Source organism: Cricetulus griseus, chromosome 2 (genome assembly GCF_003668045.3).
Source record: "Cricetulus griseus strain 17A/GY chromosome 2, alternate assembly CriGri-PICRH-1.0, whole genome shotgun sequence".
NCBI classification, from domain to species: Eukaryota; Metazoa; Chordata; class Mammalia; order Rodentia; family Cricetidae; genus Cricetulus; species Cricetulus griseus.
In genome coordinates this window covers 296804803-296948981 of record NC_048595.1, presented here as the reverse complement: position 1 = coordinate 296948981, position 144179 = coordinate 296804803, and the positions used below count along the sequence as shown (strand labels likewise).

Below are 144179 nucleotides of genomic sequence, written 5' to 3'. Positions count from 1 at the left end.
TTTCTGTCAGCTGTAAAATTTCACACAAATCCAGCAATGAGGGTGGTGATGGTCACTCTTCCACTTTTCCTGCTTTTTGAAAGGTCATGTCCTGCACCCTACACACACACGCTGCCACGGATATACATGTGCACATATGCCTTCCATATCACATTCTGTAGCGGGGAAGGGACCACGTAAACCCTCGAGGACTGGTTTGGGTGCAAGGCCCATATTCTGCTAGTGTTCCTTGAGGGCCTTGCAGTCAGGCCTGGCTGTTAGCAACCTCAAAGCTCACAGAATACAGAATTCACAACTGTTGTCTGAGCCATCGACTTCAGGCTGCTGCTTATCCCATGGCGTCCAGGAGATGGTGCTGCACTCCGCACGGACGCACTGGGCAGCGCTGGCTGTCGGGAAGCCGAGGGATTACTGTGGGTCGGGAAGTAGGTCTGCACCTGAGCAGCTGGAGCATACGCAAACGATGACACACAGGCTTGACGAGGGCCTTTGTCAGAGGCAATGGGATCTGGCGTCACCACCCAATGGAAAACAAAGTGCTCCTGCCTGGCTGGCCGGAGATCATGGTTGCTCACCGCTGATGTCTGGCTTTTACAGGCAGCATGAGTTCATGTGGAGTTTCAGAACCGTGCTGTGACTCAGATTCGCTTTCTGTAAACTAGGGGCAACATTCCACGTCCCTTCACTTGGGCCATTATTTGAACTTTTAGGTCACCAATGTTTTCGTGCTCACTGAAGGCTTTTGAGTATTTCTTAAGTACCATTTCTTTACTTCTCCTTTCCTAAATTTTATTTTGAGATAAGTTCTGACTATGTTTGGCTTGGACCTGCCTGACCTCCAGATCCACCTGCCTCTGTCTCCCGGAGTGCTGAGATTAAAGGCGTACCTCGACAACCTCACGTCCTATTGCCCTCTCCCCCGCCGCATATTCCCCACGTGGCACAGATCCGTAGTATCAAATTTTTATCACTCAACCCTTCAAAAATGGGCTAGTATCAAATATCACGCTGCTCTGTGCTTGCTTGAGGGCAGGGGAGTGACTACCATTGAATGCCTGAAATTTATGATGACATTTAAACCCTACATACACTATTTTATTACACATATATACTTTATTATGTGTGTGGCTGTGTCTTTTGTAGTTTGACAAGCCATAGAAAAAACTAGTACAGGCTTCTTTACTTTCTTTACAATTTAATTATTAGAAGATCCATCCTTATGGTAGATCTTAGGAGCCCCAGCATATATTTATCTCTTTCCTTATTAGTGGAAATTTTTATCCTGTCTTAGACATTTCATAGCTCTTCTTTGGAAGACCTGAGTTGTAGGTGTCATTCCTCTTTACATTTCGTAGACTGTAATTGAGTAAAGCTGAGTTGAACACAGTCAAGCACTGCAATACAATAGTCACTCTGACTAATGGGTGGGTAGCATATACAGTGTGCATACACGGGTTAGATGATTCATACAACATCCTGGGACAGGGTGAGACTTTATCACAATACTCAATGGTGTGGGTACGCATTTTAAAACTTAACCGGTTTATTTTTAGAATTTTCTATTTAATACTTTTGGAATATTGTTGACTGTGCCGCTAACTTCACAATAAAAATGAAACAGTCAGTAAGAGGGAAATGAATATCTACTGCCTACATATTTATGTACTTGTAGAGAAATTCATGTGAAACTTGCAAAATATTCTTGTGGCAGGAATCCCCAGAGGGGATTGTTCATGAGGACCGTGGTGGCTGCACCAGGGGCATGCTGCTGCCTGCTGCCAATCTGCTCCCAAGAGCAGGAGTAGATAAATGTGGGGAAGACAGGATATGGCCAGACCCAGAGGTGTGACAAAGCAAGATGAGCTGGAAATGTCCAAGTGGTGATTCAGAAAGCTGGGTGACAGTAGCACCTCAGGAGACTCGGGTTCTGCTGGGTGGGGTAGGGGTTGGATTCAGGAAGGAGTTGGCAACTTCCCAGGGTCCTGTGGTTGGTGATTCCCTCCTGTGCTTCCCTCTAGAGTTCTCTCTGGTCCTGAAGTACCTCTACTCATATTTAAGGGGAAATACACCCCTAAGAAATCCCCCAAACTCCATGTCTAATTCTGTTTAATCTGCTGTCCCTCAGGAGTTTTCTGCTCATCTTAGAGCCACTTTTCAGCTTGTGAAACTCCCATCTCATTTGCCCTCCAACACTCTTAGAGAAACCTGTATGGACATTGTGTGTGTGTGTGTGTGTGTGTGTGTGTGTGTGTGTGTGTGTGTGTACTCGCGCATGTGTGTGTTTGCCTGCACACACACATGTGTATACTTGTGTGCACTTGTTATACAGTTTTTGGTTTTTCAAGCTTTCACTTAGGAAAAGAGTAATCTTTGGAACAGAATAAAGTAGGAAACTTCTTGGAGTGTCGCTTGCTGCCTTCTCTTTCTTCTTGGCCTGGTGTGGCTCTGCAGGTACCCTGCTTAGTTCTGGCGTTAATGGTGTTGGATGAGGGCTGAGGGTAGGGGTGAGTGCACATGCCTGGCATCTGTCAGACACAAGAAAATGCTACCTTACACGAGCAACTGAACAATCAAACACATAAGCAAAAAAGAGAAAGCAAACATTTTGCTAAAACAAGCTCAACAGATTTAGCTTTGTCCTCTTTGCCCCACAGTGCACAGAAAAAATAATGCCTACGTGGACACTAGTTGCTGCGCATGTATGCAGGGTTATGAAGAGGTCAGCTCTTTTATCCCTTTCTTCCTCACTAAAAGAAACATTGGGGCTGAAGACAATGAAAGAACTCTGGTTCTCTCTGAGTTTGTTGGTATACCCTATGTGTGAGAGGGGACAAATGCAGACTGAAACCAACACTAGGTTATGACTGACCCAAATGCAGGGCAGTAGGGTCAGTACACATGTACTTCATGTATATCCATGGCTCATCTGTCACCTTTTAAAGCATGGTTGTGACCACTGAAAGATCATCAGAAAACACAGATACTTACATTATAATCCACAACAGTAGCCAAATTATAGTTGTAAAGTAGCAACAAAAATAATTTTATGGTTGGGGTGTCACCACAAAATGAGGAACTATAAAGGGTCACAGCATCAGGAAGGCTAAAAACCACTTTTAAAGGGTTTTTGTTTGAAAAAAATATTTATTAATTATGTGTATGTGTATGTGTCTGTGTGGGTATAGCACATGAGAGCAGGTGTTCTCAGAGGCTGGAAGAGGGCTTTGGATCCCTTGACATTGGAAAGATGGGCAGTTGTGAAATGCTAATGTGGATGCTCAGAACTGAATTTAGCCTCTCTGGAAGAGGAGCAAGTGTTCTTGACCACTGGGCCATTGCTGCAGCCCTGTGTGTCACCTTTTTTATCTGACTTTGGTATCCAGGACAAGGTAGATTTGAGTGACACCAGCCAGCTGAGCACTTGTATATGTGTCAACCATGTGGCTACAGCCACTTTGCGTGTCAGCTGTGTGACTATGGCTACTTGTGTGTGTGTCTGTTGTGTGACTATGACTGCTTTGTGTGTGTCAGCTGTGTGACTGTGACTTTGAATAATGACTTGTATGTGTGTCAGCTGTATGCCTACAGCCACGTTGTGTGTGTGTGTGTGTGTGTGTGTGTGTGTGTGTGTGTGTGTGTGTGTGAGAGAGAGAGAGAGAGAGAGAGAGAGAGAGAGAGAGAGAGAGAGCTATGTGACTATGGCCACTTCATGTCAGAGGTATGACTACAGCCACCGTGTGTGTGTGTGTGTGTGTGTGTGTGTGTGTGTGTGTGTGTGTGTGTCAACCATGTGGCTACAGCCACTTTGCGTGTCAGCTGTGTGACTAGGCTACTTGTGTGTGTGTCTGTTGTGTGACTATGACTGCTTTGTGTGTGTCAGCTGTGTGACTACAGCCGCTTTGAATAATGATTTCAAATTTCTGCCTCCCAAGCCTCTGTGAAGAGACAGAGAAGACTAGTTTCAAGTCTGAAAAGGGCTTCATTGCCTTTTCTAGAGTCAACAAGGTCAGACACCACTCACAAATCAAGAAGACCTTGCCAGTAGGGCTGTGACCACATGCCCCAGCTCTCAGGTGAGGGTATACCCCTGAACAAGTCTGCCAAAGAATCCCACTCTCCTGCCATACAGCTGAGAGAATGGCTAGAAATTGCTCCATGTTCTCAGGCTAATTGGGCTTATGTAATTAGCAGATTGTAGAATGTCAGCCAGACTTTTTATTACGCACGCCCCTTCCCTTCCTGAGGACTGTTTGCATAATGGAGATTTCCTGTCTGCATCTTCAGTGTCTAATTCTCTATGGTTGCTCAAGTGTTTGTGGCCATGCTCTACTGACTCATGCCCAGATGCAAGTGGTAAAACTGATGACTGTCGAATGAAAAGAAATCAGCACGGAAACCCCAGGACTTATCCCTCATGGGCTCCTGCTGAATCTCCAGAATAAGATGCCAACAGTAAACTTTCACAATTGATAGTCCCACCAGTCATCCTTCCTCATGCTGAACAGGGAAAAAGATAAAACACAGGGCCCCAATGGAAGTGGTCATGTCAAACCTTCCTGGAGCCAAGCCTTCAGCTCTGTGCCAGCTGGCTTCCTAAAGCCCTGTCACTGCAGAGGCTTTGTAGGAAACAGCTGAGTCACAGTTTTGCAGCTTCTCTACAATTATACGTGTTATCACCTCATCTGATACCTAAAGGGGGCGGGCGGGACATGAGACACACATAAATAAGCTCTTTGGTTCCGGGGCAGCTGCTTTCATGAGAGGAGGGCTCTTTTGAAAAGGCTGGGGTTGTTTTTGAACACAAAAAAGCCCCTTCCAGTGAGGAAAAGCAAAGAGTGAGGGTCTCACAGACCGGAAGTCTCTCATGCCTTCCAGGTACTGTGCTTTGTTTGTGCTGTGCTGGCCAGCACACTCCTGCTCCCTTCTTTTCTCACGGCTTCTTTGCTGCTCATCTCAGTGCCTTTTATTTTTAATTTTTAGAGATAGATTCTCATGTTGTCCAGGCTTGCCTTTAAGTCTTTATGTAATCAAAGATGACCTTGAATTTCTGATCCTCTGGACTCTACTTCCCAGGTGCTGGGGTTACGAGCCTGCATGGCCAGTTTCTTTCTGCTCCAATTCCTGTCCTTCAACATATCTTACTTCCCTCCTGAAACGTATACACAGTGTCCTCAGGTCATTCTCTTGGTATATCATGTCTCTATCGGAGGTTCTTTCAAGTAGAAGTAATACCTTCAAATGTCTTTTGCCCCCCACCTCACTTGTTTCTGCCCATGGGTGATGTGCACCCATGGCTCCGATCTCAGACCCTATTCACTTCTTGCTTGTGGCAACCAAATACCCTTTGAATGAGCTCAGAACAAAACCCCTTCCTCAGAAGCTTATGCCAATGGCTCCTAGAATAGCCAAGATGTGTAAACTAATTAAATTTCACATTCTACCTCTACCCAAACATGACTTGCTGGGTCATCTCCTATTAGATGACAAACACGGATGTTTCTATTGCATGGTTACTATTCGCCACAAGCTTCCTGGTCAGGTTTCCAGGTAACCTTAATGGTTGTGTGCTTCTGGGTAAGGAGGAGTAGAAAACAACTCACCTCTTAGGTAAATGGCTTTAAAAATATAACAGCAGTCAAAAGCTATTAAAAAGCAGTCTATCTCTGGCTGCGAAGGGCCTGTTTGCTCTGTGACAGGAGCCCCTGTGTGATTTTAATAGAAGGCAGGCTGAAAGGGTAGAAGATGGATTTTCTTCTTTGTGGGGCCTTCCACCTGGGGTGTGGGAGGGAGACTACATGGGGACGGTGCCCAAGGGTTACCTCTCCATATGCTCACCAGGCATGTGTGAAGCGAGACAAACTCCCTCTCAATAACCAATTCCAAAGCTGTGGGGGTAAACAGCTTACCTTCTTGGGCCCCACAAAGTGTCAAAGACCTTGAGGACAAGGGGTGGAATGCCTACCACCTTTCTGCTCACTCTCATTGCCAGGGAAATGGGCCCAGATGATGTGCCTGCTTTGACTAGTCAGGTGACTAATCACCCAGGCTTGCTTTGGTGAAAGCAAGGCCAAGTGAGGCCTGGCAAGTGGGAGGCAAGTGGGTTTTCCTATCTGAGAGCAGTGAGCATGGTCTCAAGTTTATAAAATCCAAGGCTCTATGTCATCTCCCTGGGAGGGTAGAGAAGGATGAATAGGTACAGGGTGTCCAGTAGATCTCCATTTTTTTGCTTTTTTGTTTTTCGAGACAGGGTTTCTCTGTGTAGCTTTGGAGCCTATCCTGGCACTTGCTCTGGAGACCAGGCTGTCCTTGAACTCACAGAGATCTACCTGCCTCTGCCTCCCGAGTGCTGGGATTAAAGGCGTGCACCACCAACGCCCGGCGATGTCCATTTTTTGTGATGTATTTCTTTGACATTAAGTGTTCACAGAGTCATTTGCTGTTAATAGCTGCTAAATTAATCTCAAATCTTCTCTAGCATTTTCCACCCATGTGCCGCTACCTAGAGTGAAAATAACCCCACCATTTATTTATTATTTACCAACAGTCACCATGTTGCCACTCCTGTTACCTCCTTGAAGGTCTTGCCCATAAACTCTTCCATCTTTTACCTTATAGTTGGTGGAGAATTCTGTTACATAGTAACCACGAGGTCTTAAAACAAAACTGTCAATGCTCATCTTATATAGTGAGTCTATGTAGGACCTAATTAGCATATGTATGTATGGCTTCTAGAAGATACAACAGGTGAGGTCATACAAAGTTTTATGTATTCAAACCACAACTCCATATGTATTTGATGTTCATTGATTCTATGAAAATGAGGATTCCAGGTTGTCCTCAAACTGAAGAAAGAACTTCATTAATTGGCTTTCAAGACTTTCAAAGTTCTGGGCTCATAATTTTCTTAATGAATTGGAGCCCTTCAAGGGTGGGATAATAGGAACCTAACAATTCCTGTTGAGGCAGACTGGGACTTGACAAGGCCCAGGTCCCCCCAGGATTTAACTGAATCTTATCAGAGAGCCAAAGCCTGCCAGACTCTAGAAGGCAGCATCCCATAAGGCTCTGAAAGCCCTCACAAATCAAAGCTACCAAGGTTCATTTTCTACTTTCTTCCCAATCACAGCTCAGAAACAAAGATGGGTCAAAGCTAGAAATGATATTAAGTTCTTTGGTGGTGATTACTTGGTCAATAAAATATTTCCAACTTTCCTCCCATGTGTCGCCATCTTAAGCCTGCACTTGGCTTACTAGCTTAGCATAGTAGGCAAGTTGATTGTGGTAGCTATAGAGGTGAGGACTTGAGAGAATGTATGCCCACAGCTGGGGCCAACTCTAGTTAGCCTGCTCAGCCATGGGCCAAAGAGAAAAAAGGGACAGTCACAGCCAAAGCTCCAGTGTGGGTGGATTTCAAAGCATGAAGGAGAGTTCCTTTTAGGCTCTGAGGGCTGATGTGTAGCTTATGATTTTACACATTCGTCTTCTGGCTGGATGGCTGCAGGCAAACAGACAGCTCATTAGGAAAATAACCAAAGAGCTAAATATAATAGAGGAAGTAGGCTAGGCAGACCCTGGGCAGACAAGAATGGCTCACAGTGCTTCACAGGAGATCATAGCCCAAGCCAAAACCAGTGTGTGTGTCTCTCTGAAACCAGCTATCCAGGGCTTTGTGTAACCAGGAAGGGAAGGAAGTTTCAAAGGACCTTTTGTGGAACACACACAGCTCTGGCCCCTGAGATTCAAATCAGGATCTGGTAACTTGTGTAGCAACCACCTGCATAATGCTTAGAGACAAGCTGGAGTCTGCCTCACTCCACCCCGCCCACCCCGCCCCATTGATACTACCTTTCTCTTTATGAGCCCTATGGTTTCTCTATTGCTAGTAACGATTGTTAAAAAAAAAAAGAAACCTCCCCAATGGCAGAATAAAGTGTAAAAGTTAATGGCTTATGTACATAGAATGAAACATGGTAGATAATATTTTTTGTTAGGTGTTTTCAACAAACTATATAGGAAATATATTTTTAAACTAAGGCACTTTGTTTCTATTACAGATATACTATGTAGAAGAAGCAAAGGAGTGCATTAAAGTACATCATAACATATATAATAAATATTTATTCATGGGCTCCCAACAAAATTTCAAACTATCATCTTTCTATCTCTGTCTATCATCTCTAAACAAAACAGACTTATAAATAGATCAGCATTAAACTTGAAATAAAACTTAACTTATAGAGTCTCATTCATTTTTGACCTCCAGTTCTTTTGGTAGCTCATACCTTCCATTCATATTATTATCATGTTCTTTTCTATAAAACGCTCAGTGATGCTTTTGTGTTCTTTCCCATTTTCTGTGTTACAAACTGTCTCAGAAAACCTGGGAACTGTGTCTATGCTTACAGCTTTGCTCCTGGGTCTTATTGAGTTGTCAGTCAGCACACAGTTCTTGTGTTGCTTAAGCAGCTTAGTTTTATTAGAGCACAACACCAAGGGTTCTGGGATCCAGACTGGATATTGTAAGGAGACTATGCCAAAAAGTGGACCACCTCACTCAAGTCCCACTTTCGTTTGGGTGGCCTCTGGCTGTTCCTTTGGTTTCTCTGAGACTCAGCTTTTGCAATTGCTTACCTTACAGAGCTGCTATAGACATCAAACAAAGTAATGGCTATCAAAACACTGCTCAAATATAAATTATACGTTATTATTAGTAGAGTTTCTATTGTCTACCAAGACAAAGGAACATTGGTAGTCACTCATTTGGTATGCTTTCTTCCTATTCCTGACATTTGTTTAACATGCATCCCCTTTCTATTTTTGTACATGATTCTCTTAGAATTTTATAAGTTTAAATGATTCTGTCATTATTGAGTCATAACTGAGTCAGCCATTGAGATCAAGGATCAGCTGAAACTCAGGCCAGAATTGCCTCAAATCTACTGGGAACTGACTTTCTAAAGTCAGTGCTTGGTGAAGACAAAGAAACTTGCTCCATTGTAAGGTGCTAAATGGAACCCTGAGTTGAAATTATAAGCACAAGATACTAGGGTGTATAACTAGGGAACTACATGTACAGCACCTACAAAGTCAGAAGCATCTAGAACAGATGCAGAGAGGCAACTTTGAACCTTCAGGTCTGCAACCTGTAATCATTCTTGAAGACAGGAGGGTCATCATCTCAGTAAGCTGAACAAAAGAGGCCAGCCAGTGAATCAGACCTATGGTTATGCAATGGCTTGCCTTGCAGTTTGCAAAGCTTGCTGACAATAGGCATGCTCTCTCTCCACCCTTTCATTGAAGTTTCTTGGCCCAGGAGGGTTGAATCTCTGTCTAAGGCCCATGTCTAAACTGAATTCCTTAAGCATTGGTCATTATTACCTGTCTTGTTTCTATTGTGATTGATGTATTTATAAACCAGTAGTTCAAGTTCATCTGTGCAGTCTAACAGGTACTCAGACTGTCAATCTTTGGTTTGGAACCATGCCCTCATTTTAAATATGAGGTAGCCTTTGGCCCCTTTGCAGAATGATGATGTTGTATGCTTAAAAGCACAAGGCAATACACACAAGACACAAAGAAAACCAACTACACATATATACTGGTCTATTGGTGGGTTTAGTAAGTATTTTATATTAAAAATATCAAAGGAATTATGTTTTACATAGTTCCTTTAATGGTGTTGGTAGCAGTTGTTAGTACCTATAAGTATGGTGGTTTGCACCTGGAAGGGGTTCTGGGCTTCATTTACAGTTAGTACAGACATTTAAGTCTTTCCCATCTCCAGAGTTACATACTCTCAGACTTCTTCCCCATAGTTCCTCTTCACAGCTAAAGGTATGTGGGTAAGCATCCAGCCATAGTGGCTTCCTTGCTTCCCATCCAAAGCACATGGACAACACTGCTTGATATATCTACTTCTTGATATATCTACTTTAAAATCCAAGGTTTCTAGGTTGTGGGGAGGGGTGGGTCATTTGCTAATGTGCTTGTTATGTAAATATGAGGACCCAAGTTTAACTCCTTTAACCTGTGTAAGTCAGGTTAACTCCTCCAACCTGTGTAAGTCAGGTCTGGCGGTACACCCTTGTAATTTCATTTTAAGGGATATGGAGATAGGTAGGTTCCTGGTGTGTGCATGAACACACACACACACACACACACACACACACACACACACACACACACACACACACACACACACAATATCAGCTTTTACAGCTTATCCTAAACAGGCAGGCTTTTATAATATGAGTTTAATGGCAAGAACAGGTAAAGCTGGATTGGAATCCACAGTGAATGTGCACTACTCTTGCCCCCGGAGCTTTGCTAAGGTGACCAGCTATCCTACACAGATGGGCAAAGTTTGAAATGATTTTCAGAGCCATCTTCTCTATGAGGGAATCCAGGCCTTTTAAAAGAAAGGTTGGCACAAAAGTGGGCCAATAGCCAGCTGGATGTCAGCTAGGCCCACATCCAGGGGTGGCATGAGAGAGGGGGCAGGAAGAGATGAGAAATATCTGGGCTCAGGCATGAATCCAATTTGGATAGACTTTTGCATAACTTCAGCCCCAAGTCCTGACCTGGTCAGAATGTGGACTTGCTGAAAACCTACCTTAATAGCAAGGAGCCATCACAAGACAGAAATGTACAAACGCAAGAGTGATGGCTCACACCTGTAACCCAGTAACTATGAGACCTAGGCAGCATGATCAACATGAGTTCAAGGCCACTGCAGCCAAACGATTGAGACATTGTTAAAATAAATAAACAAATCTACTTCAGTCTTTTTTATTCCCCTTAGAGGAATGGCTTTATTTTGAGGACTAATGAGGCAAAAGGAGAAATTGATTTTCACATTATGTAACTTCCATCTACAATAAGAGGAAAAGGACTTAATGGCTCTCAGAAATCATATGCTTTAACCTGTTTAGTGGCAGAGTTTTAATTTTGGAGTGGCTTTCAGGAGAGACTGTTATCAATGTCTTTTTAAAATGTGTCTAACTTAGTAAGTTATTTTGTCATTAATTTTAATATACGAAGATAGGTATGAATTTATGTGTATATGCATTATACACATCCTTTATGGTTCTTTTAGTCTGTGAGCATGTTATTAGCTCCAAATAAAAAGAAGCTAGATAAACACCACTCTTAGAAAGCAAATGAAAGGGTACTAAGCAGAAGGCATGATACCAGAGTGCTCCTGCTTCCTTGTTTGTCCCCGAGCCATGAACACCTTATTTTTAGATAACTATCTGAGGGAAACTACAAGGCATGATACAGGTTGAGTCAAAGCTACACAAGGGAACAGCTATTCGGACAGGAAGGGAGCATATGGTTTAGGAAATGTACATAGGAAAGCATGTCCAGAGAGCAACAATTACTATGGGAAGGACAGAGAGCAACAATCTACCATGAGAAGAAGCCTTCTTTGAACTGGGAAAGAACAACGGAAACCCAGGCACTGTGAAGGGTTACCCACGGGCCCTCAACATGGGGTCTCATGTTTCCTGAATGCTATGTGCTTCGTGGAGTATGAGTGCTTCCTGTCACTGTCAGAGCAATGCACTCTCATTCGTTCTGTGCTTGATGTCTTGATGTCTGTGCTTGAGTCTAGTGGAAACTCCCTAGCCCTTCGTAGTACCATCCTGTCCATTCTTGTACTGAGCCTGATCCTGGACTCACTTCTACCCTTTTCACAGAGGCTCACAATTAAAGCCTCAGCCACAGTCCTATACTGACATTCAATTTCCCATTTTGACCTTGGGGAAAACAGCATCATCAAATGTTGCTAGACCTCATCTTCATGATGTTATCAATGGAACTGTAAAACATTTAGGGTTTTTTGCTCTGGTGAAGAACCTGTTCCCTGCTTTGCTTTTATAGAAGTCATTTCCTTCCTGGAACATTAAAAAAAAAAAAAAAAAAAAAAAACCACACACACACACACACACAAAAACAAACAAACCACTGCACACAGAGTTCTGGGAACTGTGGGAGGATTAAGAATGACCTTTAGCTGGGGAGTGAGGCAGCACAACCCCAGAAGATTCTGACCTAGTTTCTTTTCATGTGTATCATGTTGCACCTCTATGGAAAACACAGGCAAAGTAGCACGCCAGCCTCAGGCAGGTCCTTCGGATTCTCAGCAGACTGGTCTAGTTATGTAATCTCCTGGGGAGAACCCAGCTAAAATCTATTGAAGAAGTCACCTATTCAGAATGGGACTTGATCTCCTTGTGAAGGAGGTGACATAAGCTAATATGCTGACAATACATTTTTCTTACACTGGGAAGCTCTTGATAGCTGGAAGAGCACTTTCACAGTAGTGTCATTTGAGCTTTCAGACAGAGGCTTACAGAGCAATATGACACTTAGGTGTCACACAATTACATAACGTAATTAACACAGAAGAACACTCCTTTTTCAAGAAACCTTGTATATATCAAATGATTAATAAAATAACATGACAATTAAGGGATGGATCACATTACACAAATAAGAAAGGAAATGATCATTTAAAAATACCTGCTGTGAACTGTTATAAAACCAACATGCAGACCAGTGCAGTAGAGCACAGAACACATAGATAGAAAGCACATCTAAGTCACAGCCACCTGAGGTTTGACAAAGGTGCCAAAACCATAGGTAGGAAGAAACATATCCTCTTCTACACATGGTGTGGGCAAAGTGGGCACCCACAGGCAAAATGGTGAAACCATGTTTCTTACCTTGCACAAAAATCAACTCAAAATGGATCAGAAACCATAATGTAAGACTTGAAATTCTAAAAGAGCTTGAGGAAAACAGAAGCAAAATACTTCAGGATATAGGCAGAGGCAAGGGCGCTTCAATAGCTCAGGCAAGAATCCCAGGGACTGACAAGTGAGAACAAAGCTCTGTGGAGCAATGGAAGCATCAGCAGAAACCGACAGGATGGGAGAAAACCCTTTGCAGCCGTAGTTCTGAGGCACCGTTAGTATTCAGGGTTCTATGCAGAACTCTAGATATTAGACACAAAAGCACAAGTCGTCCAGTAGATAAGTGGAGTAAAGAATCAAAAACAGCTCTCCAAGCAGAAATAAAAATAGCCAATACATATTTGGGAAAAGGGCTCAACATTCTTAGGCATTGGGGAAGCACAAGCTACAACTGCTCTGACATCCTAGCTCATCTCACTTACAATGCCTGTTACCAAGCATACCAATGACAAGTGCTGGCAAGGAATATGGGCAAAAAACACTTCTACTACACTGCTGGTAGGAATGTAAATTGGTGCAGCCACTTTGGAAATTACCACAGAGGTTCCTTAAAAAAAAAAAAAAAGAATGATTGCTAATCCAGTGATATTACTCTTCTGCATATGCCCAAACAATTCTAAAGCCAGTGCAGCACAGAGACATTTGCACATCTGTGTTCACTGCTACACGAGACACAGTAGCCAAGATATGGAATCAGCCTAGATGCCCAGCAACAGATGGATGGGTGAAGACACTGGAACATACACACAATGGAATTTTATTCAGTTGAAAAAAAGAATGAAATTATGATATTGCAGGAAAAATGAATGGAATAGTAGATCAACATGTTAAGAGAAATAAGCCAGACTCAGAAAGATTAACCTCAGATGTATTGTCTTATTTAGATTTCAATTATACCCATGTATATGTATGTATATGGAACATGGGAGTACAAAGTGGACTACAAGAAGAGATGGAGAAAGAAAGGGCAACAATCCAAGTGACACAAAAGCAGAAGGGGCACTGTTTGGAGGGGCAAATGGCTAACCAAGGAGGAAGGGGTCATAAAGCAGGGGAGTGGGAAGGAGCAATAGGAATGAGGTCTGATGACATGTGTATGTGTGTGCGACTGTAAATGCCCAATGAAACTGATTTTTTGTATGACAACCCCAAATTAGTAATAGTTGAAAAATATCTGACTAATATGAGCCAGGCACCACAGACCTGCATTATTTTCTTGATCTTTAACTCAGGTTGGCTACGGTATGTGTTTTACCTCATACCCAGTGGTTTTACCAGGGGCACTATGACCTGAGAGGCAAGTCTAGGGTTTAGACAGCCACCAAACCTACTCTCTTGTCATTATGTGACCTTATAAAGGACTACATAAGATGAATAAATACCACTCATGATTTCTTCTGACTTTTAAAACCCCCTCAGCTTAAAACCCCACTCTAACTTTCCACAGATCCTTCCACCATGCCATCGTTATCGTCACGCACTGTCAGAATAGTGGAGATTGGTCCTTCAAAGACCCATTTACTGCATCTTATTACGGTGACTTGTAAAGTTTTCTCCTTGCTGATGTTACCATATGTTCTTTGAAAGTAGGTCTTAAGTCTTACTCATTTTTTATCTTCAGAAGTATTTTTTTCACACACTGCTCTGCATCCAGTTCTCACCTCAATAAATATTTTGGAGTGAAGATAATTTATTAGAATTCAGGGATTTTATGTGTTGGAAAGCCTAGAAAAATATTATTCTATTTAAGAGGAGGAGGAGGCATGGAGTATGTTTACTCATACAAAACCCATCACAGGACCCCTCCCTCTCTCCCTTCCTCCCTTCCTTCCCCCATGTCTGAATCTTTCTCTTTTTTGAGACAGGGTCTCATGTAGCTCAGGCTGACTTAAAACTTGCTATGTAGTCAAGATGTCCTTAACCTGCCAATCCCCTTGCCAGAACTTTTTGAGCGCTGGCGTTACAGGTGTGCTTCATTCCAGTTTTATGTCATGCTCTGAATGAACCCAGGATTTCACAAATGCTTGGCAGGGGCTCTTCCAACTGAGCTACATCGCCAGCACCCACAATGACTTTTAAAGTAAGAAATTTTGATTAAAAAAAGTCCATCTTCAAGAAAACTAGGAAACACCTGAATGTCAAATCACACAATCTGTTCCATATGGTGAACATGCATAAAGATGAGGGCAGCTGTGAGAACTAAGACCTACCTGAAGACTCAGAAAGGGTGACAAGGGGCCCAGGAGCCCAAGGATGCAGACAGACACAGGGGGCAGGCAGAGCCTCCCCTGGGACCTGGTTCTGTTTTGCACAGAAGGAAAGGATGGCTGGACAGATGGCAGGAAGTTATTGGGCAAGATATGTTTATTTTCTCTGAAAATAGACATCCTATTTAGAAGGTTAATGGGAGTATAAAAAGCAGAACAGCAGACAGCTTTGCACAGGCTGAGCAGATTCAAACCACAAGCAAACCAAACCAAACCAACAAAGACATAGAGCTGGTGTGTCAGTCATGATCTGTACTGACTGACAGCCTGTCTGGGTAGCCACTCATCTTCAGGGTCAGAGAGTGTGGCACACACTACTGAAAAGTTTGTGTAAGAGTCAGTCTGCAGACTGCAGCTGAGTTTGCACTGCTGACTCATCTCCATAGTGTTTCAACCTAGCAAGCCAGGAGAATTGCTTTCCTTTAGAACTCAGGAACATCAAGCTCAAATGAAGATAAAGCCCACAAACACTGATGCAAAGACACTCTGTACCTACTACATTTATTTACTGGGGAGGTGACACATGTGTGCCACAGTGCTTGTGTGGCCATCAGAAGGCCTTGAACTTCGGCCATCAGGCTTAGCAATAAACAGTTATAATGACTGAGCCATCTTGCAAGCCAAAATAAACTCTTCGGAAAGAAAAGACTGTTCCAGAAAACCAGTTTCTTTTGCATATTTGTCTATATTTTCCAAAGAAAACAAATAAAAAGGTAATTCTTTGTCACTGACCCATATCCCCACCTTCAGGTAATCACATAGGTAAATGTTTTCTACCAGACTGAGGACTGTCCACCTCTGTAGTGATTTTCATCTAACCCTGAATACACTAGGAATTTTGTATTTGTAATTGTATCTTTTGTGTTTGTAATTGTATCTTTAATTCGTTTTTAAGTGCCTTTCCTTTTGTATTGTTCAAGTTGGGCTTTGTTAATGGGCTAAATGAAATTCAATAAAACACAGAAGGAAAAAAATATATGAGAAGTATAGTGAAAGAAAAATACAGTAAGGTAAAAGTGATGAAAGAATCGAAGATAATGAAGCCATCAGAGTAATGAAAATCACATTAGAACAGATATTGTGGAAAATGCACTCAATGGGTGGAGGTCAGAGTACAGTGAATAAAATAGCTTTTAAGCAGGGAGCCAAATAAATGAAATTAAGTAAAAAGAAGGTGACAGCTGTTACATACAGCCACCTGCCAAGCAGGGGTTATAGTTGTCTTTGATAGAGAACAGGCTGAGGAAACAGGAAAGAATGCCCGAAATTAAAATTACAACACAACTAAAGTGAAGTCTGATACAGCTGTGCACATAAGAGGTTCAGGTGTTAAATCCCACAGAAATGACCAAGAGGGAGGCACACATTCACACCAGTAAGCTCTGATGAATAGAAATAACATGAGGACTTTGTGAATGACTTAGAAAAAGCAAGCTTCATATATGGGAGAAAAGAACAGGTTGATCTTGGGCTTTTTCAACAGAAATAGTCAATTAGCAAAGGTGGAGGAGGGTAGACTACAACTCTGGTAATGAATTAAATAAAATACAGTCTCAGGGAAGCAGACCACAAAGGCAGAGCCTTGGGTCATTTTAACCACACAGCAAAATGAATGCATTCAGAATTTTGGTTAAAGAACCAGGCATTACTGGAAACCCTAGACCTAAAACCACCATGTAACGTGGACATGTCATGGAATATGCTGTAGAGACCCGAAGCCTGTGTAGAGAAATGAAGCAGCCTCCATTTCTTTCTCCCGGTTCACAGTGTGGAGCCACAGCTGCCTCTGGAAGCTGCAAATTCAAGAAACAAACTTAATTTCTCACATCCAGAAATTAACAATGTAATATTAAAAGTTTTTAATTAATCTGGAACTTATTTATGAATATTTATTAAATAACCTTCATAATTTTAGGTTTTTAGGAGATTTTATGAGGCAAGGTAGGACAGAGACAGGACAAGGGTCAGTTATTAAATGTGAAACATTTAGATAACATGAGAATCCTCTCAATATTGTTACTGAGAATTCCAGATTTTCATAACTTGGACTAAATAATCTAAATATCAGGAGTGATTGTAATATTAAAAGAGGCTATAAATCATGAAAAAGCATGCAGTTTACAAAGGAATAACACAGAATAATGTTCAGACATTGTTAAGCAAAGTGTACATTTGGTATCCTATTGAACAATAGAAAGAAAACTTCATGGACATGTGTATTCTTGTAGGTACTTCTAAAACCTGATTCTGGTGCATTGGAATGGGGAATTTCTCCTTTTACTATGTCCAGTGTATACTGTTTGGGTTTTTGCACAGTGCCTTTCTCCTTTTCTGTTTGTTCTAATTCTTTTCTTTTGCTTGTTTGAGACACCGTCTCTCAGTGTAGGTCTGGATGGCCTCAAACTCAAGAGATCTACCTGCTTCTGCCTCCCAAGTGCTGGGATTAAAGGCATGAGCGACCACATCCCACCCAATCCCCCCAATTCTTAAAGATTATGATGGCTATTCTTTTTCCTTATCAAAATTATTTTTTGCAATTTTAAAAAAATTTCAAGCATAATCACATAATTTTCCTTCTCCCTCTCCTCCACTCAACCCCACCATATTCCTTGCTTTGATCCCTTTCAAGTTCATGACCCTTTTTTTTTTGTCACATATATGTACTTAAACCTAAAACTACCACCTGCTGGGTGGTCTGTTTACTCTCTTGCATGTATGTACCTGATTTCAGGGTTAACCATTTAGAATTAGGGGGCTCATCCTGGGATGATTTGCTCTCCCTTTCTCATTAGTTACCTGTAGTTCTTGTTTAGGGGTGGGGCCCACCATGAGAGTTCTGCCTTCCATGTAAGCATGTGCCATTGTTAAGGTCTACTTATGCATCCATATTGTTGAGGTAACATGGATATACCTTCCATGTCATTTCTAGGAGACACAATCTCGAAGCAGACTTCTTGGTCCTCTGGCTCTTACAATCTTCTGTGATGTTTCCTGGGCCTTAGGTGTAGGGCTATGTTGTAGATTTATCAACTGGGGCTGGGCACTCTCTGTGCTTGAGCAGTTTGTGGTGTCTGTCTGCTGCAAAGGAAGCTTTTTTGATGAAGACCCCTTTGAAAAGCCAGATTTGTCTGTGAGCATAGGGATACATTCAGAGTGTAGTTAGGATTACACTAGTTTAGTAAAGTAGTACCAGACTCTTCTCTAAGGTTCATGATCTCATTGGCCAGGTGTCCATCACCATGATTTCCCTCCTGTTGAGCATGCCTTACATCCAATTCACGGCTCTTGGTCACCTCCAAGATATAAGTACTACTATTGCACCTTCAGCGATATCCCCCTGCTGGCTATTATTGTGGTTCATGGGCTTCACGGCTGGCAGGACTGATTCCCTCCCTCTTGAAGCAGATTGCACACAATCTTCCCATACCGTAAAAGCTAGATCTAGGGAGGAAGTTTTTGGGTCAGATCCAGTCCAGAGCACATTCTATCAACAGACTAAAGAAGGCAAAGGGCATGTTTTCATTTTATTCTAGATCACCATTAAGTCATGGGCTGGGAGTTAGAAAGACAATCAGGTCAAGCTGCTTTGCTTAAGAGTTCTGTTAGCTCATTTCCTGTCCCAGTCCTGGTGAGTTGCTGGGAGACACTCAGGACCTGTTGTCCAAACCTGACCTTTTGCCCTGGCCTGCTTTTGCTGTCCTGTGGTACTCTAGGCTGATAGGCCTCTAGCCTCATTATTTGCTTTCTAGCATGAGCATTACCTCGGCATTTGTTTTTGATACCTGGTAGTTGTTTTTGCTTGGCACTGACTTTTGGATTGCAGGCCTTTTGAAGGCAGCGATTATGGTTTGTCCTATGAAATAAAGGAAGCATAGGATAAGAGGAGAACAAACACTGTGTGTGTGTCTGTGTGTGTGTGTGTGTGTTTTTGTGTGTGTGTGTATTGCCATAGGGCAAATGCGTCATGTTTTAATGGATGCATGATTCTTTCCACTAAGGCAGGAGTCTGAGAGACAAGCCATCATACTTCTCAAAGTTGATTACTTGTGGTGTTTTCTCCCCCTTGGCCTGGGGCAGGCAATCAGAGGCAAGGCATATTATAGACTTCTGTATGGCATTCAGTCCACAGCTTCCTTCTTTCTTCAAAAATAAAGTTCTGAATAAGCATTCTGAAGAAATAAGGAAAAGGCTTCAGAAATAAGAGTTCAATTCTACTATTTACTTTTTAATTAAAAAACAAAAACAAAACATGCGGGCATAGGACTGCCATCCCAGCCCTAAAGAGAGAATGGCTGAAGGGCTGCTGTGGACCCAGCAGAGAAATGTTTGGCATATTATCTACTCGAGTCTGTACCCTGAGGTATTAAGTTATAAACTACTGGCTTTCATCTTGGGTTCTCTGTTCCTCTTCTTTCACCGTTACTCTTTTGGTAAGAAGGCACTTTCTTAGCCTAGACATAGCTGTGCAGTCAGCTGGGAAGCAGATTCTCTGGATAGGCCAAGGCCTGACACAACTGCAGCTTCAGCCAATAGTCTAACTTTTTGAGGGGCATTAAGCTGGAGCCACCCAGCTAAGCTGTTTCTAGAGTCTGGATGCTGAGAAACTGCATGGGATAGTAGATGTGAAATACATAACCACAGTCATGTATTTGTAAGTTTCCAGGCATGTGTGGAAAATGCTCATAATGACAACAAGGAGGAAATTTCTGAAATAGCCTTGTAATCGTTATCATACACAGCCATCGAAAATTATAGGTCACTCCCATGCCAGAACTTATAGGTCACAGGAAATGGTGCAACTGACCATCCTGGAGTTTCTCTGTGATTCAACATTTCCCTTTTCTTTTCAGAGAAAGGAAACCCAAATAAGTACAAAAACTGTTTCTTTAAAAATTATATCTTTAGCTGGGTGGTGGTGGCACACGCCTTTAATCCCAGCACTTGGGAGGCAGAGGAAGGCGGATCTCTGTGAGTTCGAGGCCAGCCTGGTCTCCGGAGTGAGTGCCAGGATAGGCTCCAAAGCTACACAGAGAAACCCTGTCTCGAAAAACAAAACAAAACAAAACACAACAAAAAATTATATCTTTAATCTCCTCCATAGGGTTTCGAATAGCCACCCAAGTCATAAAGTTAACAAAATGAAGACATCATGGACTACAGTTGTGGGCTGAGAGTATGCCAGTTATTTGAGTATGAAAATCAGTTATGCCATAACTGAATGCACACAGCAAATGCCAAGGCAAAGGAGCAGTAGAATAGTCCTGCTCAGGGATGAAGGGATTCCATATACAACACTACAAATGCCAGCAGCAGTGACCATCCTTGGCACCAACAGGTGGAAAAACAGCCTGGCCATGGTGGATGGCCTCTTCCTTCCAGGCAGGAGGTGAAGTGAGGACTGCACTAGCAGGAGACCTAGAGGGTTATTAGTGACCTGTGGAATGGCCTCAAGTGAAGGACTGTGAAGCAGAAGAAGGATGCATTTCCACAGGAGGCAGGTGTTTACCCTCAGGGAGAAAACAAAGCAGTGAGGAGAATGGGGCTCAGCATAAGCAGGGCGGCAGAGAATTTTCCATCCCGCCAGAAACTTCAGTTTTCCTTGGGATAAACTAAGCTTCATGGAGGAAGAATGTTGGTGGCCTCTGAGATGTTAGTGGGTCCTACCTTGGGGGACTGGCACCAAGCCAGAGGACAAACTCTGAAAGCAGGCTGACAGGAATTGGGGTCTAATGGAGACACCTGACCTGTATTCTTGCTTGTCACTCATCCAGTATGACTCCTTTGGGCCCATTTCTTCTTTGTAGGTCATTCCACCTCACACTAAAGATGGCTTAAAGCAAGAATCAATTGCTCCCTGAGGAGTGTTTCCAAGTTGTGAAGAAATATTGCCATTTCCTCTTTCTCTAACCCTTTTGCATGTTCTTCTTGCTTGGTTATTTGTTTCCTGTCTGCCTAGCAATAACATAATCACACAGTTGGCCTGGCTACTAACAGTAGAGAGAGATGATGACAATTTTTAATAGTACAGGCATTCTCTTTTTATGTGTGGCCTAGATTTCTTGCTCTAGCTCCAGAAGTGGTTACCCAGAGAAGGCAGCAGCAGCAGATCTGGCTGTTCTGTGTACTCATTATGCAGCAGGCTCTCATTTCATGGAAGACAGGCATCTTGACTATCCCTGGGAAAGAGAGTCGCTAGTCTTCCCCGGCCCACATCTTTCTATGTGAAGCCTCTTGGGCCAGCTGAGGTTCACTGGCCCATTAAAATGTTACTAGCCCATTTTGGAAACTTTACGGCCCACATCTTTCTATGTGAAGCCTCAGCCCATTTTGGAAACTTTCCTCCACAGGGATTAGCAACATGAGAAGGCCACCCAATCAGAACATCAAGTACCAAAAAAACGCCTGTGATCAGGCCAGAAACAAGTGTGTGACCCTCAGGAAAGCAGCATTCATGTCTCTGGATTTACCTCCCCATAAATGATGAATAAAAGGTGAAGCAGCAATTGAGGAACAAATTCAGTAGCAAGAGGGAAAGACCTGCCATGGCGTTTGCTAATGAAGAGAACCGGATAAACAGACATTGGCTGCTAATGGCTTTTCAAAGTGGTCTCTCTACCTGATTCTCTCAAGCACCTGCCCATTAGCTTCCTGCTGCTTCCTTTGTGAGGGGAAGCCTGCTTGTTCCCTCATTGCTATGTCCCCTTATTACTCATTCTCAAAGCCAAACCTATTGTGTCCCATTTACTACAGTTGCAATCATTTTGCAGTTCACATTTGTCTTGTGCAATGGTATTTTCTTGTTCCCAATCATAAAACTGACCAGTACATATAAATACTTGTTGAACACAGACTGCTGATTCAGTGAGGAACTGGAAAACCATGCAACAATGTTTATCAGAGGACTTTCTGACAGATTCTGTTGCTGTCCCAAAACAGTTAACAGCATCTCCCTCTGTCTACCTCCATAATAGAAGTCAGAGCCTGAACTGTTTAGAGGACTTTGCAAAGGGCATATCCTTCCCCCTTGGCTTCTGCTTCCTCTCATTGGTGTTGGGAACAGATGGTGAAAAGTCAGCTAGTGCTACAGACTTCTTAAAGGTCTCCACAGAGAGCTGAAGGCAATGCTGTTCCTTACTATAGGCTAGTGAAAAAGCTTCACGATGGCCTCTTAGGATGACTGCGTGAGGAACTCTGAAGGTTGGTGTGTGATTCATGCTTGATGCAAGTCTGCAGCAGAGCAGGGATGCAGCTGGGAAGTTGCTGCATCCTATTGAGGGCTAAAGTGCCCTAGAAGTCTAGTTTCCTACCCCCAAAGCCAAAGATATCCTATGAGAGGAAGATGGATGGGGCTGAGGAAGAGGGAATGGGGACTGCCAAGGCTAGACAAAGGAGGGACTTGGCCAGCAGCTAGAGGCCACAGAAAGATCTGAGATGCCAAAGACTTGACAGCCTCTGGAGGAAACCAAGGCCAATTTCAAAGGTGCCAATCCAAGACCTATCTTGCCCAATGACCCCCACGTACCTGCTCTTTCCTTTCATGCTGCTGCAAGCTGAACAGTTAAGAGGGGGATGGCAAAAAGTACGTGGCTGTTAGCCTAAAGCAATCTGGATTTGGAAGAGAGAGGCTCTTAACTTTAAACACACTGCAGAGTTTTGGCTATTATACAAGACTGGATTTATAAAGTTCTGAAATGAGACCTATACTATAAGACTGAGTAGCCACTCTGTAGAAATTATGGGACCTGCCACAACTTCATCTCTGAAGGCAGCTTACAGGAGAAGATGTGAGAACAATAATGTTGCTTTATGATTATAGTAGTCAGTCACTCTAGTTCAGTGCAGCAGTCTTTGCTAATCCATCCCAAATCGTAACAGAGTTGAGGCAAATTGCTCTGGGTCACATGTTGGCAATTCCAGAATTGAGATTCACAGCAAGATGTAACATTTCAACTGCCACCAAGCTTTTGGTGTGCTGCTTTGCGGTCCCTGTTTCTGAGCTGGTGGCCTTTATCTGTAGTCAAAGACAAATCATTAATATTAAGATATGCATATGAACAGAATGGAGACGCATTCAAGAGAAAGCAGGAGCAGGTGGGAGGTGGTAATTGGCTCCTACAGCAATAGAGGCTTATCAACAGCAAGAGAGAAGGGAAGGATGAGGGTGGATGTCGGAGTGGCATGCCAGCAGTCCCTAGTGTCCCCTTACAGCTGTTCTTGGCTGCAGAGTCCAGGTGTTCATAAGACCCCTGGAGACCCTCTCTATTCTCCTTAGGCAAGTCTGATTTAAATGAACTCTGTTCTTGAGAGGAGGAGCCTGATGGTACAAGGAGTTGTTTTCCCAGCGGAAAGTGTCTTTCCTATGATGAACCCTCTCAAGGACCCTCTACAAGGAGGTGGTAAGAAATCACTAGGCTTACAAACAAAAGGCTCTTTTAATCTCTGTCCTTTTTGTGAAAGTTGTAAATTTTTTGGCCATCAGTACAATGAGAATGAGACTCAAGTCACTCAGAAAAAATGACTATTAAAAATGGTTTGTGTATATGTGAGTGCTTATATATATATATCCCTGTGTATCACATATGTACTCATAGAGACCAGAGAAGGACACTTGCTCCCCTGGAACTAGAGTTTCATGTAGTTATGAGCCTCTTGACCTGGGATCCTTTGTAAGAACAGCAAGTGTTCTTAACTGCTGAGCAATCTCTCTAGACCCCAAAAAGTGACTTAAAATTCTACTTAAGCTGGGCAGTGGTAGTGCACACCTTTAGTCCCAGCTCTCAGGAGGCAGAGGCAGAGGCAGGAGGATCTCCGAGTTCAAGGCCACCTTGGCCTAAAAAAAATCTACTTAAAAGTAAATAAAAGCATTTCAGTTACAGTCATTTAATATGTAAATTGGATTGCTATACATAAAGTATGGCTTTAAAATAGAAAAACACACACACACACACACACACAGCCCTGTCCTTTATAAAGATAACTGGAATTGGAAAAGATTCAGTTTCGCTGAAGTTTGGAGCAAATGCACACCAACACCATGTGTAAGTTACTGGGAGTCATGGTGCTAAGTTAATGTGGTACTTGGAAATTAGGACCAGAGCCTTTAAAATACTCTGCATTGTGTATGTGTCTACCACACAAGCTCAGTTACCATCATGACAATCTTTGAATGAATTCAGTGGGGTTGTGCATTGAAACTCCTGCAAGGCTTTGCACATACAAATACATGATGGAAACGAATAATTCTCAAATACTCAATAAAACTCGTAGAGAAAATTTACATATATATTACCCTAACATCCCCCAAAGTATCTATCCCACTCGAAGGCTGAGGGCAGAGTACCTTTTTCACTTGGCCACAATCTGTGGCTTGTGAGTATGGACTCTTAGCCACCCCATTTAACTTAACTCCATGCTCTGCACCACTGTAGCCAATGCCTGTGCTTGTTTGGCACTTTACTACCTCTTGTCTCTGTGCCAGTTTCTAGCAGTGGCTGCTCCCCTACCTGGGAGCTCTGCCATGTGCTGCCAACAAGCTTTATCTATTATAAAATGAAGGCAGTTTAGAGTGAAATGCGACTGGTGGGCTCCACTATCTTTGCCCTTACATAAACACCAGAGTCCTTCTATTATCCTCAGAGTGTCAACCACTTGGAAGGCTCAGCAAGTGCTAAACATGAAATAAATATCAACAAAAGCATGTATTGAATTTAAAGAAACATTTCTAGAGATGCTGTGATTAAGCTGGAAATTGGTATACCAATTTTAGACCGTTATCTTCTACCACATCCTTGACAACTGAGAGGAAGGAAAGGAGAGAAATGACTCTTCAAAGCTGTCCTTTGACTGCTACATGTGCACACACACACATAAATATGTCAAAAATAGGGGCTGGAGAGATGGCTCAGAGGTTAAGAGCACTGGCTGCTCTTCCAGAGGTCCTGAGTTCAATTCCCAGCAACCACTTGGTGGCTCACAACCATCCGTTATGAGATCTGGTGCCCTCTTCTGGAAGCAGAATGTTGTATACATAAAAAATATGTAAAACATAATTTAAAAATTCAGAAAATGAAATCAGAACCTATATGCAAGTTGTGTCCAATGGAAAAAAAATAGTTCAAAACCATTTCAGATTCCAAAGGAAACTAGAGGTATGAACACTGATATTGGAAAGAGATGTCCCCTATGGAACTGTCCAGTTAATCACAGCAAAAGGAAAGTGTCACAGGCAGTAATCCGCCACTGTGACCACTGCCTACATTCCTACATCCCAGCTTTGAGAAGGGAGCAGCAGGGCACAGCCACTTGAATGTCTCAGTTCACCAATCCATATCCTTTCCACTTCAGTGTTAAATATGACCTCTGTGAAGAGTCTGCCTTGCTCATTCTTCCAGTACACATTAGTGAGCACCATCTCTATGCCAGCCCGATGTCAGAGGCTGAGGATTCTGGAACAAAAAAGACAGTCTCCATTATGTTGGAACTTAAGAATACAAATAGTATCCAGTTGTAATGGTGACTGAGTGCCATGAAGGAGGAACACAGAATCAAGAGCGCATGTATCAGTGTGGAAGGTCAAACAGAGCGCATCAGGGTGAGGACTCAGCAGAGTGAGGAAGTGGAGTTTAGAGCTAGTGGTACAGTGTTTGTTTAGCATGGCCTTGGGATGGGAGGAACCATTAGTAACAGACAGCAGGAAGTGAGAGTGGTGAGGCAGAGTACAGCAACCATGTACCATGACAATTAGCTGTAAACCCACTGGGGAAATCATCAACTGTGAAGGACAGGCAAGAAGTCCTAGGCTGGCTAATCAAACACACCAGCTAATCATGTGGGCTCATCTTCAGGAAGCTCTCTCCTGTATTTCATAGACCTAGACAGGGAGGACTTAGTGTTCATTTGCAAGTTCCCATGTTATACCAATAATCTAATCTTAGTAGGAAGAACCAGCCTGGTGGGTCAGTTGAATCAGGCACACAGAAGTTGAACATGACATTTTATTGGATTCTCAACTTGAGAATTAGGCAATCATAAAATGTCAGAGCCACCTGCAGCCACTGCTGTCCTCCCAGTGCAATCTCTGAATGGTAAAACCAGAAGAGCAGTATCAACAAACCCCGAACATTCCTCCTCTGAACTTCAAGCCTATCTCTGCCTTGCCCCCTTTGCAGTCAGTCAAAATGCATTTACTCTCCCTGGAAAGCAATGTTTCCACAAACATTACCTGCATTGGGCAGATATTCAATGACCTAATTTAGGTGGCTACTTTTGGTTGAATTCTCAAAAGTTTTTTGTATTGAAACTTTCACCACAGCTTTACTTTAGGGCTGAGGACAAGAAGTAAGCACAAAGTTAGATGTTTGCTGATGCTGAGATGCTGACAAAATGATGACTTCAGGGCCCTCATTTTTACCTTTGAGCATCCTTGTAAACTTAACCAGAGTCATTGCTGGCACAGTAATTGAAGGTTTTTAATGCCAGGGCTCAACTAAGGCCTTTTCTTTCTCCTGTACTATTTCCTCAGAAAACTAGTGTACAGACTCAGCTGGGGTAATCTTCTGCCTAATCTAAACTGGGTATCTGCTAAAGATGAAGTCTGTAAGTTCAAAATTTCAAGATTTGGGACTTAAAATTTAGAGCTACACCCAAGCCAACCGAACAAACATTACACATCAGCCTGCAAGTGTCACTTGAGAAAACTTGGGAAAATGAAGATCCCTAGCCCCTACCAAGAAACTCTAGTATGGGTAATGCAAACCATTTAAGAAGCACACTTTTGAGAAACATAGCAAATAGCAAATAACAGCAACAACCTTTGATTAAAAGGCCCACCAGTCATTACCTATAGACTCCATATGTCCCTCAGGAGACCCTACTATGGTAATGTGAGGCCCCAATTTAGCCACAACTAAGCTTCAAACTCAAAAGTTGGAGATAAACTAACATTTAATAGTGAGTGTATCAATACCAAGGCAAACAAGCACCAGGTATCTCAATGGAATTCTCTAGAAGGACCATGCTACACATAAATGAAATTTGTGCAATGATGTCTGAATTGCAGACTCTTTTCTCAGTGGTTAGAAGGCCTCTGTATTTCTATACATTAGCTAATCTTTCCAGGTAATGTTTCAGTTAATGTAACTCCCGAGAAGAGAGTTAATCAACATATTCTGTTACACGACCTCAATACTAACATTTTTTAGTTTACAGTGACACATGACAAAGTTATTCACTTTTGTTTGGATGCTGGAGACAAACATCTTTATTAAAGATACTACCAAAATTTTGGCAAACATTTCAAAACAGATTTGTAAACATAATGCTTCCCTTTTCAACTGGCAGCACTTTGAAAAGACGATACAAGACAACACAACCTGAATCAACATTAGTTCAAAATCCTTATATTTTGACCACATAACTTATGTTCCCACATGATAAGACAAGAGATAGTTTAAATCAACAATAACAGATAAACTCCATGAAATGAAAGTTTGTGCTGTTTGATGAATCACAGTATGTTATGGTTAAATATATCTACTTTTTTTTTTTTTAATATTCCTGGTATCCAGGATGAAAAAAAAATCTTTAAATATACATCTGATGTAGGTAATAGCTTCTTTGCATATCTCTCTTCAAAAATACTTTATAGCAGTATATAAATAGGTTACCTACACATTTAATTTTATCATTTGCCCCAAAACTATAGATCTATTTCATTTTTATAACATATCAATTTTTTGCCCAACATTAATAAAGCTGACAAACTGTTGAAATGGAAATGCTTCTGTCTTCCACAATAGAAGTAGCAATTTAACAGAAACAAACAAACATTACCAACAACCTGCTGTACCACTCATTAGTTGTTTAACCTGAGCGTCCAGCCTACTGAGTAGCAGCTTTTTACCTTCCTGCAGCTCACACCCACATCAGTTCTGCAGACACACAAGCTGAACACACACACACACACACACACACACACACACACACACACACACACACACACACACACACACACACGTGTTCTGACGCTTGTAGGCCACAGTGTGCTCCCCGTGGCTATCAGCACAGGGGAGCAGTGCAGCTACTGATTAACCACACAATGTACACAATTAGCAAACACCTTAAGGCAGCCATTGCAATGGGGGGTTTAACTTGCAGGGCAGGCTTAACACTCTAGAGCCAGTCAGCCCTGTGTGTGTGTGTGTGTGTGTGTGTGTGTGTGCGCGCGCGCGCGCGCATGTATGTATGTATGTGCATAGAAAACTATACACATATTCAAACAATATTTCCATTTTTCAACCCTCCAAAACAATGTTTTGATTTTTTTGAATTTTGTGCAAATATCTAAATATTCTACCATTTAAGGCAAACAGTTTGCATTAAGAAAGGTCAGAAAATAGGCTTAGGAAAAGCATTTCACTTTGCACATTACTGTTTTGTTTTTAAACACAAGCAACTCTTAAGTGTGGACATTGCATCCCTGATACAAAAAAAAAAAAAAAGAATCGAAATCACCTCTAATGACAAACACAAGTTTTCAAGGAAAAATTGATTTGAAGTATAGACACTGGATCCCCAATATCTAAAAAACTGCTTCTATTAACAAACAAGTTTGGGGGTGCGGAAGGACCAGAAAAAGAAAGCAGCTTCAAAATTCAGGGAAGCAAAGTAGAATGAAGAGAAAGAAAAAAAAAAAAAGTAACTCAAGTTTACTAATACTGAAACTTCTAACAAGCAAAGTTTCATCATTTAGAATCTAAAGCAACTCATCTGGAATTTTAAATAAATAAGTTTAAGTTTTATTCACATCTTCTGGTCCAAGCAGAGTTCTAGTGCCATGACTCTGCTTGCTGTTGGTCAAATTCACCTATTAGTCTTTTGATGTGAGCCAGCTTGTTATGAAGATACTCGCATCTGTATTTTTCTTCATGGTAATTGGGACTGGACTGCAGACAAAGAAAACAGTGAAGAATTAGGTCACAGAATCTACAGTGCTTCTCACTGCAGGCCAGACGGCACAGTGCTGATACCCACCTGCTTGATCTTCTGATATTCTTGTAAGACTTCTTCATGAACATTCTGCAAAATTAAAAATTAGAAATGAGAAGAGAAGGCCTTGGGGTGGGGGCAGTACAGTACCTAACAGGCATCTGGCAAGGTTGGGGAAATATCGATGAGATGTAACTTGGGACATTTTTATGGAAGGCAATTTGGCAGCAGCTATCAAAATAGCAAATGCAAAATTTGACTCAGCAATTCTAAAAGTTCTTCAGGTCTACCTGCCTGAGCTTATGATTCAGACAGATACAAGGCTAGCAGCTCTGTCCAGCAAAAGACAATCCATACTATGGGAATGCTCTTAGGGCTATACAAGGGATACCATGAGGACAGTACAAACATACAAACAAACACAGGTGCTTTCTGGGATAATGTAAAAATTGTCTATGAAGCATTGTACTAGTCAAAAAAAATCAACGTACAAAATAATAGGGGGAGTTTGATACTATGCTTAAAAGCAAGATATAGTGCTATATTTAATTACTCAATAACTTTTAAGATTTCTTCTAAATTTAATGAGACCAGGAATCACAATAGTGGTTTAAGTTACTAGAATGTAGCACACTGGTGTCTCTTACCATTGCAGAAAACTCACCCTACTTAGTTTTGTTTTGTATGTTTCACAATACATTCTGTATTATAGAGGAGTACCCCCACCTCCTGACTTATTTAAGAACTACTTCAAGAACATTTGTTTCCTAAAGCTGTAGGGAGGCAGATCTGCTAGACAGCTTGCTCTAAGGCTAGTTGAATGGCTAGTAGGGGAGGTAAGAAATGAAAATCAGCCCATCTAAGAACATGTCCATCTACCTGGTACTCTTTTGAACCTGGAGAAAGGCGTTTTCGTTGTGCATCCAGTTTAATAAATCTCCTGGCTACAGTCTCCATCCTGGCATGCAAAGCTCTGTACTCATCATACTCAGCATTGAAGTCATCCTTGTAATTCTGGCGTTGCTCATAGGAGACAATAGCAATATATTTTCTAATAATAAAGAAGAGAGAAACAGAATAAATGGAGAGAAAGAATAAGCATGGTGGCAAGAGTCTGATACGCCACCCTCTTGCATGTGTCTCCAGTAACTTAATGTCACTGTCTCTGGTTTCTTGCCAGGTCACTCAGATAGCAGGCCTCAAGAGTGTTCACGGAGAATGAATGTGGAAAGAGATCTCAGTGGCACATTCAAAGGGAGCCACATAAAATGAAGTGTTCTTTCAGACTTGCTTCTATAACCTTTCCCCAATAAATGGAGTGGAGGAGACCAAGCCTCTGTTAGCAGTCATCTCAAACAGAAGTAATTGACGGCTAACATGACAACAGGAGAGTGCCACCCAGCCACAGAACACTCAAGTCAAAGCTGGCTTAGCACCCCTGCTTTGTGAGAGGAGGTGTCTTTTAGACCTGTGACAAGCAGAAACTTCAACAAGGGGCTTTGTTTGCTCTCTCATTCCTTTCCTGATGTATCTAACTATACAAATTTAAGATTGTTTTTTCTTTTTTTGGACAGTGAGTGAGGCCCCTCTACCAAAGAAAGTCTCTCTAGTTTTGTATCCCCACTTTTGGATAAAGAAAGATTTATTTAATATGTGTACACGTGGGTGCCTACATGTATGTGTGTGCCTGATGCCCCATGGAATCTAGAATAGGGCATTATATCACCTTCAACTGGACTCAGACAGCTATAAGCCACTTACTATGGATGCTAAGAACTGAACCTTAGTCTTCTTAAGGAGCAGTAAATGCTCTTAACCACTGAGCCATCTCTCTAGATCTCTGTTTTGGGTTTTTGGAGACTCATATTGCCCAGGCTGGCCTCTATTTACCATTTAGTTGAGGCTGGCCTTGAAATTTCCATCTTCCTACTTCTCCTTTCTGAGTGCTAAGATTACAGGTATGCATCGCCACACAGAGAGGATTCCTCTAGCACTTTCCAACACAAAATTATACTTACACAACAGAAGGCCAGCGTTGCACTGCTTAGTCTAATTTACTGTCTTAACAGAATGCCACAAATCTGTGACTAGTCCCTAGAACCTTGTAAGTGAAGGCCACCTTCACAACATGCCAGGTGATTCTGCAGTAAATCAGTTATAAAATCATTTTAACAGGAAAACAAGCAGTATCATTAGTTCACAGTCGACCTTCTTTTTTTGCCCTCTATTTTTCTGCCATGGAAGGTCCAATTTCCTTGATTATTTTGGATAAAAACTGAGATTAGGCAGCTGGTGGGGGCTGCAGCATGCATCCTGAGGTGCACACTTGGGCCTTATGGTGGTAACATCTTGGAACTGGGCCTCTCCAGATGGTTTTCTATAATCCTACTGGTTTTATTTAAATTGCTGGATCACAGATGCCTTCCTGGGAAAGTGAGAAAAGTGATTCGGTGTGCAAACTCAGCGTCCTCATTAATGCTTTTATTTCTGCTGAGTTAGACAGCGTGGAGGTTGGGTCTTCGAGTGTAACTGAGATGGGAGTAGTGTGCCGATTTAAGCTGCCCTGGTGGCCTCAGCTGCAAAAGGAACACTGCCAGCCACATGGGAGCCGCCCTCCCCAGACATGCTACCTTACAGCACCCTGGAGGAAGCCCCCTGACAGTCCATGAGGTTCCTGGGAATAAGCATGTATAAATAAAGAATAAGCTGAAATTCAGTTTTAAGTCACTGTATAGTGCATTTATTTCACTTTCTAAAAATCTGACCTTTCGTATTTTATTTAATAACTTTGTTAAGGAAAAATAGCAACTAGGTCAATAATTATATAGCTGTTTGATACTGGCATTTTAACAACCAAAATTGTAAACATTCTTATGACTTTGCAGTTGGTTTTTAAGGAGGTGACAGAGTAAAAATGCACAAATATAGGCTAAAACAACCATAAGCAAGAAAAGCACTCAGTATATAAAAATTTGTAACATTGGGGTTACATATGAATTATTCAAAGGCTGATTGTGGAGGTTTCTTAATGAGTTTCCTTTTAGTTTTCTTATGAGTTAACTTAAGCTCCGTGTTTTGGAAATGTTCTTGTTACTTTTAGAAACTAGCTGTATTGGTTGGTTAAAACTTCATTTTTAGTTTGGGTAAAATATATTGCTTTTATTAGAGCCAATTAAGCATATAACAAAAGCCCTAGAAATGTGACAAATGCACAAGGATTTACTGAGGCAGAGGATCAACACTTAAGGTGATAGTTTCCTGCTGAAAGACTGCATTAGCACATTAGGACTAACCCGAAACACTTCTTAAATAGAGTTAGCCGGTTAAGTTGGCAAGTCTATGGCAGAAGTTTTAGGATACATACATACATACATACATACATACATATCACTATTAATAAAAGGATTTAAAATCTATCACAGGAGAATGGTGTGCTACTCCAGGGCTCAACTTTCCCGAGTCTAAGGAGCCAAACCCTCAGCAATGGGTCTGCAGGGCTGTTTTGAATGGCTGGCTGCTCCTGTGTGGAAGCTGCTACACTATCTCAGATGGCAGAGTACTTAGGGAGGCTCCTCAGGCTAATGTTAGCTGAGCGGTGATAATTAGCACCATAGTTTCTCATTCTCCAGAAACTATAGCTCTCACACTGGTATTAAGCAGAAGTGACAACTCTGTAAATCTGAACTGTTTTCTCTTCTGCAAGAAGCAAGGTTAAAAGCATCATCTCACTCTGCCCACTATGAGGTGGCACTAACAGAAAAACATGTGCAGACAGCTCAGATTATATCTTCATGTTCCATGTTGTACCTATTCTGCAAATTTGTTTCATTTTGAAAGCTATCTGCCATCAGAGCTTTTTGCTCTTCCATATTCCACTTTTCCAGGCACCTGCAAATCAATTATTTTCTTCTTACAGAAGCCTTTTATTGCATGAAAAAGCAAGAATTATATGTCCAAATTATAATTTCTGTGATAAGCAGGTTACAAAAACATTCCCAGCTCAGCATTTACCAACTTGTTGTCACAAGAAAAACACATACCTGTTACTAAAGTGAAATGATCTAACTTTACTATTTTTTTCCTCTTAAAATTAATTTGAGCAAAAGACCTTTGCTTACATAAAAAGGAAGCTATGCCTGCTCTGTAATATTCAGTGCAGAGGTTCAAGCCCTCTGTAGCTCTCTGGGCCCCTCTAGGGGCTGCACATTGATGGACTGTCAGCTTTAAAGGCTATTATGCTCAGCCTGACCCTGCAACCAAGACAAGAGTCTCTATACTTAAAACCATGGAACATTGCTCTGAGCAGGGGAGGCACAGTGGTGGATTGGGGACAGCAGGCTTAATGGCAGCCTTTCAAATGCAGAGGTGGCTTCAGGACTCTATTTCTGGAATTTCTTACTTTTTTGATTTGCAAATTATGGGAAAAGAATTTGCAAACTTTCTAAAATTAAATAGCTCTCTCCATTGGCAGATGGAAAACTTACACCAAATAATCTGGGAGTTCAATTGTTGAAGAAGGCTCCATGGAGGCAGTGCAACCTTCTTTAACTCCTATGAAGGGAAAAAATCAGAGCGTTCATCAATGAGTATGGTTATCAAATGCCTCTCACTTTAAAACAGATTAGAAACATCTGGAACCTTTTCCTCAAATTCTTTTCTTCCACCTCAAAAAGCAACAGCAAGCAAGGAATACAATGGGACACAAACAATGGAGGCTGTGCCCAGTGCCAGCAGAGCATTTAACACCAGGCATTTAACTCACCCTGGCTACTGCAATGTCTGCACAGTAAAGGAATTCCATCTTAACCCAAGGTCAAGCTTCCATTCTTCCACCAACAGTGTGGCATCTGCCTAGCAATTCAAAGCCTGTGGTGGCAGATGTAGCCAGACAATGAGAGATACTAATTTTACATTAACACCTACTTTTCATGAGCTTCAAACAAGGCAGGAGAAATAACAAAGTCAGGTAGCAGCCTGTTTGGGTCACTATTTTTACTGCCACCCTTTCTGTAGCCAGACAGTGGACTGGATAGGAAGGAAGCTTTCCAGCAGTTCTCACAACAAAGAATTAGTAAATGTGGATTTGTTCCTCTTTTACCTATGATTTAGGGAAAACAGTAAAAACTGTTGTAGTTACTCATGGCTATACTGTTAAAAGTGAGTAAATTCTTAGTATTACACTGTTTAACATACAACTTCCAGGGGCTATGTTTAAACATATTATTAAGGTTATTTTTTTTTTAAAACAAAGTACACTTAATAATTCAAACTCTAATTTGCTGGCAAAATATGTTTACTATAGAACAAATGTGAATTATCTGACAATTTCTCAGTCTTCTGAAAGATAAAATACACTAAACAAATGACATAGACTCAGTGGGCTTATTGTTCACTTAATAGATTTGACTCAGGCATGGCCACAAGAGCCCAAGTCTTCAAGGAAGAGCATCAGGTACAGAATCCTCCTTCCTGCCATAGCTGGCAGGCTAGTTCTAATGGGTACAGAGATGTGGGTCTGGATTTGTCTTCCACTTGTGATGACCATACTTGGTTCTGAAAAGTTTTCCTACATACTGCAAAAGAAGGATTTAAAGACAGTTTATCCAGGTCTCTAACCCCAAAACACACACGTTCCTCTGGTAGTCTTGGCACACGGAGATCTACTGCTACTAGAATAACTCAGAATCACCCTCTAAGGGTGGAAGGGTGGAAAGGAGAGGGTGCCCAGGAAATCTGGCTTATTAAATCTAAACATGAAATTTTACTTCTCCGTTTATCCTGACTTGACAAATTCAAGTACAAAGAGTAGTGTGGATGGGGGGTAAAGACCTTATACTTGGGTCATTATCTACTACTATTATGCTTATCTACACACTTCAAGAGATATGTTTTGCTATGCAATCCACCCAATCTGCGTCAACTATATCTTACTGTAACTCTCCTCTGCAAATTTCACGAGGTGAAAATAATGAAAGCTTCTTCCATTTGGCAGAAATGGTCAGTTAAACCTCAGGATTTTAGGCCTTCAGAGTTATGAGCGAGATAAAGAATAACAAGTGATGTCAGTTTACTAACAAAAATACCCTTAATCTCTATCAAGCTAATAATAGCCAGGCACCTCGTGAAGCAAACTACTTTCATTGCAAATGACAAGATGTAGCTTGACTATTTTACAAAGAATGTGGCAGTCTTTCTGTGACAATATTAATTATAGCAGGATTATCTCTGGTTTCTCAAAAAGGAGGAAATGGGTATTTCTATTGCCTATTGTGTATCTGTTTAAATCAGGTCAAGAATGGCATGTACTTGTTACACTGAGGTTGCAAAATATGATAGAGAAGGAAAAAGTGCCAAAGCAGAGTCTTTGAAGAATGAAGTCATTCTAAAATGCCATTATAAATCTACCTAAAGAAATCATGTTTCATACTTGGTAAAGAGACACTGAAGTGATAGCTACAAGGTGGAAGAAAACGATGTGCTACAATACACATTATTAATATTAATTCAATAGATGATCATTTGCTTAAAAAGCATTATTCTAAGGAGCTTCATCTACAGCTCATGTTCTTCCAGTTTATGAAACACAGAAAGCATTTTGTTTTTTTGTTTAAACAAATGTAAAATACCTTCACTGGGATTCGGACTGGAGTTCCTCAGCTTGGCAGTTTCCTCTCTCTGAAGGTCTTCTTCTTTTTCCTCCACTGTCTCAATGTCGTGTTTTTTTATTTGGTCCTTTTCCTTGTGTTTTTTAGACTTCTTTTTGGACTTTTTGTGAGACACTGGGTGGTTTTCTTCCATAGGCTTTGGACACTTTAGCAGAACTGAGCCAGGGGGTAATGTTTCCAGACAAGTCCTAGAGGTATATTTGTCTTGCTGGTCCTCAAAGATGCTACCATTTGGACTAAAACTGTCAATAGGTAGGTCTTGAGTCCCCCGGCCTTCTGGAGTGCTAGGGGAGTTGGAGTTGGAGTTTACAGTCTGAGGAGGATTTGAGACAGGAAGGTGGGTTGAAGGCAGCGGTGAGGGTGTAGGGATGGCTGCAGCTGCAGGGGGTGGTAGGAGGCCTGCAGGAGATTTCTCATTGGTGGGATTCAAATGGCCATTTAGTGTTGGTGGGACTCTGTTTGTCAGGTGAGATATTCGAGCTTTTTTGTTCATTAGAGGATCGATGAAATCTGAGTCCAAAGGTCGTTTCTGGGGTGGGGGGAGAAAGGATGAGATTTGACAGCTGATCAGCCTTACTCATCATACTATAAGCTTACTCAAAAATTGAAGTCCTCAATGCCATTTAAGAACTCCTAACCAAATGTAAATTCCAATTTTAGTTCTTCTGTCAAAAGTAGAATAGGGGAATGGTGCCAAATAGTGACTTCAGTTCTTGCAGGCTACCCTACACCCCAGAGATTGTTGTGATTTATGTGCACTAGACTACCCGTACAGCACTAAATAGGAGCAACCACCCTCCATGCTAGCTTCAGCTGGCCTAGCAAGTGAGAAGAGAAAGCAGTTTGCACCATCTGACTCTGAGCACCCCCTAGACTGGTAAAGGACAACGTGCCCAGACTCTAATTGGCTAAAGTGTTCCAGTTGTAAATATGTTGGCTGTCACTTATCAGATGGCTGTCATTATCACACTGTGAACTAGCTCATCTTTACATTCATTTCTTTAAGTATAGCTATCATTGTTGAAATGCCATTTTATTTTTTTTTCACTGTAAACATATGTTCACAATGTTGTAAACTAAGTCTATTTAGACTGGCTCATTAAAATGAGTCTGGTACACTTTAAAAATCTTGTTATGTTAGCTCAATCCAGTATTCACAATAACACTATAGAGATAACGAAGGGAAATAAACAAGTGAAAAGTATAAAATTACAGGCCAGTTAAATATTTTGTGTTTGGGGGCTGGAGAGATGGCTCAGCAGTTAAGAGCACTAGCTGTTTTTTTCAGAGGACCTGCATCCAATTCCCAGAATCTACATGGCAGCTCACAACTGTCTGTAACTCCAGTTCCTGGGGATCTGATACCCTCACAGACATACGTGTAGGCAAAACACCAATGCACATGAAATAAATAAATCTTTAAAAAAAATTGGACTTAGAAGAAAATAAATTAACCCATGAATTCATTCCTGTTTTCACTTTAGCATCCAGCATGTAATTTGGCCAGAGCAGATTCAGATCACAGCGGTTGGTGTTAAAAGTTAAGTCTCCACAGACAACCGACACCTGAGGGTGGACCTACTCATCTGTCCTCCAGCTGCATTCCTCATGATGATATCTGACACTCTGACACACAGCTAGCCTCTTGCCTGTGTTCCCCACAATCTGTCTGCTTTCCCCTAGATCTTCAGAGTAGCATACAGAGAGAGGAAGTGCTGTATTAGAATCCTGGGGTGGGCAGAGAGGCCTCTGCCACCATGGGGCCAAAGCACTCAGGACAGGAGAGCTCTCTGAGATGACCCACTGAGATGATTCTCAACTAGAATACAGTCTGAGACACCTTCTGATTTCAGTCAAACTGAAAAAAAAAAAAAAAACCTTTAAGGCAATGTATTTAGAAAGTGCCCCAAACATATTTTCTGTAAGAATATTCTTCCAGACACATTTCAGATAAAATCAAATATCTTCAATCTCTGATATAACATGAGAATTATATGGGACTTTATGTGTCTTCCAGTTAGGGACCAAAGTGCAAAGCAGAAAATTTTACAATAAATTTAAATTTTAGAAGTGGCAAGCAAGGCATGCATCAAGCCCTTTGATAAGCAGTGCAGCACAGTGTAAAGCATTCTAAATGAGGTCAAAACTGAAAGATTGGCCATGAATTAGTTCTGGGCAGGTCATCTATACAGCTTCCCTCACCTACAAATCAGACTGAATTACTGCACTGCAGGGCAGGCAGGCCTGGGATTCTGTAACTTCCTGACATACCTGAGGAGATGAGGCAGAATCTTTGCTGGAACACATGGGAGACTCTGAGCGGCTAGTGCCAGCATTCTGAGATGGATTTAATTTTCTGTAAAGGAAACGTATTTTCCAGGCAAATATAAATTAACATTCAGATCCATCATAAACAGAATTCTATTATTTTTTTCTAAAAAAAAGTGATGACATTTTCAAAGTTGTTCTTAAATTTCATCATTTTTTTTTTTACTCTGAAATGAACAGAACAGAAAACTATCCCTGCTTCTTTTTCCCACCTCAACACCAAAATAACACTGAGTAGTGTATTACTTATCATCTGTAAAGACAAAAGGGAAAAAAGGAACTTACCTAGAGAGCACTGACTCTAATGACCGTCTATCTGTTTCACTGTAACCCGGCCAGTCTCGCTGGAGCTCCTTAAACACATAGTCCTTTAAGGTATAGGAGAGGTCCTTAGGATTCAGATTGGCCACCTGGAGCACAGTATGCAGACAGAGCATTAGGTATTCCTGTTGGCTATACACATCTTTTTAATGATCCTCCTGGGAATATGTCCAAAGGACCCTACATCATACCACAGAAACACTTGTGTATAATGTTCACTGCTGCTACTGTACTCATACCAGAAAGGAAATGAAGCCAACCTATGTGTCCATATTCTGTTGAAAAATGGATAACAACAATGCGGGCGCGCGCGCGCGCACACACACACACACACACACTGGAATTTTAAGAAAAATGAAATTTGCAGGAAAATAGATGGAGCTGAAAAATACACTATATGAAGTGAAGGAATCTAGTCTCAGAAGACAAAAATCCTCATGTACTTTCTTGTATGTTTACTTGAACCTTTGATGTTTGTACATACATAATTTTTTGTATGTGACCTCATGCCACAGCATATGAAGATAACTTTGTGGAGTCAGTTTTCTCAGAGCTCTGTGTGGGCTCTGAGGACTGACTCTAAGCCAGGGTTGCAGAGAAGCACTTAAACCCACTGAGCCATTTTCTGTGTCACTGAGTCACAATGCAAATCCCTGGTTACTTCTATTTAAGCAGAAAACAATCAGGGCCCCACTAACAAGTTACCTCTCAGCCAGCAGCATGAAGTGTCTCTACAAATACTACCAATTTTGATAATCATGCTTTTTATTTTTCAAGTTTATTTCTTTTATTTGCCAACTTTCCTGAAGGACTTTTATTCAAGGTCTTGGAAATCCCCTTAAGCCATAAGCTAAATCACAAACTAAAGGGTGCTCAATATCTTTTAGAGGGCTTATTCCCAAGTGAAACCTTTTCCTACCCCTTAACTACAATTCCTAGAATATCCAGTCAACAATCTACTCACTACACAAATCTATGGGCTTATGCCAAACTAAAAATACTTAAAAATTTTTTATTGACAGTTTTACACTTTACATAATGAATTTTAGTCATTTTAACCCTGCATTCTCCTTTCTCATTCATCTCAACAAGTCTCCCTCCTACACACTAAAAATACTTCTTAAGGCTAGGGAAAGGTATTACTTCCCATAAGTTTGGGAATAGTCTTTCCAGTAATTTTACTTCTTGTTATGTCTTTTCAAGAATACTGTCAGATTTAATAATACCACTAATCAACTCTGTAAATAAATTAATACTAGATGTAACCAGACTTTTATTTTTTGAGGTGGATTATACAGAAAAATGGTTTTCTTTTTCTAGTCTCTCTGACAACATACAAACTAACACTACATCCCCACCACAATCCACTTTTGAGGTTTGTGAATGGACAGTCTTCTGGTCACTTCCCTTCCCTCAGGGCCTTTCTTAAGACTCCTATGATCATGCCTTTATATGCGGATGTGCTCAATAACTGTCTTCTGCCCTATTTTCTTCATTCTTCTCACTCCTGAGCTCACTCAACTGTAAAATTTACAATGTACAATCTGTATGCCAATCCCTAAATGTATGGTTCCAGTCCCAAATGTCCTCTGAATACTTATGTATTCATCTATTGGATATGTCTAACCAACATTTCACTACACCCTTACACCTATCCCTTTTCTGCACGTCTCTAATCAGTAACTCAACATCCACTGATTTGCTCTGGTCAGTACCTACCCACAACCACAGCCCCCTTTCTTTTCTTCATATATGTTAGGAAGGTTTGCTCAAAATGTATCTCTAGTCTATGAAACCAACTCCACCAGACCAGGTCACCAACACATTACACCTTGATTTCTGCAGTAGACTTATTTAAGAAGTCTTTCTCTTCCATTCTCAACCCCCAAGCCATTTTGACATACAAGTGAGTGGTCTTATTCAAAGCACACATCACATTACAGTATGTTCTTGCTTAAACTCCACTGCTACTCCCATTTAAATCAATATAATCTCCTTACCCCTGGTCTGCAATGCTTTCTGCGATTTAGTCTCCATCCCTTCTACCAGGCTTACAGAAATGATGACTCCTCTTTTGTTTTTCATTTCAGCTAAGAGAAAACCATCCAAGAAAGAGGTTCTCAAAACTCCCCTTTATGAGTAGATCTCTTGCCCAGCCCCTCTATCTTGTAGATATACTTCAGAAGGCCAGAGATTACCATGTGGTGGGGGAATCATGGGACATCTCACACCTACAATGTTATCTGGTATAGTCTAGGCACAGTCTCCCTTGTATTCACATGCAAAATTATATAGATTTGAAGTATCTTTCCATATACTATAAATAACCTTAAGATTACTTACAACAGCCAATAAAATATAAATGTTATATATAGGTTGCTATATGTCATTGAGGAATAATGACAAGGAATAAAGTCTATGTATGTTCAGTATAGATACAATTAAAAAGCTTTGGACTTCAATTAGTTGAATTCAAAGGTGTAGAGCCTGCTGACACAGAGAACCAGCTGTACTAAATGAATGGAATGAGTGATCAATGAATGTGAGCTTGACTCATACACCCACAAGTTAAGATTCAAGTTTAATGTGTTCTTTTGATTGTTTAAAAAAGGTTTTCTAGGAAAAGTCCATTCTAAGGAAAAGGAAGCTGTACATTTGTATATCAACTTAAAGGTAAATATTTAAGTATTTTAATATTTTAATTAATAACATTGACAGGGTACTCAAAGAAAATTACAATGTAAGTAACAAATCAGCAAAAATATCTACTGGCATGGGCAAAACAGAACTGATCATTTTAGCTAGCATGTTTCTTACCTAGTCAGTGATAAAACAACCAATTTTTTAATAATCTGTTTATTCTGTTACTCTACTCCTTTTCATGTCAGTGTTGATCAGTTTCATGAAGCAGAAGTTGTATTAGCGGTTAGGAATGTTCAGGATAAGGAATGTATAGGTATCTGGCTTAAGTCAAAGTTCTTAATATGTGTGTTTTCTCCCCTCTGCAGATGAAATACCTAGCCATACTGTGCGTGGCACGTAATGTGTGAGCTTCCACCATGGTAGGTGGCACTGGCCTCTCTGTTTTCCCTAGGCTAGTGTTTTCAGATCATATTGAACATCTCAGTTACTCAAGGGCTTTATACAATATTGATGCTCACACCCTTCTTTCAGATGCTTCATTGGTTTGTGTGGGGTGGAATCTGGCACAAGTACTTCTTAAACAGATCCTTGAGATATATACAATATACAGCTAGGATGAAACTATACTCAATGATTCTTCAAAGCAATATGAGACTCACTCTCACATGCAATTGTTCAGGGTCAAGGATACCTATTTTTTGATACGGTTATCCATACTTACAACATCACAAAACTAATTTCTATCTTAGGAAGTAATAAAAACTTTCTGTAGATGCATTTTCCATGTATTTTGTGATATGCGACCTGACTCTCTCCCCAACAGAAGACTGAACTAACACACTCTGTCTCTGTATCACACATTTCCCCTTCCTCTTTCTCTTTAGTTTTATTAAGGGCTGTGTGACATATAGATCCCCCAAAATGACTGAAGGACTAGCTAATCCCAACCTGCAGATGATGGCTTTATTCTCTCATGACATTTTAGTACTATATTTTGAATGTAAGATACTAATTAGTAAAAAATAGACGTAAAAATGTTTTAAAAAATGATGAAACTCAAGAACGACTTTGAAAATGTCATCACTTTTTTTGGAAAAATAGACAGAATTCATGGATCTGAATGTTAATTTACATTTATCACTTGAAGTAATTATGATAAATAAAGGAAATCATTATCTTCCCTATGTAGCTTGTGATTATAAAGTAACTGCTCATAGCTACTCTTGAAATACTCATATCCCATAATAAGAACAAGTGACTGACCTTGGCATACACAGTGGCCAAAAAATACAAATAAGGGCTTCAAAGAATATGGAGGTAAGGACACATTCTAAATGATTTACTAGGCAAGAGTATTGTGCTTTACACCAACTGAAGACCAACAGAGGACATCATACAACTTTGCCTGTATAAACTAATGAAATGCAGGTGACAGTTTAAGATGAAAACTTAAGATGAAAACAAACAAAAACTTCCCCAGTTCTTAATGAAATTTTGGGCAAAACTGGTTTCAGCAAAATGAGGACAATGCTCACATTTCAACCACTTTTTAATGAAACACTCTAAAAAGACAGCTTAAACTGTACATAGTGGTGCATAACACTACTGTCAGCACTCAGGAGGCTGAGGCAGGATGACCACCAAAACTGAGTTCATAGCAAGCCTGAGAAACTTGGCAGACCTCATCTTAAAAAACAAAAAACAGCCCAGGATATTCTACCCTAATAATATTAAAGAGTTATTTTTATACATGAAATTTGTTTATCTCAAAAATAGTTACAATATTATCAAGATCAAGCAGAGGTTTTAGTTGTTGTTTTAAAGACAATCCTACAGAGGTGGGAACTGACTCTGTAGTTCAGGATTCTCCTGCCTGCACCTCCTGAGTGCTGTTAAAGGCATATCCTGTTTGTGAGGTCCTAGGGATCAAGCCTAGGGCTTCAAGCATACTGGGGAAGTATTCTATCAACTAAGCTTCACCCACGGTCCATCAAATGTTCTTAGGGGAACCTCCCCAGAAGGCACACACAGATCCTCTCTCAAGTTGTCCTCACCTGTTGCAGAATTGCTCCCAAAGAGTTCTTGTCCTTTTGATTGACGCCATCCTTCTGCAGGCGGGCAAGTAGCTCAGGTTTCTTGTAGGCTTTTAGCGCCAGTAAGTGGATGACCCTGTCCCTGTATGGCCTCTGAGAAACACTGCTGCCACCATGTGTCTTTCGAATTGTGTTTGCAGGGTTCATGGGGGTTGACCTTTTCCTCTCAGGAACTGCATCTGAGATGGCTTGAGGCGCTTTCCGAATTTGCACTCTTTTCCCTAATGTCAAGCAGAAAAGACACTGTTACAAATCTGTGTTATATATAACATAATGAGCATTTTTAGTTGCCATAACCCAATCTAGATAACTTTTTATTATTTCTAGAAGAAATAATGGTCATTTTAAATTTTTACTTTAAGGAAATAAAGTATTTTGATGAAGTTGCCTATAATATAGAATAGGAATTTTTAATAGGATTATTCCTTAAAATACATACTATAGATGTACTTTTGACATTTAGCTACACATGGACAGTAATTAGTGATACAAACAACCTAACAGAAAATTTTAGATTGCTGACTATTTGGTGACAGGTAGAAATAAAGTAATCTCAATGCTTTCCTGTGTCTCTTTACAGTACTTAAATCTGTGTATAATACATCACTTATAAAAAAGTGAGTAGTAAACAAGGAGGACCCTAAAAGAGACAAACATTGTGCCCTGGAGAAGGGGAAAGGGTCAAGATCCCCTGAGCAAATTGAGAGCATGGGAAGAGGGGGGAGGGAGCTAGGAGAATGAGAAGGGAAGAAGAGGAAGAATGCAGAGGTCATGAGGGAGCAGAAAGGTTGAGTCAGGGGAAGAATAGAAGATAACAAGAATGGAGATACCATAATAGAGGGAGACACTTTAGGTTTCCAGAGAAATCAGGCACTAGGGAAATGTCTGGAGATATATACACAGATGAAACCAGCTAACAATCTAAGCAACAGAGGAGAGGCTACACTAAATGCCCTCCCCTAATAATGAGATTGATGACTGACTTATATACCCCCCGATAGCCCTCATCCAGCAGCTGGTGGAAGTAGAAGCTGACACCCACAACTAATCACTCAACTGAACTGGAATCTAATTGCAGAGAAGAATGAGTGATGGGCAAAGGGGGTGCAGACCAAGCTCGTGAAACCCACAGAGACAGCTGACCTGAACATCGGGGAGCTCTTGGTCCCCAGATTGATAGCTGAGATACCAACCAGCATGGGACTGATTCAGACCCCAGAACATGGGATTTGGTGAAGAAACCTCGGAAATCTACAGGACCTCCTGTAGTAGTTCAGAACTTATCCCTAGCTTAGGTGTGGATCTTGGGAGCCCAATCCACATAGAAGGATACTCTCTGAGCCAAGACACATGGGGGTGGGCCTAGGCCCTATCCCAAAGGACATGATATGATAGACACTTATGATCCCCTTTGGAAGGCCTCACCCTTCCTGGGGAGCAGAAAGAATATGTGATAGGTAGGGTGTTAGTTGTGAAGGGAGTGGTGGGGGAGGATGGGAGGGAGTAGGAACTGGGACTGACATGTAAAACAATCTTGTTTCTAATTCAAATTAAAAAAAAAGAAAAAAAGGAGTAGAAACAGGAGCTCACATACCAAGGGAACATCGCCTCACAATAACATAGAGAAATACATGTCAGACTTCATAAGAAAACACAGTTGACTAACTCAGGGCAGAACTGTCATAAATCTATAGACACAGACATCACAAGGAACAGTGAACATCTACTTGGCAACCACTGGAGATGGTCCTTTTTAGTAGCAATAACACATTTTACAAGTAAAATCAAGCCAATCAACTCACTAAACACACTCTCAGAAGACAAATAGATCTGTCTTTATAAATTACACAGGCAAGTCAGATAGATGTATGGAAAATGGTACAAGAAGACACACCACTCCCTCTGGGCAGTGTCATCTGTGTCAGTAACACTTTCTGCTTAGGCAGAAGACTGACAGTTGGCCAAATGGCAACTTCTAGAAAATTTGTGTCAGGATTGACCAGAGTACACTCTCTATTCAAATCCATCCAGAAGAGCATCCCATAGCGTTTAGCAACTGTTCTTTGGTAAAGAACAGAAAGCAGCATACAACCTCTTTTTATAGTTTCTGAAGTAGAATCTCTTAGCTTATTTACTATGTATTATGTCCAACTCTGTTCCCTCAGGTGAAGGAAAGGGGAAAACTGGCAATGATGCACCAAATGGAGCGACTGCACTAGGAGTAAGACTAAAAAGTAGATTCGATAGCTAAGTAAAAGCAGTTCTTATGAACTGGGTCTAGAGATAAATCAGCTTTGGGAAGTCTGCTTATTAATATTTCTGTCCAGGCTGGACCCAGAGAAAACTTAAATATCATTCTATCTCATTTCTGGGAAACTTCTGTCAGCTGGCATACTTCTTTGCAATTTAGACATAGTGATGGCAAGTTTCAAATTAAATTACTGTACAGTGAAGGAACACAACACTAGGGAGTATTGCCTCAGGATAAGAAAAACTAGTTATGTAAAGTTTTAAGAGGTAGACTTAAAGCTGTTTTCTATATATTTTATAATTTAGAAAAAGCTGGATCTGATAAGAAAGGATTAATATTTATCATGCACCAATTATGGTGTAGTGAAGAGAAGGCTATGTATGCTAAGGGCTTCATGCCAGTGATTTCTTCAAGGTGAGCCTTATCTCCATTTCACAGTTGAGAAATCTGGGGTTTTCAGTGGGAGATGCTCAAAATAGTAAAGTGTTTATTCAGCATGGTGGGAAGGTCTGTGGCTACACCCAAATCTCATCACTTGTACCTGTTCGTGGGAAAGATTTTATGAACAAATGCCTAATGCTTTCCTGTTGTTTCATGTTGGGCTGTAAGCTCTGTGAGGGCAAGGCCATGGCTACTTTCCACCAGCAGAATGAGTCAGTAAGCACTAAGGACCGCAGATGACAGCAAGCCAGCAAGCAGAGAGGTGGGAGTCAATGAAGTCTGTATTTTCCCACATTGCTGGACTGCCAGTCTAAAGACACACAGAAATCTGTAATGCAAACCCTTTAGTCTATCATTTATCAGCTGTGACAGTACTAATGTCATGTTCTTTGACCATGCAATAGAAAAAATAGGGTCAGTATCATGAAAATACAGGAAATATTCTAAATTCACACTTCTGTCTGGCTTGCTAATTCCTGCAGAAAAGAACCTGCTTAACTCCCTTCCCAACCAAGCTATCAGTCAGAAGTCACTCATCTCATCACTGTGTCTACCTGATCTACCTCAGGTCCTTGCTCTCAAAATACTCCCAGAGATTGTTGCATTTCCTTTCACCCTCCCAGAAGGAAGCACAAGGAAAACAAAGGAGGCTAACTTTGCCCCAATGAGGGGAAAGGAGTATGATGTTGGATAGATAAATGGATTCTGATGAGGGAGAGGGCTGCGTCTTTACTGAGACCTAGTGCTGAGCCCTCTGACAACTGCTCCCAATGCACCAACACCACCATTCCTTCAGTTGTCTGGTCATTGGGTGACCATTCCTTCCAAAGGTTTAAGAACAACTCAATAACACTAGTACTGAATTACATTTAAACATCACTTGCCTCTGTCTCTCCAAACTGTTTGTGCCTATTCAATCAGAAGAGATGCCAAGACTAAGGAAAGAGACATTATAGATGAAGAAACAAATAAAAGAAATATTTATAGAATTGTGATGCTAAAGAAAAGGAGGTAGGACGGCCTATTTTATCTTTAATATTTGCCTCAGAAAGGCCCTTTTTAATAAAGCCTGTGGGAAAACCTAATTCTCTTCCCAGACCCAACTGCTAATCAATTCCCCAGGCTCTTTCAAATACAGCAGCAGTGGCATCAACAGAGTTGGCTAATCTGGGACTATATCTGAGTCACTGTTACATTTAATTACGAGTCCATCTCTAGTTTCTCCATTTAATACTAGATGGTAAAATTATTTATCCTTCAGCCAATGGCTCCGAGTTAACAATGTGAAAGGAAAATGTAGCCATCTTCTGTAGTTGTTTTTCTGCTTGATGGAAACTGGCTAGCACGGTTAGCAACAGAGACCCAAGGTTGCAGACAGCATATGCAGGATAGGAAGGATGACTTGGACTCTGGTTAAATATGTAATCTATACAACAGCCTCTGCTGGTACCATCTGGCACCTATGGTACTTTACAAAGTTTCAGCACACATACACACACACACACACACACACACACACACACACACACACACACACAGTTAGAACTATAATAGATCTTAGATGTTCTCTAGTTCAAATACTCCTTATCTAGTACCTGAGAGATTTAGGTAGTCAGTGACTAGTTCCATCACTCAGATATATGCTAACTCATCAAAAATAAGAGAGTGGAAAAACTGGAAGAAAATCATAGATATTAGATCTGCTGGGTTAATTTTATATGGTTGCATAAGTATCAATCTATACTATACAAAGATTTGCAGGTCAAAGAAATCCCAGAATTTAGGTAGGAGTCAAGAGGTGAACTTAGCATATTAGGGAACAAAGCGTTGGGGACTAGTGACTTTTCCTTATGAAGAACATGACAATGTTCACTACTGATGCAAACATCAAGAGCAGAAGTGGAATGTTACTAACAAGTTGCCATCACATTGTCTAAGTAAAAACATCCCTGGGTGCTCTCCAGTCAAGCAGGTTTTGCTCTGTTCCCCACAGGAGAGCTTCAGAAGCACACAACCCAGCAAACTAGGCCAGGTGACCCCAAGGCTCCTGGCAGTGCAAACTTCCTCCCTTAAGCTTGGCTTGTGGCCCTAGCTCAGCTGGCAAAGGCCCAGCCTGGCACTGTGCCACACCACACCACAGCAGGACCAGCATGACTCTCAGCTGCCTCCACCCAGACTCACACCACTGAAAGGAACCTTGTTCTGCAGGTACCTAGGCTGGCATAGGTGAGTGTCTGGTGTCATTTTACACAGCACACTCAGTTATAAGCTAAGTGAGTAACTCCTGCTATTTAAGAACAAGAATACATGTTCATGAGGACATGCCTTTATCATCATTATTTATTTATGAGCCCAACAATCTGATGTGCAAAATGGTGAGATAATCATAACCTACTTCATGGAGTAGACAAGAGATTTAGATGAGGAACTACATACAAAGTAATATATAACTTGTATATAATGAGCACCCAATAAGTACTGGGTAATTTTAATAGCACAGGCTGATTGACTAACATTTTAAACAACTAAATGAGCCAGGTATTATAAAAAGTAGGAAAATACAAATTGATCTCCCCAGCAGGAAAGGATCAAGTTGTAAAGAACAGATGATAAGAAGCTCAAATGCAACATATCCGGGTAGAGTAAAACTTAAAGGGAACAACACAAAGTTCAAAGGGAGCCTAGGGTCTTCAGGGTTGATCTGGCTTTGATTAACAATACTATTTGTTTCCTTAATCTGAGGTGAGGAACTGAAGGCAGTCCAGATATTATAATACAAATAACTAAAAGGTTGTGACACAGGCCATATTAAGGAAAATTAAAAGGAGTGTGGGTTATGTGACCCAGAGAAAATGACCGAGGATGTTAATGACAAGATTTAAGATCAGAGAAGAGTACAGTATAGTGATAGTTAAGTGGTCAAGGAACTGAGGACAGGGAGAAAAAGAATAAAGAAGACACACTGGATGGCAGAGATAACTACAGGGCTCTGATGAGACGAGAGAGATAGCATCTTGTTCAGATTTAAACTTTGATAAGTTTAGGTTTGATAAGATAGGTTATCCCTAAAGTATATGTAAATTATAATCCCTATAAGAAAACGTAAAGCTCTAAAATTCCTGCTACCATCAGAAAGTACATTATTGGAGGGATTCCAGATGTTGACATGTTTGTCATATGAACTGGATATTGGGGTTCATGTCTGTAAGCCTAGCTCTTGAGAGGCCTGAGGCTGGAGGGTTGCAAACTTGAAGCCAGCCTGTTTGACACAGTGAACTTCAGAATGCCATGGACTATGGAGTGAGATTCCCTAAAGCAAGTAAGCCAGCCAGCCAGTCACCTTGTAAGTTAGCTGTGTAAACTGTGTAGTTCCCACATGACTGAGACAAAATTCATCCCGAATACAGGGGACATTTAAGTACAAATTGCAGGAAAGGTATAGTAGTCTTTGCTGATTTGCAAACTTTAGAATAAACACAGGTAAGAGTTCCCAGATAGTTATATTAAGGAAAAATCATTTTTGATAATTTGAGTCCCTCCAGTAACTATTTCATTGTTTATAAAATGATGGTATTATATTAAAACAACACTTAAAAAATGACAGATAATTCACATTTTAAAGTTAAAATGTTAAATGGAGGAAGATCTTATAGATTTAAGATGTTGGACTATTAGTACAGACAGCCAATTAAGTTATTTAATAAGGATAAAGGAGAAGAAAGAAGGCTGAGAATTGTTCCTTCTCGCCACAGGAAGGAGAAGATGAGAAATCTCATTGTGGGTAACTTACTAGTCGGGTACGGAGTCCTATGGGTATAGATGCCTGGGGAAGCCAGGAATTGTTGTTAAACCAAACTAAGTGTATCTAAGCTGAGCACCAAGTCCCAGTAGCATTGGCTTTGTTCCAAAGACACTTATTAAAGGCCTTGGTGGAGCCTCTCAAAGTTGAATATGGCATAGCTGGATCAATGACACAAAACTACAACAGAGACACACCAAACCTGGAGAGGTGTTGGTTACGGGATTTGGGTTTATAAGAAACTGGTTTTGGAAACATTTACATTTCAAAATAATATATGTTCATCATTTACACTATGGTGATTTGAGTTACAAAACTGAACAGCTCATCTTCACTCTATCATTCTGTCCTTGCTAATCATTGTGACTGACTTATTAAGTTGTTCAGGACACTGCTCACAAAAGAGACATCACCTTGCTGATCTGGTCTTACTTCCCTTCCATCTGATGCATATTTGCTTGAGTTGATGATAAAGACAATGGGAGTGAGGTAGAGTCTTAATTAGTGGGTAGATGATGGCCATAATTGTGACTTGAGAATCATCCTCCTGTTGCTGGCTATGATAGTCTGCCATAGTACATCTTATCCTTTTACAATAAAAATTCAATATTGTATAATAATCCTCTGAAAACCCAAGCAAAAAGTTGTAACAAGGAGGTTATCAACTTAATTTTGTTCAATAGATTTTGATTATAAAAATAGCTCTATAAAAGTACAAATCACACTGCCTATCATTGAACTTATATCATCCAATGACAAAGAAAACAAAAAGACCACAGTTACAACCTCATGTAGTATCATGACCAGACCCCAGAATGGTGAAATAATAATAAGCAGCCAATAGAAGGTTCAAGAATTATAAAAGTCATAAATGTTCTTCAATTTACCAGCAGCCTGAAAAGAAAAAAATGACTTTTTTATGTCCTGAAAATTAATGTCTGTGTTTTCATTCTTAGTTTTTACCAGTATTTACCTACAGTCATCTTGAATTAGTCCAATCAACCAGTATGAAGGAGAAATATGTCCATACAAACCTACATATGGTCCCCCGGGTTTGATAACTTTGGTGCTTCGATTACGGGATTCCTCCTCTGCCTGGGTCATTCTTTCCCGTGTCATCTGATAGGAGTCATTTGTTGCACACACTGTAATTTTATCTTGTATAAATCCCAGGCAATTGAGCTGGGAGGCTCCAGAGCTGTCAAGTGAGATAGTGGCTGTGTTAGAGATGGCTATCATTTTCACAATTAAGGCAACCAAGAATTTTAGTATCCTAAAACCAGTAGCTTAAATAAGTTAGGAATCCTAAAATAGCTGATACTAATTTTAAAATAGGATTATTTAAAATATTTGTTTTATTATTTACATTCTGAACAGAATGGGTAAAATGAGCTCCTGGAGACCAAATAAAACTTTTAAAAATTGTGTAGTTCTACTTTCACTTAATAGTCAATAAAGTTTCTTGCCACAGACACGAGAAACACTTCTTAAAACCTTACTTTTTAGAGAGAAAACAAAATGAACATGCTTTAGAAAAGACAATGTAAGATGTTGTCCATTATTTTATTTCCAATAACATATTAATAGTAGAGCTAAAATATGTAGAATCTGTATTTACCACTTCCTTAAATCTCTACATAGCAAATACTGAAAAATTTGGGGCAAGTGTTTTTTTCTGAAACATAAAAACAAAAAATAAAATAAAACACTGAAGCACCTGGATATTAACACTGACTCTGAAATGGCCTTGCTTTTAAAGAAACAAGGAGCAGCTTGAATAACTTTGCAATCCTAAAATCATGAATATTAATTTTTAAATGTTGTGATTATTTAAAATGTTTATGTTCTTATTTTTTAGAGATCATGGTAAAATCTCAACTAAATTTTAAAAGAAAATACTAAATAGCCTTAAAGCAAATAGGAAAATATGTAATGGGAATTAGCACTCTTGCTCCTATTTCCAAACTGAATTGGAAATAACTTTATTACGACACTAAAAAGTTGATTAAAATTTTGCAAATTTCCTTCGTAACTGGCTTTAAAAATGTTGTTCTTAAAAAAATAGTTAATTCACCTCATAAATATTGGGCAGGACAAAACCCAGGACAAGGATAAGGCAGAAGTGGTCCCTCCTTCAGGGAGCTACTTCTCTAATGGGTGACAAAGATGGGCAAAGTAGACAAATGGCAAGAAATGGGAATATCTGGGAAGGATACTTCGCTTGGCCTTTCTAGAAGAAGTGATATCTGAGCAGATTATAATGTTGACCAACCAAGAAGGAAGATGGATAAAAGTACCCCAGAGAGATAATCAACTTGTGCAGGCCCAGAGTGAACACGATGCTCGTTCAGTCAAAGACAGCCAGAAAGGGCAAATAGATATGAAGTTGAAGATAGAATGAAAAGTATATCGTGAAGGGCTTTGGAGCCATGCTATGGATTTGGAAGAGAATAAGAGGCTGAAAACAGAGAAATAACTGTGTTGTAGGAAAATCAATATAGATAGAAAATAGGCAAGGAAGAAGGGGAATGCAAGAGTGAACAATGGGAGAACAGTTAGGTCCACTAAAAGATTAGACACAGGAAGACCAGTTAGGTCCACTAAAGGATTAGACACAGGTAAGTGGTCTTTCAACTGAGAGCATAGTATTCAGAGATGTGGAGGAGGCAGGATTGATGGGATTTGAACAATGATTAGACATGGGAGGGAGGAAGAGAGAGAAGGGCAAAATCAAGATAGTGTTTCAGTTACTAGCCATATGGACCCACTTACTGAATTAAAAAAAAAGGGCAGGTTAAGGGATAGGGTTGAAGACTTTGAAGGAACAAGAAGAGTCTTATGAGGACAGTAATTAACACAAACAAAGAAAAGAATGGCACTGAAGAGATGCAGGGAGTATTATGCCCTGTGGAAGCCACTACAACAGTGTTTCACAAAGCAGAGTGTGGTACGTGGTGTAAAGTGGCCAAAGATGAGAATTATAAAGCATCTACAAGTATGGACTGACTTTAGGGACCAATTGAGGGAGCAGTTACAGTGAAATGGTGGGGGTAGAGACCATACTTCGGGTGGAAAAATGCAGGAAAGTTAGTTTTGCTTCTTGTCTACTTTTTTTTTTTTTTAATAAGGTAGGCTTGAGTATCTTTGAATACTGATAAACCAATCAAAAAGGACCAGGAAGAAGGTTTAACACCCCAAAAGAGAGAGAAAAAAATGACTTAATTAATTAAGTGATGGTCTGGTGTCAGGGAGTCTGAGTTTTAGCATCTCTCTATATTTCTTACTAAGGAACATACACGGTGAGAATAAACTGAACTCATGTCAGTCGTGATGGTAAGCTGTGCTCCCCTGTGGAGTTCGGAAGCTTCTCTCATAGAATTCTTTACTTGTGCCTTTCAGCTTTGTTACTGGGAAGATTTCAGCTTGCTGGTACAATTGTTCCCTCTGTTTCTCTGTGGCCTAGATCACTGTTTCCCACACTCGAGTAAGCATCATTATCAATAAGCTTGTGCATAAGTATATTTAAGAATCTTTGAAAGGTAATTTTGACGAGATTTCTTCCATTTTATGTGTGAGAAAAGTTTTGAAGGTGTAGAGAGATATCAGAGGAGACCAGTTAATATTTGCTGAATATCCATTTATTGACCTTCTATGTAGAGTCCAGCCTGTGCTCAGAAAGCCCGGGCCTTTGAAGACATGGCACTATACTACTCTAAGAGTCATGACTAGAAAGGATGGAGACATAACAGGAAACTTATCTATCAGAATGAGAATTAAGTTTTTTTTTTCTTTTCTTTTTTTTTTTTCTTTTTTTTTTTTTGAGACAGGTTTTCTCTATATAGCCCTGGCTGTCCTGGAACTCAAAGAGATCAGCCTGCCTCTGCTACCAAGTGAGGAGATTAAAGGTGTGAGCCACCACACCCAGCTGAGAACTAAAAGTTTTTGTTTTCTGTCAGAAAAAGACACTAATAATGTCTGAATTTTCTCACAAACTTTTCTGTTTCTGTTTTCTTGCTGCATTATGAACAATTTTGGATATAACTAACCTTAAAGTTTTCTTTAAGTACAATACAAATAAATACACCATGTATATATTATAAAAGGATAAAACCATATTACTTATTTAAATATGTTTTTGCACTAAATTTTTTATTGTGTGTATACATGTGCACATGTGGGTGTGTAAGTCAGAGAAGAACTTCCGGAAGTCACTTCTCTCCTACCAGGAGGGACTTAGAGATCAAGCTAGATTGTCAGGCTTGCTGACAGCACTTTCACCCACTGAGCCAAATATCCATTACTTTTATGGTATAACATGGGATTATGATGTGATATCATTTTGAAGGAAGAACAAATTTTTCATAAGATTCCTCAGGGAACAGGGTTCCATAAATGCCTTTCAGTAAAACTCAGGATACTTTATAAATTGATAAGCATAAGCTGAAATTTAATGCCCTGAAAACAAAAGTATATAATCGTATAATCAAGCACCATACCAGACATTGGTGTGCCTCTGCTGCATAAGGAACCCTGGACTAGATGTTTGCAGGACTCAATTCTTTTTTAGCCCAGCCACAAGCTAAGATAGTTACATAACTATGGATAAATGAAGACCCCCGAGAGTTGGTGATTCTACAGTCTATTGCAGTGCTATCCAGGAACTTCCTGCAATGGTAGAAATATCCTGTATCTGTGGTGTAACTGTGGTAACCACATTTGAGTTCTGAGACTGGAAAATGTCGGTGTGAGTAAACAATGAAATTTTAAGTTTTATGTAATTTTGAACAACTGAATATCACAACCACATGTAGCCAGCAGGTACAGAAATGAACGGAACATAAAAGGCTATAAAACCTGTAACACATGCAGTTCATACCAAAGTTGTAGTGGTTATTTTAAAGCAATACCAATATAGACTCGGGCAGGTTAAGCCACATGGAAAGAACAACTTGGAACTTTCATGACGGTGTCTTTGTTTTCTGTTTTAGCTTTCCTTCTCACATCGGTTCTTACATATTCACGTACTATGTAGATGAGGCACAAACATGGACTGGTGCTGGTACTGTGCTCCAATGTCAAAGTCTTACACTGGGGGACTGATACTCAGAACCTGCCATCTTCATCCAGGGCAGAATAAACTCCTGCTCAGGGGTTCCCACTTTACCACAAACAACAATAACAAAGCAAGCAAATGGCTCATAGTTACCTTAGTCAATGTAGGTGAGGGAATCATGCACAGGGGAGGTATAGCTAGTCTTTTGCCCTTCTTTTACTTTAATTTTTTCTTACATCTTTGTTGGAATTAATGTCTAGTATCCAGCAGGCTGTGAACTAAAAGAAGTTCCCCCTAAGGCAAGACTTGATAGAGCAGAGGCATGCAGGATACATATCTTTTTTCTCCTTACCTTTATAGAAAGCCTTGGGTACAACGTAAGACACCATTACTTAAATACAATGCAGATTTTATAAAAAAAAATCTTCAAAACTGATTTTAATTTAAGAACTCATTTTAATAATATTTTTGAATTCTGCAACGTTTGTGATTATACTCCAGTGATACACACACAATTTCTAGTATATGATAGGTGGTTAATATGTTTAAATAAATGAGCTGTGTAATTAAACTCAATAAACATTGAGGGACTAGCTAATAAGCATTTTGTTAATTAAAAGCAAGCACTCTGAACTGGGAAACTCCCCCTTCAGCACATCCTGGGCAGTACTCACCTGGAGAGTGTTTGCTGGATGCAGTCAAAGCTGCCCTGAGGGTTATCCTTCCCCACGTTTGACAGGTAGAAGTTAAAGTTGTGGACTTCACTGAGGGGATCATTTTTGGGAATTTTGACAAGCTAAAAGGTGGGAAAGAGAGAAACACTTCAGTGCTTATGAAGTTCTGCCTCACTGGTTGTTCAACTGAATCATCCATCTTCATAGCATTTAATGACCAAATAGTTCAAGCAACCTGACAAACATGCCCATAACTCATCACAACCTTGCTTCATTTCTATCCTTAAGTGTGGGTAATCACTCCTGTTCAGATATGAGTCCTGCTGAACAGCTTCTAGATGATATAATGGTCTCTGAGGTATATTTCACAATCCAATCTTTTGCTGTCTTAATATTCTTACTTTTTTTGACTAGTACTTTTGAGGAATTGTAACTCTCAACACAAGGCAAAAGTGCAGCTTGGGGTGTGTCTTGATATCCCATGATTCCCACATTCAATCTCATGTTTATACAACAGGGTCATAGAAGACATACTGCAAGTCCTGCCTGAGCTGAGCCCTGGGCCAACACTTTGAAATGCGCACACATGGTGTTCTTTCTATTTGCTTTTGGGACAGGGTCTCATGTTGCCAGACTGGTCTTCAAATCATGTAAGTTGAGGCAGGCCTTGAACTCCTCCTCGTCCTGCTGCTACTCTCCCAGGTGTTAGAATTCTAGACATCTGGCCAGGTGATTCTTCTGAGGCCTTGCTCAAGTTCTTGCTATTTGAGAACAGAGTGCCTATGAGCAAGGGTTCCTGTTGATGCCCAGGGTCTGAATCAGATACACTTCTGTGTATAGCAGGAGCTCAGCAAACTTATGTCTTCTGTCAGTTACTCCTTCTTTCTCAGCACCTGAAAGCTTGTCTTCTCTTTGGTTTACAGGGGCTGCCACTGTGTTAAGTGATAGTTACAAAAAAAGGATATGTAGGTATGTGAAACATAAACCAACACTCTAGCCCCGAAACCCACTGGATTTTAGTAACATAGCAGACAAGTAGGAAGGGACATCATGCTTTGCAATACCAATTCTGTTCAAAACTATGTCCTTTCTGTTACTGAAAGAGCACAAAGCAGAGTTAACTACACACATGGCACGGTCACAGATGTGCTAGTGAATGCATCTCTGTGTCATCCCTGTCTGTGCAGTGGACACCCCTGACTCAAGCCATATAGCAAAGCTCAAGCTAAGGTGGTCTTGGAGTCATCATCTCCAACTCTCAGAAAAAGGAAAGAAAGCGAAGAATGGACTAATGTTTGCTGTGTGGCAATGCTGGTCATGTAATAAATAACTGCTCAAGGAATGAGAACATGAAGAAATAAGTCATGGGAAAACAAGTCTAAGTAGTTTCAAAAGATAGAACTAGAAAGGTTGTTGAGCACCAGATAATCCAAACAGCTTCTATTATCCAACAGTTTCAGTGATCTTTGCCTTTTTATTTTAAATTAGTCCCAATTCCTGAAGAACTAAGTGTCTACTTACTATTACTCAAGAAATATCTCTGGGGGAGGGGGAAGCACTACAGTTACTCTCCCTTATATTTCTATTAGTTCTAAAATGCATTACCTTTGTGAACCTGTCTTACTTTATTATTGTTGTAGGTATTTATCAAGCTTACTTAGCAGGTGTACAAATGCCATCCCTAGTTGGTATACATACACCATCTCAATCCTTTATTTCTGGGGAATGCAAGAGCTAAAATGATGCTATTACTGAACATTGGAGTACATAAATCTCACTTTTGTGCTAGTGTATGCACACACTGATACAGTGTTTGTTTATTTCTTTTCCATGAGAGGAGCAGGGTCCTGTTGACAGAGAAGCACCACAGCCCAATGCCTCCCCCCTAAGGCCTCGGACAGGAAGTGAGAAGGTTCGAAAAGGTCTGGACCTCTGAATGAAATCCTCCTCAACCATGAATCTTAACTTGTATCTACTGTCAATCCTAACTCTTGATTTCAGTTTGCAGAACCTGATTCTTTGGATACTTATTTGTCCAAAGGTCTCTAAATTCTTCAAGATGGTTAGAGGCCAGGCAGTGGTGGTGCACACAGGCAGATAGATCTCTGATAGTTCAAGGCCACCCTGAGATACAGAAAATTGATCCAGTGTAAAAGAAACAGAGCTCACACAAAGGTCATACCAGCATTTGGAGTGACACACCTTTAATCCCAGAATTAAGGAGGTAGAGACAGGAAGCCTTATCGCTGGGCAGAGACAGGAATATAAAGGGGAGAAGACAGCAGCTCAAGGCAGTCTCCATGAGTCTGAGGAGCAGTGCAGTCTGGAGATGCAATCAGAGGACAGGATTGCTCCTTTGGTCTGAGCATTGGTAGAAGTGAGAACCCTCTAGTGGTTGACTGCTTTGCTTTTCTCATCTTCAGTTTTAACCCCATTATCTGTCTCTGAGATTTTATTATTAAGAACAATTAGAATTCATGCTGCACTACAATGCACAGTCTCAGCAATGAATTGCCCATACTGAAAAGCTAAAGGCCATACAGAAACTATGGGTTAGAAACAGCCAAGTTGATGCCTTTAAAGAGAGGCTAGAATTCAGTCCATTGACTTCTATAGAATCTAGACAATGTTATGTTTATAAAGAAATATAGTATCTTTTTCAAATGAAAGGAGCCATTTTACTTTATTTGAGTCCTTATTTCAGTCCTATAACTTCCGATGAGAAAAACTAAAGAGCAGAAAAGATGAGCAAGAACATATGAGCCACGAATGGGTAAATATTCTTTAAATATGGCTTATGCACATTTATTTCCTTTTCTTTCTTTAACTGGAAGTTACAAAGCTTAAGGTAGTCAGCTAAAAGTTCCAAATAGATCATGAGTCCTTAAAGACATTCCCCTGACTAGAGGAAAAGCTTAAAATACTTAAAATTAAAATTGAGAAGTTCCTTTCTCACCAAGGGATGTTTTTGCAAGATTGCTTCTAAATTAGGCCTCAGAACTGATTTCCCATGGTAGTTAGCCCAGTCCTCAAGGCAGATCCGAAGCCCATGTAAGACAGTACACATCCTCCCCACACTCCACTACCTCCTGTGTACCATAAGTTTGAAGACTGCTTCTTAGGAAAATGAAAATAAAAGGTCATCTAGATAAACAATGGGACAAGATCCCTATGTTACAAGCAGAATGTTGCATATTGTCAGTTCTACTGCAATTCGAGAAGGTCTCAGACACACCCCAGATATGGCCTTCCCCGGATCCTCCCAGTTTAGTCCTTTGTTCCTCACCTGCTCTAACTATCATATACAACCTGCCTTTTCCAGCATGTCAGTTGTCCTGCTCAGGGGTTAAGGTACTACACAGACTTGCCAGCTGTAGACCTAAGTGCTATTCTGTATGGCCATTTCATACCTGAGGGCATACTTAGATACTTATACAAATAAACTGCATCTAATTTCTACCTTGAGAATGAAATACTATTTAGAAAACAGTAAACATTGTGTAATTTCAGTTTCTCATTTAGGATGAAGGGTATAGAAATGTATCACTATATCTAGATAGTTGGCAAAGTAGTTATTAATTTTCATTCCAAAAAACAAGAGACTAATCATCAAAGGCTTAGGTCCATAATCCACAGCCTTCCTCTCCAACTACAGTCAGTCTTCGATAAAAAGCTACAAAGAAAAAGTTCCAGGAGACTTTCAGACATTTATAATTAACATAGGCACTGTATACCGTGGCGTTTAAGTCAAGGCTTCTAATTACTGACATACAGGCTCAGGCATGTAGCAATAGAGTACTGTCGAAAGGTCATTTCAACATCAGTCACCTCAAGGATCTAGGGCAGAAGTGCACACACACACACTGCTAAGACTGTCATACAAGTGCACAGTGACATCTGCTTAACAGAAGTGGGTACCTACACTGCAGAGGTGCTTCACTGTTAAGTCAAATACTTTCTGCTTCATATTGGATCAAAGTATATGCTAGATTAAAACAAAACCAGTAAGGCTATTTTGTTTAATTAAGTATTTTGTTTTGTGGATATTACAGAAGACTTAAATGGCAGTGCTCTTCTTTGGCAGCAATTATATGATCATTAATACCCAACCTTTTTTGCATTGTAAATGCTTAGTAAGACATTTTTGAATCAGCAGTGCCACAGTGAGATATAGCAGCTCTTGGGGTTGAAGTTGAACCAGACAGGGACCAGAGGAGCCCAGGTCATTTTTCCAAATTTCTTCTTTTTATAAATTAGAGACAAAGAGGCTCAGTGAGCTGTTAGAGGTTATATTCATATTTAAAATTGCTGCCCCATCCTCTCAGACAACTTTCTCTGTTGTGTGAAACACTCATCACCTTGTAATGTTAAGATATGTTTATGGCATCCCCACCCCCAATATAAGCTGTGTGCTTGTGAATGTACTGCCAGCACCTTAAATGGTACAGAGCACAAAATAGTCACTCGATATGTATTTGCTGAGTGAGTCAAAATGTTATTAATGTCTCAGGCAGAACGGGAACTGGTGTCTGCTTTCTTTCCACCAGTATTTCCAAAATATGCTGAAAATTTTATTTAAAAAGGGGATTCTATGCTCAAATAAGTTTATACAATGCCAGGTTAAACAAAACGACATCTTGGCTGTAGATCCTTTGTACCAAAGAGTCACTTCCAAATTAACATGACCTAGAAGTCTACCTCTTCCATCCTTCTGGTATCTCAGAAAGCCAGCATATGTCTTAGGACCACCTGACTGGTATACTTAGCACTCAACTCTACAGTGTGTAGACTGCACACTGAGCTTAGATATAGGTGAAACTTGCTATAAGCATGTAAGCATTAGAATTCTCTGTTGCTTTCAAATTCTTTCCTTACAATCCAGAAAATGGTTTAGAGATGTCTATTTGCAAGTACTATCCAGGTTTCACAATACTAGAGCAAAATAGATAACCCAGAATCGGGACAGAAAATAGAAACCTCAACCTGAAAGCCACAACTCCAACAAGAGCTGCTGTTCTGACTCTAGGCCAACATGATAGGTTTAGGGAAGAAAAGAAATAGCCTCAGAACAACCCAGATGTACAAACTAATGTGGAGGCATAGAAGTAGGAAGGAGAAGTACCCACTGATAACAGCAGAAAAAATTAAGGCAGAGGCTGGAGAGATTCTAATACATGCTAGAAACATCTGGAAGCTCATGACAGATACTTTGCTGATCAGAGAAGTGTAAAATGTCAACTGTAACCGGCACAAAGAGAAATCCTGGAAATTCTCCAAAATGTCATGTCATATAGCAATTAACATAAATAATTCAGGATAATATAAATCTATTTGCTTTATGCTAAGGAAGGAAAACAGAAGAGAGAATAGCTTTCTCTCCTAGTCTCCACATTGCTTACCTAGACACAGCATAGCCTTTCTGAAGTAGTTCAAGGTTAAAAAGTATAGCGGTCCCAACTGAGCTGTGCCTTTGCTGCTGTTGCTGTTTTGAAATTCACTAGAAAAATGGTTGCCTGCCTTAACACTCTCACCCCTATAATGTGTTCCTTTCAACCTGTCACCACTTTAGAGTAAACACTGATGGTAGTATTTACAACTGGTATTATTTGTAAAACTATAGTTTCATTCATCTATTCCACAAATATTCAGTGAGTGCTATTATGCTGGGTACTGTTTGAATTTCTATGGTGTACTGTTTACTAAAATTGACTAAGATCTCTGCCACTGTGTATGTATAGACATCTAGGAGTATGATGGTGGTGGCTAGGAGGAGGAGATAGGGAGCAACAACAGGCAGCAGAACTCCTAGACATAATAAATGTGAGGAATGAGAGGGAGAACCAAATGATGTTCTGTCTGAAAGAATGGGACTGCTTGAATGTGTGCATACACATGAATGCCCTACCACCTCCTTTTCTTTCCTTCTAGTCATTTTCATCTTAAAAGTGATCATCGGTACCTTAAGATAACTGAGCCCACTAACAAGCTGGGCACATATCATAAATACAATTGACCATTGCTGGTTTCATCAGCTAAAAAAGGGCTTCGATACAAGTTCTGTTATGACTCACTTTGCAGCTTCATGGCTAAAATTACTTAGAAGACACCAGGTGGCTAGGAGTAAGTTGCTTAGTAGCTGGGTATTTCCAGGAAAAACTTGGGGTTGGGTACGGTGGGCAGTTACTGTCAGGGGAAAGATGCAAATAATAGATATTAGAGGTATAGCAGGGCCTAAGGAACATGAGAAAATAAAATATTATATTTAAAAATGGATGGAAAATTGAGTCAAAAGCTAAAGCAGTTTTTGGAAGAAAAGTGAGGAGAGCCATGGGAAAAATCTAAGTAGTTTGTTAAAAATGCAGTCATGGCTAGACTATATATGAAGTCTTTGAGAGCAAAAACTCAAACCTCCCAGTGAGTTCAGCAACTCTCATCATTCTTATTTTAGAAATCATTTAAAAAATCTAAATACATTATACAGAATTGATGCTGACATAGAAAAGAACTAAATTATCTTCACATCCCTGAACCATCTCCTACTACATTATCCTGTTTACTGAGGCCATTGCTATCCTGGTGACTCAGCCTCCACCCCTCTCCGTCTCAAAGACCCTAGATGTCCCAACTCAAAACCATCACACGTTCTGCTTCTTCTCCCCAATTATTTCTTAAATGTCTGCTCTTGTCTATCTCTCCTGCTATGGTCCTCTCCTGCTTTCGAAATGTCTTTCAGCTTCCATTTTGATCCCTTCTCAATCCAACCCTCAAATCATTCAGCTCTTATCCCCCAAATCACTCAGTTTTTGAATAAAAAACTATTCTCAGTGCCAGTCTGAACACATCAGCCCATATACACATACATCCAGCTCTCTCCTGTCCTGGTAGATGGAAGCCCCTTTACAGACACACAAAGTTCTCTTCTACTAAACCAGCTGAACTGGGCCTCACTCTCCATTGTGTACTTTGTCTCAGAGCAGTACTGTGCCACCAAAAGCACTGGGCTATGTCCCTACTTCTTGTTTACCTTGTGGTAACATTTCTTTTACTTATGACTCAGTACAGGGCCTTTTCTCCTTGAGGGAGCCTTGCCAGCTGTGGTGAGGTGGGCTAAGTTGCTCAATTTCTGGGTCCCCACAGTCTCCTCACTCTTTACTACTTTCTTCACTAGGTTAAATATTGAGTACTGATTTATGTCCTTTTCTTCCACCACACTGAGTTGTTTAGAAATAAGGCTCATGGTCTTATTCACTTTTATGCATGTTTGGGACATTGTAGATGCCTCATAAATGCATGCAGGATTTATTTGAAAACATAATTTAAAAAATGCCAGTGATTTAAAAAAAAGTCACAAATGATGTTGAAATAGCTCACTTAGAATCTCTGGAAAACCAGGACGCCCCAGAGAAGACAGAGGGAGGGTAGAGGTGCCTGCCGTGAGGCACAGATGTCAGGATGAGGAAGTTTCTAACATCTTTTACTAGGTGAAGTGGCTTCTTGGGTTTGTGGTACTTAAATTAAAATATTGCACGCTTGTCTTAAAAGTGTAGTTCATTTTTACTAAAATGCACAAACTCTAGTCTTACCAAATTCCATTTGAAAACACCCCCAACCTCTTAAAAAACACACCGGATCTTAAAGGACTCAGCTAAAAACTTCTCAAATGAGGCATTCTCCTGGTCAATTATAAAGCAGAAAATTGTCATTTGCAAAAGATGGTTTGTTTTTCTGAAATAAAGTTCAAATCCAAGCTCTACAAGGAAAAAAATGTTACATGTGATCACAATTTGCAAATCCCTGCTGGTCTCCTCTGTTCTTGTTCCCCTGCAATCCTGAGGAAAGCCACACCATGCCAGGAGGAACTTCAGGCAAATGCTGGCAGACCTAGGGTTTGTGCCTGGCAGTCACCAGCAGTGGTGTAAATCTAGTGTAGAGACTGGGACCTGACAGGTGGGAGCTGCCCTCAAGATCAACATAAGGCTTGGCCTAGGCCCAAGATTTTGCAAAATGCTTGGTTTCAGTCCAACATCGTTATGAAAACTTGTATGTTCACTAACATAAACAACTGTTGGGCTTGAAGAAGGATCTTTCCAAATTGAAATGGAGGGGTAGCCAGCTCCTAATTCTGTGTTCCACTCTCAATCTTAAGACATTTCTTTTTAAAGCTATTTAGACTTTTTAAAAAATAAATCTTCGGTGAGCTGGGTGCATGTGGTGGCACATGCCTTTGATCCAAGCACTCTCATCTCTCATTGTGGAAAGAAGTCTGTTGGCTGTCCCTACTCTCCTGCCCCTTTTCTCTCCTTCCCCCTGACTTGACTCCCAGAAGCAGGTCGACCAGCTGATCTTTTAATTTTTAAAGAAATAAATGTAGAAGAATGAGGTCAACTAGTTGTTTAATTATTATTGTAATAAATATTTTAAAGGAGGTTGGCCTTCCTTTTTTGTTTTTCTAACTTCTTGTAAAAACACAGTCCTAAAGATGAATGATGCCTGTTAGTATTTGAATTTTTATAGATCTTTCCCCAACTACCTGCTCTGAAAATAATTCCTGTGGTAGAATATACATATATAATTCTATAAAGTATATTTCTATTTAATTTTCATAAGTCAAAATCACATGCTAAACATATAAAGGAATAAAAACTATTTCTGATTTCATAGCTACTGATACAGAACATCAAGTACTAAATGAGAGACCAGAGTTCTAAAGAGACTTGGCAGGCCTGATGTAAATAGGAAAACCTGTCAAACCTCCAGATAAGCTAATGTCTAGGGATGGTATGGCTGGCCTATTGGGAGAATCATTAAGCCAATGTCTCCACACAGAGGAAGAGATGCCATCAAAGAAAGGGTGAATACTTACATATCAACAGTAGAGCAATACTGCATGTGGACAATGCATACAATGAAACATTTAGGTGATTACCCTCTAGATAGTCATATACTTCTAGTAAGGTGTAGCAGAACCATCCACCAGGCAATTAATCACTCCAGAACAACAGTGCTGTATGAAGTAGTAAACCATTTTATCTCTTTAACAATAGCCAATAACTCACTCAATTCCTACAGATGAAGGCATGTGCAGAGGGGGAAGAGATCACTAGTTTTGTAAGTTTGTAATGTTCCTTTACAGGAGACAGCCATCAAAAGGAACATGCAGAAACCCAAGCATGTTAAATTATTATGACCAAAAACAATGGTATGCAGAAATGTCAAAACAGCAAACTAGGTAAAAGGTTACATGAGCCTATATTTTCACAATTGCTAAATAAGGTAATTATCTCAAAGAGTCTCTTACACTATGAACATAAAGACTATCTCCACTATGTTGAGAGAAACATACATAATATGTAGAAAAGAATTTAAAACCACTCCTGCTGACATTATCAGATAGAGAGAGGCAAACATATGGTGGTGATACCTCATAGCATCTAAAAACATTACAGTATTTAGCATATGCCAAATGTTATTAAGCAGATCAGTTTAAAAAAAGATTTATTTTATTTGTATTTATATGTATGTGTGTCTCTCTCTGTGTTGTGCTTGCAGAAGCTAGAAGAGGATGTTGGGTCTCCTAGAGTTATAGGCAGCCCTGAGCCATTTGACATGGGTGCTAGGAACTAAACTCAGATCCTCTGTAAGAGCAGTGTGCATGGGCTTTGGCAGCGCCTGCCTTTAATCCCAGCACTTGGGAGGCAGAGGCAGGCAGGTCTCTGTGAGTTTGAGGCCAGCTTGGTCTACACAGAGAGTTCCAGGACAACCTCCAAAGCAATTCTGAGAAACCCTGTCTCAAAAAACCAAAAATAAAATAAAATAAACTTAAAAAAAGGTGGACAGTGTGCACCCCTAACCACTGAGTTGCCTCTCCAGCTACCTGTTAGTTTTTAAACATTATCAAATGATTACTTTGCAAATAACCCCCAAAACAAACAAACAAAAAACAAACATGCATTCAATATTGACTGGGGGAAGTGCCTTCTGAGTGTACTCAGAAAAGCTATGGGAACAGACAAATAGCAACCTTCCAGGACATCACTGAAAACCATTCATACTTTCTGATCTAGTGTGTTCCATCTCTCTCAATCTATTCTAAGGAAATAGAGTTGAAAATAAAATGAATGTCCACAGATGTTCCTTATACTTCTGAATAGTTAACCAGGTGATAGTATATTCATACAATAAAATGTTACACAGCTGTTTTAACATCACCTTTGCTTCAGAAAAATGCTCCCAATATAACTTTAAAAGGAGAATATTTTAAAAGTAATCAATAGATACACTGCCTATGCAATTTTGAAACTTTATTTATCAGGGTGTTTTGTTTGTTTTCCTTTTTAAAATGAGGTCTCATGTAGCCCAGTCTAGTTTCAAACTCACTATGTAGCTGAGGCTGGCCTTGAACTCCTGATCTTCTTGCCATCAACCCCAAGTTCTGGGATTACAGACGTCTATCACCATATCCAGGTGCCTCTGCAACTTTTAAAAACATGTGTGTAGCAATGGAGTACTATTCAGTGGAAAAAATAAACAATGGAATCTTGAAATTTGCAGGCAAATGGACGGAACTAGAATAGAAGAAACCATCCTGAGTGAGGTAACCCATTCACAAAAAGATAAAAATGGTATGTACTTACTCATATATGGATTTTAGACCTAGAGCAAAGGAGTACCAGCCTATAATCCACACCGCCAGAGAAGCTAGGAAACAAGGAGGACCCTGAGAGAGATACATGGTCCCCTGGAGAAGGGGAAAGGGACAAGAGCTAATTGGGAGCATGGGGGGAGCAGAGAGGGAACTAGGAGAAAGAGAAGGGGAGAGGAGGACATGAAAGATCAGGAAGATATAGTCAGGAGAAGAATAGAGGAGAGCAAGAAAAGACATACCATAATAGAGGGAGCCATTATAGGCTTAAAGAGAATTCTGGCACTAGGGAAATGTCCAGAGATCTACAAGTTTGACCCTAACTAACAATCTAAGCAATATCTGAGAGGCTACCTTAAATGCCCTTCTTTGATAATGAGATTTGATGACTACCTTATATGCCACCCTAGAGCCTTCATCCAGTAGCTGATGGAAGCAGAAGCAGACACCCACAGATAAACACTGAGCTGAACTCTGGAATCCAGTTGCAGAGAGGGAGGAGTGATGAGCAAATGGGTCAAGACCAGGTTGGAGAAACCCACAGAAAGAGCTGACCTGAACATGGGGGAGCTCATGGACCCCAGACTGATAGCTGGGAAACCAGCATAGGACCCCTGGAAGGAGGATGTCAGTTTGGAGGCCTGGACATTCTATGGGGCCTCTGGATCAGTATTTATCCCTAGTACATGAATGGACTTTGGAAGCCCACTCCACATAGAGGGAAATTGTCCCAGCCTAGACACATGGGGGAAGGTCTAGGCCCTGCTCCAAATGATATGACAGACTTTAAAGATTCCCCATGGACGGCCTCATCCTCCCTGGGGAGCACAAAGGGGTTGGGATAGGGAGGTTATTGGGGGGGCAGGTGAGGAGGGAAGAGAGAGGGAATTGGGATTGACATGTAAAAGAAGCTTTCTAATTTAAAATTGGACTAATTACAATTATAAAAAGAAAAAAAAACGTGTGTAGGAATGAAAAAAAAAACTAGAAGAAAATTTAACAGAATTGCTTTTAACTGGTCAAGACACTCTTGCCTCATCCTTTTTCTTGTCTATACTTTATGAAGTTCTAGAATGTCAATTCACTTTGTTCCTTAAACAGAAACAATAAAGGATGAATAAAAATAAATTAGAGTTTAGGCTATCACCATGATTGAGTCATTCATGACTCAATCAGCTTAAATATTTTGAAAGCTGCATTAAAAAACAGTCTTTAATTGTAAAATGCTAAGCCTCTCTAACATCAGTCTTGAACTTTTAAGTTCTCTATGGAAGACACAAAACACTACCTTCCCTGAAAAAAAAGAAACAAAACTGAAAGCATCCCCAAAACTGTTTTTCTTTATAGCCAAACACAGAACTTTCAGACAGCTGTGGTGAAACAAGTCAGCACTTGCTCACTGTCGGATGGAAACAGGACCTCTCTTCTTAATCTTTGAAGACAGACTTTAGTGAATTACCAACACTTCATTGAGAAAACCCAAAGCATCTACCTGAGCTGTATGAAGTGCTCAGTATTGGTTAGTCGAGTATTACTATGTTTATAATGTGGCTATGATTTCTGTTTCCACTCTGATATAACCCCAACACAACACTGAACTCGGGACTATCAGCTTTTGCCTTATTTCAGAGACTGCTCTTCATCCAGGAGGACTGAGCTGCTAGCCTACAGCAGCAGACCCATTTAACTCTTAATCACTTTCTGCTGAACTGAGTTTTGTTAGCCTAACTCTGCTAGCACACCATCTCTTCAAATCTATCCAACTGCTGCAGTTTATTCCCTAATCTGTCTTTTCCAGACTGAATACCCCACCCATCAGCAGCCCTCACAATACCCCTGCCCCAGAGTCTTAACTCAGAAGGCTTACACCTCTCCTCCCACACCTTTGATAATGCTAGCAACTCCGCCTGGAGAGAGAGCAGAAAGGAGACTTTCTCTACTGATAGATGACAAGGCAGCTCTATCAAGTAGCTGAGTAGCATAATAGTCAGCTGTGTCCAACTACAGATAAGTTCTCAAGACCTGCCTTCTCTATCCTCCTCATCAGTTTGGTTTCTCTCTCTCTCTCTCTCATCTCTCTCTCTCTCTCTTTCTCTCTCTCTCTCTCTCTCTCTCAATTAACAAATTGCCTTTTGGGGGCATCTATTGAAATCCATTCTAGTTTTCTTTTTCATTTAACCCATGAAGACAACAAAATACATTTAAAATTAGTAATAGCTAGGGTAAACTTTACACACTTTAATTCTACAAGTAAATACAAGTTGAATTACAAAGCTTGACACCATACAAACCCTGCATGTAGGCAGCAAACTGGGTCTCCTCCTCTGAGCCTCTGCCTGCCTTTCCTTACCAAAGGAAACAGTACTGCAGCTTCTGCAGTTACCATTGTGTTTGCTTTTTAATTCCTTTTTCATATGAAAACTATACAATATACTGTTTGCCTGAATAGCTACTCAAGATTACACTCATTTGATAAAATGATATTACCCAGAATGGTCTTCTGCTCACTTGACAATTTCACTGCCGAGCTATAATGATGTGCCTAACTGTTGTGTATTCTACCATGAGTTAGCACACACAGCCCTCTCAAATCTGCTAATGTTCATGGAGATGCTCACTGAAGTATTCATAAGTAAAGGCCTTTTCTCCACAGATGAAAACCAGGCTGGAAGTGGTTTCATTTCAGAATCCTCTCTCTAAATCTACCTCCTCTTTTTATTAGAAGAAAAAGTACTTTGGAGTTGCATTTTGAAAACCTCATTTGGCACAAATTTCTGGTGCTGGTGGCAACTGGACAGTTTCATTCTGACAGAAGAAGGCTGGTAGAGTTTATAGGAGAGCTACCCGAAACAGCTCCTACACAGGATGACACATCTAATCATCCTCTTGTTTCATCTACTTCAATTTTGAGTAAGGCCTCTCCACCCAACCAAATACTCAAGCAATAAACACAGAGCTACCCTTGACTTTTCCCATTTACCTCTTCTCTCATCATAAATCCTGAAGTCTTGTCAAGCAGCTAGTGGCAAAGCATGTTAAAAAGCAATCTGACCACATGACTCTTAGACTAAAACATAAATGACAGTCTCCTGCAGTGTTTGAAAGCCACTGGTTGTAACCTTCTGGAAGATAATGGCATTAGTTCAGTGGACTGTGACCAGGATTCTTTCTATTTTTAGTTAATTTAGTATGTGGGTATTCTGTCTACATGCATGTCTGTGTACCATGTGTGTGCCTGATGCCTGCAGAAGCCAGAAGATAATATTGGAGACCCTGGAACTGATGATACAGATGGCTGTTAGCTGCCAGGTGGATGCCAGGAACAAAACCCAGGAACTCCTAGTTCCTGGTGCTCCTAGATAATGTGCCATCTCTCTAGCCCCACCCTATTCAGAAAATTCCTCTTTTTATTTATTTACAGGATTCCTTTAAATGAGAGAAAAAACAAACAAGCAAACCTGGTGAGTGCAGGTGAAGCTAAGGTAAAATAAATCCCATGCAGTGGAACTTTTGTTTCAGCTTCATGAATGTGCACACCCATGTGTGTTAAGGCTTCAAGGTAACTGTTTTAGCTCGGTGCTTGGTCACGTGTGTGTGTGTGTGGGGGGCCGGAGTGGGGGGGTGGGGAGAGGGGCAGTGTCGACATATATGATTGCTTAAGTGCCAATATATGTGACTGTGGGACCAGAGGTCTACATGGGTATCTTCTTCTATCACTTTTTCTTTTTTTTTATTTGTTTGTTTGTTTGTTTGGAGACAGTATCTCTCACTGAAACTGGAGCTCACAGATTGACTACATGTCCTGGGCATGGGGACCCCAAGTCCCTCCTGGGTCCCTTCTAGGGAAAGGATCATAGGTGCACACTGCACCACCTGTTTTTTACGTGAGTACCAGAGATCTGACTTTAGATCCTTAGGTTTGCATAGCATAGAGTTGAGCCATCTCCCCATGCAGAGCTGCTTTATATTAATGAGAATGATTTGTAAATATTTTTGAAAGATGATCATCTGCAGATATAGCTTCCTCCTCTCAGAAATCGATGACAATTATAAATCTCCTCCGTAGAAAAAGCCTACATATTTGCATACATATGTATATATTCTTTTTTTTTCATGTGTATATATTCTTATAGTGAATCTAGCTATCATAAGAAAACTGGAGGGGAAGGTTTCAAAGTCCAGATTTTTAGACCCCAACACAGACCTCTAAAGAGATTTACAAGCAAGCAGCACTGGTCTGCACATCGAAGTCTTCCCTCCATGAGCAAGGGAGACACCTGGCACACCTATTTCCACTTTGCTCACACTGTGAAAGCTCAGGTCTGAAAGTATTTACCTTTCTCTCACAAGCCAACTCCTGGTAACCCTTTGACCTCAGCTCCAAAAGCACTTTTCTGATGTCTTCCTGACCACCACTCTGCTCCTTAACAGTTAAGACTGTGAGAATGAATTTTAAAATGTGTATCAAATGCTTATCACAGGAAGGTAGGGATGAGAACAGATGCCTCCATTTGAAGGCAGCCTCCTTCAGCAAGTAATGGAACATCAAGTAACACGTGTTGGCACTCAGTACCTTTACCTCTGAAGCAACCGTTTCACATGCCGCAAAGTCTCCTTCATAGCATTGCTATAGTAATTAGATGAAAATAACATATGCACAGTGCTTAGTTCTTTCTTAGCAGAAACAAAAGTTGATAAAGCTATCTCTTCTATTTATAGTCTCTGGGTTTAATAGTATGCCAAGATAGCAATAATGAGTAAGGCAGCTGAAAGACTATGTGCAATCTGATTAGAGCAATCAGGACCTCAGTCACTCGAACTGCATTGTTAGCAAGCCATCAAATCAAGAGGCTAGCAAATTGGAGAAGTCACAATTTGACCTAGGACCATGTACTTCAAAATGTCACCAACCTGTGACATATGAACATGAAGATGCCACTGAAAATGGGATGCATTCTAAGTTAAAGGACTTAGATGTTAAAATGGAAAATGCATTCACACACTGGACTCAATGACACAGTTTTCTTTACCATGTGTAAAATGTTGTTTGAAATAAGATCTGGAGCACTACAGGTTTACAGGTTTATTATTTTTTTCCGCTGGCTTTTTTTTTTTTTTTTTCCAAATACAGTTCTCTTAAAATCTTGTCATTTTTTTGCACACAGGGCATAGAAAGAGGTCAACAGCTAATGGTTCAAATTTAAGGGATCATTTAATTAACTATATCTATGACCAGCAGTATCATTGAAAGGATAACATTATTATTTCCAAGCTTAAATAACCGAGTGCTATCCAAATGACATTATCTGTAAAAAGAGCTGACTCAATTTCACAAATTTTAGTTTTTAATGGGAAACAACTAAAAAAACAAAAACAAAAACAAAAACAAAAAACCAAAGCTATCAATGACAGATTTTTATCAACAATGCATTACATGCCAGTTAGGAGTAAGAGCTAGCATCTGCAGGTCCTGTTTGTTTGCCTTTGCCTCCTGCACTGTCTACCCAGGTGCCTGGATGTTGCTGAGCGAAGACTGGAATTAGCAATTTATAGTATCTGTGGCCCTTCATATCTTATCACAGTTGCAGTCACTTCCCCAAGTGAGAGCAGAGTGGGGTGAGCACTCCTCTCCACACTTGTACTTTGGGGACCTATCTGACTGAATCCCTTATTGGGGTCTCTAAAAAAATCAGAATATACTATCAGATAGCTTCCTGAGGTCCTACAAACACAGACAAAGTCAACCTCCCACTTTCCACCATTCTGAACTCCTGAGAGGCAAATAAATCTCCTCCGTAGAAAAAGCCTTCATATTTGCATACATATGTATATATTCTTTTTTTTTTCATGTGTATATATTCTTATAGTGAATCTAGCTATCACTAGATAGCTAGCCTTGGTTCTCTTTGTGTCTCAGATGACTGGAAAGATACCTATTAATGCTGTGACGATAGTGAATTTAGCTTGCTGCCTCTGCTCATTTAGAAAGCCCAGAGTCTAGTCCTTATCCAGAAAGAAAAGCAGGACAGAGATGAGTGGCAACATAAAATTAGAGAAAATGGTTAATTTACAATAGTTTCAAACTATGATTTCATTCATTGGAGATAATGAGTGTCTAGGGGCAGCTAATATCCTTAGCTAAAATGATTAAAAAAAAAAAAAAACCAACGTTTGTGTGCATATAAAAGTTAAATAATTAACTAACACCTTAGATAACTAATACACAAAGAATTGTAATTCAATTAAATATTAAAATAAATGTCTATGCATAAACCACTATAATACTCAAAATGTTAAAACAAAATACCATTATAGGAGAATATAACTTCAAGAGTCTTCTAGTCACATTCAGAGAACAGAGTACCAGCCCCTCATCAGCAGCTTCTGAGCAGACTGACTAGACACAGTTCTTCGCAAAACTAGTGGGCTAGCCAAAGCAGAGACAGCAGGGGGAGAAGCCAGGGGCAGGCATATCATCTAAGAGGAAAGGCAGTGCTAGCGATTTATTTTTGTCTTTGCTGCTTGTTCCAAGCTGATAGTTATCTTTGCTTTCCAGGTACCAAGTGGGGTAGGGAAAGGCAGTCTGCGGAAAGCATGTTCAGGGTGGGTTAAAATTGCCTACTAATTTCAAATGCTGTATAATTTAGTCTTTTAGACCCAGTCTTCTCCCCAGCGCCAGAAAGTAAAATAAACAATTAGCGAAGTATTTCTGAGTGCTGTGCTAAATTCAGAGCTTAAACAAAAAAAAAAAAAAAAATTAAAGCAAAATTCAAACCTCTTTGCTTTGGAGTTAATGATCCCACTGCAAGAATTTATAGCACTATTCAAGCCATTAAAGCTACCAGTTCAACCCATTCAGGTCACACTGTGTCTTTTTGGAAGGCATACATTTAGAACTTGTTTGGCTTGCTTGTTCTGTCTTGAAAAGTGATGTGTGACTGTGTTCCATTCAGTATACAAAATACATAGTATAGATATTTTTAAAAATTTTCAACAGCCTTAAGATAAGTTCTAAAAATTGCACATAAAAAAGTACTATTAGATATAGCCTCTGGAATTGCTCACTCTAAAAGCAAGCAATTAAAAATGACTTCTGAATATCAATCTCATGATAAATATGGAGTTAATATGGATTCCACAATCTCATACCGAGACAATGTTAACATTATTTCTCATTTTTCTGGGGCATCACTCCCTGGACATCATCAGTCCTTGGAGCCACAAACAAATCAATTGCAAAGGAACCACATGCCATCAAATGTGGCCATTTGCTATCCCTGATTTTACCCCAATGACTACATTTCTCACATCTATTTGTGTGTGTAAAATATTGTGTGAGTACACAGTTCTTAATTAGGCTTTTAGAATTTTATATATTTATTGCCAAGACAGAACTTTGACTTTTCTTCTTTAAATATAACACCTTGTTGGGTGGCCTTGAAGTCTAAATTTTCCTGCCTCAGCATCTCAAATGCTGGCATTATAGGTATATAATATCATGCATAGCTAATATATACCATTTTGAACCCACAAAAACCTTTGTTTAAAATGTTGGTTCACAGCAGTCAGAAACACACACAAAGCCCTGTTATTGATGGTCTCTACAGAATAGTTCCACAGAAGTGCTGTGTGAGGGTTCTAGCTAAATCCTTTATTTATTATTAATCCTTTCCTGAATGTTAGTCTGCATTGGTTTGTCAGCTAGAAACTCTGTAAGAGTGAAGACCATGTTTTACCTAGCTCTATTCTTTCATACTAATGCAAAGCTTGTGCATGCTAGCATATGCCTGTAATCTCAGTGCTTGGGAAGCTAAAGCAAAGATCTCAAGGTCCAGACTGGCCTGGGAAATATGGGGAGACTTCACAAAATAAAAGCAGAAGCTAAGCAGGTAGCTGAATGCCTATTATTCCATCGGTTGTCAGGGAAAGGTGGGAGGACCCTTTCCAAGATCAGTCTGACCCAAAATGAAAATTCCAGGCTAGCCTGGGCAACACAGAGAGGCTACATCTAAGAAAGCCAAACCAACCAGCTAAACAAACCAACAAAACAATCGATAAAACCAAGAAGTAAGCACAGTAGTAACTTAACTATGTCACCTAGGTACCAGTTTGTGAAATAACTGTTAGTTGTCTTTTTTATCAATAGCTGACTACATTAAACCCTGAGTGAACTTCCAAGAAACACTCTTTTGGAGTTCTCCAATACAGTGGGAAGTTTTTCTCCTGTAGTAAACTCCCAACTCCAATTGTGTGCTCTTAGAAATGTTCAATCCCTATAAACCTATACAGATTGGGTTTTCACAATGCACTGGAATAGACATCCTTGGAAAAGTCACCTGCTTCACTTTTACTGTTTAATAGGAAGAGAACAGTGCTACTTTTCACAAAGCTTACTTGACTACGAAGATGCAGCTTTTGGAAACTGGTATACTGTATTGTCATTTTCCTCTGAATATTCTTTCTACCTTAAAGATCTCAACAACCCTGAAGTAATAAGTAGGTACTCTAGGTTTGGATTAAATCCGTGAAGATAACTGGCTGATACACACTCAAGAATAAATGAGGATATTTTAGTTGATGTACTTAGTTCCTAACATTCATGAGGTTAGCAATCAGAACCAACTGCTCCCCTACAGAAAACACCTTCAGTGAGCATCCAATTTCCTATATGCCCTTTCCCACTATTGGAAAGAGCTGAGATGTCTCTGAAAGACAGTTTTCATTTTCTGCTATGAAAGCTGCTGCCCAGCTATAGAGGTGAAACCCAAGTAATCAATGACTCTTAGAATTCCACTCTTTCACAGCATACTGCCATACTTTAATGTTTCAGTCTGTATTTATGTAGAAGTTACCATCAACCCTACAGAACATGTTCAAATGGAAAAGCAAATAGGCTTAAAAGCTAATCTGCCAAGACCTAAATTCTGACCTTCTAGAAGCATTACTGAAGTGGGAGAAAATCCTATAATTAGCAATGAGGAAAAGCATAACCATGCAAACTTAGCATGAATTTCATCAGGCAAACAGGAAATATCTGTAACACAATATGTTCACATTTAAAAGGGTAGTTAACAATGTTTCAGCTACACTTCAAATGTGGCATTATCATGGCGGTTAAGGTACATTTCCAATTACATTTGATATAGAAAGACAACATCTCACTAAAAAACAATATCTTTTGTGGGAATACTAAATTTAAACCTTCCAATTTAAAACCCTAAACAGTTTCCACACAGGAAAATGGTGTAAGCATACTTCTGAAGGGTTTTAAAAGCAATCAACACAGGCAATGTGAACTAATCATGGCTCTAAAGAAAAACAGAGCAGTACTGTATAGAAGACCCTCACAGTTATTGCTCTGCATATTCCCTGTGGGCTGTGCCAACCCACTCTCTCCCCTGTAATGAGTCTTTGTTTTTACTAAGTCCCAAAGGGCTGGGGCGAGCTCTGAAAAGGGAAGGGGGAAGGGCAGATGGAATGCAGCTGCAGGCTCTAAAACAATGCTGAGTCCATAATTTTGTTCCCAGGAGAATAATAAAAAGGGCAGGGTGTTGATGAGATAGACAGAGAGCAAGTAAGGTAGAGCCAAGCATCCCACCCTTTCAGTATACAGTGTGTCCAAGCCTCCTTACCACACAAAGCCAATTTCAATTTATTTGCCCTGAAAGCTTACCTGCCATTTTATAACCAAATTACCTTTGGTGGCAAACTATATTTGAGCAAGGGATATAGTGGTATAAGCAATGGTAAACAGTGGGGAGAGGGCTGGACACGTGGGCTCAAGGATAGCTGTGTAGAGAGTTAAGGTATTTGGAAAACAAAGTCCAATGTCTCAACTGTAAGCTGCTTGCTTTGTGGTACCCAGGACCCAGAGTAATGAGTAGACTGCAGAATCCATGCTTCCTCAAGGACTGCATGTCAGAACTAGAATCAGAGTTTAGTCGCTTAAGTATTTATTCCTTGTCATTTTTAGGCTGACTGTAACGTTGTGCCTCCTAAGAAAATGTTCTTTATTTGGATTTTCTTAGCCTGAGAACTCAACCAATTTAAAGAGAAAATTAGGAGAAGCAGCAGTTCCAAAAGAGCAGTGGCCCTACCAACTCCGAGCACAGCTCAGACCTTACTTTTTCCTGCCTGTGTTGCTCTCCCCTTTGCAGAGAAGGAAGAGCTCTCCAAGGCTCTAGGACTCAGGCCTGCCAATGCAGCCTTCCTTCAAATACTACTGATGCATTAAAATCTGCAAGAAACTCTAGAAGCCATAAAACAAACAACTGAACTAATCCCTAAAGTATAGAATCAGCACACAGTAAGTGATCAGCACCTAGGAGGTTTTACACTAAAGTTCAGAAGAATGCTCGTTTCATTTAGGATCCCATCCATGCACACTTAGTTACTAAGGGGAAGAAAGGACTTCATTGTAAAGCTGTCATGTAGAAGCAGAGCTGACATCCACACAAACATCTCCTTCAAGTTAGCATTATACAAAAGATTCAGAGATACTGGACTCTTTAGTCCACTGAATGGTATAATTAATCTGGTTCCAAAGATTTTCAAGTTTTAAGGTTTGGAAAGACTGCATTTATTCACATAGGCACATTTTCATATTTCTGACGTTACAAAAAGCCACGTTTGTAGACTTACAGTGATCAAGCTTATGACCCTCCTCCTTGAGCTTGTCTTTTCTCTAGAAGCCCTAACATCTACTTATAACATCTAAATGGCCATGTGCTAGCATAGAGACACTTATTAGTTCAAGCCAGGAAGCAAAATAACATCTATTTAGTTTGTTAATTTTAAATATCAATAGCAGCAAATAAAAGTAATAGCAGGGCTAAAGAGATGGCTCAGCTGGATAGATGGGGAAGGGCCTAGGCCTGGCCCAGGATGATGTGGTAGACTTTGGGGAGCCCCTTTTGAGGCCTTACCCTGCCTGGGGAGTGGAGGTGGGATGGGTAGGGGCAAGTGGGATGTTGGTGGGGAGGGAAGGGAGAGGGAGAAGGGATTGACATGTGAAGCAAGCTTGTTCCTAATTTGAACTAATAAAATAAAATTAAAAAAAAAAGAGAGATGGCTCAGCAGTTAAGAGCACTTGCTGTTTTTGCAGAGGACCTAGGTTCTATTCCAAGCACCCATGTGGTGGCGGCTTACAACCATCCATAATTCTAGTCATGCTCTTCTTGCCTCCAAGTGTACCAAGCATGCATGTGATGCACATATACACACACACAAGTAAAACATTCATACATGTAAAATAAAAGTAATAAACCTAAAAAAATTTAAAATTAACACCAATGTTATACCAATAAGGTTAATTATCTATTAAAAACACAACATTCACAGGTTCACTTAATAAAGAGTTATATATTATGCTTATTGGTTTTGATACATACACCCAGAGTGTAGAACAAAACAGACATACAAAACTGCCTATCTTAGCAAAGCTCATTCTCTACTTACACATTTAATTTCCTACTTGTATAAAATTAAGAGATTAAGCACATAGGTACATTTTAGAAATATGAACAGCTGTAGTCCTAACTTGCATGGAATTCTTTGTTTAGCTGTGGTAAACACAATATATTTCCATAAAACTGTGATGTTCAATCTTCAATGAAATGGTTCAAGTGCAAGGCACTCCATAACCGGCCCTGAATTTTTTTTTTTTTACATAAAGACAATTCAAGCACCTTAAACATGACAGAAAATCTGATCTAGTCATGAAGTTCAAAAAAATGTGACTGATTATATTGATAGTAAAATGAAAGCAAAATTTTAAAGCTTTAGGGTATAGGAGACAAGTAGTTTTTCCTAAACTGATAATACTCACCCCTTGGAGTCCTTGGAACTGAATTGAAGGTCGAAAAGGAATTAAATTCTATAAAAAAGGAAACATGTAAACTTTAGTTATTATGGCACAGAACTAAATAGTTAAACCTCAAATTTGCGTTTTCTTTGTCTCACAATATGAAAGAAAACCTTTTTTATTACATGTGTCTTCAGCATGTAATCACAGAAAGAAGTGTTGATTAGCTGCTCACATTACTATGGGTAATACAACCAAAATGTAGATTTTGGCAGTATAGCAATCATGATTACAAATTGATTGACATGATTTGCAAGAAAAAAAATACACTAACTCAATCTTTCATAAAAAATTCTTAGTTTCCTATTTTTAATAGGCGTGGGAAAAGGGAAAGGATAATTGGAGGAACTTTGAAAAAATATCAACAGAATGGTGCAAATATAAAATTTTAAATACCCAGGAATCAACTATAGTTCTCTATCCCCCTCTCCATTTTGCCAGAGACTAGTTTTTACTTAAGAGTCAAAAGGCTGCCAGTTCACTCACTAGGAGGGGATAATTTCTTGATAAGTGCTTTGGTTTTTGCTTTTTTGTTTTGTTTTTTGACTAGTATTTCATGAAACACAGTTTGTCAAATACATTTCATTCCCTTATATTCAAACCCAATGAACAAAAATGAAAATGGTGGTATCTGTCTCATTTGTGTCTGAAATAGAGAAGCCTCTATGTGCCCCCTTCAGCCCAGCATGTACTACTTCTGTTACTTTCCTAACACCTTTGCAGATTTGAGCTTATCAGGCTTCTAACAAAGTAAAGAGGGTAGAAAGAGTGTTTTTTTTAGTTTTTTTTGTAATGATAGGGATATCAGAATATACAATAAAGTGGCTTTATTTATAGAACTGGATAATGTCCTAAGGAAACATTATACCAGACACTGGTATTTCAGTCTACCCCCATATTTAACTCAGACCTCAGGAAAGAATCAAAATGCTTCCAGGTGACAAATTCACTTCTTGGTGTAGAAATAGGCTCTTTAAAAAAAGGATTAAAAGCAATTATTATTTGGAAAAAAAAGTCAATGGTGACTCATTCCAATTCATTCCAGGCTCTCATGAAACATTCATGGTTGAATCTCACCCTAAACTGTATCTTCCATGGCTAACCTTACTCTTCCTGAAGTAGATAAACCATGAGCACAGAGCCTGTGGAGTCCCTCTTCTTGTGGAATTATGGTGGCCCTCACAGTATGTTCCCGGATTCTCGGCATTTCTGTCAGTCCTGCCTCCTGTACTCCCCTAATTACAGCACTGAATCAGAGCTGTCCTGAACTCCAACTCAAATGCTGCAGCTGAAATTCTCCATCAAGTTCATCAACTGTTCTGTGGCACTTAAATATAAACTATTTTCAAATTGCTGACTTCTCCATTGCATATTCCCCCTTCCTTGTGCTAAAAGATACCAGCCCTTATTTCAAAAGCCAGAACCTGCCCTTTCCTCATTCTAGATCAGCCCCACCCTGCAGGCCTGCTCTTCTTGTATATGATGACAACTGGATCTCTTCTCCATTCCCCAGGTGTCTTCCTGAAGATGGCTGCTTATTACTGCTTACAGGAACCCATGGCAGCAAGTGTTTATTGACTGACAAGCACTGACCAACCTGCAACCCTCCTACTTTTCTGTCAATGGCTTCTTGACTCTTAAGGCTCACAACCCCAGAATTAACTTACAATCTCTTCTTGCTCTCCAACATCATATTCTGATAGTCAATTACTTGCAATTAGAATCACAAAATTCCAGATCCTCTCCTCCATCCCTGGTCCTTGTGTTCCATTAATAACTAAACTGGTAACAGGATATAGGACTTAGCTTATTAGTTCACCCTACTTTTCTCATACTGCCTTGTCCTCCACACACATCTGCTGTGAGATATGATACCATGGGGGCCTAACCCTCTATGCCAGCATTCACATTTTAGGAGGGAAAAACCTGAGAATGATCAAGCACTAGGTTACATTTACCAGGAAACAAAGTAAGAATTCCAAGGAAGTAGAACATATGACTTAGAACAGATACTAGAAAAGCCAAAGGGACTATGGGAAAGGTAGATCTTGAGTAGCTGATTAGAAAAAAAACATGCTCAAGGGAGTTTCTTCAGGAATAAAGAAATGGTCACTATGTGGGAAGTGGGTAGGCCTGTAGCACAGAAAACTCTTACATAACTGAAACAAAACAGAGGGTAGAAACTAGAGTTCTGAGTCCTGCCTGAGCTCCCTACCCTTGATCTATCTTTGTTTTTAGTTTCTGTCCGCCACAGAAGAGGCAAGACAACTTAAATTTCAGGGTCACCGCTCAAAAAATGTATCGTCTTATCCTAACCCTCCTTACTCTCACTGTCTTCAAGGTGCTAACAATTAGAGATTCACACTTTTCTGAGGAAAACAGTAATCTGAAAAAAAGGAAGGAAGAAGTTAAGCTGTTGAAAGAATTTTTTTTTTTTAGGAAGGCAGCTTTGAAAACAAAGAAAAATGGATTAGGGTAGGGGAAAGCAGGGAAAATAGCTTTGAAAACAGCTCCAGGATTGCTTTAGAATGCTCTCAAAGCAGTGGTAAAGGATTCAATTAGTATGACTTGCATTTGAAACCAACAGGAGATGGTGAACCCACAGACATTCCCACGGTGGAATAAGGTGTGTTGGTAGTTTGAGTATCAATCACCAGAGAAAAGTGATATGAAGGTGACCCCAGGACCAGCAGATATCCATTCCAGTCAGTCTGGCCCAGACTCCCTCAAATTAGGCTTTTATTCTCCTTTGGAGGTTCATGGTCCATTTCAAGCATTTATCACCTGGCAACCAAATAAAGGCCTTCCTCTCTAAGTGTGAGATGGCTAGCCATCCCTGTCAGACACCACTCTCAGTATATATCCCATATATCCCATAGCCTGAAGCAATTCTTCCCCACTGTCTGCCAAAGCAAAGTGAATTTCACAGACATACACATACACATAACATGACTACTCCAAACTAGACTTGCTATCAGGACAGAAGTTCTAAGAATATATGATGCTTGGCTGAGTGGTGGTGGCACATGCCTTTAATCTCAGCAGAGGCAGGTGGATCTCTGAGAATTTGTGGCCATCCTGATCTATAAAGGAGTTCCAGGACAACTAGAGATACACACAGAGAGACCCTGTCTCAAAAAACAAAAACAAAACAACAACTACAACAAAAAGCCATAGGCACTATTTCAAACATGTTAGTTTTTTTGTCCAAGTGGCCTTTTTTGTTTGCTTGGTTTTTTTTCTTTCTTCTTTTTTTCTTTCTTTCTTCTTTTTTTTTTCTTTTTTGCCTAGTTACTGTTAAAAGAGTGATGTTCAGGGCTAGGGAGATGGTTCAGTGGGTAAAGTGTTTATGGTACACACACAAGGACCTGAATTCAGACACCCTCCACCCACAAAAAAGCCAAGCATGGCCATGCACGCCTGTAACCCCAGCACTGGGCATGGAGATAGCCGAAACCATGGCCTGACTGGCTGGCCTGATTAACTGCAACCTGCAGTAGATAGAGATGATTGATTGGTAGATAGATAGATAGATAGATAGATAGATAGATAGATAGATAGATAGAGTAGAAAAGTGACTAAGGAAGACATCTGACGTCAAACTCTGGTCTTCTTACATGCCAGCATGAGAGAGTTATGTGGGTGTGTGCACACACACACATGAAAAGGAGTTATACTCAAATCATTTAAAATAAAATATAAAGCTAGGTGGTGGTGGTTGGGGTGCAGCCACAGCCTTTAATCCCAGCCCTTGGGAGGTAGAGGCAGGAACCTCTCTTGAGGTCAGCCTGGTCTACAGAGTGAGTTCCTGGACAGCCAGGGCTATTCTTGAAAAAAGTAATAAATAAATAAATAAATAAATAAATAAATAAATAAATAAATAAATATAAGTAAAATATAAACCATAAGTCAATTTTAAAAGATGGATGCAGCATGCTAATTTACAATAATGCTTAATTCACTATAAATACATTCCTGTTAGATTTCAAACCTGGACAAATGGCTTAGGTGTCTATTTAACACAACAAGACATACTCTGCCTGTCAGGTTCTCCCATCATCTTTCAGACCCCACAGGGCCCTTCTGTCTGGCACATCTCTGGGCCCTACCTGAACTGCTGGGCTGCTCTTCCCTATATAATCCAATCACTTTGGCTGCCCTCTCTTTGTACCTTTGGGCCTCCAGGTTGCTGCACCTGGTTCCCCTCTCTCTTCCTATCCTCCTCTCCCTACATGACTCAGGGTCATGTCCACTCTGGACTCTGCCAGATATGTATGTCTACCTCTGGCTATGATCTCCCACGCATCTATAAACTTACTCCTCCACCATACCCAGGAGCACTAATGTTTGCTTCCTTTTCCTTCTTATTTCTTTTTTTTATTCAATTCCCATTTAGGAATGGGGTTTGATGGAGCTTCAATCTTTGTTATTTAGCTTTAATTAAATATTTACTGCTGGTGCTCTTGAAAAATCAAGTAACTCTAGGACAGTGGTTCTCAACCTTCCTAATGCTTCCACCCTTTAATATAGTTTCCTTATGTTGTTATGACCCCCATTTCATAACTGTAATTTTGCTGTTATGAATGGTAATATAAATATTTTTGGAGACAGAGGTGTGCAATGGGGTTGTAGCTCATAGGTTGAGAATCACTGCTCTAGGCTTTAATTGAGTATCATTTGGGGGAGGGGTGTAAAACCCTGCAATAGGAAAAGTTTCTGGATGTTCAATGATAAAAATTATTTTCAGTTATGAAAATCAACTTCATATTGAATTAGAACACATGACCAAATGGCAGCCTTGCCTCTGAATACACAATAAATATATTTACATGCATGGTGCATGCTGTCAACACAGTGTCAATGGACAACACTTGAAACATCTCAGCTTATATTCAAAACTGCTGTATGCTAGGAACTTTAGTGCTTTTTGTGTATACAGTACAGCAAAAAATTTCTGCTCTTACTGAAATGTAAACATTTAGCTACAGAAGACAAAGACTCTTGACTTAGGATTAGGATAGGATTTCTAACAATTTCCAAAATGGCCTTATAACATACCTCTGTCATTTTGTACTATGTACTCCTAGCACTGACAATTTTAAAATAAAAATACTGACCAACTTTGAAAAACTTTGAAGATGTCTACATCCTGCAGTATCAAAGATGCTAACAAGACTTTAATTCTTGGTGTAAAAACAAGCATATGATATCATAATAAAAATACATGGTTTTGTTTTAATAAATGGTAAAATTATACAAAAAATTGTCTTAAAACAAAAAGGTAGATCTTGTTTATTATTTTTGGACAAGAAGGGGTCATGTGTGGAGAAAGTGTAAGAAACCCTGGTGTAGACAACACTGAAATACTTAAAAGTAACCCTAGTTTCTGAGATGACCTGCAGGAACAGATAGAAGCAAAGCTCAGCTTTCTTGGGCTGAATAAAAATTCACAAACACTCTTCTTTGCCTCAAATTCTTCAGTAGATGCCAGAATCACTAAGCTTCACAAATCCAATCTTCTATTTTGCCTATCGAGTCAATCCAACCTCATATGGCAGGGAACGAAGGGAATCCCCCTCCCAACTTTTTTTTTTAAAAAAAACAGATTTGGGGGAATGAAGATTATACAGCATTTTAAGTAGTGACTTTTTAGCTATTACGGCTAAATTACAAAAGAGTGAAATAACCAAATCCACATAATGCACTCCTTGTTTTGAAATAGAGCTTTTGAAAAAGTGTAGTTATTCAGCACAGGCCAAATATAAAAAAAAAATACATTGTTCTAAATCTTAAGATTTGAAACAGCTCTTAGGTGGACATGGAAGACAAGAGTCTGAGCTGAAAAACCAGCCAGAAAGTTATTGTGACCCAGACTTGTCCAACAATACTTGAAGCATAATCCCATCATTTCCCCCCAGGAACCGAAAGCTGGCTTTATAATTTTATAATAAGCTTAATGCCAAATATAACTTGTAAATAAAGGCCAATAGAGCTTTGTCCCCAGGAGTCATGATTGCTGGAACAGAAGTAGTGATACGGAACAAGATTAAAAGATCTGTAGCAGCTAAGCCAAATAGGGAGCCATTACAGGAGCTGACACTGGGAAAGTTTGTGATCATATCCAAGGTGGGGCTGGGTCCAATAGGCCATGGGGAGAATAGTGGTCCTGATGAGCAATAATGGGGCTAGGACTGGAATGGTGATAATGGCTGGGGTCAGATTCTAGATATTTTAAGACTGACAAGACTTGATGATAGATCAAATATATCATGAAAAGAAGAGACAAATCAAGGGCTATGAATTAAGTTCTAGACAACTGGAAAATGTGGTCATTAACTGAAATTGGGCTCATTTAGGTGGTACCAGGAGTGAAATCAAGCCAGAGGGAAGATGGTGAGTGGTGAAAATCCCTAAAATTAATTATCTGAATGTATGACCTGTCAAGCAGTAGAAGAGCTGATTACAAATTTGAGACATCTATCAAATGCTGACAATTTGTTACAAGCACCAAAAATTGAATAGAACTTTTTGTTTGTTTTCTTTGTTGTTTGTTTTTTAAAGACAGGTTCTCATAATGTCACCCTGGCAGTCCTGGAACTCACTATGTAGACCAGGCTGGCCCCAAACTCAGAGATCCACCTGCCTCTACCTGTACTGGAAGTAAAGGCATGTGACTAATAGTTTTTTGTTGTTGTTGTTGTTGTTCTTACTGTCACAATTAGTTTTGAGCTAGGGAACTTGCTATACAGTCAAGTTTGTATAGATCCTCTTACCTCTCTTCTTGTGCACTGGGACTGTAAGCATAGGCCACCACACCTACCTTAAAAGGGTGTGATCTAGAGATAAACATTTGCAATTCATTAGTATATAGCTGCTATTCTCAGAACTAGCTGAACTCACCTACAGAGAGTGAATGGATAGGAGAGCTGGGACATGTGATGGCATGCAGGGACGTTCTGAGCACAGAAGAGTCAGCAGAAGACAGAGAAGAGAGGGAGGAAAACCCTGCACCTGTTTTTAATACAGAGGCATGGTCAGCTGGATGGAGTGCCTGTCTTCCTAGACTGCCTTGATTGAGAGAAGACAGGGATGGAGATGTAGGACACCTGGTCAGGTACACTTTCAGGAGTGTGGTAAAGACAGTAGGCTCAGCATATGACAAGTGAAGATACCACTCATCTCCATACATACACTCTCCCTTTTATACGTGTGTGTGTGTGTGTGTGTGTGTGTGTGTGTGTGTGTGTGTGTGTGTTCGTGTTTCCACGTTTATTGACTTCTGTTAAATGATAACCACTTTACTGATGGCAAGGGCTATCTATGCCTAGGTAGGTCAGAAGGTGAATAAAACTGTTTGCAGAATGAATGAATATAATATATATATATATATATATATATATATATATATATATGTTGTAACTGTTGTTCCTATCTCTTAATCTTTCATTACAGGAAAAAAAAATCCTTCTGAGCTTTTATGACGTGGGTACTTTCCTGATCCCTTGAGAAAACATGATTTCTTACATGTTACCTACCAGAAGTAATGATATTGTTACCTAAAGATACACATTAGGCTGGGGAGATGGCCCATTAGGTAAAGGTACTTGCCACTAAACCTGACAACCTAAATTTGTTCCCTAGGACCCTTATAGTGGAAGAAGAGAACTGTCCCCTGATCTCTACAAGTGTGCCTTGTCACACTCATATCCCCACATAAATACACAGGCAAACATAATAAATAGATGTAATAGAATATTAAAGATACACTAACAGTTAGTTAGGTACCCGGATAAGCATATTAAATCCCCAGGCAAGTGGTTCTCAGTCTGTGGGTCAAGACCCCTTTGGAGTAGCCTAAGACCACCAGAAAACACAGATATTTGCATTATGATTCATAACAGTAGCAAGATTACAGTATAAGTGGCAATGAAATAATTTTGTGGTTGGGGGAACCATCACAACATGAGAAACAATATTAAAGGGTTGCAGCATAAGGTAGAGAATCACTGCTCTAGGCAAATCTCACAAGAAAAAATTCAAGCCTGGTGTTTCCCTTCACAGTCCTCAAGCCAAAGTTACCTCCATTAACTAAGAACACTGAATCAGTTCATTATAGCGTTTAACTCTCAGAGACAAGCAATTAGGAAGTCAACACACATTCTCTCTCTCTTCCTTTCCTCCCCAGCCATGTGTGAGGATAAGTGCTTAATTCTACCCCAGAGCCAAAACCAAGACATCCCACCCAAAGAGCTATAGGTGATCCGGAAGAAGTAGTGCTGGCATATTCAGGGCCTTCAGCAATCAAGATATTCAAAATGACACTGAAAATGTTAATCCAGGTATGATATACAGAATTATTCAATTTCAGTAATCACTAATGACAGAAACCACAAGTTCTGAATTTCATGCTAAAGTCAAATTTGATTTTCATATTACTTATGTCCTATGATAGCCATGTTAAAGGGTAATTTATAGAGGTTATTGAATAAAAGAAGTCTATAAAAATAGAAGCAAAAGTGTAAGAGTTCTGTTCAAAGCAACATTTTTTTCTAATTCCAACTTTCCTTAAAACATCAACAACATCCTCAATTTCCATCCTATGAAGGGGCAGGCAATGTATGTCAAACAAACCTCTCTGCCTCAGATTTCCTCTCCTCTCCCCCTCTTTCGCTACTGCTACTCCCCATCCCCACCCCCAACAGGGTCTCTGATTCCTGTAGCTCTGGCTGTCCTGGAACTCCCTTTGTAGAGTAGGCTAACCTTGAACTCACAGGAGTCCTGTGAGTTCCTCTGCCTCCTGAATGCTGGGATTAAAGGTGTGTACCACCCCACCCAGCTTCTCACCTGTTTTTAAATGTGGAATATCTGATCAGCTGATGTCTTTTGAATACCAAACAAAAGATGGGAGTGAATTTTCACCCAAAATGGTACCTATTGCCTTTCTACTTCCCTCCCACCTCCACCTCAAGCTCCTGTTTTTGACTTCCTACCCCCCCTCCCCTTTTTAAGACTAAGGGTACCCTGACTATTATCAATGCCAAGAAATTCCAACTTGCTCTTCCTCCTTAAAATCTTGTTAAGGTCTAGTGAGTCTGTTCATCTCTAATAAGTACCAATAGACCTAGTATGTGTGGCCTAATATAGACAGCACAACCATCTCTGGCTTGGACCACCATATGCCTTCCCAATTCATCTCCTTATTTCCACATTCATTCTGAATACCACTCAGTCTCTCCACAGTAATGAAGAACAAAGTCCAAACTACTCAGTAAGGTAATCAGCCTGCTCCAACCTGCTGGTGCGCCCTTAAACCCAGCTGTTTTCCTCCTTCACTCTGGCTTATGAGGATAGGTTCTTTCTAGAAATCCTCAGAAACAGCCCCAGCTTCTCTGTTCCTTACTTACCCAAGACACTTGGTTGGATGGAGATGTGGTCTCCCAGACCAGCTTCTAGTCACTAAAAATCTTTTAACACCCAAGGCTTACTTCTAAACTAGTAACACGAAAGACTTTGGGAAGCAAAGAAGTCCACGCCAGTCTAATGATGTAATGACTAAGAAAGCAGCAGCCCAATGCTGGAAGAGGTCAATGCATGGTGCTGATTTGACTCATGAGTTTTTAAGTAGCAGGTAGATTAATATAATCTTCCCATGTCTTCTGTTACACAGTCATAGCAATTTGAGAGGTTTGGACCATGATGGCAAAATACTGGTAGAAGCTCTTAAACTTTACCTAACTCTTTCTGAACTTATTCACAAGAGCCCTAATACCACATCAGGAATTACAGATGGCAGCAATTCAGGAAAGAAGAAAGGACATCTTTTTAAAAGATGAAAAAAAAAAAACATTAATACAACAAAGACAGAGAAAAGAGTTCTGTCTGGTGAATCTGACCTGAATTATGCCATGTCTTTTAGCTTTAATTTGGCAGTAGAAACACAGCCAACTTATTATCTTCCAGACTTGCTTTTCTACACTTCTGCTTAGGTAATAGGAAATGTTCTATACAGGAGTGTGATATGTGGAGAGTCAAATGTAGGTTCTATTACATGATTTTTTTCTTTATTATAAAAGCAGAAATGCCCATCATACCATGTTTTAGGGATATCTTCTCAAACAATTCACATATGTTTGGCTGGATAATGGGCCAGCTCCAGAGCTTCTTTATGGCAAAGAAAAGGTTCACTGCAAATTGTTAAAAATGACCCAGCACTGCCTTTCTCTGGCTCTATCACTAATGGCCCAGCAAGTGCTACAGCCTCTATAAGCTTCCCTGAGTGTGAAAGGAGCAAATGAAAAGGCTGAACCTAGGGACTATCCTTGGTAAGCCTCCCTGGAAGGCTATTCCAAGAATTCTACACTCCTTTTAAATTCTTGAACGTGTTCCAAACCTTCATATATCATCTTTTTCTCTCCTCCCAATCTAGGTGCCAAGGTTCCCTGGCTATCTTTTTAGGCAGTCTGGCTACTGCTTTTCTTCAGGAAGGAGCACTGTCTTTGCACTGAGAACTAACTGAGTCATTTGGATAAACATTTCAAGTAGTACAGAATTGGGGCATAAAGTTATCTTTCCTTGTTTAAAAACTACAAGCATGTGAAGATCAAGTGCTGACTGAAAATGGGTCGAAGACAAAAGTAGGTAACATTTAAATTAAATCTAGCTACACTTTTGAAGCCAAACAAATGGAATCTACAACAAACCTCATGGTTTTCCTCAATAAGTACATCTGACCACACTGGCACTGCTGTGGCAGCAAGTCTAGAACCTGAGGTGGCAGCTGGAGAAGAACGTCTTCTGGATTTACAAAGTAGATTGCTGAAAATTATAGACATAATTATTTGGGAGCAAGAAGGAGGAAGCATGGGATAATTATTTTCTGTGTCTTTTAAAAATGATTTACTTATTTTAATTTTGTGCATATTGGTATTTTGCCTGCATGCATGCCTATGAGATGTTGTCCAACACTACTTCAAACAGTGGGTAGTGTCACATGGCCTGAAATCCTAGTACTTGGAAGGTGGAGGGAAGAAGATCACAAGTTCAAGGCCATCCTCAGCTCTGTAGCATTTTCTAGGCCAGCTTGGAGTGCATGAGATGCTTTCTCCAAAAACTGTTGGGGCTACTGTGCAGTGGAAGAGATAGTGCTTCCCTAGCACATGTGAGGCCCTACATTCAATGTGAGGCTCAGGAATCTAAAAAATAAAAATAAATAAAAGACCAAGTTGATGGGCTCAGCAATAACAAAAATCTAAAAAAAGCATTTTGAGAGTTTTTAATTATATAAAGTTTAATTATATAAAATGTCAAAAGTAAGTAAGTCAGCTAAAATGTATTTTAATTTTATATAAAGCTTGACATTTGGGGAAGATATAGAATAGTAATATAAGCTCTCCTCACATATGCTGAGCACAGAAAGACCACACAATCACAGACCATAAAGTTGTAATTTAAGATGATTGGTTCCTTGCCCTTTTAATTCAAAGTCATCTAAGTTTAGACAAAGACTGACATCCTACGTAGCTGTATTAAACATCTGAATTTTCCTTTAAATCATGAAAACTTTCCAGTTATTATTTTATATATAAGCATTTCTGAAACTGGTTCCATATTCAAAGTAAGTGAAAAGCAACTTCTAGCAGACATTCATTCCACCTGTAACTCTCAGCATTCCCATGCCTATTTACAAACATTCTCCAAATTTCTTCTCTGAAAATAGAAAACTTGAATAACAAAGGCAAATCAACTTTTGTGTGATCTGAGACAACCAAGATGTCAGGATCTCCACTGGATGCTATTTCCCTGAGCCCTGAGAACCCAGAGCTCAGTACACATGCTTGATTTTAACTATAGGATTATATACTTTGCCTAAATCATAGCTTCTAAATTCCTAACTCTACTTCTGTAAAGCCCCATGCCAAGAGGATTATTTAGAAGAATAAATCTAACAGATAAAACTATATGGACAAGCCGGGCGTTGGTGGTGCACGCCTTTAATCCCAGCACTTAGGAGGCAGAGGCAGGTGGATCTCTGTGAGTTCAAGGCCAGCCTGGTCTAAAGAGAGAGTTCCAGGACAGGCTCAAAAGCAATACAGAGAAACCCTGTCTCGAAAAACAAAACAACAAAAACCAAAAAAAAAAAAAAAAAAAAAAAAAAAAAATCATCTCTTTTATTATGTCAAAGCTTCTTGGTAACTATTTGTCATCAAGTACCGTCCTCTACTCATTTAGGAGCAGTTTTATGTAGGAAATAAAAATCTCCTCCCGATCCAGAGACACGCTAAGATCCCTAAACTTTCCTCTTGTTAACTACCACGAGCCAACAGTCTCAAACAGCAGTTACTGCTTATGACGGGAAGTGAAAAAGACCAAATAAATACCTTTCCACTAGAGGATGAAAGGGTTCAGGCAGATGCCCACTGCTAGCAACTGTTACTGTACCAGGTGGGGAACCCTGGTCTGGCTGAACCAGGAGAGGCACCCAGGCAAGCCCATGGGAGGCTCAAGCTATGTATTCTGGAAAACCCTGCAGTGTCAGTAGAGAAGAGCCCAGCTTTGTCATTTTCATCCTAGGTTAGACTCCATTTTCCAAGCCTCTTAACAACAACAACAAGTCTGGCTTAAGTGACACAACTAAGGTCAGGGGCTGGTTAATTCAGGGACAAGGCAGTGTCCAAAAGAAAGAGCTAAGTCAGCTTATTTAATGCCTCCCACCCGAAGCATACCACTGTTCCTACCGCCAGTTTTCAGGAGAATCGGAATTCTAAGGCTAATTTAATCTACCAGGCTTCACATTTAGAAAAGTGGAGACACGTGACTGATCTGATCCATTAATTTACATGCCAGAAAGAGAAAACCAGTGATGATAGAAACAGGTAGTAAGTACAGTTAAGAACAAGGCCACTGACTTCAGTATCTTTAATTGAAACAAACAATATTAAAAAATAAAAATAATAAGCTAATAGGGTTAACAAAGAAGTGATTTTTAGATCTGGAAAGATACTAACATGTAAACAGAAGTGAACTGACCACTCTAAACACCATGAAAAATTAAACGCCCTGTGGAAACACCAGGCAGAAGCCAAGGCCACACAAAGGCAAGAAAACTCCCTTCTAGGGCTCTAGGGGACATGCAGACCAGTGGACACTGGGGCTTCTCTGTCACTGCAGTTATCCTGGGCAGTACCTTCTCTTTTCTTCACTTCCCAACAGTGTGTGGTGCAATATCACTATTTAACTGTACAGTTTGCCTGTTGTCTCCCAAAGTGGCTGACTGACCTCCAGTTCCTGGAGAGGACTTCTCACTCCACTTTGCATCTTTCCTATCCCGGGGTCTGTTTGGTTTGGTTTTTAATTGGGGTCTCGGCTACTCTTCTTACATCCCTGACCTACCTTTTCTTCCTTCTGTCATTTCTTTCTATGCCTTTCCCTTAGAACCCACAACCTTATCTCTCCATCTTGCATGGCCGAGTTTCTCTCCACTGTCAGCCTAGGCCCCCATGCTTGCCTGTACATCTGGCTTTCCCCAGATTTGCCTCCCACTCCACGGGGTGCTGGCCTCGTTCTTGCCTGCGAACCTGTCTGGAGAGTAGCTACTGGCACATTCGGTTTGGAATTTCTCCTATCTTTCTGTGTCTTTACTGGTGGCAGTATATTGGTCTTAGCCATATCCGAGGTATTCTCCTGAGGCACTAAGAAGGTATATTTCTCTGTGCTTGCACTTCTCCCTGTTACCCTCTCTCCATCCTCCTCAAAACCTGTGACTATCTTCACCATATGCTTCTCTGTGCACAACATGTGTCCAAACAATGCTTTGGGAGCCTCCTGAGAGTTGAAGGCTCCCTTTTCTGTTTATAAATACCCTGCCATGTGAACTCATATACTCCCAAGATGTACACAATTGTTTGTGCCCGCCTCTGTGTGTATGTATGTGTGTGGGAGCCCCTGGAAGCTCTGCTGGCCCAGGTTTCTGCCTCTCCGGTGGCTCTTCCGAAGACTATTTTTCTCTATATGCATTTAAAGTGCTTGACACTAGTGGGAGCTCAACAGATGTTAATCCTTTCCTCCACTTTTATCTAAGTATGGGAGGTCTAAGTCGGGTGTCCCTCTGCCTAATTGTGCCTGTTTCATGAGACGAACTGGAATATATTCTTTAGTAGGCACTGAGCTATTTCAGAAAGCCCCGCGGGACGTAGCTCTATCCGTCTCTCTCCCTGAATAAAATGTCACTGGTTCCACATATGGTATAGCCTTTCCCTTCGACAATGTGTCCACTTTCGACTCCCTACTCCACATCCCCCTACCACATGCCCATAATCGGCTTCCTTGTATCCTCGGGTAATTAAGTGTCTTTTGGTGCCCCACTCTTCTAAGTATGAAAGTGTTCCTGGGTTTGGACTCCAACTGCAGATTATGTGCCCCTGAGCCTCTTCCTGTAGTAGACAGGCGCTCGGAGTATGGTATGAGAGGGACACCTCAGGTTTCTCTCTGGGGCCCAGGAAGAGATCAGAGTCTCCCCACAACCTTCGGGCTCGCGCCTCGCCTGCCTACCACAGCGAGTCAGCACAGGACGAGGCGCGCCTCTCGACTACGCCGGGCTTCCGAGAATTCCTTTCCCCAGAACCTGCCGTCCTGTTCCTGGCTCTAGTTGTGTTTGAGGCTTCTGGTGTCTCACCCCGGGATGTGAGGTTGCCGTGCTGCCACACAGGTCGCGGGACGTCTCCGGGAACCCCAAAAGTGCGGGCGTTCCCGAGTCCCGAAGAGTGCAAGGTGTGTCCCCCTCCTTCCCTCCCCTTTTCCTCCCCTCCTCCTCCCCGCAGCGCCTGTGTCCTGGCCTTCCCGAGTACACGGTGTACACTCCCGCCTACACGCGGGGTGCCAGCGTCTCCAAGTCCCCGAGAGTACAAGTTCTGTCCTCACCCTCACGGGGCGCCGCTGCCCCTCGCTCAGCGGCTTCTCTGGCCCCGGTTTCTTTACTGGTAGCTGCGCGCGCCCTCTCCGTGGGTAGGGCGGTCGCCGCGCTTCTCTCCTCGGGACCAGCGGGCGCCGTCGGAAAGTCCCACAGCAGCGGTGGAGCCCAGGCCCGCCCGCCGCCCCCCGCCCGCCGCCCGCCACCGGACCGCGACGTCGGCGCCCCCGACCGGCTCCGCTCCGCGGGCACCGAGGTAGCAGCGGGAGCCAGCGCCCCACCGGCGCCGCGCCAGGGGCCGGGCAGAAAGCGCAGTGGCCGCCGCCGCCTCCCCGAGCGCTGCCCAGCTGGCCGGCCGGCCGCTAGCTCACCTTATGGCTCTGGTAAGTCTCCAGCGCCCGGATCGCCGTCTCGGTGAGCTTCACATGCAGCACGGTGATGTTGTCCTGCCCCAGCCGCCCGCACGCCAGCCCGTAGCGCTGCTCCTCCCGCAGCCCCGCCGCCCCCCCCGCCGCCATCTTAAACTCCCTGGGGTGCCACCGCGGACGCCGCTCGGGCTCCAGCCTCCACTGCGGCCACGGCTGCTCGGGCTCCTGCAGCCGCCGCCACAGCCACGGCCATCCCGCTGCTGACGTACTGTCATAGACTGCGCGCAGCTAGACCTCGGGCTTCCACCGCGGCCCGGCGCCCCACCCTCGAGCCGGCGCCCCGCCCTGGCCTCTGCTCATTGGCCTGGATCCCCACAGAGCCGCCCTCATTGGCCGTCCTTCACCTCAAGGGGGCGGGGCCCAAAGTCGCCGGAGTTTTGCTCGGGACGGGACGTCCGACAGAGGAGAGGCTGACGTCGGGGTGACGCTCCGAGTTAATCGCATCTGACGTCACGTCTCGTCTTAGCTCGCCTGCGGCGATTGGCTGAGCGGCTTTGGGGATCCCCTGCTAATTGGGCGTCAAGGTTACAAGGTCTGGTTGTCTCAGTCGGAGCCCCGCCCCTGAAGGGTAATAGAGGACTGAAGGCAGTAACAGAGTACCTGCCACTGTGGTCCGTGGTGAAGATCCCCATCCGGTAAAGGCAGGACAGGTGACCAAGTATGGATTTTATCTTCCGACAGCTGCAGAAGCTTTGGACCTTGATGTGCCTCTGTGGGGGCGGGCACAGTAGGATGTCTCTAGAACTTTTCCTTAAAAGGAAGTTCGGTAGTGGGGTGGGACAGACTATACTTTATTCCAGACTTGAAATTACCTAGTCGGCTGTAGTCTTCCATAGTTGTATGGAGCAACTGCAGTACAAAATTATGCCAAGAGATTAAATGTGTTTCGTGTGGTCGGCATGGTACAATAGAGTTGAATATAAGGTCTTTCAAAACCAACTCATACATGCGTTTGGTCTTATAGGAACAGAATATGCCCTGGACTCGCCATATGATTAGGGCTATGCCTTCTTAATGGGGCATGTGACACCCATGTTTGGGGTTTCTTCTCTCAGAGGACCCTAGAAGAGAACTGACCTTGACCTCGGTGAAAAGAAACATGGACAGCCATTCTCTGTTTGTTTGAGATCTGTACGTTTCATTTGACAGGCCTGTGAGAAAACCTGGCTAGGCTTTAGGCTAGGAGAAGGTCTTATTGAGGTTAAATGGAGGAGGTAGAGGCCAAAGTGTAAGGAGGCTTGGCTTACTTCCCACTCCAGTTTATGCTGTGTGTGGGCATGCCTAGGGTAGGGCGTTAAACCAGTCCTCTTTAAGCTCTGTGTGGATAGACTAGAAAAGTTTCCCGGATGGGTGATCAGAAACACAAGACTAGGGCGGTGATGGTGCATGCCTTTAATCCCAGCACCCAGAGGCAGAGGCAGGCAGATTTCTGTGAGTTCAAGGCCAGCCTGGTCTACAGAATGAGAAACACAAGACAAGGTAAGGAGGTAACATATGAGGGAATAATAATACTAATTTTAAAAATACCACAATAAGGCAATTGCTGAGCTAAGGCTGAGGGATTGACTGTGGAGGGTCCTAGGCTGGCCTGAACTACAAACCGAGCCCCTGTCTCAAAAAACAGCAGTAACAAAATGAAAAACAACAACAAAAACTAAACAAAAAAGAAACAAGTGAAAGATTTTAATGCAGGGATAGGCATTCTGCTTTAAAGATAAAAAGATACCCCTTTTTTCGTTTTTGTTTTAAAATTTGAGACATTCATTGCTACTCTGATTGGAAAACCTTACCATGTGTTTCCTGGAATTCTTTTTATAGACATTTAATCTAATTTAAGCTAGATATTTTTCTAGCTTTTTAATACAGTTGGTGCTATGATCTCCTTTGATTTCATATCCTCTCCATACCTGAGTAAATCTCCCTTTTTCCAGACCCTTGAGCATTCCATGTTTATACTGCAAGTCTCAAGGAATTATCTTTCTGTAGTGTAAAGATTAAATAAAAGCACGGATGTCCGCCGGGCATTGGTGGCACATGCCTTTAATCCCAGCACTTAGGAGGCAGAGGCAGGAACTCACAGAGGTGAGTTTGAGGCCAGCCTGGTCTCCAGAGCCAGAATAGGCTCCAAAGCTACACAGAGAAACCCTGTCTCGAAAAACAAAAAACAAACAAACAAAAGCACGGATGTCCAGTCTAGTTTCATCAGGAGATAACACTTTGTAAATTGCCCTGATTTCAGCCCATTGATAATGGTTCTGTTAACATGTGATATATACCTGTTTAGTATTCATATAGTGTCAGTACACTGAATAAGGAAATTAAGGCAATAGTAAAGATGATAAACAAAATTTACTTTTACAAGGGAAAATAAAAGCTTCATATTTCATCATAAAATACCTTATTCAAATACTTCATGTCTAAGTGAAATATAGTCTAAAGAGGAATTCTTGGTGAACTCTTTTTATTCTTTTTTACTTCTATAGGGAAGAACTTACCACATCTCTAAAGCCTTAGTTATTTGGGGGTGGAGTGAAGATGGGGATGGGGGAGGTTTGACTAGAACAAGTTAAGCCTGTATCCCACTGCTTTTCCGGTGGGTAAATCCCTGCCCACAGGAGTTCCTAACTTAGTCTCTTCTTACTAAAAATTCTGATGACATCCAAAGGGTGGGGGAGTTTTCATTGTAGCTTTCAAATGTCTAATTTCTGCTCCCTTTTCTAGTATCTGATTATTTTCTTAATTCTAGGTAAAATTTTCTCTGTCCTTATTTTAATGGGAATCAAACCTTTTAATGGGTAATATGGTGTTGTATCGAGTTAGTGTTTATTTGCACTTTCTTTTTCCCTTTTGAGCTTTCCAACTGAGGGTGGGAGAAGTCTTCATAAGCAATGTCCAAAAGACTTCTTGATGGATTATGCCAACCTAAATCACATGGTCAAGTTGTGCTGCCCATAAAGATAATTAATCTGAAGGAGGCTGACAAAAGTCACCCTTTGGGATGGTTACCACTGTGTGCGTGTTTTCTGTGTCTTTGTTCAGCTTAAATAATTAATCATTGAATGCCAGCTCAGTGTAACATGCTGTGGAAGAGAATTTAAAAATTAAAGCTTATGGTTTCCAGGGGAGTTTTCTGTATAAATGTGAATGAACCAACACAGAGCAAAGCAATTAGAGAATTAGTAAATGCTAATTTGGGTATGTTGGTGATGAGCTTAAAAAATGCAAAGAAAGAAGTCTAGGGAGATTTTTGTGGAGGTGGCAAAACTTCTAAGATCTCTTGATGGCCAAGTAAATTCTTAATAAGTAGAGGTGGTACAGACAGAGAGAGGCCAATAAAAATTACTGTAATAATCACTCTAGGTAAACACATTCATTTTGTGAATGAGGAAACAGACCCCGCTAATTTAAAAGCAACGTGCCTAATATATTATATTTGGAAGAAATGGTTCTGAGTCAGCTTTTAAATCTAGTGCCTGTGTACACCAAATAGATACTGTTGTGTTTCACTGAAGAAACCCACCTGAGTGCCATGAAAGGACAGTGGGAGATAATCTGAGCCAGGGTTTACCATGGCTCTGATATGTGCATGTGTAGTTTAAGCAGAGGCTGCCTGACCACTATGGATTTTCTGTCCTTCACATGTAGGAGCAACCCCCATCTCAGGTTGCTGCATATTTAGTGACCACTTCCAATGTCTCTGATATCTTCTGGACCCATTTGATATCCTAATAAGTGAAACAGACCAAACAAAATGTCATAGGGATGGTGGTACCATATTATGGTGAGCTGAGGGTATTTAAAGACCTGACAGTTTCTTGGTCCAATAGATTATTCTAAGTGAGCTTGAAGGGGTTCAATGCTGACAGATTTAACTTTTAGGCAAAGCTAGATGACAATAATTTTTACGTGAACCTTTTGATTTTTATTAGCATCTAACAAAACATTTTAATGTATATTCTCTGTATAGTAAAGTCTCTGAGCCAGGCATAGTGACAAGCCTGCTATCCCAGCACTTGTGAAGCTGAGGTGGGAGAATTAAGTGTTCCAGGCTAGGTTGGACAACAGAGTGAGGGCTTATTTAATAGTTTATGGTTAGAAAGGGTCAAGATGGACTGAAGTGTTATATAGATAAAAAGAACCAGAGGATTTGAACTGAGGTGGCTTTTGGCAAACATCTTCTATTTCTGTAGAATGTATGTTTATCTAGGGTTGGATTAAGGTTGGATGTTGGAAAGGGAGGTTGAGTGTTTCTGTAGCTATATATACAGAGAAGGCCCAAGTCAAACAGTTGTCTGAAAGGGACAGCCCATCATGGCAGTCCTTCAGATACCCAGTTCCATGCCCCCTCTTGGATACTAGGACACTGGGATTGGTTTGTGCATACCCTGGTACAGGCAGCTGTAGTGATATTATCCCGCTTTGGTCTTAGCCTTAGTAGAGGTAAGAACTCTTTTAGTGGCTTGGCTGCTTTGCTTTTCTGATCTTCAGACAAGATTTATTTGTTAGATTTCAAATAATATATCACTTACAGGCAGTCCCTGCTCCCACCCACAGGCTATCCTTCTATGACCATCCTCTTCTATACTTAGCCTCCAAGGCTCTTTCCTCCTTGCAGGACAGTCTAACTCTGAGTTATTTGATCTAGGTGTAGGGAAAGTTGGTTAACCTCTTGGTACCCTATCAGCCACTCAGCATCCTTACATCCTCTTCTGTTCTTTTCCTTCGTTGACACTGGGAGCTGAGTAATGATAGTGTGAGTGCACAGGGTTATCTTTATTCTTTGTAGATTTATTGAACACAACAGATTCTTTTCCAGAAATCTAGTACTTCATTTTTTACTAACACCCCTGTAAACTGTTTTTTTGCTCTAAAGGTAGTGGGACCTGGGAGAATGGAGTCAATAAATGAGGCAGACTAAAGTCTCATACAATCGCCAGCTTTATTCACAGCACCAAGCAATTTATATTCTGAGGGTTAAGTGTGCAATCACAAGGGCAAGCCAAATATGGCCAGCAAGCCTCAAGCAACAATAAACGATAACAATAGTCAGTTGTGATGAATAATCTGAAGTCAGCTCAGTCCTATCTACTGTACCTGGGAGGGACATAAAAGCATAATCCAAGAGCAATTCTGTGTTTTGACGAAACTGAGGTCACATGACTGTTTCTTGAGGTTTTTTCACAAGAACTCACAAATCTCCTGACATACATAAGCTTCTTTCTTTCTGATTTTGTTGTTGTTGTTGTTTTCTTTTCTTTTTTGCCTTTTCTTGTTTGAAGAGACATCTTTAAGAGGTTGTCTGTCTTTTGGAAAGAAAAGTCGTATTTATTAATTTTCATACCAAAACAACAATAAAACTCCTGTCTTGATGAAGGGAACCCAGTGGGCAATATCTCTTTCACACATGATAATTGCTTTATGGCTTTTCAGCATAGTACAGAGCCCCAGATGATGTCAAATAGATTCTAAGAACAGTGCTGAAAAGAAGCTCATATGTTTCCAAATAAATTCAAGATTTAGGTAGAAGGGGAATGCGCTGCTTGTCTGTCCAACTTTTCACTTCTAAACATGCTAATGGTGAACAAATATCATCAACACCAAGAAACAGGGTCTGAACGAAGAGCCCAGTCTTGAGTGATGAGATTATAGTCATGTCCCACTATACCAGGCTTACTAGCTTATTCCTGATAAGGCTTTATAGTTTAGAAACAATTAAGTTATATTATCTCTGAATTTCTTTCTCCTAGAACTTTGTGAAGTAGCTATTGTTCTAGACTCTCTGTACTTTTGTGATAAATGAGACTGAGAGAGGTTGTGTATGATTCACGTTATGAGTAATAGAGTCAGACCAGATCTAGCAATCTACTTTTGGACATGGCTTTGAGGTCTGAAGAGTTAAACTGATCATGCCATGTTGGCCCCTCGTGAGCACTGGGAACTGGTTTTGTTGGTGCTGTTGAAAGAACACTGAATCATGATTTGTGCTGCACTGCAACCTTTTGTGTAATAAATATGTAGAGTACATACATGCCCATTTGAAAAAACTCATGATAATTCAAAATGATTCGATTTATAGTTGTCATATCATTGCTTATATTGCATGTCACTAATACACATGATTTATTTGACAATGTGTCTTTGGTCAAAAGTACCACAACACTGCCATTTGTTCCCATGGGAAAATGCCCGTTACTTTATGCCATGGTTTCTATCTAATAAATACATGGCAGAAAGCATACAATAAACATAGCTCACTTATAACCTTTGAAGATCTTTCTGGTTCAACTTAGAGGGTTAGAATCACAACTGTGGTGGGTCACATTTTATTTTCGGTCATTCAAATACTGACTCAAGTATTTGGTCCTTGGTCCTTTATATTTTACTGGTTGAGGACCTTTTGCTGTTGCTTGGAATTAAGCAACACGATGCTTTTAGGTTAGAATATTTGCAGAGCTAGAACTAGGCAGGGATGTCTAACAGGAGGTGAGCTACAAGGATAATGACATAGTAGCTCAGGCTTGCTAGAAACTATTCATCTCAGCACACAGGAAAAGCTTCATGAAAGAGTTAGCATTGGGGTGTAAAGCTTGTATTATGGTTGGAGACAGTGTCCCCCACAGGCTCATAGGACTCAATGTTGTCCCCAGCTGGTGATGCTGTTTGGGAGAGTGGAACCTTTGGGATGTGAGGCCTAGCCACCAGATGTGACTCCTGGGGTGACACTCAAGGGTGATACCCTGGTATCCCCTTTGCTTCCTGGCAGTCTTAAATGCTAGTCAGCTCCTTCTAAACATATTGCACTGTGAACGGAGCCAAGCCAGCCACCATGCCTTTCCACCAGAAGGACTGGTTGATACTCCCTCAAACTGGGAGGTAATATAAACTTCTCCTTCTTTAGGATGCTTCTGACAGCTGACTGTCACAATTGTGGGAAAAGGGACCATTGAGTTTTGTACCTGTGACAAATTACTAAAACATTTTAAGTATAAGGTTGTTAGGAGCTAGTGGGAGATGAGTAGGGAAAAGAAAGTACTTTGGTTTAACTGGTGCTTATATGACACTATGATGGTAGCTTTTCCTGTAAGCTTAAGGAGCACAGACTTACCAGGCAATGGTGGCACACGCCTTTAACCCCAGAACTCTGGAGGCAGAGGCAGGCAGATCTCTGAATTGATGCCAGCCTGGTCTCCAGCATGATATCTAGGACAGCCAAGGTTGTCCTAGAGAAACCCTGGTTGAAAAAAAACAAAAACAAAAACAAAAAAACAAAACAGAAGCATAGACTTGTGAGCAGTGGGATGCTAGTAGAGGCTCTTGAATTGGAGCTATCTAATTCAATCTGGAGTATTCAGGGGAACAAGGAATGAGTAATAGATGATAATGGGAGATACTTGGAGAAAGAAGCCAAGTTAGTAAGCAAAACATAACCCCATAGTCAAGTACCAATAATAGGAACAGGGAGGAAGAAGATGACATAAAAGACTTCATGACGGGGGAATGGATAGTTTGGCAAGGCTGTTTAGGTATGAGAGATGAGATGTACCAGAAATTACTATCTTCATGTCCCTAGGAGATGTGATAGGAAAAATAAGGAAATGGGGAGAAGAGCTGGCTATATTAGAGCTACTGTTGGACTCAATGCCTGGCAAACATTTGAAAATGTGGGTCTAATACCTTGGAATCTACACCTTGGAGTAATGTAGTAGAATTGAATACACTTTCTAAGGGAGATGATGAGACAAGAAGATGAGAAAGAAAAGAACTGGGAATTCTTCCCAAATTCCAATCCTACCCTAAGGGCCACACACCTCTCTTCTATTTAGGATTATGGCAACAGGTACTTCTCATACTGGCGCGCGTGCGCGCGTGTGTGTGCGTGTGTGTGTGTGTGTGTGTGTGTGTGTGTGTGTGTGTGTGTGTGTGTGTGTGTGTGTGTTTCCAAGATCTTCCTAGATTGACATTACTTGCAGTCATTTGCATTCAGACATGTTATATTTTTGAATGGAAGAAAAAAAGTTGGATTCATTACTTCTCTTTAGGCATTATTTGGTACACACTCATAGAAAGTTGTCTTGGCTTTGCACACCTCACAGGAAGTAGGTGCAGGTAACAGTTTGGGAGCTTGATGGCACTTTGATCTGGAAAGTACAGAGAACAAAAGAGATTACCAGGGAGAGTAAGTAGAAAGACCAATTACCACAATGGCTTTGTACTAGAAGTTTGAAATAGGATTTTCTAGTGAGATGATGAACAATTTGAGGCTCAAACAACAATTTGAAAATATATTTAGTAAAAGCTCATTGTTATTAATAATTATCATGCATTTACTAAATATAGTTTGCTGAGTGTACACTAAATTCTATCCTAACTGAACCAAAATTTCACTCAGACCAACTGAATTTTATTCAACTGGGAAAGGAATGGAATCCATGCATCTCCGGAGCTAGTATTGATGTGCCATGTCACTTTCAAATTGTTTTAGCAAATTAATTTTAATAATATCTAATTAACAGAAATGTGTCTGGGACTCTATAATCTGGTTCCAAAAGCATGGCCATGGACTGAGAATAAGGGGAACTTTGGTTTCTGATTCTGTTTCTCTAATTCTTGCCTTAGACAAATGACTTCTGTTATGTAAGAAAATGATTCTAGGTGACTTAAAAGCTCATGCTATTTGAACGTCAATGTTTCTCCTGAAAATTTCTCATTTTTTCTCAATGTAAAAAATACAAAAAGTGTAAGGTGTGATTTGATTTACCTGCAAAGGAGTATTAAGTTCGCCAGAGGTACCCACATTTCTTAAAAACCACAGTCTAGAATGTTGATGATTTATCATGACTATGACCATGGGTGAATCCCTGAGGCTCAAGTCAGCAGATTAAATTAATCTTCAGTAGTATAGACAGTCAGGCAGCATAAGTATTATTTTTCTTTGGCAAACACATATGAGTGAGCTAAGTATTATGCATTATTAGCATGTACTTGGCCTTGTAGGAAACTGCCAGTTTTCCACGATGGTTGTACCATTTTGCATTTGATGGCTTAAGTTTCTCTGTGACCCTAGCATTTGGTAACTTAGTATTGTTAGGTTTTTTATTTATTTTAGTTGTCTTATAGCAGTGCTCCTCAACATTCCTAATCCTGCTATTCTATTATATAGTTCCTCATGTTGTGGTGACCTCCAACCATAAAATTATTTTCTTGCTACTTCCTATCTGTAGTTTTGCTACTGTTATGAATCATAATGTAAATATCTGATATGCAAGATATCTGATAGTGGTTGTGACTCACAAGTTGAGAACAACTGTCTTAGAGGATACTGAAATAATTTCAATTTAAACCTTGGTTGGTACATGGCCTGAACAGCTCCTGTAGATAGTAAACTATATCCTAGCTTGGTATGGTAATAAGTTGAAACCTAAACTAAGAAATTACCTTTGCCAGTGTCTTTGGGTTGGAGGTGTGATGCTGGCTAGTTTTATGCCAGCGTCTTAGTTAACTGTGAAGAGACACCATGACCATGGCAACTCCTATAAAGGAAAACATTTCCTTGGGGCTGGCTCACAGTTCAGAGGTTTAGCCCATTATCATCATGGTATGAAACACCAGCATGTAAGTGGACATGGTGCTGAAGAAGGAGATGAAAGTTCTACATTTTGCCATGCCAGCAACAGAAGGAGGCAGCGTACCACACTGGGCATAGCTTGAGCATATGAGACCTCAAACCCCACCTCCACAATGACATACTTCCTCCAGCAAGGCCATACCTACTCTAACAAGGCCACACCTCCTAATAGTGCCACTCCCTATGGACTCAACACATGAGTCTATAGGAGCCATAACCACCACAGTCAGCTTGACACAAGCTAGAGATATCTGAAAGGAGGGAACCTCAACTGAGCAAATGCCTCCATAAGATCTGGCTATAGGGCATTTTCTTAATTAGTGATGGATAGAGTGTTCCCAGCCCATTGTGGGTGGTACCATCCTTGGACTCGTGGTCCTGGGTTATATAAGAAAGCAGACTGAGCAAGCTATGAAGAGCAATCCAGTAAGCAGCAATCCTCCATGGCCTCTACATCAATTTCTGCCTCAGAACAATGATATAGAACTTTAAGCCAAATAAACACATTACTCACTAAGTTTCTTTGGTCATTGCTTTTCATCACATCAGTAGTAACCCTAACTAAGACAAGTTGTTCTGTTTGTTTAATTTGAGACAGAGTCTTCCTATGTAGCCCAGGCTTGCCTCAAGTTCCTGTTCCTTCCTCCTCAGCTTCCTTAATGATGGCATTATGGTTCTGTACCCTTAAAGCCAGGGTTAGAGGGTATCAAGCAACTACATCTCAGCCAATCACAGCCTTTGCATTTCAGCCAATCACAGGCTTCAAAAGTTAAATGCTCACTTTGATCAATCAGGTTTTTCCTCCTCCTTCCTCCCCCTCCTCTTTTTTCATTTCTTAGAAACACTTTAATAGTAGTTTTGAAAAGCATTCCTGTATCCTGGTATCCCACAGGGTTTTAACAATAAAGACTGTTACTTGTGCAAATCAGAATATGATACCAACTAAATGGGGATGGCCTTGCCAATAATTAAGACTAAGGTTCTCCCATGAGGTTGTTTCTTTATGCATATTATTACTTTGCCTATGAATGTCACTTGCACCTGTGGTAGATGGGACTTACCCATCTTTGGAATAATGTGTGTTTCTACAACCCCTTTTCTTGGTCAAGTATACTTTGTTAGATTTGACTGGTCTCATTTTTTTTTCTTTTAAGAATAGTAGTGTCTCAATTATGGCCTTAATTTGCATTTCCCCAGGGACCAATGCTACAGAGGTGGTTTCATGTGCTAACTTGCCATGTGTTTCTCCTTTTGTAAAAGTCTTCACATCTTTAGTACTTTTTAAAAATTGGGTATTGAGCTGTTTTCATCTTAAGTTTTGTCACACACAGACACACTTATTTTTTTGTCAGTAGATGTCTTATTAACACTTGGTCTGGGTCTATGCCTTTACTTTTTTATTCTCTTAGCACTCTCTTTGGCAAAACAAACTTGTTTTTAATTTTGATGAAGTCCAATTTACCATTTTTTTCTGTTAGAGATAATACATTGATGACATGTTTAAGAACTCTGCCTAGATCAAGGTCACAAAGATTTTCTCATGCATTCATTTCCCTCCAAGTCTTAGAACTTCCTGCTGGTATTTAACTCTGTTGCCCATTTTGAGTTAATTTCTGTCTGAGATAGTGTCTGGCTTCACTTTCTGGCAATTAGCATTGCACTGTTTGTTAAAAAGTGTGTTCTCCACTGAATTACCTTTGCACCTGTGGCAAAAATCAATTGTGGACCTATTTTTGTCCTCAGTGCTCTTTATCGACCACTGTGTCTTAGTACCTCACAGTCATGCTTATTGTAACTTTACGTTGGAATTAGCTTTTGAACACCACTGCTAGGAAGATATTCTGTGAAGTACTTTAGCCAATTTTCCTTTCAATAGTCTTATGCAAATGAATTATTTCTCAACACTTTTACTGTCTCCTAAGTTCAACTTGGACACTGATTATAACCCTAAAATAAATGGTGGCCATTCTTTTACCCCTTTATTGGATATAGTAAGAACTCAGCCCCTATGACATTTATGTTGTTTTCCCAAATTAATGTCAAAACACACAAAAATTTCTGAGAGCATCATCTACTAAACGCTCAGCTCCAAAACTTCCCTTGAGGAGCTTCCCAAGAAGTGAGCACCTCTGACAGGCCTTTGCCTAAGCGTCCAGACTGTGGTGATACTTTACCAGTCATTAATAACCAGCTTCCTGTCTGGTAGAGTGGCAGTTGGTGGCACCCAGCTGTTCTGACTCATCCTGTTTAAGACAGCCTTTTGAGGAGTGATATTTATAAGAGGGAGATTGAATGATGTCTGATTGGGAGATTTTCTTTATAAAGTAGTATGATTTCTAGTGCCTGGAAAATTGAACTTTTTGTCTTCTTAGCAGGTATCCTCCAATTTCCATTCTGTGTGTGAGCTCAGTGAATAGATAAAGGTTAATTTTATTAGGTATTTGTACCAGCTGTTATTTTCTCCTAAAAAAAAACAAACAAGCATTGCAATTTCTTAAAAAAGACAAGAAAAATGCTTTTGCATTAGTCATTTTTTTTAGTAGTTTCTAAGCTTTGTGTCTTTTGATATTCTCCCAAAGTCACAAAATTCCCTCCTCAGGCTGTGATCTGTTACACTTGGAGATGGTGGGAGAATTCTTGGGCTCCTCAGGTGATAGGTCTGCATACCTTGAGGGTATGCCTTATTCCTGGGTTGCTGAATTCAACTCCTGGTTTATTTTGTATTCGTCATCTTCTTAGTTCTGACAGGCTTAGAATATTATTTTAATATTTTAATTTATTGTTTGGAGGTGGAAATCCTTATAGTTAGAGGATAAAGTGTTATAAATACACCAACAAGAACAATATTGGAATAGTATTCCTTAAAATGTTCACCAGGAAATATGATTAGTTAAAAATTAGTTAAAAATAATTAATTTAGAAAATTAGTTACCAAAATAATATTTTTTCTTACTTTAGAAAAGATGAAAGAGCATGCAAAGAAGAGTCTGTGATTAAGCTTGGGACATGGCACACATTAACTCACTGTTATTAGCAGCCTTATATATGGTAGACCAGATTTCCTCAGCATCTCTATAGGATTCTTTGGTACATAAATAACTATATCCCTAGATAAAAGGAAATTAAATTGCAACTGAACTGTTTCTAATACTAAAAGTACTGGTTTCTGTAGCTAATCAAAGTTCTGCTAGAAATACAGCATTTCCTAACAAATGATTTTTAGCTGTGTATTGGTGACACCCTAGGGCAGAAGTTCTTAGACCTTGCTATACATACATGAGGATCACCTGGGAGCTTGTTAAAATTTAGATCCCTGGGACCCAGTCCTGAGAGATTCCAAAGGTCTGGGAAGTAGCCAATAATCTGCATTTCAATAGCCTTGCTTTCAGCACTTTTGGTCATTTCAAACAAGGTTATTACATTTTTCAAACAAATTATTTTGCTCTTACTAAACTTTAAAAATTGAATCTCATTTAGCAAAGTGTTATAAGACAATGATGGAACTTTAGGCTTAGTGGTAACTGATTTAGAATTCCTAGGTATAAACTAAGACATAGTATTCTTAAATTAGTATTCAATACACAGACTTAAGCTAGACTTCTTTCAATTAGAAGTTATTAGGTACACAGTTTCCACTTTCTGGTTATCTGTACACTCACAGATAGTATTAGATAAGGGATAGCCCAAGAGTAGATACCTAGGGAATTTCACAAGGTTCTTTTATAATCATTTATTGCCTACTGTGCCCTTAATTATGCTACTCAGTATCCCATTAGGTTAGTTGTGTATTTAGTAATTGGTCCCCTGGTAAAAGACAGGGGGGTTCAAACCATGGTGCTCCATCCCATAATGGTCATGCTGGAGACAGGACAGAAGTTTCGGCTTTCTACCCTGTTTCCTTTCTAAGAATAGGACATTTTCCACAATACAACAGGAGTCCCTATGGAGTTATATGCCTCTAACTTAGGAATGTACCCATGACCTACTTTTAAAAGTAATTTGATGAGGCTGCCAAACATGATCAAAGCCTAGACTACCCACTAGCTATTCTGAAGAACTAGAATAACTTTGATATTATCTGCCACATCAACAGCTTTAATCCATTTTGAATAGGGTTTTCTCCTATGTGTGTTAATACTTAGACTAGATGAAACACGTCTAGTGTCTGGTTCAAAGCAGGTGCACATATAAACTCACGTAAGTTGTTTCTATACATATACAACAAATGCTTGTTTGGATATGAAGTATCACCTAGAAAGATACTGGCTTGCTGCAGCCTTGATCTCTAGCTAGTAGGTCCAATAACTGAGGGGTGATTGGATCATGAGAGCTCTGACTTTGTCAATGGATTAATCCATTGATGGATTTATAATTTGATGCCAATGTTGAGAAGTAGTAGGAATACTAGGAAATTCCCAGTGTACTGGGGTCATACACTGGGAAGATAGGCGTTGTCCCAGCCCTCTCTGCACTGCCTCTCTTCTATCTTGTTGCTCCAAGGAGAATGAGCATCCTCTCCCACATGAGCCTATTGCTATGGTGTTCTTTGTGTCTCAAGCCCAAGGCTATGGAGCCAGTAGAACAAAATTCCTGAAACCATGAACCAAAATAAATCTTTCCTTTTCCAAATTGTTTCTGTCAACTATTTTGTTTCAGTGATAATAGTTGACAAACCAGGGCTGAAGAGATGGCTGGTTGTTAAGAGCACTAGATGCTCTTGCAGAATACCCAAGGTCCATTCTCAGTACCCACATACATGGTACCTCACAAACATCTGTAGCTGCATTTATAGCTACTCTCTCTTCTGACCTCTATAGTCACTGTATGAATGTGGTGCACATACATACATACATAGGGGCAAGGCACTCATACACATAAAAATTTTAAAAATAAAGTATTTTTAAAAAGAGCTGACAAACCTAAAGGGTAATCAGATTTGCTGACCTGGTATTTATATTCAGAATTCCTCAGTCGGCAGATAAGAATCCTAAGAATCTTTCCCTTGTTGAAATGAATCCAGTGCTTGTGGTTCTTTTATAAATACTTGGCCTAATAAAACATTTCTGGATTTTTGGAATCCCCACTTTGCATCATTTAAGTCTTTTTGGATTGTGAACTGAAGGGGTTCTGTTCCTGCCAAGGACTCATTCCTAATCACTACCAGCAACATGGTGCTGACTTGACTTTAATTGGTTCAAGGTGTTTCTAAATGATTGATCTCATCTATCCTATTTGTGCTGGCATCTTTAATAAAATCAGTCTACATTTTCTAAAGTTATTTACCTATATGTAGCTTTTTTTTTTGTTTTTTGTTTTTTGTTTTTTTTGTTTTTTGAGACAGGGTTTCTCTGTGGAGGTTTGGAGCCTAACCTGGCACTCACTCTGGAGACCAGGCTGGCCTCGAACTCACAGAGATCCGCCCGTCTCTACCTCCCGAGTGCTGGGATTAAAGGCGTGCACCACCAATGCCTGGCTGTATTTTTGTTTAGTAAAAATTCTATAGCAGCAGCAATTGTGTGGAGTGCAATAGCCCTGGGAAGATGAGCTGAAGGACCCTGGGAAGACTGGCCAAAGGACCCTGGGAACATAGGCTGAAGGGCCATGAGAACAGATAGCCTAATCTAGGTGCCACAGAGCTTGTGTGTGATTTGGATCTGTTGCTTCATTGTCTGGATGGGCTAAGTAAATTGACTTTGATAAGACTCAATTCATCACAAGTAAGTGAAGGTGGCAATAGTCCTATGTCATGGGGTGAAGCATTAAATGGTTGACATACTCAAAACACTCAGAACCATTGACTAATATTGGTGAAATAGTTACTAAAGGGGAATCCTACACAGGGGAGCCTTCCTTCCAGATCCAGGATTAGGCACAGACCACACTCAAACACCTATTTTTACAGAGATCCTTTACCTGGGGAAGAAAAGTTAGTGTCTGCTTTCTGACTCAGGCAGAAAATCAGCAGCAAATGACTTTGCAAGTATCATTAAGAAGAGAAAGGGAAGGTCTGTTAGAAGGGGCTAGGGTATGGTAGTAAAGGAGATAGGGGATGAGGGTGAAAGGGAGGGGGACAAAGGAAAGGGGACAGAGGTATTTGTCCCAGAGGGACAAAGGACTGCCTCTGGACAAAGAGGAGACAGATGTGGCCCATAGGCAAATGAGGTGTTTAATTTTAATTGGGCATGTTAATTAGGTGAACCAAAGGGGGTTTCTGATTTCTGGGCTTTGGTAGTCAGCCTCAGGAGGAGGAAGTGGCCAAATACAGGAAAAGACCTTGGTGGCTAGCTTTAGGAATGTAATTTAATGGGTTTTGTTTGTTTGTTTGCTTGTTTGCTTATCAAGACAGAGGGAATGGGGAGAAGGGCAAGGCCTGTCTGAGCCACATGCTCAAGTGGGCCAGGGTCCCTTCAGATACCATATCCAAAACTTGCCCTACAATTTTGAGCAAATTAACTTGGGATGGGGCTTAGGCATTGGTATATTGTATAAATTCTTACATGGCTTTATTGTTCAGTTAGGTTGAGAATCACTGGACTAGGGTGTCAAAGTCTAGGCTAATAGATACTGTCATGGATATATATACTTACGCTTTTTGTTCTTTCATTTTCTACAATTAAAAGTGTTTGTGTTATTGTTTTGTTAGGAAGCATTCTAGTAAGGCATGACACATTAACAACAAATGCCCACTAGCTATACTACTTTATAATAGAAGATTCTTTATTACTCTTTGCTCATGCGTGTGTGCTCGCACAGGCACACACATACAAGAATGTGAGTGAGTACACACATGTATATATGTATGTGTGTGGAGGCTGGAGGACAACCTTGAGTATCATACTTAAGAAATTCATCCATAAGCTTTGTGACTGGGTCTTCTGTTAGCCAGTTCCAAAAAATTACGCTAGTTTTGTGTGACTAAACTTTACCTGGGGAGATGCTAAAAACACATCTATTCACCCCAGATAAGGGATTTCAGAACAGACCAAAGTACTATACCACTAAAGCCCAACTTGGTGAACCAATGAGTTTTATTGGGATTACTTACAGGAATATGAGGGAGGGGTTACTTACAGAAATATGCATGAGAGGCACAAATAACTCAAAGACAAAAGCATCACCAGAGCCCACCCCAACATGGGTGCCAGCTAATAAAATCTGGGAACCTGGGGCATACTGCACAGCCTGCAGGCAGTTCAGCAGATTGGAGAGTATCCTTTGCAGTTGCCTTAGTTGGTCTGAACTTCTTCCAGGCAACGGGTCATTTCTGCTGCCCCCACGAAGCTGGCCTGGTCTCAGAGTCATCTTTGCAGCTCAGCTTCCTTCAGTCTTAGAAGGACACTTAACTTTTATTGTTCACTCTTGCAGAAAGGAGCCTATTGAATCTGGTCAATTTCAGGGACTTTTGGAAGCTTTTATGGGTTGTTTGCCTTTCTGTTTAAGGAGCTTCCCTGTGGATTAGAATGTTTCAATCTTAGAAGAAATCTTCCAAAACAGCTAGATTGGCTGGCCAGTGCAGCCCAGGGATACAAATTCTCTCTCCCAAGCCTTGAAATTATAGGTGTTATTTATGTGGAATCTGGTAGAACTCAGGCCCATGTGCTTGCAAGGTCAGAGATCTATCTGCCTGCCTCTGCCTCCTGAGTGCTGACTAGAAAGGTGCCCACCACCACACCTGCCCCAGTTTAGATTCTTAAAGATTTTAAGTCAAGCAGTTTTTCAGCTCAAAGCGTGGTAAGTTTTTCTCTATAGCAACTTCAAGTCCCTGTCCAATAACATCTTGTGGAAACTCACAGAGATCCACTTGCCTCTGCCTCCCAAGTGCTGGGATTAAAGGCATGTGCCACCAATGCCTGGCTACTCTATTTCCTTTTTAACCATTTTATCCTTTTTCTTTTCTTTCCTAAGCCTACATATATTTTTAAATACACTGTAAATCCTTTATGGGTATTTCTTTATCTGAATCTGTCTTTACTGTATATCTCTATCTTTTTCTGGCCACGAGTCTTTTATCTGCTAAACAGCATTGCTAAAAGAGCCATGCAGTTTTTGCCATTTATGCTGAGTCAAGAAGCCTCCCTTGTCGGTCGGTGTTGTCCCACGCCTTTAATCCCAGCACTCAGGAAGCAGAGGCAATCGGATCTCTGTGAGTTCGAGACCAGCCTGGTCTACAAGAGCTAGTTCCAGGACAGCCTCCAAAGCCACAGAGAAACCCTGTCTCAAAAAAAAAAAAAACAACAAAAACAAAAACAAAAACAAAAACAAAGGAAGCCTCCCTCAAAGGAGCCATGAGCCTCCTCTTGTCTTTAGCAAATAGCCCATCTGAGAAAATGCTGCTATCAAGAAGACATACTTGACTTTGTTCTTTTGTTTCTAAAATCCCTATTTAAGCTTTTGTCAGGTTTTACGTGGAAATTCGTGCAACCCATGTTGGCACCATTTTGTTGCTGGATTTTCTTTTCCCATCTGGTCCTGTTGCTGCTTCGGCCCCAAATAAACACACAGATGCTATATTAATTATTAATCTGTTGGCGGATGGCTAGGGCTTCTTACTGGCTAGCTCTGTCTTAATTATTAACACATTTCTATAAATCTAAGTATTTCCACATGGTCTTGGCTTACCAGTGAATGTCTGGACCTTCTATTCCTTTGTCAACTACATAGTGACGGTCTTTGGCAGGCTCTCTCTGCCTACCTTTCCCAGAATTCTTGTCCTAGTCCCGCCTATCTCTCTACCTCATTGGCCAGACAGTGTTTTAATCATCAACCAATAAGAGAAACATTTATACAGAAGAACATCCCATTAAGCCTGGGCTATGTGGCTATGGTGGGATACTGCACAATTCCCCTTACTAATTTTCCATCCTCAGGTATTATGATATAGCAACACAAAAGGATTACTAAGATAGTGCCTATAACCTTGGACCTTGGGATCCCTGCTAGGTGTATATAGATTCTCTCAAGGCCTTATCCTGAAACTAAGCACTCATACAACATGTTGGCCACTCTGTTCTCTTATTCTATTCTATAACCTGAAAAATGCCTTGTGCTTTACATACTTTTGTTATTGCTGTGACCAAATAATTGACAAAAAGCAATGTAAGGGAGGAAGGGTTAATGTTGGCCTATTGTTTGATGGGTACAGTCAGTCATAGCAGGAAAAGCAGGGCAGGACTGTGAGGAAGCTGGTTATACCATGTCTATACTCAGGACGCCAAATGAAGATGTGTTTATAAAACAATGTGTTGAGTTTGAGGGTAATGCATGGCAATAAGAGCATGAAATACATGGTCACATTATATCAATAGTCAGGGAGCAAGAAGGGTACAGGAAGTGGGCCTGGCTGTAAAATTAAAGATCTACCTACAGTGTCCCACCTCCAGTGAAGCTCTATAGATTCCACAACCTTCTAAAACAGTATGATAAGCTGGGGAGCAAGTATTCAAATATATGAGCTTACAAGAGACATTTCAATTTTAAACCATAAGACTCTAGGAGACAGTAGAGAAGTATTGGGTATCTTTACTCTGTGCCACCCAATGCCTTTTGTAACCTCTAGTGGCCAAAAATGTACAAGAATAGGACAGTCTCCATACTGAATATGCTTTATATCTGATTTGGAAGGTGGGTAAGACACTGTCCTCTTTCATGAGCATGCCATGGTATCTACATGGGACAGAGATTGGTGCTCCTCTATATCTCCCTGAGACAGCTGCTTAATCTACTAGGGCTCAGTGTCATCAGACATTTGTGGGTAAGGACAGGGACAAAGATGTTACAATTGCAAAGTGCTGGAGTACAAGGAAACAAGTCTCCAGAAAGGTTGACATGCCTGTAGTGCTGCTTGCTAGGACATGGGTTGGTCCAGTGAATGGCAACTAATATCATTAAAATTTGGGTTTAGTCTATCTCAGATATCTTCTACTAATAACTGTACCATTTTTAACTTGTTAAAGGATAGTTTCTTTAAAAGGTAAGACTTTGCTGTACAGACAAGGTTAGGCAAAGACTTGTTCAAGTCTTTAGCCTGCAGTAATTAAAGGCTAATTTTGAAACAGGCAAGGACCTCTCCTAAACTGTTGCTCTGTCATCAGAGGCATAATGGTACTTACCCTCATAATTTTTAGAGAGTTAATAAAATAGATAGATCATGGGATTCTAAGTGTGATTGCTACCATTAATTTTAAGTTAAATAGAAAAGAATGTCTTTCTACTTTAGTAGCTGGTGACATTTGAAGAATATAGGAGTTAGGGAGCTACGACCTGTAAAATTTCAGCTGGGGCCCTAACTAGGACTACTTTGGTATCCATCTTCTTTCTGTCAATTGATTCCAACTCTTGCCAACTTGAGGAAGGCATGTGGGCATAGAGCTAGAAACCACCCATCCTTAACTAACCTCACAACTAGCTGTGGCCATTTTTTCTTGTTTTTGTTTATGTGCTTGTATGTGCATGTCTATGGAAATGTATATGTGTGTACATCTGTGTGAAGACCAGAGATCATCTTGGTCATTGTTACTCAGGTGTTGTCCATTTTGTTTTTGAAACAATAGCCTGGAACTCACTGTTTATGCTAGATTGACTGTGTGATGTATGTATGACTACACTCAGATGTTATGGATCAAACCCATATTATCATGTTTGTACATATACTTTACCTACTCAGCAATCACTTCAGCCTAGGGACCATACTGTCTGGCAAAAGAATGTGCACACCTCTGTTCTTCCTCATGAGAAATTATTTATTCTCAATTTCCTATTTTATCTTTATCCCTTCTGAAACCATGGGCATTGTGAAAGAACAGCCTCTACCACACAACTAATGACATTTCTTGAGAAATCTTGGACTCCAAGACAGCATTGATTTGAATGTGCAGGTAACCCTCTGGGCTAGGGCTGTCTTCTCCACCCTGGCCACTGTACATAGCACTAGACTGTTATACGAGTGAGAAATAACCTGTTTTGTTACCATGACCATAATTTGGAGTGTCTTGGATATAGTACAATACATTAAATCATATCCCAATGTATTAAGGTCATATCTGAAGGTATTGAATACTGAGGAATAAGTATTTTATTCAGTTTCTCTAGTAATTGTGACTGTTGGTAAACAAGTGAACACAGCATAGAGATTGGGGCTGTTGCTCAGCAGAAAGCTAGCCTGGCAAGCACAGGCTGTGGTTCAATACCCAGCACACAAAACAAACAAACAAACCTGGGAAACTGGGAAGAAGAAAATGAATAAAGAAGTGAAAGTAGCAATAGTGTGTTCTAAATATTCCTACTGTCCTCTTAACAAAATATAAGTTTTAGAGAGGGACACCCCTCCAGGAATCCTGAAATAATTGATATGTCATTGTATTTTACAGCAATAGATTGCCTTTTAAGTTTTAAATAATTGAGCTGTGAAGACAAATGCTCAAAATGATTTTAGGACATTATTTATAATAACAAAAATAGTAAAAATGATGTGATTATCAGTGAAATGTGTTGCATTTCATATTGCAAATCTAAGTGAGCCAAAATGCCTGAGATATATTGACTTAAAAATAGATAATACTTGAAATAAAAGAAGCCAGACTTAAGAAAATACATATGATCTAAATCTTAAAAAAAAACAAAACAGAAAAACAAAAACAACAACCCTAAAATCTGGAGCTGGAGATGAGCAGTTAAATGCACTTACTACTCTTGGAGAGGATTCTGGTTTGGTTCTTAGCATCTAAATGGTAGCTCACAACTGTATGTATGTTGACTCATGTTCCAAGGAATTACATGCCTTCTTCTGGCTTCTTCCTCTATTCACACAATGCACATAAACTCACACAGGTGTACACATACATACATATGGAATAAATAATAAACATTTAAGGAACAAACTTAAAATTAGGAAGTTATAATGTTTACAGATGTGTGGATACATGGTAAAATTAAGGAAGTAAAGAACTGCTATCAGAAAAGATATAGTGGAGACCTTTGGGAAGGAGGCTGTACAGAGTGGTAATTAAGAGCTGGGATGAGGGACTTCTAGAAGGCTGGCAGTTTTGCAGTTTAGTTTGTGTGGTAGTGTTTGAGAATTTATTGGTGTGTTCACTACCTGTGTTTATGTTAGATTTCACCATGATAACTATTTGAAAACACATTTCAGACCCTGAATATGTATTTATGTGAAATTTCACAGGTATACATACACAGGAAAAACTATGGATTTTCATTACTACTTCTGGACCATAAAAATGTGGAGTAGGAAAAGTTTTATAATTTGTATTTTCTTCTAATAATCATGTTACTTTACTTAAAATACCTCTTAATATATTACATGTGATTGTAGAATACTCCATTTGATCTACTTCTATACTTTTTACATTTATTCAAAATCATGTTACTATAAAAACATGTTCTCAAAGCTTGCATATGTTTATATGTGTACACATATATGTATTCATATGTGGCTGTGCTTGGGGGAATTCTGAGATATCGATTTAACAGTGGTCACTGCTGACAGAAGCACATGGGGGATAATGCTTTGAGAGAGGAGAACTTTTACCTTTTATTACAGAGAATTTTGATTTGTCTGAATATTTTCTTAAAAAATGTGTGTTACATTTAAATTTATAGCATATACTGAATGCAGTACATTTTGTTTTCTAGGAAGAATTGTCTTGAAGGAATAAAAAGGGGCCCTTTAAAAAATGTCAATATTTTGGGGGACTCATCTATAGGAAAAGATATTGTAGAATAAAACCCTCATCTCCTCTGTTCACCCCTCACATGGCAGAACCTCTGACATTGGGCCTATTGAGACCTTTGCAATTAGCCCACAAAGACACTCTTTAACACAAGCATAATTCCTGGTCAGTAGAAGGTATTCAAGAACATTTGCTGAGTTCACTGGAAAACAGTACAGTAGTTAAATGATATGTGACCTATTAGATTTTCACTGCTTGCTATATTTCAGATTTTTTATTTTTTTTGTGAGAAGATTGATGTATAGAACATGATTTATAGAAAGCAAGTGATTGGTTTCTGTAAAAATAAAAATAAAAACATTAGCCTTTTGGGTCAGCCAGTATTTTAATATTATTAAAACATGCACTAGATATTTTTAAACTTTTAATTCATATTTATAGTATATCTCAATTGTTCCCTGAAATTCAGAGTCAAGACCTAACAACCAATTAAGAAAACTTTACTTGAAGACTGAATATATTTTAGGGTGATGAGCTGCTATTGATCAAAGGTCTGATATAGAAACTGAGTAATCTGGGTAGTTTACCATTTAATGCTGATGACTGGATATTGTCAGTAAGAAGTAGTCTTTTATAACAGAATCAGCTATACAGATGTAAAATTGAACTTATTACAAAAATAGAAAGTCTTTGGAATAATGTCCAGTATTAGACTAAAAATGCCTTGCCCCAAACACTAGCCAACAGACTTAGGTGTTTGTGAATTGAGAATACTTTTATCAATCACATAGCATAATGAAGGCCCAATAGATTGTAAACTGTTAGTAATATTATCAAAGTAGTAATATTATTATACAGATTACTTGTTGAGGTGTTAATAGTTTGAATATGCTAGGATGAGCAAAATCATTATTACAATTTGTTTTACTTGTTCTAAAAACATTTTCAAGTGGCTACTCAAAAATTTAAGATAACATATTGTGCTTAAATATTTATTTTTTAGTGCCAGAAGAGGATTCAACTAGAAGCAGACCAAGAGTAAATAATCTGTCCTCCCTTACTTCCTAGAAGGGAAAGGACCTTTAAAGAGAAGCCATTCTTTGTTCAAAGGCACAAAACTGATTGGGAAGAACTGAGATCCTGGCCATCTGTCCTGATTTTCTGGTTTGATTCTTCTGCAGTTCCTTCCACCTCATGATAACAAGCAATAGTTGAAAATCTGGGAGATCCTTAAGAAGAATTGGAAGTAGAAAATAGTGGGACCTTGGTATCCTGTTTTACGCACCTCTGTAAACGCTGTGGGTTTGTTTGAGTGTTCAGAAAGGAAATGGAAGTCTAAGGGATAAGAAAACAAAAGATTAAAAAAAATAGTCATGGCTTGACATTCAAATCTGTTGGTTACTTAAGTAGCCTTTTCTACCTTCTTTCACATCTCTGTTTGTTCTCCTTGCACTCTTGGGGTTGTTTTATTTTCACGTCACTAAAGCAAAACCAATTGGAGCAAACTAATTTTTTGCCTCTGCAGCTGTAGATGAAAGAAACATAAATCTGTTCTTGCTTTTGTAAGCAGCAGGCTGATGAGACTGGTGATTTTGCTTTAAGAAAATAAAAGTTCTGCCTTTTAAAGGGCACTTGTCAACAGAGGAGATGTTTCTATCTTTGCAGATTTTTTTTTTCCTTCATGGCTCTTAGAGCTGTTACTTGTCAAAGCATATTCTTAGAATGCAAGTCCATTTAGTTCTAGAAAACACAGGCTTCATGTTGAAGCAGCTGGGCTGAGTTCCTGAATAGAGAAATGACTTCCTCAGCACATTTTAGAGCCATACATTCATAATGATATTCTAAAACACAAATCATTTTTATTTTTACTCTTTTATTGTATAAAAGAAAGAAAGAACTGGTCTGGGGGTGGGGTTTATGGCCACATTTTCTATTTTGATGACAGTTTCCTTTAAGCATTTGCACATGTTGACATTCTCAGTCCTGAACTTTAACCAGTGGTCTCTAACCAAAAATGCAAGTGTCTTGTACACAACAGGTGTAAGAAAAATGCTACAGATTTTCTGTGTTCAACCATTTAGTATTCTCATTTTTCCCCCCTATTTCATCACCCTCAATCACATTGGCATCTGGATCAAAGAAATAATTTCACTTTCTCTAACCATTTTTGTAGGACAAGTGAAAATTTTGATAAAGGACTTTCAAACTCATCTTCAATGTGAATAATTCCAGTTGTCTGAATTCCAACATCTGCTTCTGGCCGAGAGGCTAGCTCATTGGGGGAGTGCATAACTAGCAATCACAATGCCCTACCTTTGTTTTTCAACACTGCAAAGCATGGAAGAGCAAAACAAAACAATTTCACTCCCTTTAAAACAATGAATATAAATACTTCTTATGTGCAAGTGTAGTGGCATTATGCTGGAAGTAACCTTGGCAGGATGAAGAATGAAGCACAGAAGCTTTGGGCCACTTCAAGAGACCTTTAGGAAGTCAGGGAGGGAACACACTATGAGCTAAAAAGTTTGGGAAAATTGAGTTCTTACATCTAGGAACAGTGAAATGCTTTATGCTTTTAGCCTGTGTCTGCTCTCACACTCCTCTTTTGCTACCTGGTCTTATGGTTCCTCAGTTAATCTTTCCTAGTTTCTTGTGATTTGCTGCTTTACATTTCAGAAGTCAGAATAGCTACCCAGAAGCTTAGAGCCCACTGTAAAACACAGAAACAACCAGCAAACTGACCACAGCAGACCCTGAGTATTACAACATAGCTGAAACACAAGAAAAAATCTTAAAATAGCCTTTATGAGTATGATAGCAGTCCTTACAGAGTAAATAAATAAATCCCTTAATGAAATATATGAAAACACAAATGGTAGAAGAAAATGAATTACACAGATCAAGACTGCAAGTAGAAATAGAATCAATAAAGACAAGAGAAACTGAGCGAAATCTAGACATGAAAGGTTTAGGAACTCAAACAGGAACCTTAGAGGCAAGACTCACCAACAGAATATAAGAAATGGAAGAGAATCTCAGGTATTAAAGACATGATAGAAGTAATGGCTACCTTGGACAAAGAAAATGTTAAATCTACAAAAATACTGGCACTAGACATCTAGAAAATCTGGGATACAATGAAAAGTTAAAATCTAAGAATAATAGATATACAGGAAAGAAGAAACACAGCTTAAAGGCACATAAAATATTTTCAACAGAATCTCCCTAACCTAAAGGAAGTCTATATCAAGGTACAAGAAGGATACAAAACCTCAAATAGACTAGACCAAAAAAGAAAGTCCCCTGGGCACATAATAAAACATAGGACAAAGGAAGAATATTATAAGGCACAAGGGGAAAAGACCAAGTAACACATAAAGACAGAGCTACTAGAGTAACACCTGACTTCTCAATGGAGACACTAAAGGCTAGAAAGGCCTGGACAGATGTTCTCCAGATTCTGAGAGACCACAGATGCCATCCCAGATCATTATATCCAGCAAAACTTTCAATAAGCAATGCAATATTTATCTACTAATCCATCCCTTCAGAAAGCACTAAAAAGAAAACTCCTATATAAAGAGGTTAACCACACCCAAGAAAACACTTGGAATAAATAACCTAGATCAACAAATCAAAAGAGGGGAAACCACCACCACCACCACCTTCACCACCACCAGAACAAAATAAGAATGAACAAACACTGCTCATTGATATTTCTCAACATCAATAATATCAATTCCCCAGTAAAAAGACACAGACTAATGGAATGGATGCAAAACCAAGATCTACTCTTCTGTTACTTCTAAAAAACATTCCTTAACATAAAGAATAGACATCACGGCAGGGTTAAAAGATAAAACCAAATGGGCATGAGAAGAAAGATGGTGTAGCTATTTTAATATCTAGCAAAATATACTTCAAATCAAAACTGATGAGAAGAAATTGGGAAGGATACTACATACTCATCAAAGGAAAAATCCAAGAGGACATTGCAATTCTTAACATCTATGCACCAAACATAAGGGCAAACAAGTTTGTAAAAAATACTACTACAGCTTAAATCACATGTTGACCCTCACACACTGATAGTGGAAAACTTTACTACCCTACCCTTACCAACAGACAGATATCCAGATAACAACTAAACAGAGAATGAGGGTGCTAACTGAAGTTATGGACCTAACGTTTTTACTGAACATGTCATCCAAATATAAAAGAATATACCTCTACTCTGCACTTCATGGAACTTTCTTCAAAATTGGCCACATACTTAGACACAAAGTCTCAACAGGTACAAGAAAATTGAAATAACACCCTGGATCCTATAAGTCTTTAGAGAAAAGACTTTATAGAGCTGAATGAGAAAACAAGTGCATGACATGCCCAAACTTATAGGACACAGTGAATGTAGTTCTAAGGGGCAAATTCATAACGTTTTTAAGTGCTTTCATTAAAAAAATTGAGAGCTCTCATACTAGACACTTATAAGAGCAAACCTGAAACTTTAGAAGAAATACAAATCACACCCAAAAGGAGTATACAGTATGAAATAATCAAACTCAGGACTGAAATCAGCAAAATAGAGGCAAACAAAAATACAAAGAATCAATGAAATAAGAGTTACTTCTTTGAGAAAAATCGACAAACTCTTTTCCAAATTAATTAAAAGGTGTAGAGAGAGGATCCAAATTAACAAAATTAGAAGTGAAAACAGACATTGAAGAATTCTAGAGAATCATCAGAACATACTTTATTAACTTGTACTCCACCAAATTGGAAAAAAAAATTGGAGAATTCTCTGGATGTATACTACTTAGCAAAGTTAAAGCAAGACCAAATAAGGAATTTCAATATGCCTACAACCCCTAGTAAAATAGGATCAGTCATTAAAAGTCTACCAACCAAAAGCCCAGGGCCAGAAGGTTTTAGCACAGAATTTTAACAAGATTTTCAAAGAAGAGTCAAAGCCAACATTCCTCAAGTTATTCCACAAAACAGAAATAGAGGGAACAGTGCCAATTCTTTTCATGAGGCCATATTTACCCTGGCACCCAAACCACATAAATAACCAACAATGAGAATTATAGACCAATTTCCCTTATGAACATAGATGTAAAAATATTCAATAAAATACTTCCAAATTGAATCCAAGAACACACTAGAAGGACACCAAACTATGATCAAATAGACTTCATCTCAGAGAGGCAGAGATGGTTTAACATACATAAATTAATAAATGTAATCCACCATAAACTGAAAGAAAAACCACACCATCGTCTCATTAGATGCAGAAAAGGCTTTTGACAAAATCCAACACCCCTTCATGATGAAAGTTCTTGAGAGATTAAGGATACAAGGGACATATCTAAATGTAATCAAAGCAGTTTACAACAAGTCCATAGTCAACATAAACTTAAATGGAAAGAATCCCAAATCAATTTCATTATATCAGAAACAAGGCAAGGTTGTCTACTCTCTCCAGACCTATTTAATACAGTACTTGAAATCTTAGCTAGAGCAATAAGACAACTGAAGGAGACATAGGGAACACAGATTGAAAATAAAGAAGTATAATTTACAGATGCAATAAAATACATAAGTGACCCCAAAAAATTCCACCAGGAAACTTGTACAGGTGATGAGGACTTTCAGCAAAGGATATACAATTAACTCACAAAAATCAGTAGCCCTCCTATATACAAATGACAAATGGACTGAGAAAGAGATCAGGGAAACAACAACTTTCACAACAGCCTCAAATAATATAAAATATCTTGGGTTAATTATAACTAGACACATGAAAGATAACAACTTTAAGACATAAGAAAGAAACTGAAGAAGATATCAGAAGGTGGAAAGATCCCCCATGCTCATGATCAGTAAGATTAACAGTGAAAATGGCTGTCCTGCCAAAAGCAATTTACAGACTCAATGCAATCCTCATCCAAATTCCATCACAGTTCTTCACATTTTTTTATTATTTAAAATTTTTGTTTTTCATTTTACGATTTTGAGATTTATATGGAACACACACATCATAGGAAAACAATCCTGAATAATAAAGACTGGGGGAAGTATCACCATCCCCAATTGGAAGTAGTGCTATAGAGCTATAGTAATAATAACATCATAGGATTGTCACAAAAATAGATCTGCTGATCAATGCAGCTAAGTTGAAAACTCAGACACAAATTCACACACCTATGGATACCAGTTTTTTTTTTTTTTAGAATTTAATGGTTTCTATTTTTTCTTTTTTTATTAGAAAGAAAATTATTTTACTTGTCAATCCCAAGTCCCTCTCTCTCCCCTCCTCCCCTGTCCCCCAACTAATGCCCTACTTATCCTATACCCTTTCTGATCCCCAGGGAAGGTGAAGCCTTCCATAGGGGGGTCTTAAAAATCTGTCATAGTCTTTGGGATAGGGCCTAGGCCAACCCCCTTGTGTCTAGGCTCAGGGAGTATCCCTCCATGTGGGATGGGCTCCTAAAGTCCATTCCTATGGTATCAGTAAGTACTGATCCACTACAAGAGGCCCCATAGATTTCCAAGGTTTCCTCACTGTCACCCACATTCATGGGGTCTGGATCAGTCCCTTGCTGGTTTCCTAGCTATCAGTCTGGGGACCAAGAGTTCTCCCTTGTTCAGTTCAGCTGTTTCTGTAGGTGTCACCAGTCTGGTATGGACCCCTTTGCTCATCAGTCCTCCTCCTCTGCATCTGGATTTCAGTTCAGTTCAAGGTTTAGCTGTAGGTGTCTGCTTCTACTTCCACCAGCTGCTGGATGAAGGCTATATTATGGCATATGATTTAGTCATCAATCTCATTATCAGGAGAGGTCATTTAAGGTAGCCTCCCCTCTATTGTTTAGATTGTTAGTTGGTGTCATCTTTGTAGCTCTCCAGACATTTCCCTAGTGCCTGATTTCTCTTTGAACTTATAATGTCTCCCTCTATTATCTCTTATCTTGCTCTCTTCTGTTCTTCCCCCAACTTAACCTCCCTGTCCCATCATGTCTTCCTCACCCCTCCTCTTCTCCCCTTCTCATTCACTTGTTCCCTCTCCCCTCCTCCCATGCTCCCAATTTGCTCAGGAGATCTTGTCTCTTTTCCTTTCTCCAGGGGACCATGCATGTCTCTCTCAGGGTCCTCCTTGTTTACCAGCCTCTCTGGCAGCCTGGGTTGCAGGCTGACAATCCTTTACTCTGTCTAAAATCCACATATGAGTGAGTACATACAATACCTGTCTTTTTGTGACTGGGTTACCTCGCTCATAATGGTTTCCTCTAGTCCATCCATTTGCCTGAAAATTTCAAGATTCCATTGCAAATGAAATGCAAATGGAACTACTTTGAGATTTCATCTTATTTCTATCATGATGGCTAAGATCAATAAAACAGTGACAGCTCAAGCTGGTGAGGATGTGGAGCAAAGGGAACACTAACTTGTTCATTGCTGGTGGAACTGCAATATGTGCAGCTACTGTGGAAATCAGTGTGGCAGTTCCTCAGGAAGATGGGAATCTATTTACCTCAAGGTCCAGCTATAGTACTCTTGGGCATATATCCAAAGGGTGATTCATCCTGCACAGAGAAGAGACATTTGTTCAACCATGTTCATTGCTGTTCTATTCATGATAGCCAGAAATTGGAAACAGCCTAGGTGTCTCTCAGCAAAAGAATGGATAAAAAATGTACTTTTACACAGTAGAGTATTACTCAGGCATTAAAAAATGAAATGGTGAAATTTGCAGGTAAATGGATGGAACTAAAAAAAAGTCATCCCAAGTGAGGTATTTCTAACCCAGAAAGACAAATACAATATGTATCCACCTATATATGGATATTAGCTGTTAAGTCAATGATAGCACAGCTAAAAACCCATAGAACCAAGACATTGGATGGGGGAAGAGAACTGGAATACATAGACAGCTAAAATTAGCCATTTGAGGGGTAGTATGGAATGCTAACACAGTAGGAGCTTCCTAAAATGCATACATATAGAAAAGTTATTTAAAGGAAATCAAATAATTGGGGCAACAGAGTCCCAACTGGACATCTCTTGTCACCAAATAGAGCTTCCAGTACTGGGGTTAGGTTACATCTATTTGAGTTGTTGGCCAAGGGGTCTGTCTCATGGGAACTGCCAAACAACCTAGGCTGTTGCCAAGACTATAGGTTGCTCTCTTACTGATAGCAAGATTCTATTGCTGAAGACAACACCCACAACACTCATTGAACATAGAGAAGTCAAGTTGGTGCCTTCATAGAACCTTCATCCCTATGTGTTAGGGTCTTTGGTATAGGAAGGTACTCTGCATGATACCAAAAAAAATGTAAACATCAAATTCTTTGATCTACAATGGTATATAGTGCATGCAAGATTTGCTAGGGCAACAGTGGCACAAAATTTGTGGGAGTAACCAACCAATATTTAATTTGACTTAAGTTCCACCACACAAGATGTAACCTGTATCTGACACTACTTGGATAACCAAGAAGCTGAGACAGATCAGGGCCCTAGTGTAAGGCCAAATGCTACTGCTCAAAAGGAAAAAAAATAGTAATAAAATGACTCCTAATGACATTCTGTAGTACTCATAAATCAGTGCCTTGCTCAAACATCATCAGAGAAGCTTGCACCTGCAGCCAATGAGAACACATTCAGAGACCCACAGCCAGATATTGTGCAGAGAGTGGGAGACCTTGAAATGCTCGGTCCTAAAAGGGATGCTTTGATTAAATCCCTTCCCTCAGGTCTTGTGGAACCTTGCAGAAGAAGAGTGTAGGAGCCAGAGGGGATGGAGGACACAAAGAAAACAACATGATAGCATATGATCAAAGCTCATATGATTTTACAGAGACTGAGGGAGCATGAACAGGGCCTGCACAGGTCTGCACCAGGTCCGTTTTGTATTGTATATATTGTCTTCCAGTTTAGTGTTTTGATGGAATTCCTGAATGTTTGAACAAATAGGTCTCTGATTCTTGTGCCTTCTCTTGGACAATCATCCTTATATTTGTTTGTTTGGGTTCTTTTTTTCCAAATTCCAATGTGCTAGTTTTCAATTTATCTTTGTTTTATTATTATCCCTCAGAAGCCTGTTTCTCTCTCTCTCTCTCTCTCTCTCTCTCTCTCTCTCTCTCTCTCTCTCTCCTCTCCTCCTCCTCCTCCTCCTCCTCCTCCTCTCTCTCCCCTCTCTCTCTCTTCTAGCAGGGTTTCTTTTTATGTAGCCCTGGTTGTCTTGGAACCTGGAACTCTCTCTGTAGACCCATAAATGAGCTTACCTGCAGGTAAACAGGCAGTGAGAACATCCAATCAATTGAGTACACTCTATAGACTAGTCTAACCTCTAACTCACAGAGATCTGCCTGCCTATGCTTTCCAAGTGCTGCTTTTTTTGTTTTTTTTCAAGATAGGGTTTCTCTATGTAACAGCCTTGACTGGCCAAGAACTCAGTTTGTAGACAAAGCTGGCTTTGAACTTCCAGAGATCTACTTGCCTCAGCCTCCTGAGTGCTGGGATTAAAAGTATGGGCCACCATGCAAGAATGCCTATTTGTTTTCTAATGAGAGACAAAATGGGAGGAGAGATGGGGAGGAACTGGGAGGAATAGAGGGAGGAGATACTGTAATTTTAATGTGAATATATTATGTGGGCAAATAAATGTTTTCAATAAAAGGAAAACACAAAGATAAAAGTATACACACAACCAGAGTTGAGGGCCACTCTATGAAATCATCACATCTTGAGAGGGACTGATACATTTGTAAAATCTAGAAATTTCCACTTTTTAGTTATATATACATGGGTAGGTCACTTAGTTTCCTGAAGCCTCTATTTTCGTATCTGTTAAATGGGGATATATGTATACCTCCCTCAAGGTAGTTGTATAGCAGTATCAGGGCTCCCCAGTGAAGAGGAATTAAAATGGGTCTACAGCTGTTCTAATACTGTAGCCACTTATCACATGTAAATGTTTAAATTATACACTCAAAAATTGTTTCTCAAGTTTCAGTTTACATATTTCAAGTGTTTTATCAGTCAAAGGTGGCTAATGACTACCACAGAGTGCAGTAGTGATGTCCAACAATGTTTTTTAATTATAGACTGCTACATTCACTGAAAACTACTCTCTTAGGGCTGCTTCAGTAAGATCCAAGTACCCTCAGAGACAACTCATTTCTAACTGAGATTGGGAAAATCCAGCATTTCAGCTTCTGCAAGTAATCAGTAGACCTTCTGGGTTGGGCAGATATGTGAAGGAAATCCAGGAACAAAGGTTTGTGCAAACACTTTTGTCTCTTGTTCTTTTAGACCCATAAATGAGCTTACCTGCAGGTAAACAGGCAGTGAGAACATCCAATCAATTGAGTACACTCTGATCTGGCTCCCCTTCCCAGCCTGTTTCTGAGGCCACACTCACCTCACTTAACACACTTACTTTTGCTGTTTAGTAAGTTAAGGTGGAACATTAACTTTTCTGCCATTTGTTTCTACCATTGGCACTCTACTGTGAAACTCTTGCTGCCGTGTTTGTGTGTGTGTGTGTGTGTGTGTGTGTTTGTGTGTGTGTGTGTTGGAAAGTGCAAGAGGAAGATATTAGAACAGCCTGGCACTGATAGGAAATAGCATTATCAATTGAAGGGAAAGGCCACAAATATGCATACTTTAAGATCTTATCTGTAACATTTATTCCAGGCATTTGGTAGATCTTCTATTCTAAAATGCCTTTACTATCATTTTGGTTTGCCTGGTTTTAGTATATAAGAGCACAAGGCTCTGAAATTCAAACTATGTACTAATATTGGTTTGATAAGGGACCTGGGGACCTGGGATGGATATCTCAACCTTTCTAAGCCTTTGTTTCACCATTTGAAACATGGGATTAGTACTGTTTTCTACATGTCAGGGGATTAATTGAAAAGTGTATGTGCACATATATATGTATATGTATCCTTATAATAGTACTAGGGAAGTTACCTATGAATTAAAAAATTACTTTAAGATTAAGTTTGGGGAGTGTATACCTGTAATTCTGGCACTTGGGAGGGGGAGATAGAAGAATTAGGAGTTCAAGTTTAGCTGAGGCTTCATAGCAAACTGGAGCCCAGTTTGACCCACAACTGTCTCAACAAACAACAAGCAAACACCAGATAAAAAGTCAGTTGACAAACGATATAACACTTTCACCAAATATTATACATAATATATTACATATTCTTAACAGGAATTTAAAGTATATTTTAAGATCCAATGCTCCTATCCTTTTGCCTATCTTTTAGAACAACGAGGCCTGTTTCTCCAAGCACATTTGTAGCTTCTGTGTTGTATAAACCTTCCACTGCACTGCTACTGTACTTGTTTAGTTAAGTACAGGCCTAGCAGCTGGGGAAGTGTCAAAGTCTGAAGAGCAAGCAGAGGCTGATTAGAGTCACTCTGTGTTAAAAATTGCTAATACGATTAGCAGGCAGTCTCAAAAAAGTAAGGCTGGTAGAGGTTCCTGATGGAAGGAGACTGTAACTGCTTCTCGAACTTGTTTTGTCTCCCAGAAAGGATGTTTTTGTTGGCAAAGCTACTTTATTATTTTTTAATACTGGCATAGCTTTGGGATTTTAAATTATTTAAATTTCACACGATTTCATACCACGTGAGACTGTGTGCAGTACCTTAAAGGACGGGGAATCAGCCACCAGTGGGGTGTTATCATTTATTTTTGGTTGGGAAGCTGTTCTGGTTCATATAGTTGTTTTCCCAGCTGAAATAACACAGCAGATTGGTGATATTTGAACACTGTTAATTGCTGAATGTTCTTAACTAGTAAATAGGTCTGATTAACTGGAAGCCAAACAGTAACCCAAACAGACCAGAGCCCACAAGATAAGATAAACACTCTACTAACTTTAAACCTCCCCTTTGGGTCATTTTCCAGTGGTAGGAAATGTTAACCTAAAATGTTTTATTTTCCATTTAGAAAAATGTTTGGCATATGAAAAACTAAAGTTCCGATGTATGATTAGTAGTTGGTTGTTAGCAATGCTAACACAATACCATTAAATTATGAGCGTTAACAACAAAGATCAATTCATCTCAGAAACCACTGGTTTACAGTTCATCTTGTACCCTAACAGTTCTCTTTGGAAAATTGAGAACAATAACAATTTAACCAAAGAACAAAGAGTTTTTCATAAATAAAATGTAATTTGGGTATCTCAAGGCTAGAAAGTGTTCTAGAATAAAACTACAGCAGGGAGTGGTGGCACCCTCCTTTACTTGGAAGCACTTGGAAGGCAGAAGCAGGTGGATCTCTGAGTTCAAGGTCATCCTGATCTTCAGAGAAAGAGTTCCAGGACAGCCAGAACTACACAGAGACACCCTATCTCAAAAACAAAACAAAAGACAAGAACAACAACAACAGCAAAAAAACAAATAACAACAAAAAACCCCCAAACCCAAAACAAATAAAACTCTACTTCTACTCATACTTTCCATTATCTAGGTTCCAGAACATTCATGTTAAAATTAGGTTTGAGATTATATTTTAAATTAAGCATTGATGATGTGAACCATGCTTATTCTTTTAAACTTAAAACAGAGCTGGACAACAAGAGTGTCCAGAATATAGTGTAATGTCCAATCAGAAAATGTCAAGCTTAGAGTACTGCCAGCTTGCCTTTTTGGCTTAAACAAATGTTTTAAACTGTTTGCTTGTGTCTCATATTGATAAGGAAACTTCCTTTTGACTAATATACAGAGACAAACTAGTTTTCTAAAATACTTTCTGGCCAGGAATTCAATATACTAATTCTTATATTTTTGGTTGTGAGCCTAGCCTTTAACGGTTGAGCCATCTCTCCAGTCCAAGATACTTAATTCTTAAAAATTTGACAAAAGTTACTTCCTTGACCACTATTGGAAAAAAGCAAGTGGAAAAAACAAAACTACAAGTACCACAAGCTACAAGTAGGGATTCAGATACATTATCTTCCAGGCTTTTAGTAAAAGTTCAAGTTGAAGGATGGCAGGATGGCTCTTGCCTAATGATCTGCCTTCTAAGAGACCCACATGGTGTGGAGGAGAGAACTGACTTCAAAAAATGTTGTCTTCTGACTTCAACACAAATGTGCACCCGCACACATGTACACACAAATACACACACACACACACACACACACACACACACACACACACACACACATACACACACACAAACACAAACATCTACACACAAATACACACATGCACACATATAAGTAGATGTAATTTAAAGAGTTGAGCTTAAATAGCATATACATATACATACTCTTAGTATATTGTTTAGAAACTATTTATGAGCATTTAAAAATGATTGTGAATATCAGTGTGTATTTTCCCATTTGACATTTTCATGGTATTCTTTAAAAATATCACAAGAATGAGATAGTATAGCTCATTGTTAGAATATATGCACACACACACACATACACACACACATTTATAAATTTTAGTGGATATATCTGTGTAAGGGTCACTCCTTTCTTTATAAGCATTATTTTCATAAACTAGAATCCCATAAGTAGAAGTGCTGGTCAAAAGGTTGACAAATGTTAAGGCCCTCCTATATATACTTCCCCAAGGAACTATCTAAATTGTATCATAAAATTACACTATTGGTAAAATACCAATTTTACCACAATCTGTACAACAATGAATGATTTTACCATGAATTCAATGTATAGTTGCCTTGTGTTTGGTATTTTAGGATTTGAAATTTTAACTAAGCAGGAAACCATTTATTCCAGATGGCCAATTTGCTCACACTGAAAAGAGCTGCATTGAGGTCACACAATCTGTGAGCTTTAAGATTACAGCTTGGCTTGGCACAGACTGTGATCATGATCTGGGAGTACCTAAGTATAACAACATCATCTTTTCATTTATTTTATGCTGGCCACTTTTAGAAGGTATGGGAGGCAATGTTGTGTTCCACTTTCAGAAATGGCTAAGACAGAGAAGCTGTAAGCAGATCGTTATGGCACAGGGGAACAAACAGAAGCTTAGATGGGGCTGGTCAGGCTGGTCTTGAGTTTGTTGTTCTCCTACCTCAGCTTTCTGAACACTGATATTTCAGGCCCATGCCACCAACTGTCTAAAGAGGACACCTTTAAGGATGGTGGAAATACACTATATTTATTGGGGTGATGGTTATGTGACTGTGCACAACTGTGTGCAACTAGTTCCTGAAATTATTTCTCTAAAATGAGGGATTTTGGCCAGGCCTAGTGGCTCATGTCTGCAGCCCCAGCTCTTAGGAGGACCTTAAGATTGAGGTAGCAATGAGACTCTAGCTCAAAAGAAAGAAAAATGTAGATTTTATGTTTCAAAAATCCAAACTGAAAAATAATTTGAGTGTTGAGTATAAAATTAATATCAGGTTATTAAAAGAATATGAACCAAATAATAAAGGGTAAACTCAAATATACCTACAAAACAACTAAGAATAGTTTTACAATTGTGTACAATATTTAGCTGCAAGGCTCAGTAGCTAATAAAAATGATATGTACTTATGAGCATTTTGGTTATTTTTAGAAAGCTATGGCAAAAATACCCAGGAGCACAACTTCAAGAAGGAAATCCATAGTTTGCTCACTCTGTCAGAGGCTTTGGTCCCTGGCTGCTGGGCAGAGAGAGCATCATGGTAATGGAAGCATGTGGTAGAGGTTTTTCACTGTATGTCAGACAGGAAGCAGAGACCAGGAAGGCAGGGACCAAGGCCAGATACAATATTCAAAGATAGGTCTGGAGTGACTTCCAATTAGGAGCTACCAGCTGGGACTAACAGTTCATTATGTGAGTCTGCATATTCAAAGCATAACAATGTGCCATAGACTTCCCTCCCTCCCCCTCCCTCCCCCTCCCTCTCTTCCTTCCCTCCCTCTCTCCCTCTCTCCAGCCCAGCCCTCCCTTCTTCCTACCCTCCTCCTCCTTTTTCAAAAAGGGTTTGTTATATGTATTCCAGGCTAACCTGGAATTCTCCAAAGTCTTGCGTCGCATTCCCTCCTGAGTTCTGAATTCATAGGCATATGTCATGTCCCGCTGCTTTTCATAAACACAAAAGTGTTAGTCTGTCTCAACATTAAGATGTGGGAGGGAAGAAGCTAGCCCCAAGGCATTGCTTTGCTGCTTTCAGATGCACAGCAGAGACAATGATCCTTCATTCAACTAGTTCTTGAGTATGTACTAAGATAATACTAAACAGTGCCTCAGAATTGGCTGAGCAATCCTAAACTTCTAGTGGTAAGACCCAATATTTGCTCTATGATAATTTTCCTCTCCCCGATGAGTCCATCTCATCTTCTTTCATGCCCTCTTTCACAGCGATACTTATTTTCATGATTTGAATAATGTTATAGTAGTTTGTCTAGAGACCTACTTATTCTAAAATTTACTTATAAAAATATCAACACTGAGAAGTTTATAGAAGAGCACCCTGGCATGTAATTACACTGAACCAAATGAAGACAAATATTATCAGACTGTCACACTTGTTTGTGATATGAATCTGAGTCTCTCATGCAATAGCAGCTATCTTAGGGCTTCTATTGCTGTGAAGTGACACCATGACCATGTTAACTCTTATAAAGGAAAACATTTAATTGGGAGTGGCGTACAGTTCAGAGGTTTAGTCCATTATCATCATGGCAGGAAACAATGTGGCATGCAGACAGACAAGTTGCTGGAGAAGGAGCTGTGAGTGCCACATCTTGATCTGCAGGCATTTGAGTCCTCACAGCCTTCCCAGTGACATACTTCCTCCAGCAAATCCACACCTCTTAATAGTGCCACTCCCTATGAGCCTATGGGGCCATTGTCATTCAAACCACCACAGCAGTGATTAGCAAGTTTGGTGTACACAGGAACCAACTCTAGCATTTATTAAGATATATATGTACATATCACTGTGCTTCCCAGACAGATATTCTGATTCATTTTGACTGGACTAGGACTCAGGATTATTCATTCTAGTAACTTAATTAGAATTCATATGCAAGCAATTTAGAATACAGCTGCTCTACAAACAACACTTTTAAAACATTGGCCTGTACTTGAACTTCTTACTTGTCTCCATTCCTTATTTATTCACACTCATCAGTAATAATCTAGTGGTACCTAGTAGTATTTGCTTAATGGCTCAATGTATTGATAATAAGTGGCAAACTGTATTCAACATGGTAATTTACACATAGGTGCTGCTCAAAAATTTCTAAATGCTTTGGAACCAAAGAAACAAAATTATTATAGTGCTTTAATATATAGTGAGTTAATAGATTATCTAAGGGTTGGCTATTGGTACAGGGAGCTCCTAGAAAAGACTGACTTCATTTCTTGCAAACTGCATAATGATGTTTGATTTACATATTTACCAGGGGAATATTACAGCCATCTGTCAGGCATATTTATCACTAAAGAGAGTGTCTTTTTTCCAGAGCTTCTGCTTAGATTTCAATAGGACTTGCCCTCCTCCTGCTCATCCCGCCTTCTTTTCTCTGACACTATCTCTGTGTGTCTGTGTATTAGGAACTTACATTTGAGAGAAACAGCATTTATGAAATAAAGCCTTCTTGCACAATTATGTCTTGATGGTGTAGAGATAACTTAATTACAGGGTGCCAGATGAAAGCCTAGTTATTTCTCTTAGCTTCTCTTCATTGTCTGCCCAAGTAGATTTGAATAGTCAGTATGATAACAGAACTAACAGAAGGTAGACATGGCTTGGCATGAACAGAAACCTTAGGTATGAAGACCCTTAGTACAAAGCACTCAGAGAGGCTATATCTACTCACTGGCTCTGTGGATGGGAGTCTCTTGCTGCCCATTTCTACCAAGGGAGTTTTGACTGCTATGCACTGTCTTTTTCAGTCTTCTTTGGACTTTCTTGGTCTTCCACTACCTATATTCAGGAGGATCTTGCCATATGTGGAAACTTCATTTTATAGTTATTTCACCAAAAATTCTTTTCAGACAAAATGTCAGCATTCTGAAGACAAGAGTACTGAGACTGATTAAGAGTTCTGTAAAAAGATGAGTCATCTGCTGTCAGATTGTTCATGTGTCTTTTCTCTGAATTGGAGGACTGAAAAAATATAACATGTTCTAAGGACTTCTGAGAGATGAGTTGGAATGGGTAGGGAGAGTAAGAGTCATAAGGGCGAGGAGAATAGAGAGATTTTGGAAGTTGGTACCCTGTCTATATAATAGAGTGCTAAATGATAATAGAAGGGCCTCAAAGGGTTTAGGAAGGTCAATGATCCATTTACTTGACTTTGTAAAACAACAACTCTAGTGAAGTGTCTTCTACATATCATAAAATACCCATTTAACATGTAAATTCTATAATTTTAGTAACTTGACCAAGTGGCACAACCATACCCATGATTAGTTTTAGAACATTTTCATCCTCCCAAGAAGACACCCTTATTATAGTTCTTCTTGTTTCAATATATAAGTCCAGAACACTACTGATCACCTTTCTATCTACAAAGCTGGCTTTGTTAGCATTTACTGTAAGTAGAATCACAGTAATTGTTGTTTATGGTTTTCTCCTTGCATAGTGGTTCTGAAGTTCATCTGTAACAGAGTTTATTGCTGAACAGTATCATATTCCATAGGTATACACCTCTAGCCTATCTGATCTCTGCTTTTAGTATATGGTTGTTTCCAAATTGGAAATATTATGAATAATTCTGTTGTAAATATTCTTGTATAAATATTGGTGTATATGTACATGTTTTAAAAATCTTTGTAAATACCTAGAAGTGGAATTACTAGGTCATTTGGTAGTTTACAATTAATTTGTTTGAAAAACTGTCAAACTGTTTTCAAAGCTGTAGTATTTTGTTTTCACTAACAATACTTGAGCATTCTTCACATTCCCATCAACATTTTTTACTCTCTGGCTTATTCACTGTAACCATTCTAGTGTGTGTGTGTGTGTGTGTGTGTGTGTGTGTGTGTGTGTGTGTGTGTTTGTGTGTGTGTGTATGTGTACAGCCTCATTCTTGTTTTTATCTTCATTTCCTAAGCTAAATGGCATTGAACATCCTTTCATATCCTTATTAGCCATTATTCACTTGTATATCTTCTCCAGTGAAACACCTGTTTGTATTGTTTGTTCACTTTTGGTAAGGCCCCTTGTTCTTCTCTTTAAAAAAAAATCATGCTATAAAATATAATGCTTTCCCAGTGCCAGGCTCAATTTGTTGGTCATGGGCTTACAAGAGATTACCCAAACAATATGGGCTATTGCCATTGGTTGCCACCCAAGAGCTGGAAGGTAGAAGGTAAGACACTACTGTTGACTGGAGGAATTGAGCTGGAACTGACCTATAAGCTTCCTCCATGATGACTAGCTCTCATAGTAACTGAAGGTTCTATGAAAACTGCCAATCAATGGTCCTATCCAAGTATAAAGACTGAACCACAACAATGACCAGCTTAGCAAGATATGCCCAATGATGCAAGAGTGGCACTTAATATCTTGGGGGCAACCAACAGCCAAATAATTGGACTTAAAGTCTACAAATAGAATAGATTTCATGCCTAGTGCTAGCTATAAACCTAGCTAATTACCCGTGGCTGGTGAGGTCTTAGATCCTAGAGAAGAGCCTATAACTGCTGCTTTTCCAAACCAGTATAATTTCTAACTGCATTCTAATACCCATTATTATACACCCAGATAATGGTATCTCTCACTCCTCATCAAAGAAATTTCTTTTTTAATTAGACAGAAACCATTACAGAATTCCATAAATGGTCAATATGCAGAGAATGTCCAACTGACCATGGGGTGCTCAAAATCACTGACACATCTATAATAACAATTACTAAACCTAAGGCTCAGGGAATATCACAGAAGGTGTAGAAAGCCGTAGGAGCCAGATGACCCGACATCTGCTGTGAAACAGTATCTTCTATACATGATAATGAGCTGTACCCATGAAATATTAACAAAATGATCACCTAAACAAGACCAGCACAGTAAAAACAGCAGTTGACATGCCAACATGGGTGGGGAAAAATCTCACAAGTCCCCACTCCTAGATGGAGAGTCACAGGCAACTAATTGCTGCTGAGAGAGGTAGATTATGTCTTCCCCAGGTAAAGGCACCCTTATAGGTTATCCAATCCCAAATGTCTAGCCTTATTAAACACATGTATGTATGCGCAGCACTAAAATGGACTGGAAAGGATGCATCTATAAATTCTCTCTCTCTCTCTCTCTCTCTCTCTCTCTCTCTCTCTCTCTCTCTCTCTCTCTCTCTCTCTCTCTCTCTCTCCCCCAACTTTAAAAGGAGTCATGGATTTGAGAGTGAGAGGTACATAGAAAGAGCTGAGGGGGATGAAAGGAAGAAAGAAAATGTAAATATAAAACAAATGTAGGAAATTCTCAAAAAACTTTTAAAAACTAAAAATCATGTAAAATTCTTCATATGCTTATTATTTTAAAAAGAGAGGATACTGTTACATAGTTCAGGTTAGCCTGGACTATTCTTGCCTCACCTCTTGAATGCTGAGAACACAGGTATGTGATATGTGATACATACCACCATGTATGTATTTGCAAATATTTTCCTGCAGTCTATTAATTCTCTTTCTTATTTTATTAATTGGTATCTTTTGTAGTGGAAACATTTTAAATTTTTATGGGGTCTAATTTATCTAGATTGTTATAGAATATATTTTTGATGTATCTAAAATACCTTTATCTAATTTAAGGTCACAAAGATTTTCTCCTTGCTTGATTTTCTTTCTTTTTTCTGTTCAACTCTTATATTTAAATATAAGATATGATCTAAGTTTTAGTTAATTTTTATGTGTGGTGTAAAGAAAGGCTCTAAGTTCTGTTTTTTTTTTTTTTTTTTTTTTTTAATCTAGATATCCAGTTGTTCTCCCTTGTCTCAGATTTCAGAACTGAGTGCTTGGCTTTGTGGTAGGTACCACCAACTTAACGGTGAATGACACAATATTCAGCTCCACACACTTTATACACAGCAAAGAACATGTCCACAACCCAGGATATTAGAGCACAACTTAAGACTGGTGCTTTCAAGACAGATGAGTCTGAGTTTAGAAAAAAAAATCAAGGGATTGGCTTTGACATCTTCATGGAAAGACACATATATGTGAGCTTCATACAGCACAGTGGCTTCAACTTCTTTGGCTTGTTTATTTTCTTAACATAGTAGCTGGCCTGTAACACTAATAAACCCAGAGACAGATATTGGGGTTCAAGCAGAAGATCAGAGAAGCAAATCAACCAGCCATTAAGTTCTTCATTCTACCTCAAACTAAAAAGGTGATCCAGGCTCCACGAATCCTCAGAGTGCAATCCTTTCCCTGTCTGGAAACTAAATCTCACATCAGACCCTTTGCTTCTTCCTTTTAGGCCTCTCTAGTGCTTGGATTAAAGGTATGAGCTCTGTTATTCTTTTTGGCTGATTCACTCTTGTTTAGCCCTGGGTGACCTTGAACTCACAGAGATCCACCGGCCTGTGTGCTAAGTCCTGGGATTAAAGGTGTAGGCCTCCAAAAAAAAAAAAAAAAAAAAAAGGAGGGGGGTTGGTGGTGCATGCCTTTAATCCCAGCACTCAGGAGGCAGAGGCAGAAGGATCTCTGTGAGTTTGAGACCAGCCTGGTCTACAGAGTGAGTGCCAGGATAGGCTCCAAAGCTACACAGAGAAACCCTGTCTCAAAAAACCAAAAAAAAAAAAAAAAAAAAAAAAAAAAAAAAGTGTAGGCAAGACAAGGACTAGCTAGTAGCCTGGCTGCTAGGATTAAAGGTGTATATCACCACTGCCTGGCCCTATGGCTGTGATTAGCTTTACATTTTGATCCCTAGGGCTTTATTAGATCATAAACAATAAATCACCACATTGGCCACTATTTACTTTGATGTATACCTAAAACTTTGAGATTAATAAAAATTCAAATATTGATGTCTGCTAATTTGTTCACACTGAGTGTGCTTAAAACTGTGAATATAATGGTGTCTTAGAATTAATAATCCCTCATGTTGTGCATAAGAACATTCTTTCTATGTGGACATTACAAAAAGTGCCCCCAAATTGGCTTAATAGATGAACACTGGATTAGGAATCAAGAGACTTAATCTTTGTGTTCTTGACCCATCATCTCATATACACCAACCCTAACATCTCAGACCTTAATTTGCTTTCAGTATAAGATGAGAGTTAGTTTTCAAGATCATTTGTAGACCAAAGTTATCTTTGTTCAGCCATCACTTATTGAGTACTCACTATTTGCCAGACAGTGTGAGCTGTGGTTAAACAGAAGTAACACATGGTACTATAATAGAGAGGAAATAGAATGGCAGTATCTCATTTTGTGCTTGTTCTGCAATTTTCCAGATCTAGAAATGCACATTTCTTCTAAGAGAGTAGTGAATTGGGGAGGAAGAAGGAAAATGTCCCAAGATGAGCTTATGGTATATATCTGCTGGAGAGAATTTCATTTGAAGATGTGTAAACTAAGAATCTTCATGACTGTTAGCAACCTTTGGAAAACAGTTCCTCATATTGTGAAAGGAGGTGTATTCATTTCCCTGAGAAGTGAAAGTGGAAATTATGAAGATTTGGAAGTTTGTAACAAACCATCTTGAATACAGTTTTTAAAATGCTGCAGCACTTTCAAACTTGAGCCTAAATGCCCCCATGAAGTGTTGTGTGGTACATAGACAGTGACTCTATGGCTTTTGAAAACTTTTGATGCTTTGGGTAGAATTCTCTCTATAATTTTGCCTGGTTTACCTCTGTATACACCCACATACCCATACCTACCACACCCATGGTACTTTTTCTTAGTAGTAGAGAAGTTAGGATAGTAGTTAATCTCTAAAGACATAAGTAAACTAAGCTTACATTACTTTCATACAACTATATAATCTTGGTTTGGCAAATGTAAAATTTAGGATCAAAAATTGTTTAAGTGTTCTATATATGTCTTAATTATGCATTGCATATTGAAATGCTTTACCCTAATCTCTTAGTCTGGATGCTTAGTTGCAAATGATGTGTAGGAATCTCATTCAGATTAGCTGGAGCAAAAGTCATATTTATTGTTGCCTCTTTTAATCACAAAGTCTAGGTGTGGACTTGGTTTTAAAATGGCTAAATCCAGGTTACCTATAAGAGTTCTGTTTACTATATAATTCAATTCAGCATTCCCCTAGGTATCAGCCTCATTCTTGGGCAGTTACTCTGCAGGTAGTGATGACACAGCAGCTCCAGACTTACTCAGTGTTTGGAAGTGAAAATCAGAAGAGGACTCTGGAGTTTATACAGAAGATGTCACCAAGAAATTCTGGTCACCTTGAGTCGTATGCTTAACTCTTTCACCAGTCCTCATGAAGAGCAGAAGACTGGCTTTTGTAGGAACCATACTGGCTCCTGAATCTAGAAAAAGAAAACTTTGTCAAAGTCTTCAGACATACAGTGGGGAGAGAGAATGAAGTCTCTTGTGTATGTTAGACACAACACAGGGTGTTCTAACATGTGAGAGGGTGCTATTAAAGAGCTCTGCATGTAAGCATCACTGGTGTTCACTGGCCACAAAGATACAAATCTGCTAGTAAAATACTGCATTGTTTATTATTTCAAATATAATCTATTTAACACATTCCTTGTTTAATATTTTTTGTGATAATGTGAAAGCTTTCATGTATTTGACATACATTTTATTGATATTAATTTTCAATGATAATTTTATGAATATTCTCATTGAACTTTCTTATATAAACAATGACATTTTCATAATAAAACTACAAATCCTAGTGAGGGACATTATTAAAACATAGTCCTGCCGGGTGTTAGTGGCGCACGCCTTTAATCTCAGCACTCGGGAGGCAGAGGCAGGCGGATCTCTGTGAGTTCGAGGCCAGACTGATCTCCAGAGAGAGTGCCAGGATAGGCTCCAAAGCTACACAGAGAAACCCTGTCTCAAAAATAAAAAAAAAAAAAACCAAAAAACAAAAACAGTCCTCTCTGATAACTTAGATCTGCTGATGGTAGTTACTTATTGGAAATTAAAAATAGAATTTTATTGGAATTTATTTTAATGCCTTGTTGAAGACTAAAGGAGTTTTTAAGTAACCACAGTTATAGCCTCCAATAAACCAAAAATTCGATGCTTAGAATATTTTAATTCTCAGATTGTGATTCTGATCAACTTTTAGAAACTGCCGAACACATATAAAGGAATTATACTTGCGCATTTAAAATAGCAAGTCTATATGTTTTCATCCTTATCAAGTAGGATAATAGCTATTTTTAGTACCAAAAGCATGTCATATGTACAGATCAAATGAATATTTAAGTATAGAAATATTTGCCTATCAAAAACAAATAATAAAATGTAAGTTGACTTGGGGTTTAGAAAGCATGGAGAATAGAGGGAGAAATACATTCATTGTTACAACATGCCCTGTTCTATTAGAATTAGATCTTCTTGAACCATGTCCAGAGCTGTGCATGTGTATGCATTTGTGTGTATATATATGCATGTTTGTGTATAACCAGAATTCCTATGCCATGGTTAATTTTAGCAAACCACAATCTTGTTGTTTTATTCTTTGCCATAGAGTCAGGAGCATTATGTTTGAGGAAGAATTGTTCCTAGGAAATACACTGGCATATTTAGTGGAAGAGGTCAACGTACTCTCTGATGGCTTAGAACAACAATGATCATAACATGATATTCTAGCTAATGAATGTCCCATGATTTAACCAGCCCTATGCAATAATTATATGTGAATGCAGATGAGAAAGCTGGATAACAAGCTCAGGTGATTAGGCTTTCCTCATGTGGCTTTATTATTTGGCTGGAAATGCTATGCCTTCTAAAATTTTATTCCACAGTCATACATAGTAGTGAGGATGGATAGAATAGCAATGCAGTTGGAAGTGGTCCACTGGGTCCTCTTGGCAGTGACTGAACAGACTAGTGCAGGACAAGGCTTCACAGCATCTCAGCTCTATAGGAGTAGAGAGAAGTGCAACAAGCTTTCAGATAGACCAGGTTAGTGTGAATTAAAACATTGAAAATATAAGACAGAATAGAACAGTGGCATCAGATAGGAAAATGCTTTCCAACAAGAATTCAATGACCAATAAGTCAGTTGCAAGGGTAGAATTTCACATGGGGAAGATTGATAAACACCATCTCCCTTGAAGCTTTTCTTAGAAATCCACAGAAACAGACAATTCAAGAAAGACCAAGTCCTCTGCCCAAGACACAGGTATTCAACACAGAGATCATCAATAAAATGTCATAAGGCATCAAGTCTAGGGGGCCACAAGTGACCAACTGAAGCAGCAGACTAGAATTGTCATGATGCAAGCAGAGGGAGGAAGTTACAGGGTATTGGATCTTTCGAGGTTGCGCTACTCCAAAGTGATGATAGTGTGGTGGATCTGATGGTGTATGTCAAAGATTATTAGGACTTGGAGTATCAGTGAATTAATGCTAAGTATCATTTAGAACTATTTAATAACTAAAAGAAATACTAATACTGACAATTGATTAGTCATGAGAAGAATGCCTAGAGACCGATAAATGGGATTACCAGATTTTTGTTTTTATTTGATTATGTCATCAGGTATATCAGTTGTTTTGATGAAAAATTAAAACCAAGTTAAAGTTGAAGCTGTTAAATATAAAATAAGCTACTAAAAGATATTGATAATAGGAAAAACTAGATGTGTGATACATGGGAACTCTCTTCACAATTTTACTGTAAATCTTAAACTGTTATAAAAAAGACAGTTGTAGGGCTGGAAAGATGATGGCTCAACTGTTAAAGGCTAGGCTCACAACAATTGCTTTTAAAAGTCAGACAAACAAGAAAATGAAACAGTATGATATATGCAGCATATAATATGTTAAATATAACACAATAAATTTAAAGACCATCAACATGTATTATGTTGTTAATAAATATTGCCTATACACATATTTCAAATTATTCAATATTTCCAATGTCAAGTTATTATTTTTCACAGAAACATAGGCTTTAAAATAATATCTATGCTTAATTAATTGGCAGACACTTTTCTTATTAGTGGATTAATATAAACTTGCATCATAACTATTCAGTTATTCACTCACATTCCAGTATTTTAAACCCCATAACTTCTGCCCATGTGGTTGGGGAGGGTGTGGCAATGAGCTTGAGAAGGGCTCAGCCATATCTGCAAAGCGTGCTCTCTCCAAGTCTTGTTGCCTCCATGTTCTAATTAGTAATGGTCTGACGGCACAGTGAAGGGGGAGATCTGATGCTATCTCTTCTGAAACTGAGATTGGTAGTGTAACTTTGTCCTTGGACTTCAGAGCTATCTGATGCCTCTTGATGCTGTCATCAGACACAAAAGTCCAGTGAAACAAAAGCACGCTGAACAGAACATCCAGTGTTCTCTGGCACCTTGTAAAGGCAACTTTGCTTATTTCCTTTCTTCAGGCAGTCCTAAATCCCCCTTTATGTTTTCAAGTACTAGGATTTTCAGGAAACACCTCACATACCCTCTTTTCTCTTGGCAGAAGTAGCAAATGAAAATGAGAGCCCACAGTAGCTAAATATCAAAGCTCTAAGAATGTATTGTAAAAGCCCTAAGTGGTGTAATAACCTATAATTTTCTTGTCTTTTTTTGGCATCGCCCACGTTAAATCTTGTACTTCCAGTTTCCCTCAATCACATAATTATCAGATATTCATGTGGGTCTTAAAAGGCGGTTTTCAAATCATATTCTTCAATTAATTGACCAGTGTGCTTCCATCAAATGTAATCTCCAGTGCTTGGATGGGATGTAGTCTAGTAAGACACTGTGAGGGCTTTTCCTGCTTTTTCCAAAATTTCCTTGTTGGATGTAGCATGAGCTCTTGGCTGAAGCAAAGGATTTTAGGGTTAGTGCAAAGTAAGTCCTTCTTATTGTAGATGCAGATTGAGCTATTTCTGGGTACAAACTGAATTGAACATCTTCGGTTTTGTTGATTTTCACCATTTCAGTAATAGCTAAATAAACATAGTTTCTTTGGGGTTTCCTGATTTTTATTATAGTTAAGGATAGAATGTCTAATTACCCCACCTCACCAGCATTTATATGTTAAGGGTTTCGCCTCCAATGCAATGGTGAGTGAGGTCTTTGAGGGAGTGACGAGGTTTAGAAGAAATTATGAAGGCAGGCTTTCAAAGGGGGGCTTAGTACCCAGTACCTCTTCACTCTTCCTATTGCTGCACACCAAGGAATGGTCATGTGAACAGAAAATAGAGGATGGCTGTCACCAAGCCAGGGAAAGGGCCATGGCCAAAAGCCAAATCTGCTGGTTTCTTGATTCTTGATGTTCTATATTCTAAGACTATGAATAATGTCTGCAGACTAAGACTCAGACTAATAATGTATCCAGTTTATGGTATTTTGATATAGCAGCCTGGGTTAATTAAGACACAGGACATTTCTTACGTTTCAAGCATCATATTGAATTCAATATAAATACAATAGAAGTAGACTCCATATAAATGGAATAGGGCTTTTGTTACTGTTGAACTTTCTTTGGACCTAGTACTTATACTAGCTCTAGGACCATAAAGCCAAATAAAATTAGACTATTTTAGAGATTTTCCTTATTTATCCTTTCATTTCATCCTGCTCAGATTTTTGTCAGCCTCGGTAAGTACTTAGGCAGGATGGCTAACCATATTGACTGGGTCTGAGATGAACATATGACTTATTTCAGGCCAATGAGAGATAAACCACAGGTTTTTAATTGATATGAGTGGGTAACAGCTTTAAACCCCTACAGAGGAAAAAAGTGCTGAGAGATGTAGTAAGAGAGAAAATTTAGGTGATATTGCTTCATTGCCTGGATCCATTTGTCTCCCAGTTTACAGTGAATTTTTGATCATGTAAGTAATAAATTCCCTCTTTGCTTTAGATGGGTTCAAATTTGATTTCAATTTAAGCCAAAACATTGCTTAGTAACATGATTAATGCATTTATAACCATCAAAAAGTATGCACAGCTAGTCTTCCTGTGTCATGACTACTCCAAGTTGAGACACTTTGCTCCATCACAGTCTGGCTGCCAGGAACTGCCAGGATGCTCTTGCCTTACTTCAGGCCTGAAGCAGTGCAGTCAGCTGACTGTGGAGTGAAACTTCTGACACCTACACTTTTCCTACAAAGTGGAATTTCTTTCTTTCTTTCTTTCTTTCTTTCTTTCTTTCTTTCTCTCTCTCTCTCTCTCTCTCTCTCTCTCTCTCTCTCTCTCTCTCTTTCTCTTTTTGAGAAAAGTGATCCATTGAATCTTCAAAACATTCTTGATGCCACAGCCTTTTTCCCATTATACAGAAAGAGAGGATGGTGAAGAGAAGGGGAAGAGGAGAACCAGGAGGAGGAAAGGAGGGGAGAGGGAGAGGAGAAGGGAGAAGAAGAGTTCTAAAATGTACTATCTTGCTTTTATTTCAAAGATATGCTTACAGGAAGATTGTAAGCCCTCATCAAAATGACCACTGTTTTTTTGGGGGGGGTACTAGCAAGTAACTGTCATTCTCAGAACAAGAATGATCTTTTTTTTTACAGGATGCTACTCAGTGACCCTTTATTAGGCTCAGACCTTTATTTTTTCTTAATTTGAAAATAAATTTAATAAGTTGTGGGGTACTTTCAGACATTACTTGGGTTTGATATGATATCTGGATATTGGTTTCTGAAATGCAAGACAAATTTGCTAAGGTTTCTTTAGAAAGACAGGAAAGACAGACAGACAGACAGACAGACAGACAGACACACACACACACACACACACACAGAGAGAGAGAGAGAGAGAGAGAGAGAGAGAGAGAGAGAGAGAGAGAGAGAGTTGGCAGGGGAAGTCCTTTATTTTTCCAGGGCATCCCCTAAGTTATATCTTTAGAAACTAAATATTTTATATTATGTATTTAGACACATTCTTATAATGTACTTAAGTTTCCTTTTTGACTTTTTTTTTTTTTTACCTTAAGTAAGTAATTATGTTTTGAAACTGACAGTTCCTTTTTAGAGCTCCTTGTTGCTCAGGGCATTCAGCACTTTTGATTGTCCTAATTTTTTTAGGGCTCAGTCACCTCATGTGTAAATGGCATTGGGTAAAGTTTGATCCAGAGCCCTTCCAGTCCTAGGAATTCATAGATGTATTTTTTTCATCCCATTCCACCCATGTTCCATAGACACTGATAACAATTCTTAAGTAAAAATGCATTCATAGAGTGCTCAATCTTTAGAAAAATGATGCCTAAATTTTGCCACTTCTATGACTCATAGTTCTAATTTTAGAGTATTTTGAGAGATATGCAGTCAGTGATTAGCAGCTATCATAGAGTGAATCATGGGCTCCTCCCTGCATCCTGGTCTTCACATTGTCTTTGTTGTAGTCCGGGTGTGTTTGATCAAACTGCTTGTCTCTGGCTAATGCATAGGAGCAGCAATTGTGCCATTTTTAGCCTAATTCTTTAGAGGCTTTTCATGATTCCCCTGCCACTGTATATTTCTGAATCTGTAAGCTCAGGGGAATGAACCCAGGAAGTACATCTACACACTGAATGGGAATTGGCGCTAGTATAGGCACTAAAAACCAAAGCCAAGCCCCTTTTCTGAGACAATCTTGATCAGCTGACCTGTGCTTTGAAGATAAATAATTATCAAGTCTAGTGTGGCATAAGACAG

At 39.8% G+C, this 144179-nt stretch overlaps 1 protein-coding gene, 2 long non-coding RNA genes and 1 pseudogene across 4 annotated transcripts; 2 read left to right on the top strand and 2 right to left on the bottom strand.

The window, feature by feature from the left end:
• Positions 1–27250: 27250 nt before the first annotated feature.
• On the bottom strand, positions 27251–93346 carry Ell2 (elongation factor for RNA polymerase II 2). The gene is made up of 12 exons (XM_027401851.2): positions 93061–93346; positions 77749–77796; positions 55280–55401; positions 50587–50750; positions 43023–43282; positions 38290–38414; positions 37948–38032; positions 35638–36205; positions 33496–33562; positions 29891–30062; positions 29057–29101; positions 27251–28968 (listed from the first exon to the last, which is right to left on the bottom strand). The coding sequence occupies exons 1-12, from the start codon at positions 93205–93207 to the stop codon at positions 28852–28854; spliced, it is 1920 nt and encodes a 639-aa protein (XP_027257652.1). The 5' UTR covers positions 93208–93346; the 3' UTR covers positions 27251–28851.
• An 11-nt stretch (positions 93347–93357) lies between these two features.
• Positions 93358–117072, top strand: LOC113834176. 2 transcript variants are annotated; one of them, XR_003482574.2, is made up of 2 exons: positions 93358–93775; positions 116432–117072. It is a non-coding gene; the product is annotated as an uncharacterized LOC113834176 (long non-coding RNA). The 2 variants fall into 2 exon arrangements; XR_003482573.2 differs by having other exon boundaries at positions 93358–94596.
• On the bottom strand, positions 103650–103798 carry LOC113834212 (annotated as a pseudogene).
• Positions 117073–125495: 8423 nt separating the features above from the next.
• On the top strand, positions 125496–138103 carry LOC113834177. The gene is made up of 3 exons (XR_003482575.2): positions 125496–125710; positions 135344–135398; positions 136837–138103. It is a non-coding gene; the product is annotated as an uncharacterized LOC113834177 (long non-coding RNA).
• The last annotated feature ends 6076 nt before the right edge of the window (positions 138104–144179 follow it).

Bases quoted from the DNA above. Each gene is read 5' to 3' on its own strand.
- Ell2 (XM_027401851.2), bottom strand. From the start codon at position 93,207: ATGGCGGCGGGGGGGGCGGCGGGGCTGCGGGAGGAGCAGCGCTACGGG. The intron at 55,402-77,748 runs GTGAGTATTATC...CCCACCTTTTAG, and splicing joins AGTTCCAAGGACTCCAAGGG to CTTGTCAAAATTCCCAAAAA. The intron at 36,206-37,947 runs GTATGTCAGGAA...CCCCCACCCCAG, and splicing joins ATTCTGCCTCATCTCCTCAG to AAACGACCTTTGGACTCAGA.